The sequence below is a fragment of the Phyllostomus hastatus genome, unplaced genomic scaffold (genome assembly GCF_019186645.2).
Source record: "Phyllostomus hastatus isolate PE091 unplaced genomic scaffold, TTU_PhHast_1.1 phas_contig_58, whole genome shotgun sequence".
Lineage (NCBI taxonomy): Eukaryota > Metazoa > Chordata > Mammalia > Chiroptera > Phyllostomidae > Phyllostomus > Phyllostomus hastatus.
Genome location: NW_025333916.1, coordinates 39,359,578 through 39,464,900, shown reverse-complemented (window position 1 = coordinate 39,464,900; position 105,323 = coordinate 39,359,578). Strand labels below are relative to the sequence as shown.

The window sequence follows — 105,323 nt, the reverse complement described above, 5'->3', positions numbered from 1 at the left end:
ACAGTGCCAGCCCCAGCAGATTTTTAATTGATAAATTATTTCTGAAACATCTGCTGCCTGCCTCAGCAGCCTGGGGTGTTCTTCTGCTGTTCTGCAGCGTTTTCTAACTTCACAGCTGCCGTGCTGCTCAAATGCTTCTTCTTACAAACCCAGAGTGAACCTTTTTCCCCAAGACCTGGCATCCTGCTGGCCTTTGCAGTATAAGAACAAAAACAACAACAACAAAGGCATTGCATAACCCTTCCAGGAGGCAGCTACAGCCATGTGCTCCTGAAAGACAGAGGAGGCTGTGGGTGGTGACAGTTAACCAGGAGACTTTGAGCGCTTGGAATTTCCTCTGCAGTTGTATGAGCCAGGGCTCTCTGGAGAGACAACTGATAGGATGTGTATGGTAGGTAGGTAGGTAGGTAGGTAGGTAGATAATTAGTTCTAAGGCATTGGCTCACGTGATTTTGGAAGCCAGCAGGCAAGTCCAAAATCTGTAAGATGGGCCGGCAGGCCAGAGACCCAGAGAAGAGCCGTTGTTGCAGTTCAAGTCCAAAGGCATCTGCTGGCAGAACTTTCTTCTCACTCAGGAACTGGGGCAGGAAGAGGTCAGTTTTTGTTCTATTAAAGGCCACCAACTGATTTGATGGGGTACACCCACATTATGGAAGGCATTGTATTTCACTCAAAGTCCATTAATTTAAATATAAATGTCAACCAAAAACACCCTCACAGAAACACTTAGAATAATATTGGACCACCTCTCTGGGCACCGTGGCCTAGCCAAGCTGACGCGTGAAATAACCCCTCATCACACGAGTTCACTGCCGCTCGTTTTCTTCAGACCCTGGAGCACCTGGAATCTGTTTTTACTTTGACCACACTGAAGCATCTGTGCATCTCATCATGTTTTGTCCAACGTTTAACTTCCTCTTCCCCAAACAGACTTTCTAAAATTCGATTAAGGGCACTTACAACAAGAAAATTAATTTATTTTCATTTTTTTCATCCTCCCCCACAACTCTAGATATTATTAAAAATTCAACTGCCATGCTTTCAAAAAAAAATCCAATTTGTCAACTGGAAAAGACCCAACGTGATATAATCTGGAAGATTTGGAACTCTACCCAGAAGCCCTGAATGAGCTTTTTGATTACATTTCAGCATTGTCATTCTGTGCTGTTGAGGGTCACCTAAAAGAGCCCAACATTTTGTAGCACAAAGGCTCAGTTTTTGCCCAAATTGCCAGAAACCTGCCTGCATTGTTCTTTATGTAGAGATGATTTGAGAATACGGAATGTGCTTAGAGTTCTGATAACGGTCTTCATTGTCTCTAGGGCAGTGCCTTCCACCTGGGGACAGTGTGGCCCCCAGGGGACATCTGGCAATGTCTGGAGACATCTTTAGTTGTCACAGCTGAGGACTGGGGACAGATGCTAGTGGGCAGCGTCCACTGAGCAGAGTCCAGGAATGCTGCTGAAAATCTTACAATCCGCAGGACAGCCGCCACCACCGAGAATTATCCAGACCAAAATGATGACAGTGTCAAGGCTCAGAAACCTTAACAGTCCTGTTCTAGAAGTCCGTGACATGCAATAAATACACTAAACAATTAAAGGTCAATTCCCCTCATCCTGGAATCTTTGGGGGGTAGGGGAGGGAATAATATATGTGTTTCAGTGGCGAGGACACTGAAGTGGAAGCAGCTAAAGAAACTCAAGCTGTGTCTGCATTTCAGTCCCTGGAGTAGAAAATAGCAAATTGCTATGATGCAGATTTTGCTCCTCGATGCAATGGAAATTTTTAGACAAAGCAAGCCTTTTCCTTCAGGGAGGCGTGCAACAGTTCTACGGCATCAGAGCTGTTTTCCCAGGCACCGATATAAAGAAAAGCAAAGGTACATTCCCCTCGGTGGCCTCCCCAGCACACTCACCTCGACAGGCACCACAAACACACAGGCTTTTGTCTCAGCTACTTAACTATTCTCAGAAGAAGGTCTAGAAATCTCTGTCCAAATTATTACAGCCTGTTTTCCAAAATGGACCGCGTGTGTCTCAAACCGATTAACCTCGGGGTTATCAGTAGATAATCCTGTTTTAAGTATTATTTTGTAATTAGTTTTGGTTTGGGTTTTTTGTTTATTTTGTTTTTAACAGATCAGTTATTTAATTAGTTTTTTTCAAAAGAAATTTAGAACTTCAATTTGGGAGGATAAAGCCCATTTGTGAGAGCGGAGGTAGCCCTGGAGCTGAGGAACAGCTTTGATTTTTGGCAGAATTTTCGAGTCCATGGCTTTCTGATCAACCTTGCGTTGCTCTGCAATCTTGTATTTCTCCTTCTCAGTGTCCAAGATCCTCCCCCTCCTGGCGTCTGGGCTTACACAGCTTCTTCTTCTTCTTGAAGTAATAAGCATCAGTGAGATGCTTGTTATTAGTTATGTAAGTGAAGAACAAAGGAGAAAAATTGGTGTCTCTCTGCAGTTAAGCAGGGAGTGAAGGGCAATGAAATGAGTATAGTTAAAGTTTGGGGGGCCAGAGAGTCAGCTCGCCTCGCGTCCACGTCTCCTAGCACAGCCTCCCCCACCCCCCAGCACCCCTCCACAAATCCTGGTTTCCATCACAGAAGGAGAAATACAAGGCTAGCTGTGAACTCTTGAAGAATGGGGTCATCTCTTAAGCCCCTGGCACTTCCCCATCACCCCGGCCACCTAGACTGTAGACTTGGGACACGGACATCCTTTCCATCCCTCGGACACTGAAGTGTTTCAGCTGCAACACGTACAACTAGATGACATCATGCGGGACAAAAAACAGGCACACAAATTTTACAGCAGGAAATGAAACAAGAGCTTGTGAAAGCCACATGCTTTATCATAAAAATGTCTGCCTCCGGTGCCACTGATGCCTCTGCCTCAGTACGTCAGTTGGCTGGAAACTTTCGGGTTCAGTCACCTCTGAAAAGCACTATTTCAGGGTGCTGTCAGCGAACTGGAGGAGCCGTGTGACGACAGAAGTCACTCGGCGTCAATGAGCCCCATTTTCAGGAGGTTCGGGCTCATCCTAATTCTGGTCACCAGAAACGAAGAGTATGAGATGTCGCACCGCAGCAGAACGGAGAAGCAAACGGGAAGCCGGAGCACTCGCTGTGGGTGAGCGTCTGCCCTCACCCCACGGGACGGCTGCGAGAAACCCACATCCTGACACGTGCCTCCTGTCAGACAAGTTGGTGTAAGCCTGGGCTTAAGCAGACAGACTTAGGAGTGGAAAAGCTCTCCAAACAAAAATAACAGTAACCGCCTCCTTCCAAAAAAGAAAAAAAGCCTCCAAAAACAAAACCCAAGAAAAAGAGTTTGGAGTCAGATTTACATAAAGACAAAAAGAAACCCCCTCAGATGACACGTAATGCCAAGTCACAGACATTTAACCTCCCTAGGATCCTAAGCCCATCGTGACAGTTAAAACAACTGAAATCCCTGATATATTTATTATTTGGGTTTCACAGCTGAAGTTTTTCTCATGCCTTGGTACTAATGTTTTTCAACTTAGTAGGTTACATTATTTAACTACCCTTGTAGAGGCTCTTGGCGTGTCAAAAGGATCCCCAAGGAAAGTTACCCTGGGAAACAACAGCAAGACCAGGAGATCCTCACTTTGAGGCACAGAGCTGTGGCAGTGCCTAAAGAGAGTTGGTATTGACTTGATAAGCAAGTATTTTCCTCAGGAACAATTAGATAACCTCAATGTAAGATGATGATAAAGGGGCATTTATTAATTAAGGCTATGTTTAAACTATATAAACTTAATGAGAGTTACACAATTTTTCATGAATTGCAAAGGCATTGAAGGGCACAGATTTCTCTCAGGAGTAGATTCTGGACCTGAGTCACCATCATCATCAATACCACCACCACCACCATCACTGTCCTCAATCACCATCACCACTGTCACGTTCACCACCACCACCACCACCACCACCATCACTGTCCTCAATCACCATCACCACTGTCACGTTCACCACCACCACCACCACCACCATCACTGTCCTCCATCACCATCACCACTGTCACGTTCACCACCACCACCACCACCACCACCATCACTGTCCTCAATCACCATCACCACTGTCACGTTCACCACCACCACCACCACCATCATCATCATTTTCCTTCTCATATTTAATAAGCAGTTACTATGTTCCAGTCACAGCAATTCTACCTGGTAGACATTGTTATTGCTGTTATACAGATGAAGAAACAGGCTTAATGTGGTAAAATAACTTAATTTACATAGCCAGTAGGTGACCCTTTATTGTCGTTTCCACACTCAATTCATTCCCACCCATCTGATTCCCATCCCTACTCTGACCAACCAGGCCATCTCTGGTGTCCTCTGTCGTTCGGAGAGCCCAGGTATTCTTTGGGTTACGTGGCTCTCATCAACCAGCAGAAGTTGTCCCCTGTGGCAGTAGGGCCCCAGGGGTGAGGAAGAGAAGAGTCCTCAGGTTGCCAAACAATTAGATGCGGAGACAGTTGGGTCCTGCTTCTGTAATGTAGCCCAACAGACTCTGAACAGTGATGCTCAAGTGAGCTTCCCTGACTGGCTGCACCCCACTCCACAGACATTGTCACACACTGATGGCAGGGGGGCAACGCACCCCCAGGACAACGGGAGTTCTGAGTTAGGAACTCTCCTGGACTGCCCATACATCTTCTCCTTTGGCTGATCTTACTGTGGATCCTGTCCCTGTGATAAATGAGTAAAGTAGCCTTCCGTGAGTTCTGTCAGTCCTTTTAGAAAATTATTGAACCAGGTGTAGTTTTGGGAATCCACTCCCCCCAACCTAGAGGTTGGTGTCAGAAGTGAGGATAGTCTTGGGACCTGTGCCATCATAGGTCACAGTTCGGCTAGCTCTGGGTACCCGTTGTACCCATAATCCTCTTGGGAGACAGAGATGAGGACCCAGGCACCAAACGACCACCCAGAGCCACCTTGACCCCCAATTTGTTGTGGAGCTGCCTATGGCCAAAGCCCTTTTCTCAGGGGAACAGATGTCCCCTGAGGATCAACGGGCCATCACTCTCTATGCTGGGTGTAGAAAGAGACCCAAGTAAGACCCTCCTGTGCACTCCTTCGTCGGGAAGGATGCAGGGAAAGAAACCGTGGGCCACGGCCTGGGCTCAGGGAGCACGCTGTGTGCATTTCTCACCCCGATTCCCTGAACCACCCTCTGTCCATGCCTTCTTAAGAAAGCAGCCTGATTTTTACGTGCTTATAGTAGAGAGAAGAGAAAATCAGAGTAGTTAAACACTTTGTTGCTTCTATTCTTCAATTTCTCAAGTCAGCGCCATGCTCTACCTTCCTGGACTCTCACCCAGAGAGCGCCAGCATGGGCCAGGGTTCAGGACTACAGGCTTACTGTGCTGAGTGACACTTTCAGCATCACAGGCTGAGACTCAAGACTCTCACTACTTCATGGCAGGTCCACTTTCCCTCTTTGCCTGCTATTCTAAGTGTATGATGTCCAGAGAACAGGCTAGCAGCTACCATCTACCTTACTAGTTCCCTCCGGCCCTGCCCCGCTTCCCACGTAGAAGGTCAAGGAACAGGCCTCTTACCAGGCTGCATACTCAACTCTGGGAAGAAATGATGGGCTTCTCCTACGGGCCATCCTTCTTCCTTCCCATCGTGGTTAGAAAGGTCTTGACCCAGTCAGTCTGGGTGCTGCTCCTGGCACTGAGGCCACCCCAGCAGCTGAGCCACACACAGATGACAGAGTCCATAAACTGTGACAGCAGTGCAGCACTGGGCAAGGAGCAGGGACACCTCTGTGCCTGCTGCAAGAGCCTGTGTGGGCCGAGGCAGACCACCAGAACCGGGGCTCCCACAGGGCCTGGGGCTAACGGGCTCTGCCTGACCGTCCTGGGGGAAAACCTCTAATGGAGGACGTTAGAACTCGGAAGGCCTTTGAAACGTGTCTGTCCTCATCCGCACTGCAAGCCGTGTTGTGCTGCTCTGTCCCCCCTGAGGATCACTGGGGTTCCTGAAGGGCATTCCCGGCCCCTTGGAGGGTGTGGAGGCAAAGAAGAGCTGGAGAACCCCTGAGGACTGTCAGTCAAGGTAGTGAGCATGGAGTCTGTGCTCACAGTGGCCCCCCAGCGTCTCTCTGGCCGGGGCTGGCACCAAGCAGGGAGTACAGCTTCCATTCAGAGATTTATTCTTCAAGAAAATGAGGAACACTGCCAGGATCACAAAGAAAACATGCAGCAAAGCCAGGACTGGACACCGTCTGTCTGTCCCCAAAGACCTTCCCCCATACAGCTCAGAATATGTGTATTGTCGTTTGGTTTAATTAAGCCAGCCAAGCATCTTCTTCCCCGTATGCTTTTCTGGGAGAACAGCCAGGCTGAGCCTAATAAAGCAGAGCATCTTCCACATTTCTACCAAGCTGATTTAGCTGGTTTCCATTGTCATTTAACGTCCTCCTAGTCAAACGCCTTCATCAACATGGCCTAATCAGCAATGTCCCAGGAGGCATCTGGTAGCAGGACAGCCACCACTATCTCCTCAGCCAGCGGGAGCAGCTGATGGTGGCTCAGTTTTCTGACTCCTAGGCAGACAGACTGAGGAGGTTGGTGGCAGCCCAGGTGTGCTTTGGACCTCTCCCAACTCCTGCTCGTCTCCAGGAACAGAGCCCGGCCCCTGGGAATGACCTCTAGACATCTCAATTGTCCAGTGTGGGATGTTCAGCCACCCCCATAACCCTAGGGCAAGAATCCCTCCCTCACCAATGAGGTAAGTAAGAGGCTATCAAAACAATGAAGGCACTCAGAATGCAGTAGATGCAGTTGTGGGGGTAAGAGCAGGAAGGGGGAAGTGTCACAAAAGCCGTTTTTGGCTTGAGAACTGCATAGTGTTGGAGCCATGCACTCAATGAAGAAGTGGAAAAAGAAACAGTTAAGGAGGAAATCACAGGCTGCCTGGAAAACAGTATGGAGTTGCCTCAAGAAATGAAAAATGGAACTACCGTATGATCTAGCCATTCCACTTCTGGGTACTTAACCAAAGAAAATGAAAACACTAACTCAAAAAGGTACATGCACTTCCATGCACATTACAGCGTTATTTACAATTTCCAAGATAAGGAAACAATCGAAGTGTCCATCAATCGATGAATGGAGAGAGAAGACGTGGTGTGTACATATACAATGAAATGTTATTCCACCATAAAAAGGAAATATTACCATTTGTAACAGCATGGATGGATCTTGAGGGTATTATGCTAAGTGCAATAAGTCAGACAGAGAAAAGACAAGCACAGTATGATCTCACTGATATGTGGAATCTTAAAATAAAACTCACAGATACAGAGAACAGATTGCTGGGTGATAGAGGTAGGGGGTGGATGGTGAGAGAAATGAGGTCACAAGGTACAAAGTTCGAGTAATAAAACAGTAAGTCATGAAGATGTAATGTGCAGCATGGTGACTATAGCTAATAATACTGTCCTGTATATTTGAAAGTTACTGAGAGTAAATCTCAGTTCTCATCACACAAAAAATTGTAACTCTGTGTGGTGATAGATGTTAAATGAACTTATTGGGGTGGTCATTTCACTATATATATACAACATCTAATCATTATGTTGTTCCTATGAAACCAATATAATGTTTTATGCAATTAAAAAAAGAGCTAGCTTTGGCACATGCTAGCTTTGCAACACCCCCTCCACACCTGATGGAAATATTCACCACCTGTATGAGGGGCCTAGGCAGGGTCAGCAAGCTTTTTCTGTGAAGGGTCAGATAGCAGATATTTTAGGTTCTTTGTGCATACAACCTCTGTCACAACTACTGAACTGTGCCCTTGTAGAGCAGAAACCTCCATAAACAATATGTCAACCGGTGAGCCCCAATATAACTGCATTTATAGAAAGGGAGTGGCTGGATTTGAACTAGTGGGCTGTAGGCACCTGGCCCAGAGCGCATGGGCAGGTCACAGCTGAATACCTAAACTGGTTCAACAACCTCGAGCCGGCGTTTAAAGCCAGGGGCTATTGAAATGGCCCAGGCAAGGATGCACAGAGAAGATAAAACTGGCTTCTAGCCTTCAGGGGTCAGGCGGAGGAGGGGCTCGTAACCACCGGGTGGCCAGCAAGAGGGAGAGCACTGGAGAGTGAGCGTGAGGACGTGAGGAAGAGGGCCCAGTGGGGCACAGGGTTTAGGAGGCATGCACTCCCAGGCTCCCAGTGCTTCTGACTCAGTGGCCGGGGTGGTGTTGCAGATTGAGTGTGTTCCCAAAAAGATATGTTGAAGTCCCTTGTGAATGTGACTTCATTTGGAAATAGGTTCTTTGCACGTGTAATTAAGTTAAGACAAGTTCCTACTGGATTAGAGTGAGCACTAGTTCTTATACAAAGAGGAAAAGGTGGGCACACACACACACAGAGGGAAGACGGCCACGTGGACGTGGTGACGAAGGCAGACGGAGGCTGCCACGAGCCGAGGGATGCTGGCAACCGCCAGGAGCTGGGAGCAGCGAGGAAGGTCCTCCCTGGGGCCTTCAGCGGGAGCACGGCTCTGCCCACGCCTTGATTCGGACTTCCGGCCTCCAGAACCATGAGGGAGTACTTTCGTTTTTATGGTTTGAAGCCACCTGAGTTTGAAGTAATTTGTTGTAGCAATCACAGGAAACCAACACAGGTGAGCCCTGAGGTGTATTTCAGACATTTTCCAGGTTGCTCATGCAGGGGAAACAGTGATGTTTTGAGAACCAGAGGCTTCGGTACCTGCACAGGTTAATCTGTTGGCTCGAGGAGATTATGAAAGTTGCCACCTTATCTCAAGGGCCTGAGTCGGGAACTCAAATCAGTGTGTAGAATTAGAGAAACACAGGCTGGGGCTAGGGATGGGGTGGGACGGTGGGCCCGGCACCTGCATAGCAGTGACAGGGAAGGAAGGAGGGTTGCTTTGGCCACCCCCAACCTATGACCTCACCCCTCAAAAAGCATCATGCACTTCAACCACAGGAGGAGACAGGAAGCCCATTCCAGTGGGGTTTGGCCAGGAAGGAGGTCCAGTCGGCACCTTTCAATGAGCCCTCGGGACTGTTAGCAGGTGAAAGCTGGTCCCTTCTGGGGGCAGTCCAGGGATGGGGGGGTGAAAAGGCAGTGGGATGACTCCAGGCCCCAATCCAAGGGACTCCTTTGCCCAGGAGTAAGGACATTTTGTGACCTTTTGCACTGCCTGCCAAGTGACAGCTTCCCCACCACAATCCAGGTCCCTTGCAACTTCCTGTTTCTGGTGGCTCAGAGTGTGGCCCTATCCAGCTTCCCCGCTAGGCTCTTGGCACTAATAAAGCCTCGTTTTTCAATAAGAATTAATGAAAAGTTGAAATCATGTCCTTACAGCTAACTGACTTCTTGATTTTCTTCTTTTTTAAATGTTTTTGAAGTACGAAGACAATTTGAGTTTGAGTATTTTATTTCATTTTACTTTAGCCAGGAAAACACAAGGGAGAGCAGCGGTCTGTGAGATCGGGTGACTTTGCTGCAGGGGCAGTGTGCCCCGGGGTGGGATGGGATGCTGCAGGCAGCTGACAATGTACCTGAACAATTTGCACATCAGTGTGTGTTCTGTCAGCAGACTGGAGGTTGCCAGGCCATTTATAATGTCCCCACTGCTGGAAGCCAGCCCAGTCACCATCAAGGGAGAGAGCAGGAATGACCTGCTTGGGGCCAGTGACCATGTGAAGAAGAACCTCAGTGAGGGGCAAGGGCTACGGCAGAAGTCCTCAGAAGGTCACATGACTGCCGGAGAAGGACAAAGGTTACTCTAGAGGCCCTCAGAGTGGGGGTGTCCCCAGTTTAGGCCTCCCTCACAGCATTCCTAGCTTCCATGATAGGGAACTTTGAGTTTCATGGTTGTGCAGTGTCAGTCAGGAAAATAAGGGAGATGGACCACCTTTGCCTCCCCCACTCACTTCTCAGGTCCCAGCTCTCAGACGTTCTGAACATGTCTGTCTATTCCCTGTACGTTTCCTCCATTTACCCATGTTTCCACCATCACACACACATCTTCTGCTCTTTCACAAACAACAGACACAAATAATCTCCAGTAGTAATCTTTTTTAAAATTTATTTATTTATTTTTAGAGAGGGAAGGGAGGGGGAGAGAGAGAGAGAGAGAGAGAAACATGAATGTGCGGTTGCTGGGGGCCGTGGCCTGCAACCCTGGCATGTGCCCTGGCTGGGAATCGAACATGCAATACTTTGGTTCGCAGCCCACATTCAATCCACTGAGCTACGCCAGCCAGGGCTTCCAGTAGCAATCTTGACCTAGAACAAAGTTTTATTTAAAAGTTTACTTTTTATTGAGGGCCTTCCTTAATGGCAATTATAATTTTCGATAAGTAGGATTATGATATTTAATGCCTCAGACCTCAGATGCAGAAGTTGAATTTTCCAAATAATAGGAGCTGTTTATTTTCAGTCCCATCAAATAAAACCTAAATGATGAATTCTGTGTGAATATTATTTTTAGAGCTACAAAGAGAAAAATAAAGCTCCTATAAATCAGAAGAAAATATAAAAGAAAAAATGGCTAATTTGGGGGTAGGAAAAAAGTCTTAAAAAAACACAAACTGCAAATATTTCTTTAAAATACTTTGACAAGTTTGACTAAATCATAATTTTGAACTTTCATATGAGATACCTGAAAGAGAAGTGGCAAAATGGGAGAAAATAAATGCAATATGTGTCATAGAATGATGATCCAAAATTTGTAGCAAACTCTACAAATCAGTAAAAATGACACCAAAAACTAAACAAAAAATTGAGAAACAGATATAAATTATAAATTTTTATAGCAGGACACATGAAAAGATGCTCAACTTTGCCAATAATTGGGAAAATAAAAATTAAAATGAGGTACAATTACTTAACTCTCAGATCGGCAAACATTAGGAAGTCTGGTGAACAGCATGTTGCTGCAGGTGAGAAACGGCCCCTTTTGTCCATGGCCTTGGGGCAAGTACTCAGCAGCCTTTGGAAAGGTCCACAGAGCAGTGACTGTTGAAATTAAACTGCCTTCCCTTCTACCTGGCAAACCCACTTTTACACTCCTGTCTTAGAAAAAGAGTCAATCGTGTATACAAATAGGAAAGTTTGAGCTCTGCATTACTTGTACGAGGTAAGAACCAAAAACACTGTAATAGGCCGACACGAGGCAATGGTCAGTGAACCATGGCGCACCTCTACCGAGGAATACCACGCAGCCATCAGCAAGACCGAAGGGCCTGACTCATGCTCTCCCCAACACCAGGGAAAGCCACTGTACTTACAAGGTCTCGTTGGTATGACCCCTGAAGGGAAGAAAGCATTAAAAATGTATTTGTAGGAGGGTGCACAAGTAATCAGCCCCAGGGACTGTGCCTGGGGAGGGTAAGTCACTTTTCCCTGGAGACCTTATTATAGTGTTCGGTTGATGTATCCTGTGTTTGCACATTACTATTTTAGCTGTTAAGAGAAAATAATATTAATTTTCAAATTATTTACAAAGCTTTCCAGAGACAAGTTTTAAGTAAAGGAAATAAACTAAAGAACAACATTTGCATTGTACCATTTCGGTAAAAGAATACTCATAAAAAACAGAACTGCATTTTTGTTTCGACTTATGCATGTCAACACTTGAAAACGTGACGGGAGGCTCCAGTCACCACCATAGTGGACGTATGAGAAGAGCCGGGAGGCAAAAAGATTACTATAATGTGGGGGAAAGCATTCGTCAATAACTGGAAACATTTTTAAAATGTTATCTTTGAAAAATAAAGTGAAACTGAGTCAGAAGAAAGTGCACATTTATTTCAATCAAAATAAGTGACATTAAAGAGATTCGTATATTTCATTGTTTCATTTTCTAATGTATACATACTTAGGCTTATTCAAATATCACATTTTTGTAGCATAAGAATGTTTATTTCACAAATAATTTTTAACTTTGTAGCCACAATTTCCCCATATGTTTATATGATCACATCTTTTTCTCTACACTTTCTAAAATTAAGTACAGAATCTGTTAGAAGTTAAAAAAAAAGTCACGTTCTTTTTGCTGAATAATATATTATATTTAACTTAAAGATTATTAACCTTTTGGATATCAAAAACTGACGCCATTGGGGGTCACATTGATTTGTAGGCCCCAAAATAGCCCTGAGGTCTAAATAGGAAAATACCTTTTAGAAACTAACAAAAAACTCTCACTTCGAAATAAAGCACGACGATATTTACAGAATTGTGTCTGGACTAAACGTTTTTACAATTTCCAGAAACCTGCCAGATTTTCAGAAACGACGATGAAAACAGCATCACATTCAGAACACAGAGCTTATATCAAGGTCAAACACCACTGAAACCCGGGCGCCCTGTGCAGAAGTCTGCACGCACACCCTCGGACACCCGATGAACGCCGGGCACGATGGTTTGAGTGAAGAGAATTTTAATGAGATTAGTTTTGTTTATCTGAATGGGGTGTGTTATTCAAATTCCTCAGGATGTCCCAAAGGCTCTCAGGGCTGCTGGTAGCAAGTATGGGTGTACAGCTTCCCTGTATGGTTCTCATCAGACTTGACAGAACTGTGCAGCTGCAAACCAGCTTCCGAACTCCTGCTCCCGAACTGGCGTTAAAGTGCTCCCACGGGACCCCCCAGAACTTCGCCGACAGCAGGTCAACATCTGCCCCGCTCCACCTGGGAGGGCGGCCTCAGTTTGGTTTCCATTCTACATGGTCCATAAAAACAATATAAAGGGGTTGCATCGTGATGAAACAATGTCTCCCCAAACTCAAATGATGTTATTACCTTTGATTAGAGTATCTAACACTTGGGCAGGTTTGGGAAAATCTTAGCACTTCTTAAGGGTGGATTCTATGGTTAACCTGGTGCCAATCTTCAGGGGAGTCGGCCCCCATGCATTAGCCGTGGCTGAATGCCTAGCAGGGCTCTCCAGGCAGAGTCCTCTCCAGCCTGGGGCCTCTCCATGTCCAGGATGTTTCTCAAGGGCAGAGAGACCCAGACCTGGCTACAGAACCTCACCAAGGAGCTCTGATGTAAGTCCCCTGGACAAACACCACCTCTCAAGAAAAAGACCTGCATCATGGCATGCTGGCTGTGTCACGTCGCATTGGCTGGAGCCCTCACAGTGACCTTTGGCTTGCAGTCCTTCTGAATACACACCGTCCAAGCAGGTCACACCTGACATTCCCTGGGAGACACAGCGAAGCCACAGCGGCAGTCACCTTTGTGAGCAGAAAGCCAGGTCTCATTTCAGGTCTCACGTGGGTGTGGGCGCGAGCACTCACCCCTTATCACGCACTGTCCACTGTGACACAGCTCGCTGCTGAGGGCTGTCATTGAGCCGCAGGGGCCACACCTTTCACGCAGGTCTTACTTCAGGCTGGGACAGAGTGAGGGAGTTGCGTATGCAGCTCTGGCATTCACCTGAGCCACTCAAAAATCAGTTAATCAATCCAGGTAGTGGTCGGGCTTTCTACTTTCAAAAATCCTCCAGAGGTAGATCTTTAGCCACTCCTTTTAAATGTTAATGAAGGAATGTGAATTCACGGGCACAGAAGCGAGCAGCTGACTCAAGAGTCACACACAGGAGCCCAAAACAAGCTCTAGGGGCATTGGGGTGCGAGATCGATCGAGAAGGGAACAGCCCGAGTTTCAGGAGGAACCGTTCTTGTTGGCGGTGCTTTGTGGCCAGCAGCAGCTCAGTTGCGATGATGTTCTACCCAATTCCAGTTGTCGTCATAAACGTGACTTTGTTGTTTGATAAGGAGCAATTGTGCTCCGCCTTCATCCTTTCTTTCCCCAGAAGACCCTGGCCCTCCCGGCAGCTGCCCGATGTGACGGGGCTAAGGCAAGCCGGCTGCGGGGGGAACCGAGGCCCGGGCCCAGGGGAACCAGCCCTGAGGGTTTCTGTGCGGAATCTGAACAGCTCCCCGCCACGGAACAGAAAGGGTCCTGGGCACTTGCCCAATACTGTAAACAAGAAAAAGTGCTAGCATTTTATCACATAAAGGACTGGTTGTGACTTTGTGCCTCCAATAGTTTGTGATAAATCTTAATTCTGTCAGGAACAACCATATTGTATTAGAATGGAAAAATGAGCAAGCATGAATCTCCAGGTGAGCCTGGAGGAAAAAAATAACAGTGACGAACAGCAGGGCTGTAACTCATTTCACAGAGCAAACTTAGCAAAATTATGAAAAGGTGGTCTTCTCTCCTCGTGTAGTGTGGACAGGGGGGAAATACGGTGCTCTTGCCAGAGGCCGCGAGAGACAAATCATAGCTCCTTCTTAGTCCTGGCTCATTTATTTACCTCTCAGGGATGCTCTTCTTCATAACACGGTGCCCAGGCTTCTGCCTGGGGACAGCAGGCTTCGCATCCACCGGAGGGCCAGGGTCTGGCCCCACCTCGTGGGATTCAGTTTCACAGACAACAGCCCTGTCTCCGCTCACACTGGACTTCCAGAGACCTGGTCACCCACTGACAGCAGGAGAGAGTGGGCAGAGGCAGCCTGGAAGGGTCCTTCTGCACCCTTCCCACGGGATTTCCCACAAGTCCCATTTTCCAACTGGCATCATGAAATCTATCCTTTTCGGCAAAATGAGCCTCAAGTCTTAGGAAGGCCTGCGGTGGAGATGACAAAGGTGTCACAGTTTCCCGTCTTTGTATTCCCGAGGTGGCTCACGCAGCCTATTGGGAGGGACGTCAGAAAAGCAGAAGTCCACAATGTCCTGTGCTGCATGTCCCTAGCATAGCTCAAGACAGGACACCCAGGTCATTCCAGATGGGCTCTCCCAGTCTTCCCTTCCTCCTTCCCAGCACTCAGCTTGGTGCTGGTCTGGCTGTGGCACACATGATCCACATGAGCATGTAGAAAACTGAGTCATTTCACACCACACACTCCAGTATCAGATGGGAGGGCGGTACGAGCAGCAAATAGCCCACCTATGTGATCACAAAGACCACCATTCCCAGAGGGGGTGAACTTTTGTAAAATAAATACAAGGTTCCCATCCACAAGAGGCCACTGAGAGGCACTGGAGTGACTCCATGCCCACCCCAGAGCCATCTCAGCTGCCAGGGTCCCCGTTGTCCAATAACCAGGAAATCTCAACTGAGGGGCGATTCCCAAGTGTCTCCCTCAGAAACAGCAGCACTGACATAGTCTTAGAAACATTCCTTTTGTCTACTTTCATTGTAATTCACACAAATACTAAAAAATATTAAAATATACTTCAACTTTGCTCCTAACTAAGTTTATATATAAATCCCTGAGAAGGTACCTGTCAACTTGAAATTTCCTATTTATAGTTCATCAACATCAGGAGTACATACAGACACCGCCCCCTGCGCTCTCTGTACATGGGGTTGGGGGTGTTGTCATCTGTCAGGAGAGAAACCCAGGACTCCCTGCCTACCACGGGGCGGGGCGGGGGGGGCACTAAATTCTAAAGCAACTGCACAGGCGCTGGAGAATCTGCTCTTCATTTACTATTGAGTATTTGGAGGTCACGACATGATCATTCAACAGGGACGCCATGTGCCTCCCATTATGGCCTTGCTTTTCTGACTTTTTTAGACCTCAGAGTGGTAGGGCTAGGGATGAGCTAGGCACTTAGCCAAATCTGAAGAAAATGGGCAGAGGAAGAAAAGGCCAGTGAGGACAAAAAGAGGAGGCAGAGTGGGTGGCAGAGAAAACATGTGACAAAGCCAGGAAAACACATGAAAATCAGAGGGGGGCCCATCAGTGCCCCTGGCCCTGACACTGGAGGACAGGGGCTGGTGATGACACTGAGACAAGGCAGCTAGCCATCCAAAGCAACAAAAATACAGAAACACAAAAATATGGTCTTAAACAAAACGCCAGATAGGACCAGCAGGGAGACTGCAGATGCTTTCACATTGGGGACCAGCCCTCATCTCATCATCTCATCCAAGGGGACTTGGCCAATCCAACTCTTAGCCACCAGGGTCCCCTGCAGCCAACTACTACCAGTGATGCTTAAAGGGGGTCCAGACCTCTGAGCCATTCTTCTTGTGCCTTTCTGGGATGAGGAAGGAACTCACTACAGTCTGGGTTCAAAAGCTGAATTATCACCACAACTATTCCCCATCAGTTCAGGTGTAGTATGCAATATTAAGGGTTTGGGGAGGTAAGTATGAGATCCCTAATGGCTCATTGCCCGATGGTGCTGGCTGGGAGGGGACAGAGAGAGGTCAGTGCCACTCCCACTCGCAGCACGAGACAGCTGAGCATTGGCCCCAAAGTAGCAGGGAGCACAGTTTGACCTGCGAATCCAGGATTATTAAAAAGGCCTTCTAAATCTGTCTGTAGTATTTTAAATCTTGAGCTCCCAAGCAGGATACTATTTAAATAAAGTGCTGTCAGTAGTGCATATGTGACATATTCTACAACCCACATGGCCAGTAGAAGTTTTCAGTGCTTTACAGATTTGGGAAAAACTAGCATGGACAGGAAACTCCCACTGAGAGCTTGGGGCCCAGAGCAAATCACGTGTGTGCTCTGCCAAAGTCCCCGCAGCTTGGAAACCCTACAGAGTCAGCGTGAGGATAAACTGAACCTCGGGACAGGTATCAAAGGAAAAAGGAAAGTTCACACGGCGAACCTTTGGAACTGCGTCTGGAGGAGGGAGCCACCCGGCCCACCGGAGGAGAGTTTGGCTGGAACTCGCCTGCTCAGAGTCAGCTCTCACCCCTGCTCTCCCAGAGGCTACTGCCCTCCTGCCCTCCTGCCCTCCTGCCCTCCGCGTCAGCAGTTTCCACTCCGGGCCCCTTCTTCCTTTTGCACGGTCTCCTATTCTAACAACATCTGAATTCAATTTATCAAAGAGCACATGACTTGATTTTGTATTTCTAATAATAATTTATTAGAGTTGCCCCTGTTTGGTTAGGACGTTTTCCCTCTTATATCTGTTTTTGAATACGGTAAAGATGTAGTATCCAGCTTATCTGAAATCCCGTGCTTCAAATGAGTTTAGTTCTAGCAATAAATACGTTGCTCTATGCACCATTTCATGCTTTGGCAATAGGTATTTCTTCATTATTATTAGTGTATAAATAAGAGAGCTTGAAAAATAAGATACAAGGCAATCTGATTCCTGTCTCACTTGATCATTTTGCTGTGAAAATGCTGCCACCAAATAGAAACAAATATTTGGCATCACTTAGTGAAATCAGCAAGAACACACAGGGTTGTGCATACCCAGAATGAAAAGGTAAGGCAAGATCAAAAACAAAGAGCAAAATGGGGGAGAATTTCACAAGTTCCATATGAAATCATAGTGCTATCACAAATGATTATTGCTAGAGACAGTATTTCAAACAAACGCTCTTCAGAAAAAAATGCATTAAAACTGTTTTAAATACAAACAGTCCCACCACCAGTAAAATGTTGCAAATTGTATCATGATTTAAAATACAAAATTATACAGAAAATGCCCTTTGATAAATTGCTTTTAAAATTTTTTCTTGAGGTTCTAAACGCAGACTTAGGCAAACTGCCCACTAAGTGTATCGAATGCTAGGGGAACTGGTTTTAGGCAAAGCAGTCTGTGCTATGCCCACCTCACTCTTGGATGCAGGCTGAACAAACACGGACAGCTTTCTGGCCCCACAGAGGATACTGCCCCGGAAGGCCCTGAGCAGCGAGGGTGGGCGGGAGGCGCACCTTTGCTGGCACTGAGCCACGCAGACTCCCCACAGCCTCCTCTGGGGACCCTGGGTAGCGCGGCATCCAGACCCAGCTCCCCTCACGTCCTTTTCCTCCAAGGCACCACCCTTCTTTCCTTCTCCGCTGCTGCCACCCGCTGCTTCTCCGCCTCTTCCGCCTTCTTCCTTTCCTCTTTGGCCTCCTTGTACCTCCACTTGGGGAGCTGCAGGTGGGAGCTGTCCTTGGTGCTGCCCTTCGCAGGCACCCGCTCGGGCTGGAAGGTGGGCGCTGGTGCCTTGGTGATGCGCACCCTGGGGATGACCACGCCCGGCCGCATGCTGCTCCTCCTGAGCAGCTGTAGGGGCAGGAGACTGGCCTTCGGTGGGGCATCTGGCTGCTGCAGAGAGGGGAGGCTGGCTCTTTGGGCCCCCTCTCTGGAGACGCCCCCAGCGTGGGAGGTCTGGATTCGCTCCTCAGTGCCCTCCGCCTTGTCCCTCTCCTGGGCAGATGTGCCCAGGGCCCCAGGAGCCTCCAGGATTTCCTGCACTGCCAGCCGCCTTTTTCCCACACAGGGGGGGTTCTCGGGGCACACGGTCTGGCAGGCGATGGCCACAGCAGGACTGTAGAGACTCGTGGTCATCTTGACCATGTGGTCCAGGACCCCTCCATCCTCCAGGCCCTGGCGTGAGCGGTGGGTCAGCGTGGACCGCACAAACTTGGTGAACCTCTGCAAGCAGTTTTTGGAGTCTGCAGACTTCGAAGCCCCCTCGAGGGGCAGCGGCAGCTCTGGTTTGTACCTGTCCCCAAACTGCTCCGGGAAGGGTCGCTCCAGCAGCCTCTGGATGAGGCGCACCGCTTCCATCCGCCCCGTGTAGGTGGCCCACTCCTGCGGCGACATCCCGCGGCGGGGGTCCCTGGCGTGGACGTCTGCCCCTGAAACACACAAAACAGAAACTGTCATTCGAGGAGGCAACAAGGGCCTTTCCCTTCCACAGACAAGAAAAGAAAATCACTGGAATGAAAACAAAGGTCAAACTTCCAAATAACAGAATCTGCCCCCGGCCAGGCGGATGAACCTGCCTCTGACCGGCACCTGCTGCATTTGCTATTGCAACACGAGGGCATCTTTCAGTGCGCCGTCTAATGGCTTGTCTGTCCCAAATGAAACCACCTGAAGTCAGCGCCTCAGTCTTGGAGTTTTTAAAGAAATGAGATTTCATGGCTCTTCATCAACGGAGAGATGACGACAACAAAGGTGCTGTGTGAACATGGGGTAAGGCTGCTAGAAGGTTCTACAACTGCTAACGGTCACAGTCCCTCGCATTTATTGATCACCTCACCTTTCCCTCACAGACCCTGTGAGGGTGGTGGTGGTCATTATGTCACAGAAATGTGAGGCCGTTCGCGTGTCCAGTACAGAGGCTACCTCTCGCTTGCTTTTGTTTCCTCAACACACAACGTCCCGGTTGGCAGGCGGCATGCATTTCGTAAAGGGTTGTTACAGAATGGATGGTAGTCGCAGTGGGCAGGGGGCCTGCCTGAGGCCTTGGAGCTGGTCAGGGAGCAGGTCCCCGACCCTCACCCCCGTGCTCTTCCCCCCACCCCACGCACGGGGCGGCCCCTGCCTCAGGGACGGTTTTCTGAGTCAGCCGGGCCAGGCTCTAGTTCAGGGATTTAATCAAACACAAATCTAGGTGTGCCATGATGGCATTGGGTGGATGTGGTTAACGTCCACGCACAGTGGACTTGAAGTCAAGGAGACTACCTGAAATAAGGTGGGCGGGCCTCGTCCAATCTGCTGAAGGTCTTAAAAACAAAAGATGAATTTTCTGGAGAACAGGGACTTTGGCTTCAGGACTTCAGCATCAGCCCCTACACAGGTGTCTAGCCCACTGGCCTGCCCACGGATGTCGAGCTTGTCAGCGTCCCAAACCACATAACCCAATTCCTGGAAACAAATCTCTTAATAAAATAAACCTCTTAAAATGTATCACCCACTGGTTCCATTTTCCTGGAGAACTCCTACATCTTCACAGCCTCACTTACACTAGGCACTTCCTTAATAAATCTCCCCCACACCACTCATGGCCCCCTCCTAATATTTTATAAATTTCAGCTTGGTAGTAAAACAAGAATTAATAAGGAATTGCTGTTCAATTCATCTTGGTCCAATCTCAGCCCCATATACAGTTGAAAACTATTCAGGGTTTCAAGCCCCATCAGTCATGTTTCCACTGGCAGCAACGTGGAGAAGTGGGGCAATCATCCAGGGCCTGCGCGCTCTCCAGGGCCAGGCCAGGCGGAGGCCGCCGCCCCACACAGACCCAGGCGTCTGACCTGTGGGGACTGGTCAGTATGCGCTGGACTGAGAACAGCAAGGGACCTCGCCCCCCCACCCCCTCGTGGTCTTGCGCCCCAGGCAGATCCAGCTCACCTGATTTCACCTGGCAACGCCTTAATTCTGTGACACATTAAGGAATAGCCACATTAGAAGAGTGGTAATTATTTAGAACTGGAAATCAGGATGGAACTCATTAGCTAGAGTACAATTTATAAACGGACTGAAATGAAAGGGGGCAGTAAAAATGTCATCGCAAAAAATAGATGACACATTAAACCTTAATTAATTGCATGTCACTTAAAAAAAGGAACAAACTGCAAAATTAAAATCTTAATGAACACTGCTTGAAAGAGACATTTTTCAAATGCTAATGGGAAACGGAAGGAGCAGCTGTCCAGAGCGGAGCGCACCTCTTCCTGCTCCTCCCGTCCCTTTTCAAGACGATCTCGGAAAACACAAACACTCTGAGGAACAAAGGCCCTTCTAGCGGTAACACAGCCCAAGAATCTTATTCATGTTGTAAGTCAGGGGTTCCCTTCCTTAAGGAATTACTGGGAAGGGTCATATGAATGGCCTGATTGTAGTGATTAAGTCACGAGAGACACGTACTGACGATTAACACGGTCCATACAGGGTGGGGCAAAAGCAGGTCTACAGTTGTGAGTGTGCGAAACACAGTTTATTCTTGTGTTATTATTTATTAATCATCGTATTATTTTTCCATACAAACAAATGTAAGCCTACTTTCGCCCCACCCCGCAGAGCTTTGAGAGACTATGGGAAACTTGCAAAACACAACTGTACCCATCTTCTCCCCGTGAGACTATCGGCCTCCTCCCCTCCTGCCCAACGCTGCCTCACCCAGGGTGCCAGCCGTGCAGGCGAGGGCTGGGCTCCTGCCAGTGGGTCCATTTGCTGCCGTGCTAAGGGTGGCGAGTCATCTACACAAAATCCTCTATTTTGTTCAAGGGAGCTGCGTACTCAGTTCTAGGCAACGCACCATGAATGGTCTAGCCCAGGGTTTCACAGCCTCAGCACTGTGGATGGACATTTTCGGCCACATGGTTTTGTTGTGCAGGTGGTCCTGTGCACTGCAGCGCCTCTAACAGCATCCTTGGTCTCCACCCACTAAAGGCCAGCAGCATTCCACCAGTTGTAAAAACCAAAAATGTCCCAGGCCTTGCCAAGTGCAATTCTGTTCCCCACTGGAGCCTCCAAAAGAAGGCTGTTGCATCCTGCTGAGAGGGACACATACGGTGAGGGCTGCTGCTTCCAGTCTGAAGCATGAATCTGCAGCCTGGAGCTGTGAGGACCATCTTGCAAACATCAGGTGACCAGCAGCCAAGCTGAGGTGGGGTGGGGCACGAAGTGGACAAGAGGAAGGAACCTGGGTCTGTGATGTCCTCATGGCCCAGGACAAGCTCTGCATGGTGACTGCCTACCTCAAAATTTCTAGTGAGGTCTGAAAAACACAGGCCCATCTTCCTTAAACCACCATCAAGTCAGACTGCTATTCCTCACAGCAGAAAGCACCTAAACAGGTCCTAAAGCAAAACAAGCTACCTGCCCTCCCTCATTCTCAGGCTGCTTTTCCCAGGGAGTCTTGGCCAGGTCCGTGGAAACAGCTAGAGAGAAGCAGAGCCTGAGATGCATCACTCCCCTCCCTGCTTCTCCACCAGCACCCATCCCCACCTCACCTGTCCTTCGAAGCCTGGTTCTGTCTCCCTCCCGCCCAGAAGCCTTTCCGGTCACATGGGACCACTGTGGACCAGTCCCTGAAAGCCTCCTCCTGTGCCACCTCTGGCCTGTATCTTGGGCACTTAGGATGCAATCAGTACGACAAGTCAGGACGCAGGGTCACAGAGTTACCCCAGATGGGCATCAGGCCATCTACACTCCAGACCACTGCTCAGAGGGGAACCGCGACAGGTTTCCCACGCCCAGGAGCCCCCAGCCCCAAAGGACCCGAGTTGGGGGATAAACACCCCAGCTGCCCTGGAGCACCCCCACAAGCCATTCCTGAGATGTTTTGTACTAGTCTTTTCGAGGTTCCAGGAAGGGCCGACTGCCGGTTGTCCATGGGGGTCACCAGCTCATCAACACAACTTACTAGCTCTCCTGTCATCCTGCCCTTACTTCCCTATCCTTCGCACCACCTCCCAAGGTCACCTTCCAGAACAACTGCTTGCCCTCAAGCCCTTGCCTCAGGGTGTGCTTTCGTGGGGACCCAAGCTAAGACACTGCCCTACGTGATACACAATGCCTAATTTTTAGCTCTCTTTCTGCTTAACAACTTGAAACTATTCCAGCTGGGCAAATTCTTCGTTCATAGGAAATTCACGTTTTCCTTATAAACAGAAAGCAACCTTTGAGTGGTATCATACGCTTTGCCTTTCCAGGAGCACAGTCTGGGCTAGCCCAGGACAGAATGGCCGCACGGTCAATACCATGCGTGCTCCCCGTTCCTCAGGAAACAAGCCTCCCACACCTGCTGCTTTTCTCCGTAGAACCACAAATGACTTCGCAGTTTTCTGTTTGCTTGGATTTGCTTCCCAGGTGCTGCAGCAATTTACACTACCCCCTGGGTGGAAAGCCGGCTCTCTTAAACAAGTCTGGAACCTCCCAGCCTCCACCGAGTCCTGTCTGTCTTCAGAGACAACCACGTCCTCCACGCAGCTTCCCAGAGCCACTTACTTAAATAGACCTGTCACTGTGGGGCATTAATATTCATCCCATTGCATTAACAAGGTTCCACAGCCTTTCCTGTGATTCTCATCAGCAGAGCCGACAGTATTCCTTGGGAAGCCAAAAGCCAAAGAGCCAATAAATCAGCTTTTCAGAACCGGTTATATTTTTAGTAAAATCCAAAGTCCTGATAATTCTAACATTATTTTGTTCTGCCTGACAAGGTAAGATAAGAGCTGTTATGTGCCTGTAGGTTCTCAGCTATTGGAAAAGGCGAACAGTTTAGGGGAGCAACCGGTTCAATGACTCATCACTTCTAAAAGGAAATGGTTCTTATTGAATAGAATGAAATTGCAACCCAGAAATTCAAACTCAGGGGCAGAAAAACACTCAGTTACAGAAGAATTCTGCACTGGACAAAATGAGCAGGAGATACACACCTGTATCCCAACCATTAATATGTAGCAATGCCAATGAATGCCTTTTGCTTTGGAAGTAACCACAAGATGACCATCCTGTGCTGGTCCCCAAGGTGCCTTCTGAGGCTGTACACAAATGCCAATCCAAAAGAAATACTCAGGCATTCATATCTTTAAAAGCTTTAATTTTTCTTAATATGGATAAGACAAAAATACTTGCGCAAATTTTTAAAATGTCTTTACAAGTATCTTAGTGCTGTCCACCAAACCCTGGGAAGACATTCAAGCACATTTTTTTTCCCTTTTAAAACACACATACTCGTCTACTATAAAAAGAAAACGAAACTCGCTTTCCTGGGAGAAAGAACCATACACTAGCATAGTAGTAACAGTAGAAAATGAAAATATTCTAGAAGTCAGACTCTACAACCAAAGCCTTGGAGGGCCGGGCATAAAGGTCCCTGAAAAAAAATGTCAGGTTTTTATTCTAAGAAAGAATATAGAGCGAGTTGAAAAGAAAGTATACAAGAGGGAAAAAATTTTCTTCCCACGTTCTCCCTCTTTTCACATGTACACTAGTGACATCAGTGGTTCTCGTTAGGGAGCAACTATACCCCCAGGGGACATCCGACAAAGTCTGGAGACAACTTTGGTTGTCGAACCTGGAGGATGCTGCAGGCATCTGCTGTCCGAGGCCAGGGATGCTGCTGCGCACCCGTCTAGTCCCGGGACAGCCCCGACCAGAAAGAACTACATGGCCCCAAAAGTCCACAGTGCCAAGGTTGAGAAAGCCTGAGTTAATGCTTCTTGCCCTCAATAAGAAGGCTTACACATCTCAGCACAAGGATATTTTTCCAAGGGAAAAATAGACCATATTTCTTCATTTCTTAAACAGATAATTATTGAACACATAAATTCCCCCTAAACTATAACACAACAATAATAACCAACGCTGACTGAAGGCTTCCTTCATGCCAAGCACGAGTGCAAGGGCTTTCCACACATGGACCCATTCAGTCCCCATCACGTCTTCCTGCAGGAGCCCCTGTCGTTGGCCCCATCTTATAGAAGGGAAAACTGAGGCTCGGGACACACAGTCCAGAGATGAACACGGTCAAGGCCTGTACTCAGGCGGGGTCGAGACTTGGATGGGGCCAGGCTCACAGTAGAGGAAACAGGAAAAGGAGAGTATGTAACACCTCATGCCCAGTTTGTTATCCAAATAGCTGTGTAGGAAAAAAAAAAAAAACACTTAGCAAGGAACACACTGCCTGTAAGCAGGCCCACCTTTCAAAAGACCAAAAAGGTGTTTCTGGAATCCTGTGAGTGCCTAGCCAGTGCCTGCAATCTCCACCAGACCCGGAGGAAAGTAGGAAAGCAGCCGAACCTGGGCACTTGCCAGAGTAACTGGAAGGCAACCAACCTACAGACAAAAGGGTTTGTGATTCAAATTAATTCATAGGGGAAAATGCACAGATGTGACTGACACCATGCATTTTTGGTTGAAAGAGTAAATTACTAAAGATCTATACTCAGCTGTAACTAGATCCAGAGTAAAAGCAGACAAAGCTTCCTCCCGACACAGAAGCATCACAACCACCATTTAATCAGGACTAGCACTCTCCCCAACACAGGACTGGCAGGGCGTAAACTGTTGAAACTCACATCTCACTTTTGAAACTGTCAGTGAGTCCAAAGCACAGTCAGTGGGATTAATGTTAAGTATGATCTTTTTTATTTCCAAGAAAGTTTCATCTTCGAAGCCTCTGTCTTCATTTACTGAACTTATTTTCCTTACAACATCCCCTGAAACACTCCGGTTAAAGCAGGAGAAAAGGGAAAAAAAACTAAACTGTTCGGAACCGCCCTGCCTGGTTTCAGAAGCTGTAACCCCCCTCAAGGCTAAGGCTGAGAGAGACCTTGGACCATAAGCCACTAAGGAGACAAAAGCTTATCTCCCTGACAGAAGCTCCGCTTCTGCTCTTTTTTCTTCATCCTGCCTAGACCCCAATGCTTGGTTGGCTAGCCAATGACAGGTAAGATTCCCCAAGCGGAGGAACGACACAAGACAAGCACAATCATGTGGGAGGCCCCCAAAAAACGATTTGGAGGACTACAGCAAAAGGGGATGATGGACCCTTGCCCCTCGGCTTCGACAAAGCCTGAGTCCTCATTCTGTCTGCGAGAAGTCTCTTCATCTCTTGGTTGCCTTACTTCCCTTGCTCCACCTAAACCTGAAACAATGACAGAGGGTGGTGCAGCTCTGTGCTGGAAAGGGCGGGTTTCCTGGGTGATCAGGCCTAAGAAAGAATATGTAAAATCCTGTGAAACCTGCTTTGTTTAGAATGCTCTCAATGAAATGATAAGGGTCCAAGCAAGAAGTGAGTTTGTTCCTCAAAGTTTTACAGCTCTTTAGCTATCTGACTCTGACTCCAAATAGGCCCTCAGAGTTCTTTGTTATCTATTGTTTGATCCTTACTGCCTGACAATGATTAATGAGCTTTATCTGCATTCCTGTGCAAATGAACCCAATAAAAGCCCATTGAGGAACAGGCCCTTCTCCTTTGAGAGATCCACCACCTTTTCTCCCCAAGCAGATCATGTCTTGGTAGACTTATTCTCACCCATGGCAGCCAGGAGGGAGGGCCCTGAGGGCGAAGCCCCCCCCCCACCGCACTAAAGCAAGCTGTGGATCGTATAACCCATCTCATCACAAGGAAGCAACAGGCAGGCGCGGCCTGGAGGACGCTGTATGGTGGCCAGCATGGGGACGGCCAAGTCATGGGCAAGGAGATGAGACTGGGAAACTGTCACGGACCCCAGGAGACTAGGGACACGACAGCTACATGTGGGAGCCTGGATGGGGCCCTGAAACAAACAGCTCATGGAAGAACTGGTAAAATCTGATGAAGTCCAGAATTTACTGAATGAGAATGCACCCATGCCAGTAAGATGGTAACAGCGGAGACGAGGGAGGGCTGTGTGGCAGCTCTCTCTCCTGTCTTCGTCACTTTACCATACATCTGCAATGGTTCCGAAATAAATGCTGTCTGAACAGTGCTGCCAGCCTAGGGAAATGGCTGGGAGAACTTCGTCACTGTCCTCAGGACACTACGATGGGAGGGAGGGGAAATGCCACCTCTCCAGGAACTCATGGCACCATGTGGGATTGGCGGAACCCAGGGCCAAGAACAAAACAAAATTAAAATAATGAAATTAAATAATGTCGACAGCGGCATCTCACACTGACTGAGATGTGAGAGGCTCACCCTGTGCTGGACCCTGGGTGAGTATTTGACACGCATTTTGTCATTTAATTCTCAAAATAACCCAATGAGGTTGTGCTAACGATGATTGCAACTCCATTTTAGAGCCAGGGAAAGAGCTAGAGATTAGTCATGTGGAATTTAGCACAGTAGTTCATTAAAGCTGCACAGCTCCTGAGAATTTACCAAGTATTGTCCTATTTCATCCTGGGGGTGGGGGGAGGCGGGCAGTGAGAAAGAAGTCAGCGCTCCTGTTTCAAAGACGGAGATAGGGAGGCTCAGAGACGGAAGGGCTTCCCCCAAGACAATGACATCATAAAGGGCAAGGGGTTGATCCAAAGCTACAGACCGAGCCCTTTCCACTCTGTGACACATCATAGAAAAGGAAGCTGCCACACACATCACCATGTGACTCCAACCACCAGCAGGCGGGCACCTAGGATGGCAACTGGGCTGACGCTGCCGTCCCTGCGCCCAGCGTCAACAGGGCAGACGAGCAGCTCAGAGCCAAGGCCAGAACACACGTTGCAGAAGAACATGGGCAGGACTAGGCTAAGGGGCGAGGGAAGAGCTCATCAGGGAGCAAGGAGGGGCAACCCGTGCCATGACCTTTGACTCCACCCTGAAGTTGGCTGCCTGTGCTGTTTGTTCCACCTTGAATGAGGACAGCCATATACTTCGAAGAAACTGTTCTTTGTTGCAACCTCTAGTCTTAGCTTCCACAGGACTGACTCATCCCTTCAACGCCCACTCCTCAAGGAAGCAAAGTCCACATTGCCCAGGTCCCCAGGACCGCGCAGGACGGGGCAGACATACCTGCTAGCATCAGGGCTCGGATGCACTCTGTTCGGCCCTGCATGGCAGCTTTCATCAGGGCCGTGAACCCAAACACGTTCCTCCTTTCAAGGTCAAGACCAGGGAAGTAGTTCAGCAAGTAGTTGGTGATGATGGCATGCCCTGCAAAGAAATTTGCACATGTGAAGAGACCACACTCCACAGAGCGCTCCTTCCAGTGAGGTCTTCCTAGAGGGAGAGAAACGTGGCAGCACCGACCTCCCGGGCCAGCCCACCTGCAGGGCATGAGTTTGCCTCTGAGACCACAGGAAAGAATCCTCACGGAGTCCAGGAAACAGGATGACACTGGATGCCCCCCTGGCCACAGCGGTGCTGTCTCTATGGGTTCATCTTTGTTCCCTTTGCCCGCCCACTTGGGAGCTCAGCTGGCCTGTCACACTGTTAAGGAGGGGACGTGAGCAGCCAGGGAGCTGCAGGGTGGCATGTGGAAGTGCTGTGCCAGCCTCAGCAGACACTGCTGGTCAGGGGAAGGTCCTGGATGTGTCAGCTTCTAGATGCAAGGCCGGAAACGAGCCTCTGGGCCATTTCCCAGGGCTCCCGGGCTCCAGGCAGGAGAAAGTCATCATTGCAGCAAGAGGATATGCCAGTGCACACTGCCACCCTCTGTCACTGCTCCAAAGTGTCTGCCTCTATCTCTTGTGCACACACATGCATGCAAGCGCACACAGAAACATATATGCACACATGTACAGACATGGTAACACAGACCATGTTGCTACCAAGACCTCAGCCAGAAACCCCAGCAGGCAAGAACACTCATCTGAGAAATCCCCTTTATAGATAAAGGGGATTTCTCCCCTTTATCATCTTGCTCTTCCAAAAGAGAGCTGGTTTTCTGCTGTTCTTACCCTCCTTAGTTGAGGTGAAAAAGGAGAGCATCATCTGAAAAGCAGTATTCCCAGAGTCTTCCAGGCTCCGCCCCCTCCCCTCTCAGAAAACTAAAATGCCGTGGGAGCATCCCTCAAACAGTGCTTCCTGTGCCACAAGGACAGGCTTTGGGTCAAATGTCCATGCAGCCTAATGCCCACCAGCCATACATCTGACATCAGCGTGTGAAACGACACACTGCCCTCCCCCACTTCACTGCCCTGGAGCAGAGCACTGGCCTTGGCACTAGTGATGCTCAGGGCCAGATTATCCTCAGCGGCAGGGCTGTCCCTGCACAGTAGGCCCCTTGTCTCCACCCGCTAGATGCTGGCAGCAACCACACCCTCCTCCCCCGCAGAGCATGACAACCAGAAAGGTTTCCAGACATTGCCAAATGCCACCTGTGGAAGCAAACTCGCCCCACTGAGAATCACTGCCCTAGAGGCTCAGCCTGCATTGTTTCAGGACCAACCACATCAAGGTGGAAGACAGCTTCCTCTGCTCCTCACCTGCACCCTTCACCCTGCCCCCACCCCCAGGCCCCCCTCTCAGCTGCCATCTGCATCCTGGCCCTGCTGGTGATGACTAGCATACTCTGGGGAGTAAAAGCAGACGACTGCGGAAGCCCTCTCCTGGGCCCGGGGGGCCTCGCTGGTGCCCAGTCTGCATCCATATGCACTATGGATCCAGCTCCCTGAAATGCTCCCACTCACCCCCACCACATGCGTGTGCCTTTGGAACTGCCACCGTCAGATTGCAGGTGTGCAGCTTCACGGGCATTTCACAGTGCATTCTCCGTCCTTAACTGGGCAGCACTCCTGCCCTCCAGGGAAGCCTCTGCACCAGGGCGAAGCCAGGACCCAGGAAGCTCCTCCCCAGCTGATTTCAGAAAGGGCACTGGGTGAGATTTAGGATGTGGCAGGAAGGAAGGCCTCCTCCCGGGGATGGGCAGCCTGGGGACGCAGGTGCTTCCCTCATGGCTCATCCAATTGCCCTGCAGGTGAGAAGGCCACAGCCAGTGCCACCCAACATTATCTCCGCCACAGCGGCACACAGGGGCTGAGATACAGTAAAGACATCTGAGGATTTGACTTTTTACAAAAGGGACATATCAGTGAGGAAAGAATCAACTTTCCAATAAACTGTACTGGAGCAACTAGAAATCTATATGGAAAAAAAATAAATACTAAATCTCTATCTCACACCAAACAAAATAATCAACTCCAGGAGAACTATAGCTGTAAAAGTAGGTATGAGAACCACCATCACCCCACCCCCACCTCGGACGAAGGCTGGGACCCAGTTTCCTTCCTCAAGAGCTGATGCCCAAACAGCATCAAATCCTCACCAACTTCCAAGTTAAAAACAAACAAGCAACAAAAATTAGAGTGCAGACTCTTCTAGAAGCATTGTTGTCTGCTTATCATTGAACTCAGCCCATGTTCTGAACTCACTGCAAAAATTAAAAGATGAAACATATAGCTTTTCTGGGAGGGAAACACTGATACAACTGCACTGTGGGTTAGCAAGCCAGAAACAGATGTGTGCGACCCCCCCAGCTCTGTGACTCACAGGTTCCCACCAGCATCTGATGCTTTTGACTCATTTCAGCCACTGGCCCTCCACTGTCAGTTACAGGGGAGTCAGGTGCCCAAACCAGCTGAATTGCTGTAAACTGGGCCGGGGGGGGGGGGGGGGTCCTTCGGTCTCAGTTAGGTTTGTCATCTGGTTACACGCTCTGTGGCACCTGTCAGTTAGATTTAGCCAGGGTCCTAGTGAAACGAACTGCAATTCATTTAGAGCCATTTCTTTGAAGACATGAAAGAGTGTATCTGTTGCAATTTTCAGCACGATGTCCTTTGCACTGATATATTCTAAACACTTTGAACAAGCGAGCAGAGGAAAAATTGAAAATCCACAAGGCAAATAGCCCATTATACAGGTCTGTTCTGCATATTAGGGTGCACTCAGAAAAACCAGCACGTGGGAAACTCATGCTGACCACAGGTGTGAACTTGCAACCACCCAAGAAATTCCCTCTGCCTTTCCCAGAACAGCAGAACAATACCTCTTATCACACAGACGACCTCATTGGAAGAAATCAGGGTGAACCCGAGGCTTCCAAGAATGTGTCGACATTAACCTTTCTTCTTAAAAACCATGACAATTAACCAAGGGGAGCTTTCCTTTTCTTTTGTAAGAAAGAAAAATAGACAGACAGACAGAACACAGCCTTCCTTGCATTTCAAAACCCAACCACGCACCAGAGTGACACCTAGTCTGAGACTAGTCCAACTTAGTCCTTACAGAACAGGATTTCCTGAAGTCTGCAGAGGAAGCCCTTTTAAAAGGTGGGCCTCACCTACAGACCCCAAGAACACCTTGCCCCCATGACCCTCGCCCTGCCTGAGAGAAAGACACAAGTGATCCAAGAAATAAGTCCATGTGAAATAGCTCCAGTGGGTGAGTGAACAACAGTGTAGACAGAGGGAGTTAGATGAGAACACCCAAGTTCAAGTCCCTAGTCTGCCACGTAAAATCTGGGTGGCCCTGGGAAGGTGAGTCAACCTCACCGAGTCCCTGTTTCTGCATCTGGAAAATGGCAGATAACGTCAACCTCACGACTGTGAAAATTACAGGGGTAATGTGCTGTACAAAAAGTGCTTGATGTAACAGACAAACTTCTGGGCGGAAAAATCGCCAGTAATGGATGCAGGGATTCCACACTCGAGGAGCTGGAACGCAACAATGCACCCCTTAGCTTGCAGACCCCCTCCAGAGAGCAGAATGGGAGAGGGAGGGAGGGGAGAGAACTTCACAACAGAGAAACCTGACAGACACAACCTGACAGCCAGGTGATCAAGGTCAACACCAACGGTGACAAGTCACGCCGATAACATGTACTGACAAACCGTCTTTGACTGAACTTCAGTCAGGCTCCTGAACCTTTCCCCAGGCCCATCTGTGCATCTCCTTGTAATATCTATTGATGGTTTTAGCAAAACCCCCACCTCTGATACCCGATCGAACTCCTCTGCCCCCGCCGTCCCCAGGTGTTGACTGGTCCCATGGCCTGTCTTAAGCAACAGTCCCTGTCCGGTTGGTTTAGCTCGAATCCCTCACACCCCTGATGCTTCCTCGAAATTTTTTCCCCACTGACTTTCACCTTGCTCCTTGGCTGTAAGTCCCCACTTGGCTTTGTTGTACTTGAATTTGAACCCAATCTCTCTTTTCCCATTGCAAAGTCCCAGTGCAGTGGCCTCTACACCTATCAGGATGACCCTGAATAGGGTCTGCCTTACCATCTGCAATAAAAGGCATTTAATATTTTATTCTTTAGCAGTACCCTCGATATGATGTGGTGAGAACGGCACTTTCCTCTGTGGTCCTTCTCCCCAAAATCCATAGCTCCAGTCTCATTGTGAGAAAAACACCAGACAAATCTCAATGGAGACACATTCTACTAACTACCTGACAAGAACTCCCCAAACTGACTAAGTCATAAAGTCTGCGAAACTTCAGAGCCACGAGAAACCTTGGGGGAATGACAATTAAGTGTAGTATGTAATCCTACATGGGATCCTGAAACAAACAAACAAATAAACAAAAACATTAGGAAAACATGGAGGAAGTTAGAATAAAGAATGAACTTGAGTTAATAATAAAAATGCATCAATATTGATTCATTCATTGTGTCAAATATACCATACTAATTAATGTCAGATCCTAATAGCAGGGGAAACCAGGTGTGGGGTATACAAGAATTCTCTGTACAATCTGGGTTGTTTTTCTATAAGTCTAAGCTATTCTAAAATCAAAGCTTATTTTACAGAAGGGAGATCCTAGCATAAGGCTACTTGACAAGAGTACAAGGTAGGGGTGATGACTCTTGGCTGGCTACCAAATGTCACTCCCCTCCATGCTTCCCCCAAGCCTTACTGATAATGGGCGGAGCTCACCAGGAGGCTGCGATGGGCATGCAATGGACTAAAGATAGTGGCTGGGTCCCTGGGAGGTCAGGAGGATGGACAGAAGTAGTTGACTCATAACACTGCTCTAGTAGAGAATAGAGAGACCTTGGTGGTTGTTTGGCCGAGCCACGTAACAGAAAGAGAAAAGCCACAGATGACACCTGGTCTACCACAGCCCTGGTCCCTGGCTCTACTTTGGATGGCCAATGGCGTCTTTGCTGAGAGTGTTTGGGGTAGAAGCCCATGGTACCCAAGCTTGACCGGATTCTCAAACAGGCTCAACACCACCACTGGATTTTCCCTTGACTCTCCCCCAATCCCATGTGGGAAATTTTAAACTTCCCCACTCGTAAGTCACTGACCTCAGAGCAAACCCCTTTCCCAGGGGACGACACACCTTTTACTTCAAAGAGGGAACAGAAACCATAAGAAGGGAACTCCCTCAATTTCCCCCCATCACACCGCCAACATCCCACGTCCACGAGCAGTCTCTCCTTCCCTCCTGTTGAAAAGGGAGGGCGATGCTTCCCCTAAAGATGCCAATGTCCCCTCCCCTGCAGGCTTTGTGCTACCAATTACCTCCTCTTCCTCCCCAACCTCTCCTTCCTTGCACATCCATCAGATTGCACTCATGGCCCAAATTCTTTACCTTGCTCCTTTCTATGTGACTTCAAGATTTCTCTGTCAAGAACTGAGACATTTGCCAGTGTGACACAAGTAGAATCTTGAAGCACACTTACTTGTCTGGACTCCCTGTCTGCTTGTGCCTCAGCCGTCTCTCTAAGAAGAACATGCTGAAGCTAACTCAATGGTGTCTAGAAGAGGACGAGAAATGCGTGGAGCACAGCTGCCTGTCCTTGCATTCCAGCCGCCCACCATGAACCATCTCACTCCTTTTCGGGCTAACTCCCAGAGCTGTCTCTCTCAGTCTCACCACTTACTCTCCCCTACCTCTCCTGAAACGCCTTCCAACAGTCCCCAGGGACTGCCCTGAAGCACAATCTAGTGGTTACTAGTCAGCCCTCATCTTACTTGGCATCTCCACAGCGTTTACCACACGTGCCTTCCATCCTTTTTAAACTCTCTTCCCATGGATATCCTGAAAGCTGACCCATCCAGTTTTCCTCCTGTCTCCCTGGCCACTCCTCCTCAATACTCTTCCTGAGCAACCTTGTCCTCTCCCTCCTGGGAGAATGCCACTGTTTCTCAGACGCATGACCAAGCCGCTTCTCACCCCATATTCCCTGTCTTGGTGGTCCTGTCCACTCTCAGCGATCCAGATCACTTACCTCTAGCTCAGTCTCTCTCCCTGGGTTTCTTGCCTACACATCTGTCTGCTGGATATTTCACCTCAGGCATCCCATGAACTCAACACGTGCTTCTTCCAAACCCTCTGCTTCCTCCCATGTTCCTCACTCAGTGATGGACACCACCAACCACCTAGGTGCCCAAGCCAGAAATCTGGGCTCTGTCATCAGCCCTCCACCCACACTTTCCCCATCCAAGCCATTGTGAAATTTTGCCAACCCCACTGTTAAATGTCTTCCAAAACTGTCCTGTTTCTCCACTTGTACCCTTGACCTGGGCCACCACAGCCCACCTGGGGTGCAACCCCTCTCCCAACTGTCCTCCCTGGTCCCACTGCTGCCCCTCCCTCCATTCTCCATGACAACTTAAAGAAGAAACACTTGACCAATACAACTACCACTTAACACCCTCAGTGGTTTCCACTCTTTGGATGACACCTCCACACTTGAACGAGCTAGCTCTTTTTTATCCAGCCCTGCTTCCTGAAGGGTAGCAGGGCATGCCACCCCAAAACATGCCACTTTGGCATAAGGATGGTTTTGACCGGAAGGCAACGGAAAAACAGCGGACACAAGAAAAGCTCCCTGCCCTCCCCCATCTGTCTAAAAGAAGGACAGAAATGTTTACTTTCCCCAGTTTTAATGAGGTACAATTAACATATAGCCCTACATAGAAGTGTAACGTGCACACAGCGTGGTGATTTGACTTACACGTGATGTGAAATGATCACCACAATAAGTCAGCATCCATCCTGTCACCTGGGCACAAAAAGGGGAGGAAAAGGAACGCTTGTTTTCAGACGCCATCGGCCCGGACACGCACCAGAGCGAGCTCCGTGACAGACCCTGCTAACCAGCCCTCACCTCCCACTAGTTTCCCTTCCCATGGTTTGCTGCCCTTGGAAACCTCACCCTGCTTTCCTCGGTCCTGCAATTTCTCCACAGATTGATTGTTCTTTGGTGAAAATGCTACGTAAGCTGGAGCTCTAAGCCACCTCCCTGAGTGACTCATTTTCCCCTCGGGATCTCCCCTGCATATCTGTCTATGAAGGTCTGGTTCTTTCTTGTCCACCTGTCTTTCATTACAGGGGGCTCAGTCAACAACTCAGAAGGGTGGAGGGAAAATTTTTTTCTTCTCCCTTAAATCCCTTCTTCACCCTCAGCTCTGGCACTGACACCCTCTTACTCTCCTTTGCAGTCACTCAGCTCTCCCTTTAACTCACCTGTGTGCCACTCTTCCTCTAATCTGGTGGCCTTTGCACACGCTAGCCTCTCGGCCTGGAATGTTCTTCCTTCCCTTGTACCCAGCTACCTGACAGCCATGCCTTCTGATGCAAGTTCTTGCCTGGTCTCCCAAGCACACAGTAGGCAACGGAACTGTGATGTCATACATTCCACATTCCCATGTGGCCACCACAGCCCTCACGACCCTGCTCATGAACCCAAACCTTCCGATTCACTGCAAGTTCACGGAATATTTAGTAAATAAAAAGGCTGGAGGATCCCTACTTCTCCCTTGGAAAAAGTACACATATCATAAAGGTTGCTCATTTTCAATCCATAACCCACATTATCTGAGATTAAACGGCCATCAAAATGATTAATTATTGATTAATCAAACATGTTATTGAGTACCAATTATGGGCTACCAATCTTGTTTACTGCTTTATTCAAGAAAAGGAAATAGACAATAAACTTGCATGGCTCTAAAAATGAAAACAATGTTACAGAGTTTGCGCTGTCGGAAGACTTGATCGGTTGGACGCCAGGTACTCCGAGTGTAGTTTTCCACACCGGGCCAGCAGAGGGAAGTGTTGACTTTGGAAATGTCACATCCCACACACGCTGCAGAGAGAACAGACTGCCCCACCTGGAGGAAGGAGGAAGCAGGAAGCGCCTCGTAGAGAGGCCTCCCCCCATCATTCTGTGGGGTAAGGCAGGTGGGACCTGGGGTGGGCTACCACCCTCCGCTCATTCCTGCCTGGCCAGCGGGCAGGGGCTGGCATTGCAGGGGTCAATCAGAAAGGCTCTGAAAACTGGATTTTACAGGGAAAGGCAAGGAAATGCTAGGGACTTACCAAGTTCCAGATTCTTAAGTGACAGCATAGAAACCAAGGAAAACATTTCAAAAAACCATACCCCACACAGTGAAGTCAGGCTGAAATTGTGATCACGGGTGGTGACGATAAACAGGACAGGCAGAATGGAGAAGCAATTAGTCCTGCCTCCCGGCCACATCACATACATGCTGCTCTGAAGGGAAACCCTTCCCAAACCCAGGCAGTCCGAGCCCGCCCCTGGCCACACCGGGAGCCTCACTGCCACTGCGTCTCCAGCAGCAGGACCTGAATACTGCCAAGCTGGCTGGCTCTCGGCGCATTTCCTCCCGGATTTTTTTAAAGAAGTTCCAAAAAATAAAATAAAAAGTTCAAGAAATAACTCGACGCACCAACGATTACTTATACCCAACCGACTCGATCCCACCACCAGTTCCAAAGGAGCCCGGCTACTCTCTCCCCGCACTGCACCCCTGCCATTTGTTGGAGAGGAACAGGAAACAGAGCGGGTAAACACATCACCCCACCCCTGGGACCTAGTGTCCATTTCTCCGGTTATCTTATTTTGTACTTTATGTTTGTTAGGGGAGGCAAGGGAGAAATGGAAATCACTGGCTAAATGAGATTTAGGGATTATTGGAGGATTTATTGTCATACATTCTCTCCATTGTCAGGCCCTAATGCAGCTTTGGCTGTATCTTTGTCGTGCATTAAGTAGCCAAGGAGTTTCAGACTTTGTAGAGAACATGCGACAGGCGGATCACAGCATTTGCATCCTAATTTATTCTTACAAATGCCGAGTCCTGGAGAAAGCCAGGACTGCCAACTGTCAGACAGGCAACACAGTTGCAATAGCAAATAACAGGAACATGTGGTTGGCTTTAAAGTTTTCCTTAACCACACAGATTCTGCTGGGGCCGGTGCTGACTAGAACCAGTCAGTGGAGGTCATTCCACCCCCCTCGCCAGACACTTGTTTCGGCTCAGTCCCTGTGATGTGACCTGGCCATGGGAAGAAAATGAAACTGCTGGAGGCTTCTGGAAATGTTTTCCCATCTCAGAGAACAAAACACGACAAGGATTTGCTCCTCCTTCTCCAGGCCTCTGCTGTGTGGCCATGGGAAGCCATGGTGCTTGGAGCTGCCAGGGCTTTCTTGGGATCACGAGGGAAAAAAGGTCAAGAGCATTTCTGAGAAGCGGCCCCAGGTCCTGACGTCACGGAGCTGCCCAGTGAAGCAGCCCTCCATCACCTTCAGAAAGGTCATGGCACAAGCTCAGTTTCCTCATTGTTGTGGCTGTTTCACTGGATACTCAGTCCACTGCAGCCAAAATGTCAAACAGATCCAAGGCTCCTGGGAGAATTGGGCAAAGAATAAGAAAGTCTGTTTGGGACCAGCAAACAGTGAAAAGTGATCAAGTTCACAGGTGGCAGGAACGCCCTTAGGGACTCAGTGGGGAAAGTATGAATTGGTACAGCTTTTTCTAAAGGCCACTTGGCAACGGCCACATAAATGTGCACTTAAAATATGCACCCTATGATGAAGCAATTGGGTTTGAAGAATCTATTGCGCAAAACTTCGCTCTCCTTCTCTGGCCTGCTTTTGCAGGGAGGATGACCTCCAAAACCTGCCTGGTCCCTTAGCCCTAAAGTCTCCAGTGTGGCTCAGCAGGGGACCCGGGTGGAGGGAACAGAGCAGGAAACTTACCCCCAGGTACATACTCTCCACCCACCTCCCACCCAAGGAGCCTGCTCACTTGAATGCCTCAGGTTATGGCTTCAGAGAGGCAGCCCAGCCCTCTTCCAGGGTAACTCACTTCAGGGCCCTGCCCCTTAACTCTGCCCACCCCCGGCCTCCACTAACAGTCCCCTGATCAGCTCCTCATTTTAGCCATCTGAGCTCCACCTGTTCCCACGTGGGATCCTGTCAGACTCGTCCTCCTCCGAAATGCACCCCTAGACCCAAAGGACTTCCCCTTCCCCACGTGCACTAGACGTGAAGCTGGGGAGGCAGGAGTAGGTGTGTTTTTGTTCACCATGGTAGACCCAGCACTTAACATGAAACTGCTGAGTAAATATTTGTGTTCTAGAAGGATCTAGCATAGAATGGATGAGCTGCCATTTACTGAACTGTCTCAGAGTTACTGGATACAGGGACACAGCCGTGAACACACAGTCACACTCAGGAATGTGTCCTGTAAGAGCAAGGTGAATGTCGTGTGTGTTGGTCATCGTACAAAGACATAGATCTTAAGTAAAAAAAATTAAAATCACAGTCTCTACAGAATGAACCTCTTGGTATAAACAGAAGTGGAAGCACACCCTGGTGTTTGAAAAGGAGAGGTCTGAAAGGGTGAGCAGCTGGAACTTGGTGGGTTTGGGAGAGGGAGAATTTGGGAGAATGAAAAGGGGTCTTTCTTTAAATAGTATTTCTGCAATGATTTTTTTTTACTGTAAGCATGTATCACTAGACTTATTTGGGAATTAAGAAATCATCAAATAAGTAAAACCGGTCACAGAACTGGATTCCGTAGCCTGATTGTCACTCTTTGGTAAAGCAGCGCACGAAAGCCAGCCACAGGGCCTCGGGTGCTTTCCTTCTTCTCACTCTGGTTTAGCGATGGCTCCGGGTCCCTCTGACCTCTAACGTGGGTCTGTGATTCCCCCGGCTTTAGTGCCCCCCGACAGGCTCCCCCAGAGACCATTTAAAACGAGAACCTCTAAGGAGAGGCCCCCAGACCAGCAGCATCAGGGTCACCTGAGAACTCGATGAAATGCTCTGCACTCCCATGCGCCACCCACCAAGACCACCGGCCTCGCTGCCTGAGCATTTCAGTGGCCTCAGAAAACGGAGCCCATCCTTGGGCTACGCTGCCCCTCCGCAGTCAGCGCCACGCCCCGTCCCAAGGGCTGAAAGCCAGGCCAGACCCAGGTGCCCGCCACCGCCCACGTCACCACCACCCAGACCTGCGCTTCCGGTCTCACTGCTCTGGTGCCTTCGGTGCCACTGAGACCGCCCAGGGCCCACCAGGATCATCCAGCACCGGCACCCCACGCCACGCCGCACGCCACTCAAGTGCAGGCCCTCACATCCATCTACACCCTTGACGAGCCAGCCCTGCATCTTCAGGGGCCATGTCTCATCTGTCCTAGACACAGCAGTCCTTCAGCCACACTAACCTGCACCAGTCCTGGGACTCGCCAGCCTCCCTCCTGGCCCTGTGGCTTTGGGACGCACTGACTGGGCCAGCCTGCCCCTGCCTTCCTCACCACCCAGCTCAAGTGCCCACCCCTCTTTCACAACCCCGGTCCTAATCCACCAGGCTAGATGGGGTGTTCTCACCCTGCGGCACCGAGGGCAGCCTCCATCAGCGCTCCCTCAGACGGCTATTTAACTGGAGAATTGCTCAAGGGCAGGACTGCCCATGACTCCCACACCACTGTCCCCAGCCCAGTTCCTGGCATCACAGTGGGAAGCAATGACGATGGGCCAATGATCTCTCACCGCTTCACGAAACCATTTACATTTCTGCAGCTCAGGGTGCTGTGCACCCAGGCTTTTCAAGCCTGACGAGCTGCACCTCTGCGGAGGTAAAGCTTCACACCCTGAACCTGAAGAAGGGAAGGTGTGTTAACACAGCCCCACCCTGTAAGTTGGGGCCTCTCTCCACCTGTGCTTCCCGATTGAAAGGCAGGATGTACACAAGCTGCTTCTTGCTACGGGTAGTGAAATTGCTAGACACTGGCCTGTCCACCCTCTGGGCTCCCTGCTCCGTCACCCACGCTGGCTGTGACACCGGAGCTGGCGATGCAGGACGGGACAGGCGGGCCTCTCTCCGGGGGCAGCAGCAGATGTTCACTGTCCACAGTCAGCATGCAGTGTGGTTTGCCGCGTTCTCTCCAGCGTCTCGGCCCTGACCGAGTCAGATTCCCAGCAACTCCTGACGGTGAGGTGCTCATACCTGCTCTTCTCAGCTCAGCCAGAAACAGGTTCTTGGCAACTGAGAACCTGTGTGACTCGATGGATGTCATCTTGGAAGCCAAGAGTTTTGAAAGTGGTCAGTTACCAAACCGGTTAATACCATGGTTACAAATGAAGTGCCGCCCTGAAGCAGCAAGCACAGCTGCCCTGTCTCGAAAACTGTCTGCACCCAACTCTGGAAGAAGAGAGCCACGGTGCATTCAGCACTGTCGGCATAAGGACGCTTCTTGAGATGACACCTGGGCGGTCGGATGCACATTCACCCAGGTATCTCACAAATAGTCCCACCTTGTTACACTGACACACTCCAGCAAGTAGCTCCTGGCAAAATGCAAGGTGACCTTGTAAATATGCCTACTTTTATACGTTAACTATCACTAACATGATTAGGTCTCTTCTGCTAGTGAGCTCACCAGCATCTTTCTGTTCCCACGTTTCCAGCTGGGGTGGGTGCGATGCTCCAGGTGATGTGATGATGAGGCAGGACTTCCAGTGCAGTTTGGGGGTTAGATCTGCCCAGTTCTGAGTTCTGCACTGGTGGGTAACCCTGCACTGTTCCAAATGCACAGAAAATGTACACACACACTCATCCACGTTTCCTTGTACCTCTTAGCAGTAGGACAGGACTTCTGCTCAATTTCCGTCTTTACAGTAATGTCACAAGCTGAGGTTGTGCTCAGCCTGCACCCTTCCCCCCCCACCCCCCACCCCCACATACACACACCACGGCAGCTGCTCTCCACCCTGGGCTCTGGGGTAGAAGGAAAATCCACGCCTTACCTGCTTGGGCAGCTGTGATCAGGGCCGTGTTCCCCTCGTTGTCCTGCCAGTTGACGTCAATGTGGGGACACTCTGCTAAGACCACCACAGTATCCACAAAGCCGTGGTAGCAGGCGACAATAAGGCCGGTCTGGAAATAAAGAGGCAAGTGGGTCAGAGGAGCAGATCCCAAGCATCACCACTGCAGAGCCTGGAGTTCCCCCAGCCCCCCAGGGGCTTGACCAGGAGGACCCCAAGTCCCAGTTCTCTGCTGGCAGTTTAGAGCAAACCAGCAGTCTGTTCATTCTCAAATGTTCATTGAGCTCGGACTACCAGTGCCCGGGAAACACCAGAGGACCAAGGTCGCTGCCTGTGTGGGACGTGCCTGCTCAGGGGAAGAGGTTGGACGCAAACTGTAGACCTAGCCTGTGAGTGACAGCGTGTTAGAAAGTGCACTAGGCCAAGGGAGGTGGCTGCATGCAGGGCAGGGGCAGCTCGGTCTTAGAAGGAGTGCGGGGATGGGCCCACTGGGAGGCACTGAAAAGATGAGGAGTGAAGAAACAAGCCCAGGGGACATGGAGGGAAAGGTCCAGGCAGAGGACGTGCCCAGCCCTCCCACAGACCAGCCAGGAGGCCTGTGGAGCAGAATCGAGAGCGAGAAGTCAAGGGAGCAATAGGTCCTGGGAGGCCACAAGGGGTTGGGGCGGGGGGCGGGGCTTTTGTGCAGTGTGATAGGAGCATTCTGAGCAGTCGGGGCCGACTGTCTGCATGACTTGGGCTGCTGGGTGGAAAACAGACCCTAGGAGACCAGGATGGAAGCAGGTAGACCAGATTGGGGGTGCAGGAGACAAGTTGGGGGTGTAGTATAATAAAAAGTATTTGGTCTTTGTCCCCAGTCTGGACACAGAGCTCCTGGGTCCCTTAGCATTCACTGTTTTTATACGCTAATAAGATGACTCTTGTGGGGAGGGGGGGGTGCTTCAGGATGGGGGCTGGTCTCTAGAACATCTACCATGTGATTGGAGGGTTAGATCTTTCAGCCCTACCCCCCACTCTCCCTCGGGGAGGAGAGAGGGACTGAAGATTAAGTTCAATCACCAATGGCCAATGATTTAAGAAAGCAAGTCATGTCCACTTAGAGAAATCTCCATAAAAACCTCTAGTGGAAATTTTAGGCTTCCCACTGAGACTGACATGATGGCTAAGAGTTACCTTTACCCTACCTTCTGGGGGTCTGTTCTAAAAGTCCAACGTTCCCATGGGTAGCGATTTCAACCTTTTCCTATTTCATGGCACATATCAACTAGTTCCTAAAATCTGCAGCAAACCAAAAAATGTGGTTTTTTTTCCGTTGTGACAAAAAAAAATAGGTATAGTTTTGATTCATTCATACCAGAAGGCTATGGTTGTGTGGGCTGTTGTCATTTTTTTTATTTGACAATTTAAGGGAAAAGAGGTCAGTGACCCTGACTAGTCAAATGGTCAGTCACTGCATGTTTTAAAAATTCTTAAGCCCTGGCTGGCGTAGCTCAGTGGATTGAGTGCAGGCTGCGAACCAAAGTGTCATAGGGTCGATTCCCAGTCAGGGTACATGCCTGGGTTGCAGGCCATGACCCCCAGCAACCATACATTGATGTTTCTCCCCCCCTCTCTATCTCCATCCATTCCCTCTCTAAAAATAAATAAATAAAAAATCTTAAAAAAAAATTCTTGTGGCACACCAGTTTGCCGCAGCACACTAGTTGAAAATCCCTGCCATATTTAAAACTAGTGTTTAGCCATGGTTCCAAGTTTCTGTTTTAACTGGTGCATCTTGGTGCCCCCAACAGAAAAGTGGAAGAGGAGGTACAATCTTTGGCAACCTTCTGACTGTGGCCTCCCCAGAACAACCGCAGCAAGAGACTTATCACAAAGGCAAACAGTGTCCGCTCGCTGCATCCACAGACACCCACTTGCAGACGGCTCCCTTGCTGAAACCACAAATAGTGTTTCCTTAAATTATAAGCGAAATGTTCATAAAAATAAAATATTATTATTAAAAATATATAAGTAAGCTACCTACAAATGAAAGCCCCTATTAGAGGTCAGCTAGAAATCTGGGCTCTCAGAACACAATCCCAGTCCTGACTGGTGTGGCTCAATTGTTTGGGCATCGCTGGTGAAGGGAAAGGTCACGGGTTCAATTCCCGTCAGGGCACATGCCTGGGCCACAGGTTTGGTCTCTGTCAGGACACATACGAGAGGCAGCTGATCGATGTTTCTCTCTCCCATTGTTTATTCCCTCCCTCTCTTTCTCCTTCCCTTCCCCTCTCTCTAAAAATAAATTAATTCAATCTTAAACACACACACACACAAGCCCAATTTTCAAAGTCTGTACACCATAGAAAAGTAACACCACCAATAAACAAACAAATAAATAATAGTAAGTTGAGGTGATTCTACTTAAAACATGTGTTTGTACCTCAAAAAACAAAAAACCAAAACCTCATCCCTTGTAGGAAGGATGGTATAGCACCAAGATTCTTACAACATCGTTTAGCATATGAACAAATGAAAGGGGTGGGGGAGGAGCAACAGTGGCCATCATCTGAGTGGGTGAACACATCAAGAGGAACATCCTCTGTGAAGTGAATGGGAACACAGGGTGCATGATGGTTAATTTCACGTGTCCTAGTTTTAAGTGTACCCAGATATTTGGTTAAACGTTATTCTAGATGTTTCTGTGGAAGTACTTTTGAGCTGAGATCAACATTTAAATCAGTAGATGTTGAGTAAAGCAGATTGTTCTCCATGATGTGGATGAACCTCATCCAATCAGCTGAAGACCCGACTAGAACAGAGTCAGAAGGAACTCCGCCCTTGGACTTGGATTATAACTCTTTCCTAGGTGTCCAGCCTGCCAGCCCACCCCGAGGATTTGGGACTTGCTGAGCCTCCCAACTGCATGAATCAATTCCTTAAAGTAAATTTGTGGCTGTGTGTATCTACAGATATCTATAAATATATATAGTTACACACACACACATTGCATCGGTTGTGTTTCTCTAGGGACCCCTGATTAATTAATACAGGGTAGGTGTGGAAGGAACACTCTGGAAGAACTATTTTCATTTTTTACACTCTATGTTTCTATACAGGTAGAATTCTTTAAAACAAACCTTTATTTATAAGGGACTTACATGATGTTAATTCACAATGAAGAATAAGTAAGCAAACATGATGTTTACATTAGTAATGTTCTCAATAGGAAATACACTTGTGTAACAATCACATAAACCACTGTGAGGAGGGGAGGAGGGGAGGAGGACGGGGCGCGTCGGGCAGCAGAAACGGAAGCTGACAAACAGCCAAGGGAAGAAGCAACACAAACCCACAGGCAGATGGCACAATAATAAGATAATTAATCCTGATCATCCAGAAGGAAAAGAATATTACTCATGTTCAAATGTGAGAAAAAATTCCATCTTCTGTAACAATTTTTTTCAAGTTGAGAACCAAGAGAATAAACGTCTTCCCCATAACAATACCACGGACAGGGATGGGGGCTGTGTGTGTGGCTTTAGGGAAGAATTTAGGAAGCCCTGTCTGCCAGAGAGGTATTTCTAAAAGGAGGCCGTGCATTGCCGTCAGCCTGAGTGCAATTTGTTGAAGTGTGTTCGGTAGGCATAGTGTCAATAATGTTGTTCGTAACTAAGCACCATGATGAGAAAGTAAATTCCAGGACTGGAATTTATTTGATCGACGCTGATCGCTCCCACGTGGCCGCACGCTGTCGCCAGGGTTTGGGTTCTCCCCAGCGCCAATCCCAGCCTCGGTTTCCCACGCCTCCAAGCCTGCGCATGTGCAGTGGCCTCTGCCTAGACTGCCCTTCCTCCCACCCCACAGCCTTCACCTATAGTCTGCCTGGCACATGTCAGATCCTCCTGCGAGTCTGGGTTCAAGCCCCTTCTCACCCAGTTTCTGATGCTCTCATTGGGCTGCCTTGCACACACCACTCCTCCCGGGAAGATGGGCACATCTTAACCTTGCTTCCCCAGTGCCTGACATCTACAAGACAGACACTCCATAAGCATTTGTTGAATGAATGAAATGTCCCTGAAATGGTTCAGTGCCACCCACTTCTCACAGTCTCACAGTACTCAACTTACTCTAAACTGAGGAGCCGCCACAAGGTGCTGTGAGCTTTGAGCTTGTTATCTGACTTCCACACTCAGGTTTGGGAATCATCTAAGGTCCCAGGGAAACCTCAAAGAGGAGAGCTGCCTTTCATGTGCTAAGTGTCACTCTAGGCTGGTGCTGCCAGATCTGGAGCTGGAAAATATAGATGTGAAAGCAACAGCCAAAAGCAAAGAAAATGGAAGTGGGCTCATGAATTCGACCCTGGGGGGTGTGGGAGGGGGTAACAAGGGGACTAAATTGTAATGGAAAAAAATATTTAAAAGGTTACATTTTTAAAAAAATAAATAAAAGGCAATAAAAAAAAGAATTCAACCCTAAGGAATTCATTTCAGGGACATCAAAAGTATGTCAAGAGATCTATATAAAGATCTGTAATTGCAAAAGCCTGAGAACAACCCAAATATACATCAAGATGATGACTGACTAACCACGTGGTATGGGACCCTACGTCGTCCCCAACAGGAATGAGGTTGGAATGCAGGTGTCGATGTGAAAAGACCTTTGTGGGATACTGAGTAAAAATAACAATAATAACAACCACAGGTTGGAATGTGATATGATATGACCTCTTTTTGTGTGAACTTCTAAAATGTGTGCACGGCTCCTGTAACGGCTATGTTCATAAAAGATCTTTTATTTTTCTAAAGGGAGATGAAAAATTTTAACTGGCTACCTTCAAGGCACCTAAGAGAGGATGTTTTAAGGCCTTATTTTATATTTTGGATCCAGCTCAATGTCCTTTCAAGGCACATACATTTTTTCATTGTATCAATAAAGTTATTTTGGCAATGAAGTTGCAGGTGATACTTATATTTTTATTCATTTTTCTGCTTCAAATAAAGAGGTGGCTAATAAACTGTTTTTAATTAAGAAAAACATTACAAAAGATAAAATGTATAAAACATATCAGGAGAATTCTTACAAAGGCAGGGCTCACCTAGCAAACTTTGGATAAGGAGTGGATAAATTCAAGATTGTCATAATTCAGAATGACTTCGCTTTAGACTAAATTGTGCATAAGACGTGAATGTTATTATCACTGCAAATCCCTTGTTAGGGTTTGACATTTTAGACTGTCATTTTAGGAAACTACTCTGTTCAGCTACAGTCTCTCTGCAAACCCAATGTGTGTGCATGTGTGCACGTGTGTGTGTGTGTCAGAGGTGTCATCGAAATTTCCCAGCACTAGCAGTGTTTTCCACACAGCTATCCCACGAGCGCTCAGTGATAGAAAACCACACCTGTTTAACAAGTGACCTGAAGGCAGCAACTGTCATTAATGATGGCATGTTCCTCTCGCTGTTTATGCACTTCGTCTATCTGAAGTGAATCCTGGGATTTTTACGATGGCTATACAAAGCTCAACAGAGAACTTGAAAGAGAAAAAACAGAATGGAACAGAGCCCCATGAGGAAGGGCTTGTGTAGGGTGTGCCACACGGCAAGGATCTTGGCGAGGGTCTTCCCACCACAGACTCAGAGGACCTGCAGCCCAGTCACGCCCTCAGACCACACAGGCCCAGCTGACATCCGATGGCAGCATCCTGAGAGGCCCTGAGTCAGAACTGCCCGGCCAGGCTGCCCCGAGTTCCTGAGCCAGAAACTGAGAGAACAAAGGAGCACTAGGTAATACAGACAATGAGTCGTAAGGATGGACGACTATTGATGACACCCAACCACAACTTTCTGAAACCCACACACATCAACAACCTACATTTCTGTCCTGATAACTGGATCCTCAGATTAAGGTTGAGTATATGCTTCTGTAAAGAAATATGCAATGCAACAAAATGTTCTAGCATTTCATTAATAATCAAACATTGTGATCTACTAGAAAATATGCTAGGTACAGTGAGATATAATTAGAGCCACAAACAGCTAAGGAAATTTCCCCTTTTGGCTTAAACCAGGACTCACTATATTCTCAGAAGGCATGAAACCAATGCTATTTTTTTTATTTTTTCAATAATCTTCTCTTGAAATTAGAAAAACAAGTTAAAGAACATGTTCTACTATACAACCTTACATGTGATCAAACAAGAGTAAAAAAGAGGTATGTGAAGAATTTTAGTCATGAGGAAAGGCTTAAATTATAACAAAATGAAGACATATATATACTTTAATAAACAAGTTTATAAAATTATCTATTGACAACGCATTAAAAAAACCTAGGAAGAAATGCATGATTTCAGTAATGATTGATTCTGAATGATGTCATAGGTGACTTCTTTATACTTTTCTGGAGTAAAAAGTCCCCATTTTGTTCTTCTTATGAATACTTCTACTTAATCATCATAAATTTTAAAAATTTTAAGGAAGAAAAATTCAGACACAGCTTCCCGGTCTCTCACACGACCAGTAGGCCCCAAGTCTGTAGTCTGGGAGGGAACAATACAAAAGAGACAACGCTGTGTCTATCCTTTCCTGGAGTTGGGGAGGGTGTGACTTTCACCACCAAATATGCAACTGATAAATAAAAAACAAATTGGACCTATCAAAATCTACAGACTATAATCAGCTTTATGAATTCCTTGCAAAAACACTCTGTAAACTTTCGAGAAAGGCATCCAAGTTGCCCATTACGTCAGCATCCAAGGCTGAACCCTTGCTAGATGCTCAAGCGCACTCGGCCACCAAGAGTCTCCCACTCCGGAGCTCCCCCACCCAGCTGGCCTGCTAGAGGCTCTCGGACACACGCATTCCTCTGTATCAGTCAAACTCTACAACTGTTTTCAGGACAATTTTTTCACAAATCTTGGGTCTGTGAGGCACAACTGCTGTTTTGTGTCATGTGGTGTGGTATTATATTATACCACCCGACCCAGTGGGTGGAGACTGGACATCCTGGCTAAGTATTCCCCCAAATAACTTCATTTTTGCATTCTGATTGGTTTAGTTTGACTCTGGCCACTCAAAGTGGGGTCCAAGTACCACAAGTCCATTGTCTGGGAACATGCTAGGAATGCAGAAGCTGAGACCCCAGGCCAGACCTCGTGAGTTGGAGTCTGCATGTTCGCCAGCCCCAGCTGGTCTATAAGACACAAAGTGTGGGGCACGCCAACTAGCAGGGTGAGCTGTCGGGTGGACCGTGACAAGTAGTGGCCATCGCTGCACCTGGGCACCTCAGTTTCTCCTCGGAGATGCTAGAAAAAGAGCTCAGCTTGCTTTTCCTGTTAACTTTTGCTTTCACTAGTTCTTCTTTTAATGGGGAGGTGCGTCCTTTTTCTTGGCATGCCCAGTCGCTGATCCTTCACCATGCATCACCACTGGGCCCACTGGGAGGGGTCACAGAGAGTGGGTGGGACCACAAGAGTTTGTGGTTTGTATCTGCCTTACAGATTTAATAACATTAGCCTGAAACACACATGACAAAACAAACCCAATGAATAGCAGATTCCTGGGGCAAGACAGTCACATGACTTTCAGAACCCTGCCGTCACCAACCCGTAAGTGTTCATCACCATACAAGTGGTACTCATGGTCAACAAGTACCTGAGCTGGGCATTGAGAAGAAAAGGAAAACTTTGAAACCACACAGTCCCTCCCCTTAGGACACTCAGTCTGGGGGAAGGAGACAGGGATGTAAACAAGGCAAGCAGCCCTTCCCCAGGAGGCTAGGGAGGACGTGGACTGGAAACTGGTCCAGGCTGGGGGCGGGGCTGACACTGACCCAGCTGAGCCTCATTAGCCAAACCTTAGACAGGAGTCCCAGTGGTGCCAGGAGGATGGGCACGGCGTTCCAAACATCAGACAAGCATGTGTGAGGGCTGGGCGCTGGCACGTGGGGAAGTGGGTTCACCTGGCTGCTCACAAAGGAAAGGGGCAGGTCATGAAGTCATGAAGGGTTGACACAGAGGGGCTAAGGAGTCTGGACTGTGTCTGAAGCTGGGAGGGAACCACTGAAGGTCTTTAACTGGATGCATCGTGATCAGGGTTTCCTTCTAAAAACCTGCCTCTCAGATTAAGTTCAGGTGAAAGGGGAGGGCCTTGCCATCTTCTTCTTTCTATTTTCAAAATAGTCATTAAATATTGGGAACCCCCACGCACACCCCACCCCTGCCCTATTTTAACTGATTTGGCAGCTCCTTCGTGATCTAAGATGAAAACTGAAACTGACATCTGTCTGTCTGACTCAGAGCTGTCAGGGCGGATGGTTTCAACATAACACACTGGACTTCGCCATGTCCGTTCTCCAGGTGCTCATTAATGTCTTCTAACTTGATTTTTTTCATGTAAAAATTTAAATTATAACCTTTCCCAAATGTGAAGGTTCTTGATATTATTAGTCATCAGATAAAAGCAAATTAGACCACACTGACATACCACCACACACCCACCAGAAAGACTAAAATTAAAAAGACTGACAACACCTATGGATGGTGAGGGTGTGGAACCCCTGTGTGCCCAGCAGGTGGGCGTGTGAAATGGAATGGCCATACTGGAAAACTGCCAGTTTCTCGTCAAGTTCAGCACATGCCTATCTGTGACCCAGCGATTCCACTCACAGGTTACATTCCAGGAGAAAGAAAAGTCTCTCTCCACATACAGACGAGTACAAGAATGTTGAGGGCAGCTTTAGTCATAACAGCCAAAAGTTACAAACCTCCACATATTCGGGGAGAGACTGGGGAAGCACGCTCTGCTCAACCCAAATTTGGGAACACTGGTATTCAGCAGCCAAAAGCGCCCAGTCCTGACACACACAACAAGACTGACAGATCTCAACCACGTTACATCGAACGGGGCAAGCCAGGCACAAAAAGTACGTGCTGTTTGATTCCATTTTATGAAAACCAAGGACAGGTGAAGTTAATCCACAGCGATTTTTAAAAAAAGTGAACAGGAGTATTGGAATGGGGTGTGAGAGAACTTTCTGGGTAATAGAAACACCATATGTCTTATGGGCTGATATTTATATGTATATATTCATTTGTCAGAATTCATGGAGCCAGACTCTGAAAGAGTTACGTATTTCACCAAGTGTAAATTATATCTCACTGCAGTACTGCGAGCACAAAAAACAACTTAGCCAAAGACATACAGATGACCCATAAGCATATGGAAAGATGCTCAAGAACATCATCAGTCAAGGGGGAAACCCCAATCCGACCCACAGTAAGAAACAACTTCACACCCACTAGGATGTTTCTTTTTAAAGAAAAAAAAGAGGAAGAAATTGAAGTGTCAGCAAGGAAGTAGAGAAATTGAAACCCTGGTGCGTTGCTGGTGGGAATGTAAAAGGGGGCAACCACTGGGGAAAACCGTTTGGTGGTTCCTCAGAAAGAAAGCTACACATCAAATTACCATATGACCCAGTGATTCTGCTAGTAAACACACGCCCAGAGCAACTGAAGGCAGGGACCCAAACAGATACTTGTTCACCCATGTTCACAGCGGCACTATCCCTAATAGACAAAAGGCAGAGACAACTGGAGTGTCCCATAACAGATAAAGGGCTAAACAAAATGGGGTGTATGCATACAATGGACTATTATTCCTTTCAATTAAAGAGTGAAATCCTGACACACGAACCTTGAAGACATTATGCTCAGTGAGGAAGGCAGACACAAAATGACAAATACTGTACGATCCCACCTATGTGACAAGTCTAGAATAAGCAGACGCATAGAGACAAAAAGTAGATTAGAGGTTACTGTGACTGAGGGGAGGAAGGAATGGGAAGTCACTGCTCAGTGGTTACAGGTTGTGTGGGGTAATGAAACAGATTTAGAATGAGACAGCAGTGACTGACCTTCATACAATATTGTGAATGTAATACACACCACTGCATTATACAGGGGTTACAATGGTTAAAATGGGAAATTTCGTTATGTGAATTTCCCCACATTTAAAACATTTCATAATGGAATGTGCCAAAAACTATTTAGCACAATACCTCAAATGGATAGTATATCAGAATTATACCTCAAAAAAGCTGTTAAAAATGAGAAAAAAAAGCAACTTAGTGATACACACAGAACAAGAGTAAATCTCAAAACCATTATTACATCATGTGCAAGAAGTCGGGTCCCAGAGCACCGTGCGACTCCATCGAAGTCCCAGTGCTGACCAAACCGCGCCGCAGGGACAGACACCTGAGCAGCTGCCGCCTGTGGTGGGCAGGGCCTCGGCAGAACGGAGCACAGGAGCCTCACCATGGAGATGAGAACGCTCCGCTCCGTGTCGTTCCTGAGCGGGAGGGCTGCACAGGTGCATGGATTTCTCAAAAATCACCCAGCTGTTCGTTTAGAATTTGTTTGCTTTCCCATATGTAAATTCTGCTACAATAAACTACTATTAAATAAACTGTGGTTGCAGAGCAACAAGGCATCGACAGTGCTGTGACAGTGCTAGGGAAAGAGCAGAGCCAGAGGTGGGAGGCCAACCAGAAGGCTACGATCAGAGGCAGGACAAAACATCCAGTCGGGGTTCAGGGATGAACCCAAAAAGATGGCGTCGCAGGCAATGAAGAGCCTTTAAAGATTAGTTGCATCTCTGAGAGCCGCTCAGGGCCTCCCCTTGGTATACTCTGCCCCCACAGCCCTCTGCTGAGAAGAATCCCCTCCACTTGGGTGTCTCAGCGCAACCCGCTCTCACTCACCTACCCACTAACTGCCTGTTGTGGGTTGAATTGTGTTCTCCCCCAAAAGATATGTCCAAGTCCTAATCCCTGGTACTTATGGATGTGACCTTATTTGGAAACAGTCTTTGCAGGTATAATAGGCTGATGATCCTGAGATGAGGTCACCTTGGAGATCTGAGACACAGACACACAGGAGGAGAGCCCATGCACAGATGGAGACAGAGACTGGAGTGATGCAGCCACAAGCCAAGAACACCTGGGGCCGCCGGAGGCTGAAAGGGCACGACGGATCCTCCCCTAGGGCCCTCAGAGGGAGACAAACCTGCTATCACCTTGATTTTTAATTTCTAGCCTTCAGATATGTGAGAGGATACATTTCTCTTGCTTAAGCCATCACATTTGTACTAATTTGTTACATCAGCCTTGGAAACGAACACATCCACATGCCAGCACCACACTCGCCCCATGTCCTCCAAGTACCTCCACTACCTGACCTTCTCCCTCCTCTCCTGCTCAGGATGCTACCCCTGAGTCTGGCCCTCCCTCACCTGCAACAGCAGCAAAAGGCCCCCATCACCTCACCTGCCTCCTGACCTGACTCCCCTCCATCCTCCACACACTCACTCATGATCAAAAATGTCCGTTCCTGCAACTTCCTAGATATTCTCAGGAAGAAAAGCCCAGAGCTGCCCCCTGCCCGCCCTCGTCCCCAGCCTCAGTGGACATCATGTCATTGACACCTGTTGTGCTAGCAGCAGGTATGTTGGATGCATTTGCAAAAGTAAGATCCAACTGTGCTGTGCACTACAATACTCAAAATGCTGCTAATTTGCTTACCTTTTACTCCTTCAGCCATCTACAACCTCAACTTTTAATACATGGAAAAACCTAGCTGATTAGGGAAATGAACAGAATGAACACTCCAACAGATCCCTGCAATGCAAACGTTGTTCCTGCAAAATAACTAAATGCAAATGCAAAAGGAACAAACCATCTGGGCAATTAACACTATCAAAGAGCATCCACATTTGCAACAGAGAGAAGCCCCCCCCCATCAGTCCCCTAAGCTTTCTTTCTGTTCTCTAAAACACTAGTTTTGAGCAAGGCCCACGAGCACTGGGTCCACTCACCTACTCCAAGCCCCTAACTCTCAATTACGGAGATTTCTACGTGCACAGAAAGTGTTGACCCACAGGAAGAAGTGCCAGGGCATGTACCACACTGCAAGTCACGGGCTAATGAACAGCTCCTGCTCCGTGCTGCCTCTAGTGTGTTCTGGTTTCAGATGTGTTCTTCAGAGAGAGTGTGCCTCTTGGTCTTTCCAACATCGACATCACGTAAGCTGATCAAAGGCTCCGAATGTCCATCTGCAAAATTGTGTTTCTGTTGTTGTTCTAATAAAACTGTACTTTTCAGAGCAGGTTTAGGTTCACAGAAAAAAATAACTGAACAAAATTTCCCTGCCTGCAAAGTGTTAATATGTGCAATGATGTCCAGAGTAAAGTAAGGCCTACACTACCTTCAAATTTCAACAGTAGAGCTATAAAAGCTAAGACCGGTCTTTTTAAAAAAATGAAGAACATAATGGGCTAACAGCTAAAGTTTTACACACACACAAAGGAAAATATAGAGTGAATATATTCTATGATATTTAAAAATGTGATATTGCAGGGAAAAAGGTAGGCCTAGCATACTGATTCTTCAATTAACATTCATTACATTGTGATCGCAATATAAATGTTACTTGTTTTCAACTGTTACAATCAAACAACAGATAAAGTCCAGATGTACATGCACATAATTACAGAACTCCAGGCCCTCCCTCTCTCTCTCCCCCTCCCCCTCCACGCCTCCCTCCCCACCCCCTCCAACTTCAGCTGTGTGGCCCTAGGCATGTCATGTACTCTCCAGAATCTGTGAGTAATAAATCCTGCTTTTTGATAGCTGTTGCCAAGGTATATCTTGTAGTCATAACAAGAACCATAAGGGCTAGTACACCCACGGCACTGGCTCTGTCAGGGATCATCAGCATAGGCTGTGCAGGCCCAGGTGAGTGCCCCAGGCGCTCCTGGTCGCTAGCATCGCTACATTGATATGGATCAATAAGGCACTGAAACAACAGATGTGAAAAATTAATGGCATATGTAGAATTATTCAAATGCCAACAGTAATATTAAAGATCAGCATAAATATATAACTACACTTTTTAAATGGGTACAACACAGAAAAATTAAAGAAGAAAAGCAAAGAATCAACAAATATATATAAAATGTATATACCCTCACTAGTAAGTAGAGTAGTGAAAATTTAAAATATTAATGAGACACCATACACTTAACAAAAAAAAAAGATGATGCTTCTGACAGTCACAGAAGATGGATCACTCAGTGACCAGTGTTGGATAATTGCCCTCGCCGTGTGGCAGAAAACAAGGTTGGATCTTTACCTCCCGTCTCATCCCAAAATGAGCCATTAAACATGCCGCCACAAAAACACTGGGAGAAAATTTAGATGATGATTTCTATAAACTTGGCTTTTAAAAAGCATTTTGAAGCCCAAGAGCAATGCTACAAGTCATACAGAAAAAGATAAGTCTGACGATCCAAAAATCTATCCCTTAGGAAAACAATAGTATAAACAAAGTAAAAAGACTGAAAGCAGCTTTCACTTTCAGCTACGAAAAAACTAGCTTCGATCACATCTACTCCTCCATTAAGAACAAGTGCATCGGAATTGAGTTCTTATAAACCTAGTTAGAGGCACCAGACTTCCGAGAAAACCAGGACTTGCAGGCCCAATATGCAAGAAAGAAAGTAAAAGCCCCGAGATGAGCCTCTAGTCTCATCACTCTCCTCCTCGTGGTGTTTGCTGATTCATAAGCTAAAAGTTTGGGGAAGCAAGCAGAGCACAGTAGATCAAGGTCAGAGATGTTAGACAGAGTCTATCACAGTCTCAACGTTAAGGAGAAAAGATTGAAGGTCATGACCTGCTAAGGATGACAGGCCTGTTAACCATGCCACATTTTCTGTAGGGAACTCCTGGGAATAAAGCAGAAATACACCAAAATTTACAGAGACTACAGCCTGCCTACTATCATCTGCCCCACTGTCTGCCAGAAGCAAATGAAATCCTCTCTGGAAGAAGATAGCACCATCTAGAGCTACTTCAATTTTTGTATAAAATGTCTAGCTCTCAAAAAAAATTACCAGACACACCAGAAGATGGGACCAAGAGAAAAATAGGCAATAGAAAACACCTCCAGGAGATACAGATACTGGAGTTATCAGACTTTACAATAACTTTAATTAATATGTAACAGAAAATAATGATAAATGGAGAATTTTGACAGAGAACTGGAATCTATAAGAAAGAATAAAAAATTTTAGAAATAAAATATGTAAAAACTGAAAGTAAGAATTTAAAAAGGAGAAACGGACTGGGCTAAAGAGAGAAATGGTGAACTGGAAGATGGGTTAACTAAAAATGCACAGGCAGGAAAAAAATAATTAAAAAGATAGGAAAAAAGACATGAAAGCCAAATGGAGCAAGTGGAAAGGAACTAACGTTTGTGAATTTGATGTCACTGTATGGGGAAAAAAGAGAATGGGACAAAACAACATTTGACAAGACAGTGGCAGAGAATTTTGCCAAACTGATGAAAGATATGAAGACATAAATTCAAGAAATTCTACAAGCCCCAAATGAGATTTTTAAAAACTGCACACTGGAAGAAGAATGTGGAAGATATGCTAGATAAAGAATAGTATCCTTAGCATATTTCAAACGTTCTTAAAACTCAAGAAGAAAATACAGACTAATCCAAAAAATGGCCAAAGGATATGAAGAAGAAAATCAAAAAAAGAAAATATCTAAATGGCTCATAAACGTGTTATATGAAATATATAATCTGAAACATCATTAATCAAAGTCACATGTATTAAAGTGAGGTATCATTTATTTAACCATGAGTTAGAAAAGATTAAACAGAGTGAAAATAACTAGCATTGGCAAAGTATAGTAGGAAAAGCTCTCTAACACCTTGCGAGTGAGCATATGTAGGTTCACTCTTTCTAGAGGGTTATTTGTTATGTGTATGTCAGGCAGGATAAGTTAGTTCACGCAGCAGTAACAAGCAATCCGCAATGGCTTTTGACAAACATCTACTTGCTCACAGGGCATGTGCTCTCAGGTGGGCTGCTGGTCTTTTCCATGTTGTTTTCCCTCTAGAACTTGGGTTGATAGATGAACCTCCTCCTGGAATATTGGGAATCTCATAGCAGAGGGAAAGGAGACTTCGGCAAATCATATGCTGGAGCTTAACACTGACAGCCAAAGTTATACAAATCAATGCTCATACTGAACTTGCCAGAGAAAGTAGCATGGCCAAGTGTGACGCCATGGAGAAAAAACCTACTCCTGCTCCAAGGAGAAGCAGAATTTTCTGTGAAAATAACAGGACCCACCACATGGATCCAAACTCAAGACCCAACAGTTTTCTAATAATTAGATCAATATGCAAGGATATATGGAAATTGTTCCATTACCCATCAACTAGAAATAACCTCAGTGCTACCAAGAAGTCATAAGGTAAATAAATGAAAATATCCAGAAAATAAGATGCATTGCAGTAGTTAAAATAATGATGCATAGTTGTTGACATACAAAGACCTCAATAAGCTGCGAAGGAAAAAAGCAAATTACATGGACCATATTACATTAAATGATTCCAATGTTATACCTAAAAAAATTATCTCTAAGACAGGTGATTTTTCTCTTAGGTATTTTATTTTTCTATGCTACCTGAGTATTTTGCTGTATGTATGGTTGACTTTTAATGTTTTAAAGACCAACAGAGCTATTTTAATATTTTAAATAATTAAGATGTACAGTGTGATGAGAATACAGCAAAACAGGCGATTTTCCATAGCCTACTGATGGAAGGAGAAATTAGTACAATCTTCCTGGAAAGCAAGATGGCCTTTAAAAGACTCATACTCTTAAGTTCAATAATATGCCTTCTAGGAATTAATCTAAAAGGGAATGTTCCAATAAACTAGGACACCCACTCATCAGGGCATTACGTCTATAGCAAAATTTCAAAAACAACCAAAATGTCCAACAAATGATTAAATAAATGATGACATGTGCAGAAATGGGTTTTTAAAATCAAGATTTCTAAATATAAATGGGCTCAAAGTATGCTTATAAGAGAAAAAAAAAAGACAGAATCCAAACTCTTACTTACAGGGTAAACTTTAGAAATAGGTAGACCGAGAGATCACATCAAATGGTAACTTTATTATGTCTAGTAGTTTATAGTGTAGAGCTCTAATTTTTATTTTCTTCTACTTGATCCCTCTTTCTTTCTTTCTTTCTTTCTTTCTTTGACAAGTCAGGGCCACATGGGGCCATTTTATTGCAGTTAAATACCTTTCTCTCTATTTTTGTCCATTTTTCCATAAAAGAGTATACACATAAATATTTCTATTAGAAGCAAGAAAAAACATCTACTAAATGTTAGTGTTCAGTGTCAAAGGTAAAGGAGTAGGGGTGGTGTGATCATTAGGGAAAATCAAGCTCTCTCCAGAAGGATCTTCACAAATCACTAAGATCAGAGACATTCTGCTTCAATGAAAACTTCAAATGTCCAACTTCATTGCCTCTTGAAATTCAGCAAGAGAAGATTTTTCCAGCCTCTTCACAGAGCACATACTGCTGCTCAGCCAGGAAACACATGAATAATGTCCTAATAATGGAAAGGCATCGTAATAGGCCCACATTTGCACTGCTGTTAAGTTAAAAGCTAAGAAGCAAATGAGTAATGACCTGGAACATGTAAATGTATTGGAAAAGGGCCACATTTACACCGGAAAGGTCTTTCCCCATTTGAATGTCCGACTACAGGAGACTAATAACAATTTCCTAAATTATGAATTAAGATAACACACAGGAAAAATTATACATGAAAAGACTGAAGATGAGAACCATTCTGTTGGACTGAATATAGTCATGAACTGCGTGGAAAAGAAAGAGAAGAATATCTCTCTCTCTCTCTCTCTCTCTCTCTCTCTCTCTCTCTCACACACACACACATACACACACACACACACACACACACACACACACACACACACACTGAGTTACAGGGCCTCCATGCACACTGTATTTTTAGTACATCAGACTCAGTGATTTCCAACCACGTAAAGAGACGCTGGCTGTGACACACCAGCACCAGCCCTTTCTTTCTCCCTCACAGAGGAGTGCATTTATGTATTTCTTAATGTCACATGGTGAAAAGAAAGAAATACCACTCAACATGGCACAGAGCACAGCTGATGAAGAAACTCTCAAGACCCACAATTCTGGGTCTCTATCACAGACTATATTATACTGCCATCTGTGAGTTCCTTGTGGACAGAGCCTCAGGGCTTGTCCCCCTGTGCTTCTCCCTCAGGAGCCTGGTGTGGAGAAGCCATCGGTAAGGATCTGGGAAGTGTGACTGATGGAGGTATCTGCTCCAGGGGAGGAAGGAGGGGAGGGGCCCTAGCAGGGAGGCTCAGAGGTACAGTCCTGTATCCTAACCCTAGAACCACAGTTCCGATTCATTCATGCCCCACGTGGTACCCTCCACACCAGGTAGAAAACCATCAAACATCACAGGCTAGCACCTTCTCTTCCTCAGGTCACCCCAAATACCTATTAGGCAGGCCACTTGCTGGTCAGCTGGATCATGGAGGCTGACAGAAGAAGCCACAAGCTCCCCAGGAAGTGCTTTCTAGTTCTAGGGCTTTCTCTCCAGGTTTCCTTTCACAAGGGCAAAGCCTCATGCTCCACAGACCCACAGAGTCACATTCTTAAACTTCCTGTGTCAAATGGAAATGACCACTCACGCTTAAAATCAGATCTAAAAAACTGAGGCTTAAAGACACTAGAAAAGCAGCCCAAATGTGGATTTGTCAACGAAAGACAATGTTTGTGAACCTCAGTTTCCAACACTCCATGCATCCACGAAATAGTTGATGATTCAGTTATACAAATATTGAAGAGGTTAATCCTATGAAGCAGAAAGTGACAGACGAGGGAGCTCACCACAGTCAGTCATTCAGAACCTCTGGCCTCAGCCCTGGCTGGTGTAGCTCAGTGGATGGAGCACAGACCTCTGAACCAAAGGGTTGCTGGTTTGATTCCCATTCTAGAGCACATGCCTGGGTTGTAGGCCAGATCCCCAAAAAGGGGCAAGTGAGAGGCAACCACACATTGATGTTTCTCTTCCTCTCTTTTCCCCCTCACTTCCCTGCTCTCTAAAAGTAAAAAATAAAAAATTTTTAAACTTAAAAAAGAGGAACCTCTGGCCTTAAACACCTGTCCCCTTGAAAGAGCACCAAATTTCAAAACATTACTAGAACTTGCACTTCTGAGTGGAATTAGGTCTTTTTTCTTCCATTCTTACTCTTCTTGCCCAAGTCTCCTTCTTTCTTTAAGTCCCTCAGCTTCCTCCCTTCATTCTGCTCTAGCCCCTCTGGCATTCTGGTTGTTCCAGAATATCCCAGACATTCCCATCTCACGGTCCTTTGTCCTTACCGCTTCCTCTGGACCACTGCTCCCGCAGATAGCTGTGCCACAAGGCAAGACTTTCACTTCCTCAGAGTCTTCACACTAAGGCTCCCCTCAGCAAGGAGGGGGATGTCATCAGCCCATTACTGACAACATCTACATGGTCTGCTTTACCTTTCCTCCTCAGCACGGAACACTCCTTCGCTTGCTAAGCACTTCACATGTGTTTTAATCATCCTATTTCCTGTTTCTCTCCCCCAAAAGCAGGTGAAGTCCATATGAGCAGGACTATCTGTCTTGTCCAGTGCTAGTGCATGGTGCAGGACATAGAGATTCCGGGAAGGCAACTTCATGCAGAATCAAGAAGCATGTTTAATGCAAATTGTTTTCTGTGTTATTCCTTTTAAAAGGAAGAATCGCACTGTTTGAATGTTACTAGTTAATATAACTCCTTTTGCAGTCAAAAATGTATGCACTGTTTTTGGTAGACTGTGCATTGCTCTGTCTTGCTAGGCATGAAATGGGTCATCTCTGACTCCTCATCAGCTTCGTTATCAATTAAACTTCCACTGAGCACGTGGTGGTGGCCTCCACATGTCCCCCTGGCCCCTGATAAAAGTGAAGTGATAATCATGAGAGGAAAACTGTGTGAAAAGTGGAGAGAAAGTGTCATGCCTCCTGGGGTTAACCTCATATTACATTTTTAAAAGTACAGCTTGTCCTATCATGAGTATTTTCCCAGAGGAAAATATAGTCAAATGTTAAAATTCTAACAACAAATACTCCAAATGAGAAGTGTTGACTGTGCTGGGAACTCTAATTAAGGGCTTTTCTCATTTTATGGAATAGGAGCACCTCAGAGGAGCTGGTAGATAAAATTTCCTACTAAGCTGCACATTCTTCAACTTTAAAAAAACAACTGACAAGACATGGCACTGGCCAGAGTGTTGGAGAACTCGCTACTGATGGACCAGCACGTGAATTTTAGCCTCGGAGGCTGTGTGGATCTGTTGGACCTGGGTCCAGGTAGTCCCAGTGATGGGCTGAGCCTGGCCGCATCCAGCAGGGTATCCCAAAGAGGCTGAGAATTTAAATGCTTCATGGAACCATCACCCTAGCCTTCAAGTTTCAACGTGAAGTCATTGTTGCAGTGGATTCTCGGGCCACAGCAGGTGCCTACCTTGCCTCTCAGACAGTAATGAAGGTGGTGGACTTCAGCCCCTACCTACCGGGTACCATGGCTGAGAACGCAGCAGACCGTAGCTCCTGGCAATGGCTATTGGCTCAGCAACACCAAATCTGTGAGCTTCAAAACAAGGAACACATCTCAGTAGCAGCTGCCTCCAAGCTGCTCTCCAACATAGTATATCAGTGTAAAGGCATGGGGCTGTCCGTGGGCCTCATGATCTGTGGGTGGCATAAGAGAGGCGTCTACTACATGGACAGTGAAAACCAAATCTCAGGGGCCAGCTTCTGTGTAGATTCTGGCTCTGTGTATGCACATGGGGTCATGATCAGGGTTACTCCTACGACCTGCAGGAGGAACAGGCCTCTGATCTGGCCTGCCAAGCCATCTACCAAGACTCCTGTCAGAGGCCTACTCAGGAGGTGCAGTCAACCGCCGCCATGTCTGTGAGGGTGGCTGGATCCGAGTCTCCAGTGATAAAGTAGCTGATCTACTTAACGAATTCGATGGATCAACCCCCTGAAGGAGGGTGGATGTAGCTGTTGTGTTTCTTGGGACAACTATTGTTGGTCATATGGGAACAGTTCCCCATTCTATAGTGGAGGGGTCTCCAATTGTACTGATTGTTTGTTTAAGCCTTGGTGCATTGACCTCTATGTGCTAACCAGTTGCTAATGAGCTGCTGCAGAGGAAATGATTTGTTTTACTTTCGTGGATGTTAACATTACACTACTCAACCTAAAATAAAATAAAAATAAAACACTTGACAAAACTTTTAGTAAGAAGTGGCAGAAGAGAGCAACCAGGCATGCCGAACACTAGATCCTTGTACAACCTCGGGAATTTGTCCATGCACAAAAGCACTCACGTCCACAACTCAAACGATTTTGCTGACTTTATTCTCCGTTTCTGTGATTTTTCAATCAAGGAGTGACTTTTCCCCTGCACCCATCAAGGGGGTATTTGGCAATGTCTGGAGACATTTTTGGTTTTTGCAAGAGGGGGCGGCAGCAGGGGGAGGTGCTATGTGCATCTATCGGGTAGAGACCAGGGATGCTGCTCAGCATCCTCCAAGGCGCAGAACAGATCCCCACAACAAAGATGATGCAGCCAACAACCATGAGCATTGCCAAGGTTGAGAAGTCTCAACACAATAAAGGCCGTCAATGAGAAACCTACAGCTGACATCATAACCAGCGAGGAAACACTGCAAGCCCCTTCTATAACATCTGCTACACAGCAAGGATGCCCACACTCTCCATTTCCAGTCAACAGTACTAGAAGTACTAGTCAGAGAAATCAGGCAAGAAAAAGAAGCAAGAGACATCCAAATCGAAAAGGGAGACATAAAATTATCTCTGTTTACAGATGACATGATCTTAGAGAGAGAGCCCTAAAGACTGCATCAAAAAAACTCTTAGAACTAATACACAAGCTCAGTGAAGTTGCAAGGTGCAAAATCAACATGCAAAATCAGTTCCCTTTCTTTACACCAACCAAGCTCTGGGCACAAAGGAATTCAAGAAAATAATCCCATTCACGATAGCATCAAAAAATAAATTAAATACTTAGGAATAAATTTAGCCAAGAAAGTGAAGATTTGTACACTGAAAACTATAAAAATTGATGAAAGAAATTGGGAAATGCACAAACAAATGGAAAAATATCTTGAATTTTTTCCGATCATGAATTGGAAGAATTAATATTGTGAAAGTGCCTGTGTTCCCCAAAGCATAGACTGATTCAGCACAACCCCTTATCAAAATTCTAATGGCCTTTTTACATTAATAGAAAAAGCAGTTCTAAAATTTGTATGTAACCACAAAAGACCCCCAAATAGCCAAAACAATCTTGAGCAAGAAGAATTGAGTTGAGAGCATCACAATTTGTGATTTCAAATGATATTACAAACCTATAGTACTCAAAACAGTGTAGCACTGACCAAAAAAAAGCCTTATGGCACACAGATCAATGGAACAAAATAGACAGCCCAGAAATAAACCTAAGCATGTACAGTCCATTAGTTTTAGACAAGTCACCAAGAATACACAATGGGGAAAGGATAGTGTCTTCAGTAAATGGTATTGTGAAAACTATATATCCATATGCAAAAGAATGAAATTGGACCAGTATTTTACACTATCCACTAAAATCAACTCAAAATTATTAAAGCCTTAAATGTAAGACCTAAAACTGTATTTTTAAGTAGTTTTAAAATCAAGAGTATATAACTAGCAGCAAGAAACAGTTTCCCAGTTTTATCTGGCAAGCTTCTGTGTGCAACAAACTCTACCAGACTGAAGGGGATATAAACAATGATGCTAAGGATCTTTGCTCATGGAGTTTATCAAGCTTCGAGAGAATATAAAATAATCATTATAAAAGGGAACAGAAGGAAAGGAGTTTCCTAAACAAGTTGCACGTGGGAATTCAAAGTCAGAGAAGCCACCAAAGAAAAAGGGAATGGGAGAAGTCCATGGGGAAGGTGACATCTGAGACGGACTTGCAGTTCAGAGAGGGGGTAGGTGTGTGTTCCAGGGGGAATACGGATCTGCCAAGGCTGTGAGAGCCCAGCCTCTGCAACACAAATGGAGACAGTGGAACATCAGGTATTCAGCCCCACAATGGTGGGGGGCTAGAAAGAAGAGTTTGCAAAGATGATGCTGTTGTAATACAAGCCACACATAAGAAAATAATTAGGAAGTGGTAGCAGAATAGAATGGAAAGTGTCCAGATACAAGAAACCAGAGAGAAAGTACAGCATTTGTTTAAATGAGACATCTCAAAGCTCCAAATTAAAGAGGCAGTGAGACCCCAATGAAAAGTGATGGGCCATCACCAGGGACTGTGCAATACTTGCAAAGTGACCAAATTGGGGAGGTGAGGGAGGCTAGGCTGCAAATGGGGGCAACTAGAGACATGGAGGCAACCAGAGTCGGATACATGGTTTGCAGCCCCTATGCAAAATGAGAACGCAGGACGCCCAGTTCAAAATCATTCATATCAAGGCAGCAACAGCAGAGCATCACACCAATGACTGGGCACTGTTAGGCACAGGGCGAGAGGACTGCACAGGTTGCCCCATCACAGAGCTGCCCTTGGAGGCAACAGAAACAATGCCACAAAGTGTGTGCAAAGGGGTAGTGAGTTGTGCTACTAATGTGTAATATACGACATGCTGGAAGCTTAGCAGGAGAAATCCCGCCCTTGACCTCAAATGCAGGTTTAGGAAAGTGGTCCCAGGCCAAGAGCTGGCATCAGTCGTACAAGCTGGGGGGCTCTGCCAGCAGGTAATGTTCCCAAGGGACTGTGTGAATCAAGGTTCTCCAGGGAGACAGAAACAGCAGGAGACACACACATATACCTTTACTGGGTATTTCCCAAGCCCCCTGCCAGAGAGCCAATCAAGGGCAAAACCAATCAGGCCCTGCTCTCAACACAGCTTCTCATCACAAGCCCCCCCCGCCCAAAAAATACACAGACAGGAGAAGGAACAGAGTGAGGGGGCAAACGAGCTGGAGAACATCGACCTCCATCTTCTCCTCAAAACAGAAAGCCAGGACTCCCTAGGAGGAAGAGAAAACCTCCAAGGCTGAGCTGACCCGTTAATCAGAAGATGTAAATGCAATCCACAGGAGGTTCTCAGAGGTGAGCTGCATCGGAAGCACTGGAGGGTGTGTGGAGCAGAGTGCTGACCCCGCCCCAGGCTTTGGGATTCGAGGTCTGGGGTGAGTTCCCAGGTGCCCGAGTAGAGATGAATAAGAGGGCCACGGGGCCCAGGGCTCAAAGTGCAATGGGTCAGGCTTGGGGCTTTGCACACTCTTTGAAAACTTTATTCCATGTCATACATGGTAACTTATAGGGAATTTCTCGTAAGACACTGGAAGGTAGACCCGGCACGTGTGACAGTCGTTGTCTTGCACATGGCTGGCGCTGCCGGGGGTGACATGAATGTTGCATTTATTCACTTACTGAGTAAAATGTCAAGAGAGGTTGACATGAAGCTACAAAGACTGAGTTCTTGCATAAAAATCCTATTATAAATAGTGTAAAGAAAGAAAGTGGAGCCGTGGTTGCTCAGGGTTGGAGGGGCTGGGGGTAGGGGGATGACTGAAGGCTTCTTTCTCGGGCCACGAAAATGTTCTAAAATTATTCTGATCTTTGCATGTAGCTGTGAATATGCTAAAAAAAACCCACTGAATTGTGCACTTTAAATGGGTGAATTGTGTGGTATGTAAATTATATATCAAAACAGCTGTTTGTAAAACATTCATTTTTCTTTACTTGCCCTTTCAAATTATTTCCTTTTACTTTGCATTTGGTGCATTTCCTATCACTTAGAACTTTAAAGCCTTAAATTAGCTTTCTTTAAAAATATTTTTTCTACTTCTATACATCCTATGACTACTTCAATTATTTAATTATAGTCATTTAAGCATTTTTTTAAATCACAGAAGAGTATACTTCCATATTTTTAGAGATGGAGATCATCTATAGGTGAACCTATCCAATTTTCCAGGCAGAGATCTTGGGATATTCTTTTTAATCCTCACCCAAGGATATACGCATTGATTTTAGGGAGAGAGGAAGGGAGAGAAAGAGAAACACGGATGTGGGAGAGACACATCAATCAGTTGCTTCCCCTGCACAACCCGAACAGTTATCGAACCCGCAACCTAGGTGTTGCTATGCCCTGACCAGGAAGCAAACCCCCAACCTTTTGTGTATAGGACGATGCTCCAACCAACTGAGCCACCCTGCCAGGGCAACCTTGGGCTTTTCTGAGTGAAACCATATTCATATAGTTCTATTTAAATACTGAAAAACTGTATGACTCTTCTGCAACTGGAAAATGCTTCAAATACATAATTTAGTTATTCCTTCAGCACTTGATATTGTTTTGCTACAGAGAGAATGTCTGTGTGCCCTCCCAAAATGCACATGTTGAAATTCTAACTCCCAATGTGATGTTGTTACGAGGTGGGGCATTTAGGGGATTTTGGGCCATGGAGGTAGAGCCCCATCATGGAAATACTTTGCCTTTCACTTTGCATTTGGGGCATTTCCCACCACTTAGATTTTAAAAGCTTCAAGTGCTTCTGCCGTGTAAAGACACTGAGAGAAGACGACCCATCGGTGAACCAGGAAGCCAGCTCTCAGCAGACAACACATCGCCAGCACCCTTATCTTAGACTTCTCGACCTCAGGTCTATGAGAAATAGATGTCTGATGTTTATAAGCCACCCAGTGTATGGTATTCTGTCACAGCCGTCTGAAAGGACTGAAATATGTTTTAATAGCAAATATTCAGTAATATCCACTCCTGGGGGTGGGTAGCCTTTTTCCTTTTTACAGAGACATTTTTCTATAGTCTACTCAAGTTATTGATAAGGAAACACAACCTCTATGAATTTGCTAACAACTCTTATGTTGAAATCAAGCCCTGGCCAGCTGGCTCAGTTTGTTGGGCATCATCCTGCAAGGTGAAAGGTTACTGGTTCCATCCCTGGTCAGGATACATGCCTGGGTTGCAGGCTGGGACCCCATCAGGGCACATGAGAGAAGCAACCAATCAACGTTTCCCTCTCACATCAATGCTTCTCTCCCTCTCTTTCTCCCTCCCATCCCCTCTCTCTAAAAATAAATACAAAAAATGGTGAAAGAAAGAAGAAAAAAATCAAGCCATCTGCAAACTGGTAGATTAACTTGCCAGATGCAAACAAAAGGTTGATATGTTTTTTTTAGTTATTTTCATTGAATTAACATTAGAACATTTTTTAAGTTAATAGTATCTTAAGTATTCCTGGATCCAATAAAATTATTAGTAGAGTTACTGTAAGTCACTGCTTTTAAGAAATGAGATAAGGTTTTTTTAAATTAACTCAACACACTTGTGCCTCATTCTAAACCAACCCAATGGATTTATATTTGTTTACACCAGAGAAAAATTTTAATGATTTCTATTAAAAACAAATTTTCCATAGCTTCCCTGGTGCACTTTAAGTAACTGGATTTTTTTAGAGAAATGTATTTATTCCCGTTTGTGTACAGCAGTGGAGACTTCATCCCCAACTCCGGACCCTGCCCTCATGGGCCCTCCCTGATCAAGAGGTCCCCCATCTCCCAAACCCTGCCCACCCAATGTGTCTGTCCTCTGCCTGATGGCTCTCTTGTGTGATAAGCGTCCACGTGAAGCCACAGAGGCGAATGCTTCTCTCCCAGTGGATATGTCCCCAGGTGGTACAACTTAATAGCTTTGCTCCAAAGCTGGGTTTCCAGATCCTGCTAAAGGAGGAATTTTGTGGTCTATGCATCTTTTGGCTTCACAAATACGATACTTTGTATGTGGTCTCAAGATAGAAGTGACCTCCATAGGTAGGTTGACCAACTACCCTGGTCTGCACAGGGGTTTCCGGGGATACGGGACTCTCAGTCCTAGGCAGGCTGGAATGAGCTGATGTCCCTATAAGGCTAATACACGCCTATGGAAAAAGCCTCGCCATCTATGATAGCGCCTGGAGTGTGAGCCTAAGGACCTCAGAGGTGGCCTGTTGCAGGCCAATCTTTATCAAAGGAGGATGTGTGGGTGACAAGACATGACAGAGTCACTTGTTCCCCTGCTCCATGGTGCCTCTTTTGTCCCCTTTCACCAAGGAGGAAACAGGTCCCCCATACCACCTAGGTCCTCTGAAGCACAATGGTGAGAGCAGGGAGGTGCATGTCCAGGTAACAAAGGGCTCCACGATGCAGAAACTGAGCTGCAGAGTCCCTCCAGCTGAGTCCTGGTGTACCCTGGTGCTGCTGCAAATGGATTTCATTTCCCAGAAGCCCTCCTATTATCTAACCCCAACAAAAAATCCCAACTCACAGTGCCAGCAAAACTGACTCAGGAGCTCTGTCACCACCACTATTTTTAGCACATGACTCTGGCCCCTCGGGTTTAGAAAAACAAAAGCTGGAGGGTCTAGAAGGAAGAGATACAGACTGATCTTCCTGATATGAGCAGGGAGGGCCAGGCCCTTTGGAATGCCTGGCTCCACAATGTCAAGGAACAGAAACAGAAAGTTGGGGAACCCACTGTACTGTTATTTATAGCAGAGCAAATGACCGAATCGGTCCCTGAGAGCCCCCGGGGTGGACAAGGGCTCCAACTCCAGGGCTCTTTGCACTAAATTTTACCCATGGAAAATGTTGAAGAAAGAAATAAGGTTTATAAGAAAAAAGGCTTGTGATGGTCCCTGGCCTTACTGCCATCCTTTGCCTCCTTGAAATGCTCTCCCTCCTCATCATTCAAGAGTCCGGATCTTTCCCCTGCCCCTCCAAGCCGCAGACTGCTTCCATTCCTAAGGCGGCATCCTGGCCTCCACCCACCATTCTCAAAGGTGCTCCCAAGAGATGCCAAGATGTGGCCCCAGCACCCTTCTCTGACCCTCCTCACGTCTCCTCACTCCCTGGCTTCATTTGCATGCACGGCGCCAAGAGCCACTTTCACTGTAGTCTGGACACTTCACATGAGATCTAACCTCTTACCACAGTTGCACGGTTACAAAGGGGTCCCCGCTGAGTAGACATGATATTTTCTTGATGGTTCCTCTTTGGTTACACATTGGTTTCCACCTTGTCCCTTGACTGGAATGGAAAACCATCTTGAGATCGATTCACCCACAGACACAACAAACAGCTCCATTCACTGAGCGCCTCTGCTGTGGCATGCACTGTATACAAGTTACTAATTTATTCTCCCTGGACCTCTGTGAGGTATTGCTATCTTCATAATAAGCGTCCCCGTTTTCTAGATGGGAATTGAGAGAAAACGGAAGATCATGTGACTTACATATATTACCAACCTAAGCCTGTTATCTTGGGCACCACACCTGTTTTCTATTCTGAGAAATGTCCCGGAGCCCTGCAAACAAGTGTACAAGCCAATCACCTCAAACCCGAATTAAAGGCTGATTCTGGTCCAGTCTGTCTAGGGAGGGGCCTGGGATCCTGCATTTGGGAAAAGCTTTTAGGTGATACTCAGTAGCAATGGCTCAAAGAGCCCATATTGCCAGCGCATCCCAGCCTCACATATTAACTGGATCTGATCCTGCTTTAGTTTCCAAAAGGGGATCTATTGGAGGCAGGGATGCAGAAAGAAGGTAATACATGCCTTCTTTCATTGTTTTCCAATATTGTATTGTGGTAAAATATGTATAACATACAATTTACTATCTCACCTATTTTTAAGAGTCGGCTTCCTTCATTTGTATTAAACTTCTGATTTCAAAATAGTGCTGGACCCACAGGAAGTTGCCCCTTCAGCAATCCTCCCCAGTGCCAACCTCTTGCGTAACTAATGGTACAAGAGCACCTCCACGAGATGGACATTGCTACAACCCACAGAGCTCGTTAGGGTGTTACTTCATGTATGTGTGTATATGTCTGTGGTTCCATGCCCTTTCAACCCAGGTATTGCTCCCTGAAACCACAACCGCAATCTAGATGCAAGGCTGTTCCATCATTGCAAGGTCCCCTCCCTTCCTGCTATCTTGTTAGAGTAACTAACACCCACTCCTCTCCCCAAAGCCCTAACCCAGGCACCTTCTGATCTGTTCTCCATCTCTATGTAAACGGAATCACACAGCATATAATCCTTTGAGATGGACGTTTTTCACTCAGCCTAATTCTCCTGTCTAACTTTTTTTTTAAACCAACTCCATGCATCCTCCCTCGTCTCAGAAAATGTACCACCATGCATTTATTTAATGCCCTTTCCTGGGCAGCCCGCATGATCGTGGCTCCCGCCCCTTCGTCAGCCGCACCCTCCACCTCCCACCTCCCACCTGCACCTATCGGCTGGACTGTCCCTGGCCAGGGGTGATTTCTCACTCAAGACTTAACTCTCAGAAACCAAAGCAGCCAGGGACAAATGCTCTATTCTCTATGCCATCACATGCCTACGTGGGATCAGGATATTCACAGCTAACAGAAACATGCCTTCGGAAGCATTTGTTTTTGTGTTACTTTGAAATTACTCTCCACCACTCCAATCCAATTTTGCTGCTAACCCGATAGTCACTCGGGATTTCACATTTACTGGGTTTAGTAGAAGTAAACAAAATGCACCTTCATCTGTCTTTCAAATTCAGGAACACCATTTAAAAATATTATCCCTTTCAAATTCTTTGGTGTACACACACACTGAATAACATCAAATATTCTTTTTTTAAAAAAGATTTTATTTATTTATTTTTAGAGAGGGAAAGGAGGGAGAAAGAGAGAGAGAGAGAAACATCAATGTGCGGTTGCTGGGGGTCATGGCCTGCAACCCAGGCATGTGCCCTGGCTGGGAATAGAACCTGTGATACTTTGGTTCACAGCCCGCGCTCAATCCACTGAGCTACACCAGCCAGGACATCAAATATTCTTAATATCCCACTACCCATTACAATCTGACCTCACCACACACATGCACACACACCCCATACGTTCCGCCAGGTTGTCTAAAGGAATTACCTCCCAATCTCCTTGAATAAACATATTTTCTCTGTTTACATATTTTAATAACTTCTCTAAATCCTCCTTATTTCTTTAATTAAAGGAAATTACATATTGTTTTTATATAACTGTTTTGACTCAATTTGGAGAAATCATAGAACATTGCACAGTTAAAATTTGGAATCACTGGCCCAGTAGGCTGTAAAGCCAGTCTTGAGAAATATCAAAGAAATATCACACAGACCATACTCTCTGAATTACGTTTAAAATTATTTTAATAAAGCTTAAGAATGTATATTTAAAAATCTTCTACATAATTCGAAATAACTTCTAGGTAAAAAAGAGGAAGTCATAATGTAAATTAGAACAGAACAATAATAAAATACTATATATCAAAACTTATGGGAAAGCCCAGGATGGTGTGGCTCAGTGGTTGAATGCCAGCCTGCGAACCAAAGGGTCGCTGGTTCAATTCCCAGTTCAGGGCACATGCCTGGGTTGTGGGCCACATCCCCAGTAGGGGGCTAGGCAACCACACACTGATGTTTCCCTCCCTCTCTTTTCTTTCCCTTCTCCACTCTAAAAATAAATAAATAAAATCTTTTTTAAATTTTTAAGAAAAAGAAAAACAGGATATAACACAATTATAGCAGAGCTTAAAAAGAGAACTATAAAATGTCATAGATTTATTAACCTTTAGAACTTAGAAAAAATGGGACAGTTTCCTAGAAAAGTAAAGATTACCAGAACAGATTCAGGAAGAAAGGGAAAAGCTGAGCAACGCTGTAACTATTAAAAAACTACTGACCTCAGGCTCTGCTTAGGAGGCTTGAATTTTACTAATTTGCAATTAGTTAAATAATGCTTATAGCTTTTCCTGTAGTGTAGTCATATCTACCAGAAGTTGTCATTCAAAATAGTTTTGAATAATAGCCTGCATAGTATAGTGATATGAATGTTAGGTGAATAAATGGGATTCCAATAAAGTTCATATACCCTATTATTATTTTAGATTTTTTAACACCTTTCCCATCCCTTTACAAGTGTAGGATGGGATAGAAATCGGGTGTTTGAAATCACCCCAAGCACCCCACCAAATTCCTAGCTGGCCCATGTCTCAGATGCAGCCAGGAGGCAAAGGTGGGACGCTCAGAAGCCCCTTGGAGACGCATGCTGGTTTCAGGAGCATCACGAGCAGCTTCAGGGGCACTCTAGAACCTGACTCTCTGATCTTCTAGATGCCCTCTTCTCTGAGCCCCACCTTCATCAACCAGTGATGAGGTGGACCAGTAACCCTAAAATCCCTTCTAGCTCCAAATCCAGTGACGGTGGTCCTAAACTTCTGAAACCGTCATCCGAACAAACACATAAAAAGCAGAGTTTAATGTATCCCTTTCCATCAAAATTAAAGCAGGCTTTTGGGAGCAGATGCTTATTGATGCTGTATGATTAGGACAGGAAGGATCTTGGTACCCCCTACTTGGGTACCTATCTAAAATTTTCCTTAATAAAAATAAATTTAAAATAAGTAAATAAACACTTATGGTTAGTGAATAACATCCTATACAAACAAAAGCAAACTCACGCTTAAGAGGGTAAACTTGCTTCAGCAGAAGTGACATTGAACTTTACTGGCTCTACCTGCTGTCTTGGAACCCTGCTCTGCCATGGAGAACGAGCCCAGGCCAGCCTGCTGGAGGATGAGAGGCTACATGGAGCAGTCACCCGAGCCAAGCCCTTCCCAGTTCCGCCACCCACAGATGACCCCAGTGGATGCAAGTCCAGGATCAGCTGAGCTGGGCCGCCCTTAGCAAAATGTTTGCTGCTGCATACATTTGTGAGGTTCCCGTTATTTGTTAGGCAGCACTGCTGTGGCCATAGATAACTAATGCACTTGTATGAAATCACATGGAATACTTTTTATGATAAAATGATGAATATAGATTATACATTTGTCCAAACCCATGGAATGTACACCAAGAATGAACCACAATGCAAACTATGAACTTTGAGCGATTATGATGTGTTAATGTATCACAGATTCATTGACAGTAACAATGTACCACTCTGAAGGGATGTTGATAATGGGAGAGGCTGTGCGTGCCTGCGGGTAGGGTATTTGGGAAACCTCTGTACTTTCCCTCAGTTTTGCTGTGAACCTAAAACTGCTCTGGGAAAATTAAGTCCCTTAAAAAAAAAACAGTTCTGGCTGGTGTAGCTAAGTGGATTGAGCAGGGGTCTGCGAACCAAAGGGTCACCAGTTCAATTCCCGGTCTAGGGCACATGCCTGGGTTGCAGGCCAGTTCCCCAGTAGGGGGCACGTGAGACACAATCACACATTGATATTTTTCTCCCTCTCTTTCTCCTTCCCCTCCCTCTAAAAATAAATAAATAAAATCTTCAAAAAACAAAACACATGGGCCTTTCCGTGGCTACTGGGCCCAGAGCATCCCAGACACGGTCACTAGGGGAAGAAGAGGCTGACATCTGTCAGCCTGCCCATCACAAGCCCAGGTTTTTCCAGGCTCACTTCCTCTGACACACTTCTCTGCACCAGCCTCTTGAGCCCCATTCTCCCTCCTCACCCGCTTTCCCTGTGCCTGATGGCCCTCAACATACGTGTAGAGGCATGAAGCCAGACCTCACTTTCTGTACTAACTAGTGCACATGCAGGCCATCAGTGCTGAGGCCTGGAAAATGACAAAGGGCTGGGTGTGAACGCCAAACAGCGTGCTTCTCATTTTAGGGAGAGCCGAGTCCAAAGTTTATACAACTCCTGTAACCTTCGAAAAACCACCACCGACAACAAAGCTTTTCATGTATCTGTCAAGATAAAGGTCCCAATCAGAACGACACATCATTAAAACATGGAAGCCCCTCACACGTAAGGGGAGATACCCTCCCATACTGCGTGTGTGGTGTAGCCTTCGCCAGCCGACAGAGCGACTGCAGGGAGGGGACCTGTGAAAAATTTCCCGGAGGCATTGGAATTTAAACAGGCCCGAGAAGAATTGCGTACATCCAGAAAGGAGCACACTATTTTAAATAATTTGGGTTTAAAATCTGGTCGAAGAGCTATCTGACATTCCAGCTGCCCTCTGAACAATGCAGACAGCACAAACATTTCCTTCGGCTGCAGGGCCGTCCCCAGAGCTGTCACCACCCTGAGGGAGAACCTCCAGAGATAGCAAGTGGAAGAGGAGAACTGAGAAAAAGAATTATGGCAGTTTTCACTGTCCCTAATTCAGAGGGAGCAAAAACAAGCACAAACCTAAAAGACAGCGAGAGCACACTTGGACTGCCGCTGGAGAATTATTTGACACATATTTACATGTTGCATACTAGACTACGCAATCCTTTTAGAGCAATCAACGTTTTAGAAGAAAAATTGTGTGCTGAGCCACAGCTGACATTCTACGAGTCTCAGGACCAGGAAAGAATGTATTTTCTTAAACAAATCACATCTGATCCTTAGTTACTTGAGTCCAATGAAACGTCTGTCAGCCCAGGCAGGGCCCCCTTCTTAACTGACCAGACACCAGCAGCTCGACAAATACGGCTCAGAAAAGCTGTCAAAGCCTTTAGAGACATTTTTCTTCCATGAAGCTGGCTGTGGGCTGCACCTGTGAGCTGTTCCTTCTGTAGTCGATGCAGTGAACTATCCTTCTTGTCCACCAAAGCTCTACAGCAGGGGTGTCCAACCTTTCTGGTGTCTCTGGGCCAACCGGAAGGGGAGTTGTCTTGGGCCATACATTAAATACACAAACACTAATGAAAACAAAAAGAGAATCTCATAATGTTTTAGGTAAATTTACAATTTTGTGTTGGGCCGCATTCACAGCCATCCTAGGCTGCACACGGCCTGCACCTCTCAGGTTGGACGCCCCTGCTCTAGGGCTTTCTGGGCCGTTTTTACTGCCACTAATTATGGCAACATGCAGACGACCCAAAGAGCTCTTGCGACAGGACCCTGCACCTGCCACTCCCTATGTCTAGATGTTCTCCCCCAGATATCTTCTCTATGTCTTTGCTCAAATGCCACCCTCAATCCCTGAACTCCTGGACGGCCCTTACTCAGCTCCAGGGTTGGAGGAAAGACCTCCCTAAGAAGTGCCCCTAAGAACCTGCAGGCAGTGAGTGAGCGAGTTTTGTGCCCCCAAGGTTGGACAACGGCATGCTGAAACCAGTCTGTTTCCCAGTTTCCTATTTCTCACTCGGCTACCCGAGGTCAGCCACTCATCAGCCTCTCCAGCTTAAGCTCCCACCACACGGTAACCAATGACACTGCACCTGCCTGCCACTGCCTCCAAAAGTCTTTGCTTTACCTGAGATAAACCAAAGGCACAGGGTCCCACCAGTTCCCAAGCAAAAAAAAAAAAAGCACCTATCTTCTGTTGGCTGTGGGCTCCTGAGCAAAAGCACTTGCATTCCCGATTTGTGCTATGCTGAGACTGCAGATATCCTTCGCCACCGGAGAAATGTGACAATCAGGTGAGACCGCTGCCTGTCCACGCAGCACAGATCAAGGGGCACTTGGCTTCCGTGGTCACTGTGATTTTTTTCCCTCCACGTGCATAGTGGCTTGTGTTCTGTGAGCCAGTCCTCAAGTCTTTGCAAGCCAACTTTTTCTTTCCTTTCCTAAACCTTCCTTGCTGTCTCTGAGTCTTGGCACAACTAACCCACACATACCCCGTGCATCTCTGCCCACCCCCACCCCTGCCTGCCCCATGGAGGGGGGCAGGGGAGAGCGCCAGAGAGTGCAGTGGCACTGGCTCGTGGCAGTGGCCCTGGGGACACCAAGTCGGAGATGACGCTGGCTGGTTGCCCCGCGGGTCACCCGACGAAGCGGAGTGTGAGATGGGGAGAACAAGCAGGAGATCTGGGAAGAAACTCCGGACCTGGGTGGCCCGAAGGAGCCGCTTCGCTCTCGGGCGTGGAAGAGAACGCGCAAGAGGGGCAGCAGCGATGGGCTGAGGGGGGCGGGCAGTTGGAGAGCTGGGAGGAAGGGCTTGTCCCTTACAGGCGAGGAGGGTAGTGGTGAGAGGGGACCCGGGCTGACATATCCCACGGAGAGGCCTCCAACCCGGATCCAGCGCAAGCCCCAGGAAGGATTCAGGGACTGGAGGGTTCTGGGGGGCAGGAAACCAGAAGGAAATGATAAGAGGACGAGGGACTAGCTGAGTCTCCCGCGGGGTTGTGACCTCAGACAAACCAAACTCGCCCCACCCCCAGCCGGGGACAGGCAGGACCCAGCGGCTTCACATGTGCCTCAGGCCCAAAGAGCGAGAAAAAGGCGCTCTTCGCAATGGAAAAGTCTCCGCGGGACCCGGACAAAGTCGGGATTCGGGATTCGCGTGGTGCGGGGAATGGAAGAGACCCGAACTCTGTGGGGACGCCTGCTTACCCGGCCATTAGGATCTGTCTCCTGCACCTCCTCAACGCGCGGTCCCCGCCGCACCAGTGCCTTCAGTAGCCCCACGTCGTTGGCGCAGGCGGCGCTCAGGAGGGTCGCCGCCTCCGGGACGCCCTCTGGGACTCCCTCCGGGATACTCTCCGCGCTCCCGTCGCTGTACTCTTCCTCGCTTAGGGTAGGGTAGAAGGAGTCGTCCGAGGTGATGCTGCGGGTGTCGGGCAGATGCGAGAAGTCCTCGTACTCCTCATAGTCGGTGGGGTCTTCCCTGGCCCTGGTTTCCCGAGGTGGGGACGGAGGCTGCGGAGACACGCAGCGCGCCCCGCCGCCCTCCGGCCCGGGCCCCGCCAGCAGCACCATGCGGTCGGCCGGGGCGCGGGCCGGGGGCCAGGGCAAGAGCTGCGAGACGGGAACTCTGGAAGCCTACCGAGTCACCAGTCACCGTCCCTTGTCCCCTGCGATTTCAGAAGAGCAGAGCTAGGTGCGCTCCAGGCTGGCGAAACAGGCGCCTGGCTGGTGCGCGTGGCGTGGCGAACTAAAAGAAACACCGCCCGGGAGAGAACTCCCCGCGAGTGGGAGGAGCCGCAAATCCTGCCAATGGCAGCAGCGGGTGTGGGCGGGAACAGTGGGGAGGCGGCACGCCAGTGTCCCGGGTTCTCAGCCCCAGAGTGCTCAGCCCCAAAAGTTTACCAAGCAGAGGCTTCTCCGCACCGCAGGGCCAGTGTGGCCGGCTCTTTTGCCCCGGAGCTGAGAAATGCGTGCGCAGACTTAGAAGCGAGAACTGAAGAACCCGAAAGCCCGTGTGGAGGGTGACAAGCAGCCCCGCCCTCGCCTCCAGCAGCCGCTGGGGTGAGGACGAAGGTAGAGATCGAAGGACACCTCCCGCGTTGCACGTTAAGAACATCCAAACCCTAGGGGCCCAGCGTGCCCATCGTGTCTTGGCTCCAGCAGAGAGGGGGAAAGTTTCTCAGCGGAGGTGTCGACCCCATTTGTCTCCTCCCCAGGAGTCTGGGCTCCGGGGCTATCCCCACTCAGGGTTTAGGACCGGGGAATCCCAGGATACCGAGATATCGAGGACACCGGGGGATAAGTCGTTGTGGGGGGCCGGGGGCGAGGGCTGCACCGGGGACCGTGAGCTCTGAACTGAGAATTCCGAGCTGCGGCGACGAGGTCTCAACTTGGAAAAGAAGATCCGCAGCCCCCCTCCCCACCTCAGGTCACGCAGAACCCGGGCCAACTGTGGCTTGCGATTGCTCCTAACAGAGCGACTCTGGCACGTGTTCACAAGCCCCAGGGGAAAGTTTGGGTGAGAAGAGTCTGTTCCGGGCCAGAGCCGTGAATGATTCCGCTTCCCCTACCCCTGCCCATTGTCACCGTGCCTGGGACTGGAAGTCCAGAGGGATTACCAGATGAGGCCGGGACAGGGCGCTCACTCCTCTGCTGGCTGCCAAATACGTTGAGCAAGGCCTGGCCAAAGGCGATGGCCTGGGTCCCAGCCCAGCCCACCCCTCCCGCGCGCTGGAGCTTAGCCTCTTTGGGCCTGTCTGGATGCTACGGGTGAGAATTTGCACCAGGAGCCCCTGACCTCTGTTACAAATCTTCGTGTAAAGGCTGTGCACGCAGGCGCTGTGGCGAGTGCATACCCCGAGGGTGCTGGACAGGGGGGTGCTGCCTCTTTGACAGGAAACTTTGTGGGTGGGGACCGTGAGGAGATCACAGAGGAAACACCACTCCTCTCTCTGTCCCGCCTCCCTCCTTTCCTTCCTTTTTTTCCACTGCTCTTGATATCGTGCTCACCAGTTGCCAAACCTCGGGGCACAAAGGTGAAAAAAAATGGGTGGATGTACCAAGTGGGGACAAACCTGGGTGGGCAAGCTGAGGGCCACAGAGGGAACCGCGGTCACAAATACCCCAGGGCGGTGTAGGGGAGCGAGGAGTGAACTAGGAGGCCCCTTGGGCCTCCGGCGTTATGGCGTTACTCAGCGCGGGGATGACCAGCCCATGGTGGCCCCCAGGGCCTCCTTTGACCTCCCCAGAGCCCAGGAGAACAGCGACTTATGGCGAAGGCTACACGCCTGAGCGCACCATGAGCTGGAAGTGACCTCAGAAGCCCTGGCTTCCTCCTCTACTCGGGGCTTTCTTTCCAAAGCCAAAAATAGCCCAAACCGTAGTTTGCTTTTTATACTTTTTTCTATAACTGGCCATATTTACATAAACTCCCACTGGGAATTTCTCCCCTTTAAAGGTTGGCTGTTGCTTTGGTGTTTCCAGAAGCTTAAGTGAAATCAGGGAATTTACCAGTGGCAATGCTCCCCCTCCCAGAGCAAAGTTGGGTTTGCTAGCCCCCCTCTCTCCCAGCCAGATACTGCTCTGTGCCTCTGTGTGGTATTCAAGTGAGTACCTCAGGGGGCAGAGACAGGGTCCCTGGTGGATGGGGCTGGGGGTCCTTTGGGCAGACGCAGCCCTGGAGTGAAACACTGGCCAGCCCCTTGGTCCCCATCACCTCGTCACTAAGGCTCAGAATTCAGGCTCTGTCTTCAGAATGCACCACTTCCTCCTTTCCTTCTTAGAAAGTTGAGTCCAAATAGCACTCAAGAGGTTTGCCCTCTAAAGAGAAAAACTTCTAGGACAGACCTTTCCAAATAATAGCTAACGGTTTGTGAGTGATACAGCTCCAAACCCAAGCCCATCATTTTCCTGGTTTGGAAATGTGCCTGGTGACAACCCCCCACCTTGTACCACCAGAAGCTCCAGAGACCTCAGAGTTCACACCCCTGGCCACCTTCTCAACCACCCCACGTATTTTACCACAGAAACAATTGATTTTCAACATTGCTAAAAGAACACAAAATTAGGCACAGGTAGTCAAGTCCACATCTATTTATTATGTGTACAAAATCTACATAAGGGGAGAAAGTAGTTAATCAAAATTGCCAAAATACTCAGAATAACTTTAAAATCAATAACATTTTGAAAAATTGTATTTTACCCAAGAACTTAACATTTCGATGAGCTATTTTAATTTATGATTTTAAAGTCAATTACAATTAATATACATCAATTATGCAAATTGTTGATTTAGTTGAAAAATTTGTCCTTGGGCCATTAAAAAAATTAACTAACTTCAGTGATATTTCTGGAGCAGGCCACGTAACTGCACTCCCTACAACAGGAGGATCTTTCCAAATTGCAGGCAATGTGTTTGAAGACTGAAAAGGGAACACCCCTGGAGTGGTGCTCAGCCAAATTTTGTTTGGAAAGAGAAGTTGGGGGAGGGGTTCCTAGTGGCGCAGCAAACCCAAGCCCACGCCACCATTCATAAAACATTAGAGTCCCACCTCCACAGGGCTAGAGTGACTTTAAACCTTTGCACATTGTTCAGGATTTAGCACACCATGAAGTGTTAACTTCCATTACTACTAAAATTAAGGTATCCATCCCCCTGATAATATAAACTGCTTTGCAGAAGCTGCTTCTACAAATTTGTTGCCTTATTTGCAGAGAGAACTAGCCCTTATAAATTAAAAATGCCTTTGATTTTTTTCTGCATGGGAGGCAGTGTGGCTTAGGCTAAAGAGCAGACTGGTTGTCAGACAGATTTTCAATTATGGCTCTACCACTGCTGCTTTACCTCCAGAGTAGTGATGCCTATCACTACAGGTTTACCAGTGTTTATCTGATCAATCACTTACCCGTCCCCCCGCCCCCGAAATTTTTAAAGAAACCTTTTATTTGGAGATAATGAGACACAGCCCTTGTGTCTTGCATCCCACTTCTCTAGCACTAACACCTGAAGAACCAGAGCCACAGCCACCATCGGGGCAATTTGCCTTTTTAAAGATCAGAAACACACTGCAAACACTCTGATGTGTTACAGTTAATGATACAAAATATTCAGGAACCAACTGTTACATTCTTTAAAGGCTAATTTCCCCCAACCTCTCTCACTTGGCCAAAACATTGGGCTGAACTAAGAGTTGAGTGATAGATACTTTTGCTGCAGCAGAATGGAACAATGGTAAACTTCCCTCCTTCCTGTTGTGTGCAGTATCCTGATTAAAATGAGTATTTCAGAGAATTTTCACATCAACAATTCAGGAGGCTGCTGCTTTGCTGGACCATATAAGCTCCTGTGAAACCACAGTCGTGCCCTGGCTGGCATGGCTCAATGGATTGAGCACCAGACTGTGAACTGAGGGGTCGGTGGTTCAATTCCCAATCCAGGCACATGACTGGGTTGCAGGCTTGGTCCCCTAGTTAGGGGCATTCAAGAGGCAACCTTTCACATGTTGGTGTTTTCCTCCCTCTCTTTCTCCCTCTCTTTCTCCCTCCCTTCCCCTCTCTCTAAAAAATAAATGAATAAAATCTTTGGGAAAAAAACACACAAACACACCCAGCCACGTCTCCACAAGTTGGGAGACTCCGCGGAGCATGGAGGGCCTTGCAGGCGGCAGGCACATTGCCCCCAGGGGTCCTGGCTGGCACTGGCACTGATGCTGAGGCAGATGCCCAATCACCTGTTCTTGATATTTAGGGTATTTCTGGCATTTTCTTACTGTGCACACTGTCCAGGTATTTCTAATGCACCCTTGTTCAGGTATCCTAAGAATCACCCATATCAAGTGGCCTGAACTTTTTTAACTCCAGCATTTTCTTTATTGCTGTATTCCAATGGTAACCTAAAGTCTAGATGAGGAAGAACCCCCCCCCAAAAAAATGTGTAAAAACTGTTCTGAGGGAAAGAGGCATGAATCAATGGAGAGCCATACCACTGGTGTTCCATTGCCTCACTCCCACTTTCCCTCGGAAATCACCTTTGAGGGTGGAGTTTGGAGGAGCTCATTACCTTCTGGGGCTTGCAGCAGGCTCCTCCAGCTCTCTTGGTCCCTATAAGAACAATTGGAAGTGAGGGAGAGGGACATCTCTTAGCCACCCATTTCTTAATTAAAAATAAAAACAGTTTTAAGTGAAACAAAATTATTTGGCTTGGAGTTTTTGCAAACTTTCCTGAGTTGACTGCTAAAAGTGGAAGCAACCTAGAGTGTCCTGAAGTCAATCTACAAAACTGCAAGCCAGTTTGCCTTTCTGATCTGCTTAGAAATACAAAGACAAGTATCTGTCTATAGTTTTGAATCTCTCCATTAAAGAGGTTAACAGCTCTTTGGCCCTAACTCAATTCAATTGACAGGAACTAGATCACTTCCAGTATAATCTGAATGGATGTAACCATTTAAGAACCTCATTTTCTTTTAGGGAGGATTTCTGCCTTCATGGTTAAATATTTGGAAGGAAAATATGAATGTATGCACCTAACTGCCAAATCTTCTGCCTTCTTCCTGCTTTTGACATTAATTAGCAATTATGGGTTATAACTGGAGAACTCATGTTTACTCCCAGAACAAAGAGTCTTGGCTCCTCACCTTAATAAAGGTGGTTGGGAGTTCTGGCCAAGATGGAGGGGTAGGTAGATATGCTTCACTTCCTGACACAACCAAAAGAAAGATAACAACCAATGTAAAACAAAAAACAACCAGAACTGCCAGAAAATCAAAGTGCATGGAAGTCCCACAACCAAGGAGTTAAAGAAGAAACGCTCATCCAGACCGGTAGGAGGGGCGGAGACAGAAGCCGTGGTGGAGAGGATGTGCAGCGAGGTGGCAGCTGGTGGACCGAGTGGGCCAGGCAGTGGCTGGCAGATAGGACTTTCCACATTCGCAACGGGATAAGCCAGGAGGAGCAACTAGGGAACAAGAGGGACTGCACAGCCCAGTGCTCCAGCATGAGCAACTGAAGTCTCAAAACCTCTTTGACCTAAGGCATAAAACCTCAAACCTAAGGCTGCAAAAATCTGTGGGGATTGTGGCCACGGGAGATACCTCCAGTCTCATAGCGGGGAGTCCTGCAGGACCCTAGAATGTACACAAGCACACCCACCCAGGAGTCAGCGCCTGAAAGGGAAAAATCTGCTTTTGGGAAGCAAGGGAAGAGACAGATAGTGGGTGAGAGCCTAACAATCTAGCAAGCGGCACTGTTCCCTCTCTGACCCCTTCCCCATATACAGCGCCACAACGCAAAGACGTGGGTTGTCCCACCCTGACCAATACTTATGGCTCTGCCCCTTACAATGTAGCAGGCATGTGAGACAAAAAAAATATGGCCCAACTAAAAGAACAGATCAAAATTCCAGAAAAAGAACTAAGCGATGAGAAGATAGACAACCTATCAGATGCAGAGTTCAAAACACTGGTCATCAGGATGCTAACAGAAATAATTGAGTCTGGTCACAAAATGAAGAAATGAAGGCTATACAAAGTGAAATAACGGAAAATATACAGGGGACCAACAATGAAGGGAAGGAAACCAGGATTCAAATCAACAATTTGGAACAAAAGGAAGATAAGGAACATAAGGAAGAAATAAATATTCAACCAGAACAGAATGAAGAAACAAGAATTTAAACAAATGAGGAGAGGTTGAGGAACCTGTGTGACAACTTTAAACATTCCAACATCCACATCATAGGGGTGCCAGAAGGAGAAGAGAAAGAGCAAGAAACTGAAAACTTATTTGAAAACATAATGAAGAAAAACTTCCCCAATCTAGTGAAGGAAATAGACTTTTAGAAAGTCCCAAATAAATCGGACCCAAGGAAACACACACCAAGACACATCGTAATTACATTACCCAAGATTCAAGATAAGGAGAGAATCTTAAAAGCAGCAAGAGAAAAGGAGACAGTTACCTACAAAGGAGTTCTCATGAGACTATGAGCTGACTCCTCAAAAGAAATCTTGCAGGCAAGAAGGGGCTGGAAAGAAATATTCAAAGTCATGAAAGGCAAGGACCTACACCCAAGATTACTCTATCCAGCAAAGCTTTCATTTAGAGTGGAAGGGCAGATAAAGTGCTTCCCAGATAAGGTCAAGTTAAAGAAGTTCATCATCACCAAGCCCTTATTATATGAAATGTTAAAGGCACTTATCTAAGAAAAATAAGATAAAAAACTATGAACAGTAAAATGACAACAAACTTGCAACTATCAACAACTGAACCTAAAACATACACACACACACACACACACACACACACACACACGAACTAAGCAAACAACTAGAACAGGAAGAGAATCATAGAAATAGAGATCACATGGAGTGTTATCAGCGAGGAGGGGAGGGGAAGAATGGGGGAAAAGGTACATGGAATAAGGAAGCATAAATGGTAGGTATAAAATAGACAAAGGGAGGTTAAGAATAGTATAGGAAATGGAGAAGCCAAAGAACTTACATGTACAACCCATGGACATAAAATAAGGGGGATGGGGAATGTTGAAGGGAGGGGTATAAAGGGCAGAGGAGGAAAAGGGAAGAAAAAATTGGGAGAACTATAATAGCATAATCAATAAAATATACTTTAAAAAAGAATAGAGGTGGTTGGATTTTTCAGGCTCGTTTAGGGAATCATATGTAATGTGACAAACTATTAAAAGAACTGCTCAACAGAAAGCTTCTTCATGACCTTGGTCTCCTACCCCCAGAACAGAGCGCCCTTGTTTCCCCATCACTGACCCTTTGTTCACAGCCTTATACTAATTCTTACTGCCCTGTTTTCAAATAACTTTTTGCAAAGGTATCTTTCTTCTTATAACCTCAAAGTTCACCAAATACAAGGACCAAGTCTTATGAAAGTTTCTCAATCCCCAGCATCTCAGAGGGTGGCTCATCATCTTGGTTGATCCTAAGCAAGTCCCTGTTTAAAGAAAGAGAAGGCATGTCCTGCTGGACCAAGCCTCAGCTGCTTTTCAGAACCTCTAGATTCATACAAGATCGAGCACAGAGCAGGAACCTGAACTTTCTTCAACTGCTTACATGTCAAGCCTTTGGATCTTCTGCTTTTTTTTTAAAATATACACTACCAGAGGTAGGAAGGTGCAGGACCCTGAGGGACATCCAGATTCCTGCACCAGCTAGTGACCATCAATGGTTCCTTCCTGTGTGGTGCATAACCAGCATATTCACACCCCAGAGGGTCTGGGGGCGCGACCCCAGGAGACTCTGGAGCCCACCTAGTGCTGGTGGTGCTGCTTCCAGAGGTACTTCCTATGGGACAGGAGGGGTGGGCATCACCCATGGCTCTGAGTTCAAACCCATGCATGCTTAGCCCTTCTCCCAGCAGCCCCGGCGGCTGCGAGCCTCTTGTCCTCTCCCTGCCCCAGCAATGTGGGCATCTGCTGTGCTGTCCCTACCATCATGTGTTTCTTCCAGCCCCCACAGTGGCCTTCTCAAGTCTTCCCCCGCTCCCTTCAAGTCCAACCCACCACCCTCCTCAAAAGCCCTCCCCTCCTGACCTACTGCCTCTGAGCATGCTGGACTCCCCCTCCCAGCCCTTCCCTGGGTGTCATTGGCATCCTGACCTCTGTTGTGTCTCAGATTCCAGTGAGAGAGGGCAGTCCTCAATGGTAAACCGGAGCCTTCCTCCCTGGGGACTCAGGGTCCTCACGGCATTGTCTGGTATTTGTCCTCCGACATGAACAACCCCACTAAGATCTTCACTTTAAAGCAGAGTCTGCTTGCCCCCCAAGCCCTCCTCCATCTCCCTGCACCCCACCTTACTTTCACAGCAGAACCAGCTGCAAGAAAGATCTCCTTGAACAATTCCACCTCTCATGCTTCATTTACTCACTTTTAAAAATACATGGATTTTTTTTTGAAAGTTACAAAAGTAGTACATACTCCTACAACCCCCAAGGCTGTAAAGTGAGAAGGCCAGGTCTCCTCTCTCTGAGTTCCATGTTACTCTTTGAATCACTGTCATCTGCTCTCCATACCCTGCCCACTGCCTCTTCAAGGGTCTATGAAGGTTTCTTTTCTCTTAAATTCAATGGCCATCCCCAGCTCTAACCCAAATTCTCTGCCTGCACGGTGACTGTCTACAGGAGACACACACACAGTGTCTAGGACTCAGTCTGACCATCCATTCTGTAGTCACCCAGCTCTCCAGTGCAGAGCTGGGAGGTGGAGGTCCGCCCCCACCCCACAGTCCCTACCCTGCAGCCCTGTGGCTCCAGGAAAGGAAGGAGATGGGATTTCTGCCCACACAGACTGCAGAGGGGCGAGGCTGAAGGCCTGTGAACCAGACTATGAATTTCAAGGGCAGAGATTATTCTGGGTTGTATGCTACCACAGCACATAGTCCAGACCATGCTCAGGAAAGATTCCTGAATAAATCAATGAAGGAGATAGCTGAACGATCCCAGATTTCTCATGATCCTGTCTCTAAAGCACCTTACCCATGCTACCCATCCTACCCGTCCTACCCATCCTAGAAGTGATTGGCTCCTAAGTCCTGAAGACCAACTCAACCTTGGAACAGAGTTTTTTTGGAACTCTCTCCACCCCTTCGCAACCTAGACTGAGATTGAGACAACAGTTACTCTTTTCGCTGGCATGTTTTTCACACTTGAATATGACTGCCTCTGGTTCCAATTCACCAGAACATTTTGGCATTTATATTTGGACCAAAAATACCCCAGATGCACAATCAATGTCTCAATATGCACATTTTATCACAGACATCCTCCACAGAGTCCTCCCCCACTCCCACCCCCAGTGACTCATGCCCACGTTCTCTGCAGTAGTGGCAGCTGGCTTCTGAGTCCCCCTCACCAGACTGCAAGGAGGCTTCAGGCATCATCTCCCCTCTGAGCCTTGGCCTCTGGCTCCTTCTTTCCCAGGACAGACCTCTTCCCCTCCCATCTCTCGCACATTCTCCTTCACAGTGTTTTTCAATTAAGTATTGATTTCATGGAGGGAGAGAAAGGCATTTCAGCATGGCCCTGCTCTGAAAGGCTGGGGATTACTCTCAAGGACGAGCTGCCAGTGCCTGCTCAGCAGTGTCCCCTGAGAGCCACCAACCCCTGGGGCTACAGAGCACGCAGACTGGAAGGTTTGAACCGTGTCACTAAAGACGGTAGGACTTTCAATAAAGTTCTCAGACTCAGACAGTGATACAGAAGGAACACCTCTGCTGAGGGCAGCAGCCGGCCAGAGTCTTTATGACCCTAAACACGAGGAGTAAGGGATGGACAGTGGCTGCTATTGCTGGCTGGTTGAATGTGTTGGCAGTAGAACCAGAAAAATGTGTAAAAGGCAGTATTTCAACTTGTTTCAACTCTCATTCAAGACTAATAATGTGTGTGCATTAGGGTGCTGGGGTGCCTTCAAGGTTACATGCATCATTGTTGTCTTGTCACCGTGGGCACTAAGAAGAAAGGTTTATTTGATGTAAACCCTGAGAAGAAATTTATGTGCTGAGAAGGAGTCCTGATGGTCAACCAAAGGCTGAAATTGCATAATAAGAGTCTCGAGGCCATTTGCTGACAGGGGCTCTTCGCACATTCCCTACACCAGGGAGAACCCCAGACTGAACTCTCTCGGTTGCCCTGCGCTCTGCCCTGCTGCTTTTCTCCACCTGAGTCAACCACTGCAGTGAAATCCTGGTTTTGTCTTTCTTCCAACAACCCAAGATCTGCCCTGTCCAATCAGAACTGCACTATTTATAGACCTCATTTTATTAAAAGGACCTCATTGAAACTGAGTGGGAACTTTCACTCTACAGGGTGGCCTCCCCTTTGTCTCAGGAGAAACAATTCCAGTTGCTACCTGAGTCTGTGACTCCAGGCTGTTGCTCCATATGCTTTAGTGTCGAACTGGCCAGAATAAGTCCCACACCAAGAGGACTGAGAATCACAGCGTTCGACTTATAACACTCCCTAGCTCTCTATGACATAGTTTTCCACTGCTTACCTTGTCACTCACCACTCTCTCTTTGAGCCTCAGATCCTTGGGCCCAAATAACCTTTCTTCAGGTGTAGCTGCACAGGAACTTCAATTCTTTAACATGACTTTTTCCTTAATTCAAGCTAGCTTTGTCCAGGCATAGCACCATGACATACTGCACGTCCACTCCCTTAATCATCAGGCCCTCAGGACATCAGATTCCGGTTAGAGTCAAACTGTCTCAAGAATGAAGCCTCAGATACGTGATCACAGGCACAGAGTTTCAGTGAAACGATGGATAACATCTCAGCCTCAGTTGCATTTCAGCCCCAGGCCCATGAAAGTGGAATGATCTTGCGACCATACCCTCAGGTAACTAGGCAAAAGGACAGCATAGGGGATAGTAGCAGAACCCAAAACAGTGATCAACAACTCCCTACCTTAGTACCCACCTCTCAGCAGAGCCCACGACCCCACCTCCACTAGTACCCATGGCTGACGGTTTTTCCTGCATACAATCTGCCCCTGTGCAGGCCACCAAAAAGTCTGAAAGCACTAGCTTACCTGTGTCTCTGAGCTCGGCGCCACTGCCTCATATACACCTCCACTTTCCTTGCTACAAACTCCTCTTCCTGTTTCACTGAGCTTTGACGCATGCAGGCAAAGGGACCTCTTCAGTCCAGTAACAGATTGTCAGAGGAATGAGATCAAATCATTCTCCATCTGGCCCAGATCACCTACTCTTGGAAGATTTCTGAACTGTATCAGTCTATTTTTTAAGAGGTTTCTCCTAAATCCCCCCCAAAAAGTTCTCAAACTGAACTTAGTTTCTGTTTTTCCCAAACCAGGCCTCTTAAGGCTCTTTGCTTCGGACATTCTCTCGGCACCTCCTTACCTACCTCCCATCCCTATTTCTCAGATTTTCCAGGCTCCAGGGTGCCCTCATTGGGACATGGTTGATTAGACATCCATTTAAATTCACCACATGAACTAGGATCATTCTTAGAGGCAGAAAGTATGACTATATCCCTATGCCATAAAATCACAAGTGCCGCATCCCCATCCAGTGTACTAGTGCACAGAGCTCTCAAATAAAGCACGATGGTGTCTTTGGAAGGACTTCCAGTAATGTTTGCTCGCCACTCATTCCCCTTATGGTCATCTGTGAACATCTACCACACAACAGTAGCAAGCACTAGAGGGCAAAGTAAGATGTTGGTGTAAATGACTCTCGAAATAGAGATGGTAGAATTCTACACATCTGGCACTTTTCTGTGAATTTGGAAGAGATTGTCTTTATTTTGTTCTACCTGAAAGTGGTTCGGATAGCTTCCTGGACCACATATTGCCAACCAAGAAGCAGACTCTTAGTGGATGTATGCGCGTATTGGCCTTGCTCCTAAGCCTTGCCAAATCCCCTGACCCTACACCCCTTCTTTTATCACCCAGCATCACAGCCTCATTTCTGCTTTGCTTCCCCTTCTTGGGGTAATTCAATGAGGTCTCATCTAAATTCCTCTGTCTCCAGGCCTTACCCCTGACCTCCCATCACCCACAAAGAGCTAACTTCTCCTCTGAGGTCATGCCTACAACCCTACTTCTGGTCATTGTTACCCAGGCTACTGAGTACTGCCCCAGAAAGGCATGCTTGCTAAAAATAAAAAACAACAACAACAACAAAAAAACTTCCTAAATATATAGGTGTGGTCTCCACACTGGGGGTTTCCTAGACCCAGTCAGAAATTCTGGTATCTGTTCCTTATTCTCGCCATTCTAGGCACTCACCACATTCACCTCCTTCCACCTCACAGGGTCTCAGCAGGCAACCTGACTCCAATGTCAGTGGCCACAAGGCTCTTCCGTCTGTGTCCATGCCCCCCTGCCATCTCATCCTACCCCTGGCCTTCTCCATGTGGAGGGCTCCTGAGGCTCTAAGAGCACAGCCCCAGAGCACTCTGGATGATGTCACCTGGAGGCCCTTCATTGAAAAGATTTTAAAAGCTCAGTTCTTTTTAGCTTGGGTAAGATAAAACTGCTCTAGGGTTAACTATCCCTCACTAGGGATGGCAACATCAGCCTTAAAAAGTCATAAGAGAAGGTTACAAAAAACAACACATGGGAAAAATTCAACATGGAACCTATCATTGAATAAGCACTTGATTAATATTAGCTGTTATTATTCATTAGTGCTCAGCAAATGTGTGTGGAAGGAAAGCTAAACCTGGAGCCCTGGCTCTCTCCCTACCCCAGAAATTCCTTTAATCTCTGTATCTGGAGGCCCCTCCCCACCAACAGCATCCTGGGAACCCTCTGTGCTAGAGCTCACCCCCTCCCCAGCCACCCACTGTGAATGAATTCCTGCCTCCACCCACCCAGTGGTGTGAGGAGGGAGGGGCCCTTCTGGCTTCGGATCCTCTGGAGCTCTGGAATTCGGGACTGTTTCTGGTGCTCATAGTTCAGGCATTTCTTGTTGGCTCTGCTGCTTCATTACTCACTTGTTTACCCCAAACCTCCCTCAGCCAGGCCACCAGCTGGGAAATGCCTACCCTGTGTGGCCCTCAGACTTCTTACTGCACATTTTAACCCCACAGGTGATATCAATGATGAAGAATGTGCCCAGGAGATCCCAATCCCCAACAAATCCCCTTCCCGGGAAGGAATTCCCTTCCTGGAGAATCCCCAGAAGTCCCCTTCTTTAGGGGATTTACTAACCCTCACCCCCACCAGCTCCCACCTTCCTGGGAAACATGGACTTTGCTTGGCAAGTAGAAGAGTATTTCAACTACTCTTTAAACGTATAATGTTTAACTTAAAGACGGGAAGGGTAATAGTGCCTTCTTCATAGTTTGGTTAATGAGTACTAAATGAACCAATTTCTGTAAAGTGCTTAAAATAGCGGCTGGCCCATAACAAGCAGTGTGTAAGTGTTAGAAAGGGCATTGCTGTCGTTGTTCTTTAGAAAGCATCCTGATGGATGAGCTGTGGTCCTCCTTTCCTCTGCATAGCCTGCAATGATACCAGATTCCTAAAGAAAGTACCAGTCCCTGACACCCAGGTATCGTTCTGGGAAGAATGAAGAGTGAAACGGTGAAAGACAATAAGGAGACTAGGCAGGGATGTCATCATTACTCTTCAAGCCTACAGTGCCACTAGGTGCCACCAAGTTGAGGCCCTAGTGGACTCATCTCTGGCCATCTCAAGGATGCCCATGGCCACTGCCCAGCCTACCAGCCACTGTGGCAGCAATGTTGCCTTCCTTGAGCAGGCGACACAACCTCTTTAACACAACCACTGCTCACCCCTCCCCACGTGGGGCCCTTCTCCAGCTGTGCAGTGCAGCGCTGTCACCTCCCGTCTGCCTACCCCTTCCCTGTGACCGGGGACAGGAGTGCAGGGATAACAGATATTTAAAAAGCTTCTAGAACCTTATGGACTTGTGCAGCTGCAGGCCCGATCTGGAGTTGCCAGCTCCCTTCCATCACGACAGCAGGAAACCCCACTGAATTCCTACCCTGGGCAATTAGTGGGGCAAGTTGATCTTCCACAACCTTCCTCTACCTCCTGCCAATCCCTTCCTGAGACAGGCCTAATCTTTCCTGCCCGAGGTGCTGCTGCCCATCCCTCAAGATGGAAGAGCCACTCAAGGCTTGACCATGAACATTTCCTGGTCCCAAGTGAGTATTTCTATCTTTGAAACCTTCTAGATCCAAAGTCCATTTACCTGATTTCAACTCCTTTTAGGTGAATGCCATAGAATGTTGAAAAGCCTAACATAAAAAGGCTCCTCAGTCAGAACCGGTTCTTCTGGTTGTCCTTGGAAGTTGACACATGGTGCCCCACCAATGCAAGGGATTCCTCCAGACCTTCTCCCATAGTTAAATGAGATAGTGTTATGCATGCAATCTTCTTACTAGCTTTTTCTACTTAAAAATACGTTGTAGATATCTTCACATGCTGTTTTGGATTGAGCTGTGTCCCCTTAAAAGTTGTATGTTTCAGGCCTAACCCCCAGTACCTCAAAATGTGACCTTATTTGGAAGCAGATTTATTGTAGATGTAAACAGTTATAATGAGGCCACACAGGAGTAGGCTGGACCTTAATCCATTATGACTGTGTCTTTTTAAGAGATGAAGAGAGGTGCCCAAGGAGAAGGCCACAGAAAGACAAAGCGAGAGACTGAAATGATGTCGTTGCAAGCCAAGGAACTCCAGTGATTGCTGGCCACCACCAAATGCTACAAGAGGCCTGGAACGATCCTCCTCTACAGGTTTCAGAGAGAGTGTGGCCCTGAGACACCTTGATTTCAGACTTCCAGCCTCCACAACTGGGAGAGAATACACTTCTGTTGTTTGAAGCTACTTGGTTTGTGGTGCTTTGTCACAACAGCCCCAGCAAACCAACACACATGTTAACAAATACAAACCTACATCCTCCTCAGTGGTTGTCTGGCACTGAATCGTATAATCATATCATAACTTACTTAAACAATCCACTGTTAATGAGTCCTTAATTTCCACAAGAACCCTCTTTAGACCAAAGTGCAGTGCACATATATATGTATGCATGTGTGTGTGTGTGCATGTGCGCATTGGTACATGGATGTGCACATCCATGTATATGGGTATATATCTGGTCCCAACTCTCTCTTTGTATCCTTGTACTTATTACTAAAAGGGAAATTAGTTATATACCTTTCAAGACTTTTGAAAATTTAGACCAATTCACCAAAAATGGAAATGTAAAAATTTATAACAGAAAAAACTTTTAACCAAACAAATTTCCAAATATTTGGTTAAATTGCCTATTTCCAAAAAATAAGCAATTTAAGAATAAAAATACATCTTTTATCTGAAAATGTCCCCAATTTATCAAAGCTGACTTTCAAGCTATCTACACATTTCTGTGCCATGGGAAACTATTTATTTCATTTTTATTTTTTATTTCATCTTTATTGTATTTTTGACTTCCAGCCAAGATAGAGGCATAGGCAGACACATTTTGCTTCCTCACAAACCAAAAGAAGGACAACAACCAATTTAAAAACAATAGAATAACCAGAACTGCCAGAAAATCAAACTGTATGGAAGTCCCACAACCAAGTAGTTAAAGAAGAAACACTCATCCAGACCAGTAGGACGGGTGCAGACCAGCAGCCAGGGTGGAGAGGACTCATAGCAAGGTGGCAGCTGGAGGAGCAGTAGGTCCCATATTTTCGTTCAAATATCCAGGAAAAACTGGGGAGTGAGACAGTCCGCACAACCCAGGGTTCCAGTGCAGGGAAATAAAGCTTCAAAACCTCTGACTGAAAAAACCTGTGGGGTTGAGGCAGTGCGAGAAACTCCCAGCCTCACAGGAGAGTTTGTTGGAGAGACTCACAGGATCCCAGAATGCATGCAAATCCACCCACCTGGGAATCGGCACCAGAAGGGCCCAATTTGCTTGTGGGTAGCGGGGGAAGTGACCAAAAGCTGGCTGAGAGCTGAGCAAACGGCATTGTTCCCTCTCGGAACTCCCCTCCAGTACAGCTCTACAATGCAGCTCTGTGGGTTACCCCACCCTGGCAAATATCTTAGGCCCCACCCATTCCTACTTAACAGGTGGGCTGAGACAAAAAAATATGGCCCAAATGAAAGAACAGATCAAAGCTCCAGAAAAAAATACAACTAAGCAATCAAGAGACAGCCAACCTATCAGATGCAGAGTTCAAAATATGGTAATCAGGATGCTCACAGAAATGGTTGAGTATGATTAAAAAATAGAAAAAAAAGTGAAGGCTGTGAAAAGTGAAATAAAGGGAACCAACAGTGATGGGAAGGAAACAGGGACTCAAATCAATAGTTTGGAGCAGAAGGAAGAAATAAACCTTCAACCAGAACAGAATGAAGCAACAAGAATTCAGAAAAATGAGGAGGGACTTAGGAACCTCTGGGACAACTTTAAATGTTCCAACATCCAAATCATAGGGGTGGCAGAAGGACAAGAGGAAGAACAACAAATTGAGAATTTATTTGCAAACACAATGAAGGAGAACTTCCCTAATCTGGCAAAGGAAATAGACTTCCAGGAAGTCCAGGAAGCTTAGAGAGCCCCAAAGAAGTTGGACCCAAGAAAGCATGCACCAAGGTACATCACAATTACATCACCCAAGATTCAAGATAAGGAGAGAATCTTAAAAGCAGCAAGAGAAAAGGAGACAGTGCCCTGGCTGGTGTAGCTCAGTGGATTGAGTGAGGGCTGGGAACCAAAATGTCCCAGGTTCGATTCCCAGCCAGGGTACATGTCTGGGTTGCAGGCCATAACCCCCAGCAACCACACATTGATGTTTCTCTCTCTCTCTCTCTATCTCCCTCCCTTCCCTCTCTAAAAATAAATAAATAAAATATTTTTAAAAAGAGAGAGAAAAGGAGACAGTTACCTACAAAGGAGTTCCCTTTGTAGGGAAATCAGACTCTCAGCTGATTTCTCAAAAGAAGTCTTGCAGGCAAGAAGGGGCTGGAAAGAAGTATTCCAAGCTTTGAAAGGCAAAGACTTACACCCAGGATTGCTCTATCCAGCAAAGCTATCACTTAGAATGGAAGGGCAGATAAAGTGCTTCTCAGATAAGGTCAAGTCAAAGGAGTTCATCATCACCAAGCCCTTATTATATGAAATGTTAAAGGGACTTATCTAAGAAAAATAAGAAGATCAAAAATACAAACAGTAAAATAACAACAAACTCACAACTATCAACAACCAAACCTAAAAAAGCAAAAACAAAAATGAACTAAGCAAACAACTAGAACAGGAACAGATGAACAGAAATAGAGGTCACATGGAGGGTTATCAGCAAAGAGGGGGAGGGGGAAATGCAGGAAAAGGTACAGGGAATAAGAAGTGTAAATGGTAGGTACAAAATAGACAGGAGGAGGTTAAGATTAGTATGGGAAATGGAGAAGCCAATGAACTTCTCTGTATGACCCATGGACATGAACTAAGGTGGCAGAATGATGGGGTGGGTACAGGGCAGAGGGGATTAAAGGGGAGGAAAAAATGGGACCACTGTAATAGCATAATTAGTAAAACATATATTTTTAAAATCTCTAGTGTATTTTTTGCATTATCATTTAGTCCCCTTGTATCCCCCTTCCCCACAATTATTCTTTTTTCTTAAAAATTAGACCCTATGTGAATTCAGAGGTAAAAGAGGAAGAAACTGGGGAAAGGAGAAACAGAGTTTCAATTACATCACTGGAAATTATACTGAATAGTGAGTGGTTAAAGTGGGTCAGCAGCACTGTCTTTTTAAAATGAAGGAGATAGTTGGGGTGTTTGGTGGGGAAGGGAGACTAGCTCACATGGGAGCCATGAGGATGGTGAGCCTTTGGTGGGGAAAGGTGGGTTGGACTCAGAAGGAAGCATTTGAATCAGGTGCTCAGGACCCAGTTAAGGGCCAGCCATTCAGGGTGAAGGACAGAGCCCTGACCTCTCCTGAGAGTTTGAGGCAGGTGATGAGTGGAAGCAGAGCTTGCTCAAGACAACTTTGACGCGTCAGTGGTTTGCTTGTGACTGGCCCAAAGCTGATGGGAGATGAAAGGAATTCCCTTGTGCATTTTTTCCCTCCCTGTTTACTGTGAAAACATATTTTTTTAAAAAGGAAAATCATGAGTCTCACACAGATTTTAAAATGGTTTCATGTTAAGGATTTTATTCAACAAATGAAGGAACCAGACAGCTATTCCCACTCATTTAAAAGAGAAACTTTTTTTCTTTTTCTTAACATATTTTATTGATTATGCTATTACAGTGGTCCCATTTTTTCCTCCCCTTTAATCCCCTCTGCCCTGTACCCACCCCATCATTCTGCCACCTTAGTTCATGTCCATGGGTCATACAGAGAAGTTCATTGGCTTCTCCATTTCCCATACTAATCTTAACCTCCTCCTGTCTATTTTGTACCTACCATTTACACTTCTTATTCCCTGTACCTTTTCCTGCATTTCCCCCCTCCCCCCCCTTTGCTGATAACCCTCCATGTGACCTCTATTTCTGTTCATCTGTTCCTGTTCTAGTTGTTTGCTTAGTTCATTTTTGTTTTTGCTTTTTTAGGTTTGGTTGTTGATAGTTGTGAGTTTGTTGTTATTTTACTGTTTGTATTTTTGATCTTCTTATTTTTCTTAGATAAGTCCCTTTAACATTTCATATAATAAGGACTTGGTGATGATGAACTCCTTTAACTTGACCTTATCTGAGAAGCACTTTATCTGCCCTTCCATTCTAAGTGATAGCTTTGCTGGATAGAGCAATCTTGGATGTAAGTCTTTGCCTTTCAAGACTTGGAATACTTCTTTCCAGCTCCTTCTTGCCTGCAAGATTTCTTTTGAGAAATCAGCTGAGAGTCTGATTTCCCTACAAAGGGAACTCCTTTGTAGGTAACTGTCTCCTTTTCTCTTGCTGCTTTTAAGATTCTCTCCTTATCTTGAATCTTGGGTGATGTAATTGTGATGTACCTTGGTGCATGCTTTCTTGGGTCCAACTTCTTTGGGGCTCTCTAAGCTTCCTGGACTTCCTGGAAGTCTATTTCCTTTGCCAGATTAGGGAAGTTCTCCTTCATTGTGTTTGCAAATAAATTCTCAATTTGTTGTTCTTCCTCTTGTCCTTCTGCCACCCCTATGATTTGGATGTTGGAACATTTAAAGTTGTCCCAGAGGTTCCTAAGCCTCTCCTCATTTGTTTGAATTCTTGTTGCTTCATTCTGTTCTGGTTGAAGGTTTATTTCTTCCTTCTGCTCCAAACTATTGATTTGAGTCCCTGTTTCTTTCCCATCACTGTTGGTTCCCTGTATTTCACTTTTCATAGCCTTCACTTTTTCCTCTATTTTTAATCATACTCAACCATTTCTGTGAGCATCCTGATTACCATAGTTTGAACTCTGCATCTGATACGTTGGCTGTCTCTTCATAGCTGCATTGTGGCACTGTATGTGGGGCAGGGGTCACAGAGGGAACAATGCCACTTGCTCAGCTCTCAGCCAGCTTTCAGTCACTTCCCCCACTACCCACAAGCAAATTGGGTCCTTCTGGTGCTGATTCCCAAGTGAGTGGGTTTCCTCCTGTGGATCTCTCCAACAAACTCTCCTGTGAGGCTAGTAGTTTCTCCCACCACCTCAACCCCCACAGTTTTTTTTCAGCCAGAGGTTTTGAAGCTTTATTTCCCTGCAATGGGACCATGGGTTGTGTCTTCTGTCTCATATCCAGTTCTTCTTCCTGGTTATCTGCACATAAACGTGGGACCTCCTGCTCCACCAGCTACTCATTCTCTCTGCCCTGGCTGTTCATCTCTGCCCCTCCTACCAGTCTGGATGAATGGGTCTATTTTAACTCCTGGGTTGTTGGACTTCCATACGGTTCAATTATCTGGCAGTTCTGGTTATTCTTTTGTTTTTAAATTTGTTGTTATCCTTCTTTTGGTTGTGTGAGGAAGCAAAATGTGTCTACCTATGCCTCTATCTTGGCCAGAATAAAAGAAAATCTTAAGAGAAGACACATTCAGAGATTCAAGAATATTGAAATGAATGTACAAATGAAGGCAACACTGGTTTTTCCTGGTGACAATAAGAAAACTGAAATGAGTCTCTTCTGAACAGGACAGAAATTGCATGTCTATAAACGAACACTGGTTTGCATTGCTATCAGTACTGTACTGGGTTGGAGAGTGTCCACCAAAAATTCATATCCACCTGGAAATGGGACCTTGTTAGGAACTAGGGTCTTTGCAGATGTAATCAAGTTAAGATTATGTCATCCTGGAGAAAGATAGGCCCTAAGGCCATATGACTGCAATCACTACAAGAAGAGGGAACTTTGGATGGAGACACAGAGGCGGAGATTGGGCAAATGCGTCTTTGAGGCTAGGAACACCAACTCTACCTGCAACCACCAGAGCTGAAGGAGATGGGGAAGGATCCTCTCCTAGAGGCTTCAGAAAGAGTATGTTTCTGTTGACATCTTGATTTCATACAGCCTCCAACACTGAGAGACAATACATTTCTGTTGTTCTAAGCCACTCAACTTGTGGCACTTAGTAATGGCAGCCCTAGAAGCCCCAAACAGTTACCTACAACTTACTGGGATAGAAAGAGCTGGAAGACAATGAAAGGCTAGAATCAGACAACTAGAAGGTTTTGCCAAAGGTAAACAATGCAAAGCACAGACTTTTCCTGCATTGCACTAGACTTTCCTACCTCCATCATCCAGATTTGAGGATGGGCTGGTTTTTATCTACACAAGTTTGTATGTGTTGTGTGTCATTTCATCACTGTAATTCAATTTACATGGATATAGGACCTCAACACACCCCCATGTATAACATTTTGTTCAATGGGGACTTGATTCTGTTCTAAACAACTGACAAACAGCATTTAATTTTATTTTTTTAAAATATTTATTTGTAGAGAGAGGGAAGGGAGGGAGAAAGAGAAGGAGAGAAACACCCATGTGAGAGAGAAACATCTATTGGCTGCCCCTCATATGTGCCCCACTAGAGACCAAGACTACAACCCAGGCCGGTGCCCTAAATGGAAATCAAACCAGTGACCTTTTGTTTTGCGGGACAGCACTGAAACAATGGAGCCACACGGGTCACTGTGACAAAAAGCATTTCAATACACATTTTCATTCATAGCCTGAAGACTGCCTATTTTAATATTTTGGTTTTACATTGAAGAAAGTCAGCATAAACAAGATTCACAAAATAACTCCTGCTTCTCTGACATTCATTGCTAGGTGATTTCACATTAAGCACTTTTTCTAATGACTGCATTTGGAGCTAGAGCTTTTTTAAAAAAAAGACTTTATTTATTTATTTATTTATTTATTTATTTATTTATTTATTTTCAGAGAGAAGAGAGGGAGGAAGCAAGAAAAAGAAACATCAGTGTGTGAGAGAAGCATCAGTCAGTTGCCCCTCACACACCCTCAACTGGGGACCTGGCCTGCAACCCAGGCATGTGCCCTAACTGGGAATTGAACCAGGGACTCAACTCACAGGCCGGCTCTCAGTCCACTGAGCCACACTAGCCAGGGCATCAAGCGCTTCTTATGGAAGTATTTGGTGGGAGAGGATGTCAGAATATGGGTGGCAGGTATGTATAATTTGGTGAAATGCGTGCACCTTCTCCTTCCTTCCTTCCTTCCTTCCTGCCCCAGGTGCATTACCTTTGCCTTTCTCTCTCCTGAGCTCCACGGGCCCATCTTCTGCCTCTGTAACTGGTTTCCTGAGCATATGAAGCCCAGCTGGCTCACTTCTGTTACCTCTGTAACTTTATAAAATTTTATCTTATAATTTAAAAAAAATACAAAGATAGACACTAGGGACCACCTTCTGTCTGTAGAGGTTAGTGTTTGTCCTTGACCCTGTATGGGTGGCATTAAACTGTTGTCAGAAAAAATGATTTAAGTCTTTCCAGATGCCGTGACATGAAATGTGTTGGGGTTCAGCCAAAGACATAACACTCGGAAATCAAAGGTGGCCTCTGCCTCCTAAGTGCCAGGCACGCCTGAGCAACCACACCAGCCACCACAGCCTTCAGCATTCTGCAAGTGCGGAACCAAGGGTGCATGTTGAAACTTTTCATTTTTACCCACCTTGGTTTTCACTTTGGGTAGTTGAAAATGGGATCAAAATTTTTTGACCAAGTCACATATGGATCCATGCCAAAAAGATAGTTTTTTCCAGTATATTGGAGTTCCAAAAACGTTGGGGAAGTATGACAGAAATCTTGATTTAAATGATATTTTAGAGTACTTTTCAAAATATTTTAAGAGTACTTTTCATATGTTTACATATTTGGGTTTTTTTCCTGCAAAGGAGAATTTTCTGTGGCAGATAGGATTGGACAGAATGTCAAGAATCTACAAAGTGCTAAAGGTTTTCTCCGATTCAGCTTTTTCCATCAGCATGATTAAACACTAACAACAAAAGCCAGCCTTTCGTGGGGGAGAAACTCATGCGAAAATTTGCATTCTGCCAGCTGCCAAAGTTTCCTTTGGAGAAGAATCTAAGAAAAAAAATCAGGTTGTTGTTAAACCCAGGCCAATTGTTCAATCAAAAAATGATTAGCTGAATTAATTAGCTTAGGGCATCAAATTTCAAATTTTGCAAAAAAAAAATTTGATTTAACGCTGCTCTTTTTTTCTGTGACTTATGATAAATAAACCAATCAAGGAAATTGAGCCTAATAATCTGCCTAAGCACAATGGCGCAACATACTGGTAGAAAAAAATGTGGTTTTGTCAGTTCTCAGAGATCGTCATAAAAGCTGACGACGGGGAAGAAGCCGTGTGCAAATTCTTCAAAGTAAACTGGCTAAATAGGAGAAAAGTATTAATGGGGTTATGCCCTGTGCTAATAAGAAAGCACTGGGCTTTGCAGATACTGAGTGAAAAATCAAAGGGAAATACTCATTTCTGTAACTCACTTTGTTATGCCTCATCAGCAGTACCTTTCAAAACTCTGTCTGAGAATTGATAAGAAAAACCTTAACTCATGGTGATCAGTTATATGGAAGGCTATGCATCAACCCTCAGATGATTCCGCTTAGCTCTGCATGAAGATCTAAATGCCGATCAGAAGGTTCTGCTGTCCTGAGGTTTGTTGATTGGCAAAGGGAAATAAACATTTTTACCTGTGGCAAGAGGCAGGCATCCCATTTTTGGAAACTAGAAAAAAGACATACAGCTGTGAACTTCTTAAAATGATCTCTTTCAGCAAAAGTCAACCACATTCAACAAATTTACATTTGAAAGTTTAAATATATACTTCCCCTTTTTAAAACATTAAGAGTCCAGATTAAGCCATGGATGCTGGGAATCCTTGCTAACATTGTCTTTTTATACATTTTTTTAATTAAAACTTTCAAAGACAAAACTTAAAAAGAAATGTGTATGCAGTGTATGTATAGGCTGAATTTAGGAACTGTTTTCTAAATGTCATGGCTGAAAAATCTCATTTCAGAGCTTATCAAGAAATTCCTTTTCCCCTAATATTCCATCTATACCAAGAAAACATCTCCAAAAAGAAATTTTACAGTTCAGGCTTTTGCCAAAGAGACTTCCAGAAAATCATGCAGAAGCCCTTGTGGAAGGCCCTGCTGAGTGTAGCTGTTGACGCTTACCCCTTCCGTAGGGCAAGCAGGTTCTTCTTTGGGGCGCACAGCCTCTGCCCTGGGGAAACCAGTGTTGAAGACGGAGGTAATGCCCCCTCCAGGGCCAGTGGCAGGCTGCAGTCGACTTCTGCTCATCAGCATAGCACAGGGTGCTGGTCACACCATTGGTCCAGGATATTATGATGGAAGCTGGCTGATCAGAGACCCTCAGACTTCTCAGAATGCAGACAAACCCATGCCTACTGGTTGTGAAGGAGGACGTTGTAGATGGCTTTGACTTCTGCAGGTTCGCAAGGGGGACAGGCCGCAGGATAAAACTCTCCACACAAAAAGTAGGCACAGCCAGGGTCCCTATATCTCGTAACTGAGCCATGGCACCAAGCCTCTGTGGAACCTGCCCACCTCCAGACTTTGTCACAGTTGGATTTCTAATTACTTGCCACATGAGGCATCTTTGCTGAATCTGAATTTGGTGCCAGGAAGTGAGTGCAGCAAGTCAAAACACCCTAATATGCTGACCTACCTGGAGAACAGTGAGGACAGTTTTAGCCCAGTTTTGAAAATGGCGATGCTTGCCACATGCTTGCAGAATGGTTAATTAAGCTATCTGCAATTACATCTTAGAAAATAGGCCACATATCCACCAACATAGCATTAGGGAATTTGGTAGGAAATATCCGGAATGTGCTGGCCAATTTTTATAGTCTTTTGCAAGGTTTTAAAATAAAAAATAAAAATGAAACAAACTGTGTTGAAGGTGGCCCAAGAGGAATCGGGGCCAATAATCGGTTAATACGACAGTCTTAACAGACACAATTACTTTAGAGACTTTCCAGGTAAACTATCTCACCTTAAAACAAGGGAGAAAGCATTCTCATTGTTATCCCATGTTTACCCACATGTTTTCCTTACTGTGGACTTCAAAACCAAAACAGCCCAACAGTCCAGACATTGAAAGGGTCATGGTGAGCTCCTCTGTGCCTCCTCTTTGCAAGAGACAAATGTAAACTTCAAGCTCACTCAATGCTTCAATGAGCTGACAACTTTATTTATTGTTGTTCTATTACCGTTGCCCTAATTTTCCCCTGTTGCTCTCCCCCTGCCCTGTCCCCACCCCCCTTTACAGTCAATCCCCACCCTGTTGGCCAAGTCCATGGGTCATTCATACATGTTCTTTAACTAGGCCCTTCTCCTTCTTTCCTCCGTTATCTCCCTCCCCTATCTCCCTTCCCTCTCCCCTTTGGTCCCGGTCAATCTGTTCCCATTTCCATGCTCTGGTTCTATTTTGCCGGTTTGCTTGTTTTGTTTGTTAGGTTCCACTTACAAGTGAGACCATATGGTATTTGTCTTTTGCCATTTGGCTCATTTCACTTAGCACAATGCTGTCCAGATCCATCCATGCTGTCACAAAGGGTAGGAGCTCCTTCTTTCTTTCTGCTGTGTAGTATTCCATTGTGTAAATGTACCACTGTTTTGTTTTGTTTTGTTTTTTAATTTTATTTATTTTATTTTTAGAGAGGGAAGGGAGGGAGAAAGAGAGACAGAGAGAGAGAAACATCAATGTGCCATTGCTGGGGCTCATGGCCTGCAACCCAGGCATGTACCCTGACTGGGAATTGAACCTGCGACATTTTGGTTCACAGCCCACACTCAATCCACCGAGCTATGCCAGCCAAGCCTAATGTACCACTGTTTTTGATCCACTCATTTACTGATGGGCACTTATGCTGTTTCCATCACAGCCTAAGTTATTTATTTGGCTATTGTAAATAATGCTGTTATGAACATTGAGGTGTATAGGTTCTTTTGAATTGGTGTTTCAAGATTCTTAGGGTATAATCCCAGCAGTGGAATTGCCAAGTTAAAGGCAGTTCCATTTTTAGTTTTCTGATAAAATTCCATACTGTTTTCCACAGTGGCTGCACCAATCTGCATTCCCACCAACAGTGCACTAGGGTCCCCTTTTCTCCACATCCTTGCCAGCACTTGTTGTTTGTTGATTTGTTAATGATGGCCATTCTGACCAGTGTGAAGTGGTATCTCATTGTGGTTTTAATTTGCATCTCTCTGATGGCTAGTGATGCTGAGCATTCTTTCATATACCTACCTACGGGCGCTCTGTATGTCCTCCTTGGAGAAGTGACAACTTTTTAAAATATTTTTAAATGTATCTTTAAAGATAAAAATATCATTTTCTTCTGTTATACCACTATATTGATTTTTTTATCATGTCATTTGTTTTGAAATTCCCAATAACATTAAAGAAAAACACATAATATTTTTTTTCTCAAAAGGGGGATAGATTTTGAAGTTTGAGAATATGCCATTGGAGAATCTGGAAGCTGCTGGGACATATTGTCAAAGGGAGTCCACCCAAAAATAATTGACAGACTATAGAACAGTATTGTTTGCCAAAGTAAGGAGAAATTTAATTTACCAAAAAAAATCACTTTAACATTTATAGAACTTGTATATTTTGAAAGGCAAGAGTAATTGAACTGATTTCCACTTACATCCTCCTTCTGCCAAAGTCTTCAAAGCGTGTTTTTTCTAACCATGACAATACGTGTACCTTGCTTCCAGGAGCTCTAGGGAGCTCAAAGCACACTCCGCATCTTACCTCATTAGTCTTGATTCTATCCCCAGATGCTTTGTGCACATTATCCTGTATTTGTGAAATGCTTGGAACTCGAAACGGAAAATGACAATGATGCCAAATCCCCTGCAGCTGTTTTTTTTAAATGCTGTAGGTAAATATGTATCTAGTGTATTAGTCTGGATTCTTGCTTGCAAACAGCAGAACTCCCACTGTGGCTACTTTAAGCAGAAAAAGGATTTATTAAAAGACATAGAATAGCTCACCAAAATGCCTGGAGAGCCAGAGATTCTAGTTCACAGTCTGGCCACTCCAAACCTCATTGCTGCAGGGGGTTTTTTAATAGATTTTATTTTTAGAAAACTTCAGATTTATAGAAACACTGAGCAGATAGTGCAGAGAGTTGCTGTGTGTCCGGCACCCAGTTTCCCCTATTATTAATATCTAACGTTAGTATGGTGTATTTGTTACAAGTCATGAACCAAAACTGATACATTTTTATTAAATTTATTCTTATAAAGTCCACAGATTATTCAGATTTCCACACTTTTTAGCTAATGTTCATTTTTCTGTTGAAAGATCCCATCCAGGCTCCCAAGTTGCATTTAGTTGTCATGTCTCCTTGGCTTCTCTTGGTTGTGACAGTTTCTCAGACTCTCCTTGTTTTTAACGACCTTGACAGTTCTACAGAAAATGTCAGGTATATTGTAGGATGCTCTTCTGGCAGAATTTGCCTGATTTTTTTTTTTCATGATGAGATGAGGACGATGGGTTTGGGGGGGAAGACCATAAAGGCAAATTCTATTTCCTCACATCCTAACAGGGGACCACATGATCAACATGACTTACCCTTGTTGATGTTGACCTTGATCGTCTGGCAGAGGTAGCATCTGCGAGGGTTTTCCCACTGTAATGGTACTCATCCCCATCCCTCTTGCTATCATGCACTGCTGGGGTTTTGTTTAGTCTATTTCCAGGGTGGCAAATCAGAGAACAGCAGAGATAATGTGCTGCGGTCGCTAACACAGCCTTAGGGTCTCCTGATGGTCCCTGCTGCCTCCTTCCTGTGCTTCTCCTGGTGGAAGATGGGCATCATATCTCCATCATCGTGCACCCTGCACAGGCCCCCACACAATGCCCTGCACACAGCAGGCACTTGACAAGCCTTTGAGGACTTTGACTAGAATTGGGTTTCACCTGATAGTTAATAATAGACCCACCCATGGGATGCTGGCAGGCGGGTGAAGGTAAGAGTTATTGAAGGGGAGAGTGGCTTGGCTGGTGAACACCCATCCACAGGGGTGGCCAGGCCCTAGGGCTCTGATCTTGACCTTGTCCCATTCCAAATTTTAAAAACATACTTGGCAGAGGCTGATTTAGTCACATGGATTTGTTTGATTTTTCTCCAAATGGCAAAGGTTCTCCTAGGGCCTTCAAGTTAGGGGTGAAGTTTATTGTCACAGGAGCGTTAGAGTGACAGAATCTCCTGGAAGTCCAAGGCCATGGTGTACGGTTGGGCCAGGCCTTGGCAAAACTGGAACTGAATGTCCCAGGGGTCTAAGCCATCGTGATCTGGACTTGGGAGATTGTCTGCTAAAGGCCAGGCCACCTCAGTCCAGTATCTCTGTGGTGGTCCACTGCACTGGCTGCCTTACCCTCTACCCCACATCCTTAATCTTGGTCACTACAATCTTCCACCCACAGAACTCTGACAACTCTGTAACCACCCTGGCCCCTGCTCCACCAGAAAATGATGTCTCTGCCTTTACCTTTTGCTCCTACCCGATAAATTCTAGAAATCAGGATCAGCCCAGTCCTCTCCTTATTGACCAAGACCCCCTGTGACAGTCCTTTTCACAGGCCACTCTATGGATTTCTCTCGGATTGGGAGTCTAGCCACCCTTGGCCAATGGTTGGCCAACTCAGCTACGGCCCAGAGGGCAGCCAGCAAGGTCTGGGAGTGGGGCAAGTTCCGGAGATGGGACAGTGGCACTCGCAGCAGCAGGGCTCTGGAGCCAACTCAAAGATACGGAAACAAGCTTGCCTAACTTGCAGCTGAAACACAGCCAGGCAGAAATCCCCAAGCATGGTGGGACATGATGAGGTCCTGCCTGCAAACACCTCACTTCCATTCACGTCCCCGCTCTGTTCCTCTTGTGTAAGAGTTAAGCTCAGGTCAACCCGTTTCACTAGAAAAAGCTTTTATAAACTCAACCTATGCTAATTGTCAGCTGTGTCTTTTTCCAGACTGTTGAGGGGGTGAGGGAACATGAAGCAACCCTAAAGCTAATGTTTACAGTGACTTCTTGGAAGTAGCACAATATAGAAATTAATAAGTAATACCATCAATTCAAGAACATGCAGCACAGTTGTAGATTTGGGCTTTTCAGCGCCGCGTCTGAGCCCCATGCCTCAGCCTCAGCCTCAGCCTCAGCCTCATCACCCCTTCCCCGCCAGAAGCCCCATAGCGTGGTGTGGGTGGCAGGGGAGCGTCTATTTGTTCCTCTCCACCTTGCACAGCATGTACTTCTGTCACGTAGTTTCTTCCCATCTTAGAACCGGGATCAGTGTGGGTGCGGCGATGGAGACAGTGTGCCCACCTCCTGCACCCTCCCCACAGGAGAGATGCCCGGAAAGGGCTGGAGAGCAGCCAACTCTCCCAAATTGGGAGGCAGACAGCCAAGCTCCTAACCCTGACCCAAGCACCAACAGCCCTAACGCTCACAATCTGTGGCATCCCCTGTGCACGCTCATGCGCGTGTGCACACACACACACGCACACACACACACGGCAGAGACCCTCTCACCCAGGGTCTTGTATGCAGCGTCACAGGCAGTAACCAGGTGGCTTAAGGCTTCCTTCTTCTTCACTGATGCTTCTGGAACATTCTCAGGCCCACCACCTAGTCTGAGCCCTTCTGTACCAGACTTCCAGGGTGTGGGCTCTTCCCCTGTAACCCTTCCTTCCAACTCTTGAAATCACCAAGTTCATTAAACAGTGGGGGATAAAAGGAAGTCTCAGAAGTTGGGGACAGATGTGGTCTATACCCCAACTCTTCAGCCCACCCCAGAGTTCCCTCCAACTTGCCCAGCTCACAGCACTGGCCTCCTCTCCCCTCCCCTTCCTTCCCCCGCTTCCTCCCCTCACCATGCTGCTCCAGCCAAAATTCCTGAGTCACAAGCATCTGAACACATTGTGTCTTTTCTCCTCCCCCTTCTGTCTGCCATTCCCTCCACCTGGAATTTTCTCCTTCTAGGCTTCACCACCCAAAATTCAACCCTCTTCTCACCCCAGCTCAGGGTTCCAGGATGGACATGGAGGGACAGAAGGAAGCTGAGCTCAGGTTTGCAAAGGACTGTAGGACCTCTGGGAAGGACTGCCAGCCAGAGGCAGGCAGGTGGGGGCTGGAGAGGAGTGGGAGGGGCTCAGGCTAGAATCCCGGATGCGGGTGTCCTCACCAAGAGCAGCAGCTTTCCGAGGAGCCACAAACCAACCCTCAAGATATCTCAGGCTGGCCCCTCCTTGAGGGGATGGACTTGGCTTCCCCTTGTAACCCGCAACCCCCTCCCAGGCTTGGGGGCAGCAGGAGTGGGGGCCTAGGGTGCCCAGGAGGAGACTTTCACTGGACCACAAAAGAACTTCCCACTGGGACCATTGTATGAGGCCGCAGCAAACTCAGAATCAGAGGCTGTTTGCTTCCCTCTCCGGGAGCTCAGTGAGCTGTCACCCTACTCTTCTGATGGGGATGCATGAGTGAACTAAGAAAGGCTCAGAACAGAGCCGGGTGCAGAACAAGCTGCATTATGTAAGTGTTTGCTTTAAAAGGACAAGGCTGGGAGGATGAGCCCGGATGGGTGTGCCATGCCTTTCAGTTACAGTTTGTTGTGACATGTGGGATCTTTAATTAGCAGTAATGCAGCTCTCATCCCTTCCGGTCACCCACACTCACCACGAGGCTGAGGGTCCTTCTCAGGGAGGGGAGCTGTTCAGTTACAGTGCTGGTTACCAGGATGGACATGCCCACGTGGTGGTGGCCAGGTCTGGGATGAGAAGACAATAGACCACTCAGGCATTTGCTTATTGTGGCCTGATACAAATTTGGAAGTGGACTTCAGTGGTTTTTGTTCTGTTTCAGTAATATCAGTCACAGGAAGGTCCTGCAAAACACATTTCAGCAAACTGAAATGAAC

The 105,323-nt window shown here is 46.6% G+C and overlaps 1 protein-coding gene and 1 pseudogene across 1 annotated transcript; one reads left to right on the top strand and one right to left on the bottom strand.

The window, feature by feature from the left end:
* Positions 1-11,820: 11,820 nt before the first annotated feature.
* ANKRD33B (ankyrin repeat domain 33B) lies at positions 11,821-75,135 on the bottom strand. Its single transcript, XM_045847872.1, has 4 exons — positions 74,614-75,135; positions 40,247-40,376; positions 27,247-27,387; positions 11,821-18,652 (listed from the first exon to the last, which is right to left on the bottom strand). Exons 1-4 carry the CDS (start codon positions 74,977-74,979, stop codon positions 17,820-17,822), a joined length of 1,470 nt encoding a protein of 489 aa, XP_045703828.1. The 5' UTR covers positions 74,980-75,135; the 3' UTR covers positions 11,821-17,819.
* Positions 59,470-60,249, top strand: LOC123824617 (annotated as a pseudogene).
* Positions 75,136-105,323: the final 30,188 nt, after the last annotated feature.

Coding starts and splice junctions, on each gene's coding strand:
- ANKRD33B (XM_045847872.1), bottom strand. CDS start 74,979: ATGGTGCTGCTGGCGGGGCCCGGGCCGGAGGGCGGCGGGGCGCGCTGC. Junction 40,377..74,613: donor AGACAGATCCTAATGGCCGG/GTAAGCAGGCGT, acceptor CTTTATTTCCAG/ACCGGCCTTATTGTCGCCTG. Junction 18,653..27,246: donor CCGAGCCCTGATGCTAGCAG/GTATGTCTGCCC, acceptor TGTGTGTTTCAG/GGGCAGACGTCCACGCCAGG.